Raw genomic sequence first — 144179 nt, 5'->3', positions numbered from 1 at the left:
TTTCTGCCTCTACCACCAACTTGGGCAGCGACTTAATTTCCAACTTAATTTCTTTCAGCCAGTTTCGTCCATGGAGACTTGGCCCCTCACCTGCTACCACCATCAAGGGTAATTTCACTGATTGACTTCCGTATCTTACAGAACCCTGCTTATGGCTTCGATTTTGATGTCTTCTCCTGTGTAAGTTTTCAACTTGGCATCCTTTTCTTCCAAATGTAATTTACATTCCCCATGATTCAGGTATTTAAAGGTATGCTCACCTATCACCATAGCGGAAGCTCCTGTATCCGCCTCCATTCTGATAGGCCTATTTTTCACCCTTACAGTCACATAGATTGGCTCTGCTCTTCCTACCTTTAAATTATAAAACGAACCAATACCAGAATCTGTTACCTCAGGCTCTTTTATGTTATGAATCTCACGGGGTTTTTTCTTTTGATTGAAAGTCTGCCAGATTCTATCCTTGCAATGTCTCATGAGGTAAGCATTTCGATGACAGTAAAAACATTTGATTTTTTTTAAACTTTAAATCGTTACAAGGTTGTCTGCTTCCACTTGTGTTACCATTATTCCATGTTTTCACTGCTAAGTCATTTCTTTTTATTTGTCTGAAAGCTGTGGCTGCTTCCCCCTTCTCATCCGAGCTGTACGCTTTCACACCCTTTTTGGTTGGGGCTCTCCGCCCAGTGTGGAGGATGGCATCATTTTACGCTCCCTGTACGGCTTTTGAGTCCCTCACTGTGCCTTCCATAGCCAGCGCAATTTCCTGCACCTTCTGAAAACCCAAATTTGTTCCAGACAGTAATCTCTTCTGAATCGAGTCTTCATTTATACGGCACACCAAACGATCTCTAAGCGTTTCATTTATAGATGTACCAAACTCGCAATATTTTGTTAACTGTTTCAGACATGCCACATAGCAAGCGACTATCTTCCCTGGGGCTCCATTTCTTGAGCTAAATTTGAACCGTTGCGTCTTTTCCAAGGGCTCGAGCTGCTAATGATTCTTCGCAAGGTTCACAAAATCATCAAAACTTTTCCAATCCGGGGCACTGGGTGCCGTTAACCTTCGGATCAATCCGTAAGTCTTACCCCCGCGCGTGGATAAGAGGATCGCACGCCCCTTCTCCTTCCCCAACAATGTCATCAGCTTGGAAAAAGAATGCGAGGCGTTCAACATAATGAGACCAATCGTCCACCATTCGGTCGAGAGGATCAACTCTTCCGAACTGCGGCATGCTTCGGGGGGACTGCTTCAGTGATTAGGTTGGACATTCTGCTTGGAATTACCGTGCGAGGTACAGCCCGATCTCGGCTCACTTGATTTCCTTCCTTGCTTTTTCTTACCTCGTTGCCAGTTTGCTGGATCCTTGCTCACTAGTTTAGTTGGACTAACGGACCTGGGTTCCATGCTTGTTTCAGGGTGACCGAGTTGGTACCATAGACATAGCAGGTCAGTAGACAGTTCTTATGTAGAACACATTATTTATTTACAAAGAAACTCCAGCAGCTATGCTTGTGTACTTAGAATTAAAACCCTGTCTCTACATTACAGACTCTTAGTCTGGACTATTCACTACTGACTACAGACTAGAGTAGCTATTGCATTGCATAATAAGATGATGTAATCTTCTATCATAACATTCTTCTTAAAGGTATATTACACATCAGATTACCACATTTATCTAAAGAGCTGAACCCTGTGGTAGGTACATAGAGCTTGGTTATGCTTGGTCCTGTTCCAAGGAGAGAACTATTTTGAAATCCAAGCCAGCTGCAGTGGAGGGAATGAGAAGAGGAGCAGATGGCACTCAGGTGTGGGTTCCAGCGAGGCTCAAGCAGAGGAGAAGTGTTGATCCTCCTACCCTGGTCATGAATTTTCAATTCAGGGGCCAGAGGCCGCAACCCCCCACCCCCACCCCGCTGCTCCTGCATCCCATTTCTAGTGTGCTGGGTGGTGATATTTCACGACATTGTCCTGTTTGGGAGAGATTGGAGGGAACACAAAGTTGGAGTTGTCCCACAGCTGCTGGCCCTGCTGTTACTCCGAGAATCTTCACTTGGGACACTAGGAGCTCACAGTCAAACTGGGAGGTTGGGTCACATTGCACGCAGCACAGTCACTGGGTTAGATCCCTGTGCTGAGGTATTGGGTACAGGAGCACAGTTGTTATTCCTGGACCAGTAATCCTGAGGCCTAGACAAATAACCCGGAAACATCAGTTCAAGTCCCAAACAGGGCAATTTAAATTCAAAATAAAGCAACAATCAGGAATACTGAATATGAAACTACTGGAATGTTGTTAAATCCTATCTGGTTCAATCATGTTCTTTAAGGAAGGAAAACTGCCCTCCTTAGCTAGTCTGGCCTACATGTGAATCCAAACCCTGACTTTTAACTCAGCTCTGAAATGACCCGACAAGTCACTCTATCATCATCATCACCACCACTTTCTCGTGTGCAATGAGGAATGGACAATAAATGTTGGTCTGACCAGTGAAGGCCATATCTAATGAATGAATAAATAGAGAGAATAGGAGCTTTCCCCTCAAAATCCAAACCAAACCCTCAGCGACATTACAGGTGCACGAGGAATTCTCAGACTTAAGGCCAAAGCTTGGGTGTGGTAGAGCAGCTGTCTTGTAGGTAGGTGGTTTGTTAAAAATAAATGGGTAGATTTGACTACTTTCACTCCAATTTGGAGCATGTGGAATAAGTTAAATTCCCTCTCTGGCCAGATCTCCCATAGAATCGCCGAAGTGCAGAAGGAGGCCATTTGGCCTATTGCACCTGTGCTGGCTCTTTGATCAAGCTGTCCAAGTAATCCCATTTCCTACTCTTTCCCCACAGCCATGCAGTTTCTTTCTCGCCAAATTTTTATGTAACTCCCTTTTGAAAGTTACTATTTATTTAGTGTCCACCATCCTTTCAGACCAATGTATTCCAGATCACAATAACTCATTGTGTTTTTTTTAAAATTTGTTTAAAGCAGACAGGTTTTTAAAAATCCATTCATGGGATATGGGCATCATAGGCTAGGCCAGCATTTATTATCCATCCCTAATTGCCCTTGGGAAGGTAGTGGTGAGCTGTCTTCTTGAACAGGGCATGTATCACACCATTCGTTCACTGTCGCTGGGTCAAAATCCTGGAACTCCCTCCCTAACAGCACTGTGGGTGTACCTGCACCACATGGACTGCAGCAGTTCAAGAAGGCAGCTCACCGCCACCTTCTCAAGGGCAATTAGGGATGGGCAATAAATGCTGGCCCAGCCAGCGAAGCCCACATCCCATGAATGAATTTTTTTTAATTCGAAGAGAATGAATTTGTATGGTTGTGGGTGGGGAAAAAGCTGAGAAATGGGACTCAATTCTTGGAAAGAGCTTACATCGGCACGATGGACTAAGATCAAAAATTAGAAATAGGAGCAGGAGTGGGCCATTCGTCCCCTCGAATCTGCTCTGCCATTCAATCAGACCTATATGATTGTGGCCTGAACTCAGCTTGCTTGCCTGTCCCCCGTAACACTTGACTCGCTTGTAGATGAAAATCTATCTCACTCAGCCTTAAATATTCAATTCCCCAGCTTCCACTGCTTGGTGGGGAAGAGAATTCCAAAGACTATCAACCCTCTGAGAGAAGAAATTTCTCCTCATCTCAATCTTAAATGGGAGACACCTTTGAAACTGTGCCCCCTCGTTCTAGATGCCCCACAAGAGGTAACATCCTCTCAGCATCGACCCTGTCATCCCCTCTGAATCTTCTGTGCTTCAATGCGATCACCTCTCATTCTTCCAAAGTTCAGTGAGTATAGGCCCAACCTGCTGAACCTTTCCTTTATAAGGCAGCCCCTTCACCCCAGGAATCCATCTAGTGAACCTTCTGTGAGCTACTTCCAATGCAACTATATCCCTCCTTAAGTAAGGAGACCAAAACTGCACGTACACAGTACTCCACGTTACGGTCTCACCAATGCCCTGTACAATTATAGCAAGACTCCCCTATTTATATATTTCATCCCCCTTGCAATTAAGGCCAACATGGGAATTTGCATTCCTAATTATCTGCTGTACCCGTGTGCTAACTTTTTGTGATTTATGTATAAGGACATCCAGATCCCTTTGTACCACAACATTCTCCAGTCTCTTTCCATTTAAAGAAGATTCTGCTTTTCCATTTGTCCTTCCAAAGTGGACAACCTCACATTTTCACACATCAGACTCCATCTGCAGACCCTCTAAATAATATTCTGCTTTTCTACTCTCCCTGTCAAAAAGACAACCTCACACTTTCCCACATGCTCCATCTGCCAGATTTTTGCCTGCTCAGTTAATTTATGTATATTGTTTAATCTGTCTACATCACTTTGCAGACTGTTTGTATCCTCCTCGCAACTTTCTTTCCTGCTTATGTTTGTATCATCAAATTTGGCTGCAACACAGTTGTTCCCTTCATCCAAGTTATTAATATAAATCGTAAATAGTCGAGGCCTCACCACTGGTCCCTGTGGAATTCCATTAGTTGCAGTTTGCCAAGTGGAAAATGACCCATTTATCCTGACTCTGTTTCCTGTGAGTTAGCCAAATCTGTATTCATGCTAATAAATCAACCCCGACAGCATGAGCTCGTCTTGTGTAGTAGCTTCTTTTGTGGCATCTTATCGTATGTCTTTTGGACTGAAAGGCCTCCTGTGCTTGAAGACTGTATGAATGCCACACATGTTTGGAAGAAGGATCTAAAAGTCAGGTAAGATTGAGGAATATATCAGAAAGACTGAGACTTCTTATGCGATGAGGGATTGTTAGGTTGAGGGGGAAAGCCATCAAAACTGCTTGATGGGAGAGTTTTGAGAATTTGTACCCTTGTGAAGAAGTGGATTTACTGTGGGAATATGGGTCTAATGTTGAACTCCAGTTTCAGGTATTGTACTCGGTGAAATCAATCTCTTTCCATGTCTCTTAAAAACAAGTTAGGCAACCAACCAACCTTTCAATATCTTCATCCTGGAAGTGCTGGATAGCATGCCAAAGAAGAGCCCTAGATTATTCCAACGCACCTTGTCTAAGAAGATGATGTTTTGTTGGTGGGTTCACCTGTAACCATGCATTGGAGAACTGCAGGTAGACATAAGAGGAAGAGAAGGACAATTGGAGTGCTACAGGCCCTGTTGTCTTTGGGCGTTCTCTCTTTGGTGTTAAAGGTTCTACTGTTTTGGAACATCCTGCCCTTTACAAAATTGCTCCTTGATCAATCCAAGTTCCAAAGAGCTTTTAAGGCACATAACACAGAGCAAGAGCAGACAGTTTTTCTTTTGCAAAAATATACTTTTTTCATAAAATATCTAAAAGAACATTACAAAACATTTCAAAATGGCCATCACAGAAATTGCAATGATATTCAATTTAACTACATAGATCATGCGGAAGCAGATGAAATATCTTTTAACTCTAACTTGCAGCCTATCTGAGATTCACCTGAGATCAGTCCCAAGCACCTGACTTGTTCTGAACCTTCCCTTTTTATGTTGATATGACTGAGAAATGTCTCCTCCCATTCCTGATGTAAATACTTTTAATGGGGAAGTTCTTAAAGGAGCCATACCTTACATGTGGGGCGGGAGCCTTTATTTGCTTTGCTGCTATAGAATGCTGAAAACAGGTTACTTGAAAAGTGGATGAGATGTGAAAACTGATGGGATTTATCTCAACGAGGTAATTAAAGAAATGGCAATGAAAGTAATTCAGCTATTGGCAGAAATGAGATGCAGAAAGTAATGGATAAAAGTTGACTACTTTCTTTTGAAAACCAGACTATGTCTAGTTTGCATCTTAGAACCTCCTGGAACGTCCTCTCAAAAACTGGACTGCCCCATCCAAAACTGTACAAAGTGTTTTTATGTTGCATCTGTGGGATGTCCCAAAGCAAAATCCAGCCAATTGCTTAGTTCTGAAGCGTCAGCAGTTTGTTTTGGCAGGCAAACCTTGTAGCCACCTTTCACACAGGAAGACCAGATGAGATCAAGAAGCATTTGATTTGTTTTGGTGTTAGCCGAGGGATTGGTATGGCCTGGATATTGGGAGAACACCTCTGCTCTTCAAATAGCATCTTGGAGAAGGACAGAGCTGCCAAAGAAATGAGGTTCATAGTGAAGATTGCCTACCAATTTCTCCCCAATAGTGACTTGATGACCACTTTGGGAATATACAATACTCTTCAGTGCCTCTTTGGTAATCATGTATTCTCCCTCAAAGGAGAGACTCCAATTGGCACACTACCCACTTTGCCATGATTAAAGGGTGAGCCTTGATGGTTTGTTGACAAACTATTTGGCCACATGAGGTGCCACTGTGAAACCTAACAGTAATCTCTCTCTGTCTGTGTTTCTCTCTCTCTCTCCCTCTCGCACTTCTAGCAGTGTTCTGCAGAGTTTGCAATAATTGCTGTAAAATATTACGTAAATTCTTTTTACAAGTCGTCTGTTGGAAACTGGGCTGAGCTGATTGAGGATGCTAATAGCTCTGGAAGGCTTGGCCGCCTGTGTAATACTCCCTTCAATTATCTGCAAAGGCTCAGCTGCTGTAGGCAGCATTTGTAGAACTCATTTGGACTCTGTTTTTCTGCCTCCCATATAGATGTTTGAAAAAAATACAACCTCTTTTTCATTGCACAGTGCTGTCCAGGAACAGCAGTATAAGGGGAAACATTGGCCCATAACTTCCGAGCTCCAGGGCAGTGTATTGGGGGAACCCCACCCCAGGAAGTTCCCAGTTAAGGATTGCACAGCCATTGCCTGGGAAGGACAAACTTCTGAACGATAGTTGCCCTGCACTGGGAACTAGCTGAAAATAAGATCGCAAACTCTGGATGGTTCTGACTGTCTTACAGCAGTCGTTAGCCAGAAAAAGTTAGAAGAATGAAAACCACTTCTAGGTTCTGGGTAACTGTTGTAGTGACCTCCCTCATTGCCTTCACGGGACCCCCTGACTACATCCTCCCCACATCCCTCGCTGACCCCCACCACCATCCCCCCATGACCCCTCCCCCCACGCCACCTCCATGACCCCTACCTCCTTGTGTCCAACTCTGCAGCCCTTGACTGAAGGCCTCAGGAGCGCGCTGCCCTTTACAGTTCTCGCCCAGCCCGAGTTCAAAGCCGGGTGTGGAAGAGTGGCCTGGATTTCGAGGTAGGAGGACACTGGCGATCTGACCCTGCCACTCTGTGAAAGCTCCAATCCGTTGCCTTCATTGTGCACTGTGGTGTTGCTTCTCCCTGTCCCGTCATTGACTGGAGTGACAAACTCTCCTCTCCCCTCACCTCACTTCCAATCCCAATTGAAGGCAAGGGTTGAAATGCAATCTGATTTGAACCAAGGCGTCCGAGAACTCTCTCAGCAGCTCCTTTTTTTTAATGGATGGCTCAATTCATTTACTGGCTTCACTTCTGCTGGCTGCTGACAACAACAACATTGATTTCTATACCACCTTTGACGTAGTGAAAGCTGCCAAGGTGCTTAGGTGAGCAGCAGAAAAAAAATGATGCTGAATTAGAGAAGGTGACAGCTGGCCAGTCTGCAATGTTTAACTTTTACACCCCATATGTCCACTGGAATTAAAGAGATCTACCTCCAGATCTCCTGACAATGAGCTTTGTGAGGAAATAGAGAGAAAGGAGGGGGGGGAACCACTGTGACAAGTGGACAATGTCCTGAGCAATACTAACAGGGGTGGGATGGGGCACATAGAGAGAGAATTTCTTTAGAGTGAAAACTGGCTCTGTTACATTGCGCTGCAGTGTTCAGTCCTTTTGAGGCCCTGGGTTTGGAAAGCCCAGTTTCCATTGCGCAGAGTTGCTCTTATAATGGTGGGTTCCTGCTGCTACCAGCTCAGAGGCCTTACATGACCTGCATTCCCCTGCTCTGGTTCTTGGAAGAGTCTTGCTGGACAAATCCAACCAGCTTCTCACATTTGGCTTGCTGCTTGCTGCTTGCTGTGCAGTCCTGGCCAGTGCAGAAAGCAGCCTGAAACCAGCTGCACACCGCACTTGTGTTCCGTGCGTGGCCTGCCCAGTTTTCAGTGTGAAAGAACAAAACCGGCTTTGGTTTTGACAAGCAGCTGACAGGCTGGGCTGATTGGATGGGGGTGCGGGTTGCTACTGTCAGCAATAGCTGCACTGCACTCCCCCAGACCCTGTCCCTTGAGCTGTTCTTAGCCTGCCAATACTGCGAAGATGCTTTCACCCTGACAAAGGCATGAAAATGGAGTTCAAGTCCAAGATGAGCGATCATACTGAATGGTGGAGCAGGCTCAACAGATGTATGGTCTACTCCTGCTCCTAATTCTTAGATTCTTGAGTTGTTACAACTGACTGGAGGCCGAGAATTTGTCTTGTCATCTCTCGTGTTGACTGGGGCGATTCAGGCCAGGTTTTAACCCTGTCTTTTCAATGCCATTACAACAATGACCACAACTCTCTTGGCTGTAAAAACACTGAGGAATAACTTGCAGTTGTGAAAGATGCTCGTAAATGCACAAGCCCCTTTCTTCAGTTTACAAACAGAACTGACTGTTGGTCACATGCAGAGATGCAGATTGAACACAGAAAGGTGACATTAGCATGCCTGATCATTGGTTGCTTTGACAACAGTGCCAGTGCAGAGATTGCAGATGTACTCTTTCCTGGAAGTGTAACCTAATCTTTTTGGTTGGTGCGTGTAAAACAAAGACTCACAGGTTTATTTCTTTGTTAATCTTTTTTATGGCAGTTCTGTCTGAGTTAACTCTGTCCATTTATTGTCCCAGTAAGCTGCCGGGATAGGCAGTGGTTGTAATTCTGTAGCTGTGGTGTAAAGTGGGTTTCTGCAGAATGAATTAACACACCAACTATTCTCGATTTTGAACATCTGGTACCAATCCACCGTTGGTAATGAGGAATTGTACATTTGTTTATTTCCTGAACTTTCTTTGTCCCTCACCTTTATTTCTTTAATTTAAGCAATGCCTTTAACTGTGTCTCTGAATTGATTCACCTGCCTCCCCTCGCTAGAATGCTGAAGCCAGTGCCAGTACTATTTAAGCTGCTTATTTAAAATGCACAGACTTATCTGTGTGTGTTTAAAAACTGGTTCCTTTCTTCTTTCCCCTCCTAACTCTGAGACAGGTTCAACTGCCCTTAGTCCTTCAGTCAATGAGCATCCTTCACAAATGCTGGCGTCAGCTTGGGTGTTGAGGGACACTTTGCACTCAGTCAATAACAACAGTAACATTTTGTATTTATATAGCACCTTGGACATAGTAAAATATCCCAAGGCGCTTCACAGGTGTGTTATCAAAGAGACTTCTGATGCCGAGCCACATCAGGAGATGTAGGGACAGGTGGAGGTAGGCCTTAGGGAGCAGTTTTTAAAGGCTTAGGGAGGGAATTCCAGAGCTCAGGATGCAGGTGACTGAAGGCATGGACACCAATGTTGGAGCGATGAAAATCTAGGGGTGCACAAGAGGCCAAATGCGATGAGTGCAGGGATCTCGAGAGGGTTTTGTTCATCTTCAGATGAAACTGGACAGTCCATAGCAGCTGCTGGAACTGTCTTGGCTGCACAGTGTGTTAAAGATCCACAGCCGGACACCCATCACCTGGACTCTTCCCACTTTCCACTGTTTTCTTAAATGGAAAATGCTTTCATGAAAAACAACATTGTTGGGTTTTCATATCCCAGTAACATGAACCTTGGAATCAAACAGTCCAGTTCCGTTCACCTGAGAGTGTGGTGTTCATGAATGCCAGTCTGAGGGCTTCCAGTACAAATTATCCTGCTTTATTTTCTGTGTCACCCATACACCTCTTCAGCCTTCAAGTTACCTGCAGTTTATTTTGTGCGGCAATTTGATGAAAAATCTGTTTGAAGGTTCAAAGTTTCATGTCTCCCTGGAGCCCTGAACTGCCACTTTGGATTCAAGTCATTGCTTTGCCACATTGAAAGGCTGACTCTGCTCCAGGTCTAAATGTATAAAGCAGGGTCAGCTGTGATGTTGCCCACAGTCACAGCCACATCCCATGACCAAGTAACACACAGAATATCTGCTTTAAGGCGAGACCCTGGAGTGCACTTGGACTGTAGCGTGGTCCTCCAAGGCAGAATCCCGATTCCTTCTCCTTGTCCCTGCTCTGATGGGCTATCAAAATCATTGGCTGCTGGATCAGAGCGAAATACCAGCTCAGAAGCTAGGTTGATGGTTTTATTTTTTTTTAATAACTAGTGTTATGCCAGGAAAAATGAATCCGAAATGAAAGGGCCTTGTTCCGCCTAGAGATGGAGGAGGAAGCTCCTGTTTGATGTTGTCTCAGTCTAAGCTCAGGGCTGAACTTCAAAATGCAGGCACAGGGGCACTGAAAGCCCTCCAGGGACATAGGGCCACTGGATAGTGGTCCATTCTTGCTGTTTGAGAACTATAAGTAATCCCATATATTAAAGCAAAATAACAGGCTGCCAGAAATCTGCAATAAAAACAGAAAGCGCTGGAAATAATCTGTGGAGAGAGAAACAGAGTTGATGTTTCGAGTCCAGTATGACTCTTCTTGAGTCATATAAAGTCATATTATAATTGCCCAGTTTTCCAGATAACTTGTGCCACCAAACAAAAAGCCCTTCATTCTTTCACTTCCTACTTTTTGTGGGATTGTGTGGCAAACACATCAGTTGTTGTATTTGCTCATAAAACTTCAGAACTTAGGTGTATGCGGCATATTGAGATTTTTTTCATAGGTGAGAGGTATTGCTGAAATGCAAACCTTTACTTCCCAATCTGCTTTGGGTTTCTCTTCTGTATTCCTCCTCTCTGGAGAGTAGAACTGGGGAGTTTGCAGGTTCAAGTCCCACTCGAGGGACTTGAGCACAAAATCTCAGCTGAGGCTCCGATGCAGTACTCAAGGAGTGCTGCACTGTCAGAGGTGCCTTCTTTCTGGCTGAATCCCCGCCTGTCCTCTCAGATTTGATGACTCCATGGCAAATTTTAAAGAAGAGCAGGGAAGTTCTCCCCAGTTCTCTGGCCAATATTTATTCTTCAACCAATGTTAATCAAATTGATTATCTGGTCAGAAAGCTAACTGGACTAGCCATATAAATACTATGGCTAAAAGAGCAGGTCAAAAGCTGGGACTTCTGAGTAATTCACCTTCTGACTTCCCAAATCATGTCCACAATCTACAAGGCACAAGTCAGGAGTGTGATGGAATACTCTCCACTTGCCTGGATGAGTGCAGCTCCAACAACACTCCAGAAGCTTGCCCGCTTGATTGGCCCCCCATCCACTAACATTGACTCCCTCCACCACTGACACACAGTGGCAGCAGTGTGTACCACCTACAAGATGCACTGCAGCAACTCAGCAAGGCTCCTTAGGCAACACTTTCCAAACTCAAAACCTCAGCCACCTTGAAGGTCAAGGGTAGCAGATGTATGGGAACACCACCAAGTTCCCCTCCAAACCACACACCGCCCTGACTTGGAAACATATCGCTGCTCTTTCACTGTTGCTGGGTCGAAGTCCTGGAACGCACTCCCTCACAGCACTGTGGGTGTACCCGCACCACATGCACTGCAGCTGTTCAAGAAGGCAGCTCACTATCACCACCTTAAGGGAAATTAAGGATGGGCAATAAATGCTGGCCTTAGCAAGCGATGCTCACACCTCATGAAAGAATAATAAGAGTATCACATTACTATTTTTGGGAACTTGCCATGCACAGGTGGGCAGCTGCATTTCCCCCATTACAACGGTGACTACACCTCAAAAGTACTTGGTTGGCTGTGAAATGCTTAGGGACATCCTGAGGTTGTTAGGGGCACCATAGAAGTGCAAGTCTTTGATTTTACAATTCCTGAGTCCTGGGCCCATGTGTGTATGTACATTTTAAAGGTGATAGTCCGAGTAATGAAACCTTATGGGTTATTGGTTCTTAGGGAGGCTGTGGGGAGGGTGGGGTGCAGTTTGTTTGTTGTGGGGTTTGGTGGGGTAGTCACAGAGGCCTGGTCACTGATCCTTTGCTTAGGTGTTGGTGAATCCTGGCTGGTTTTACTCTGTGTCTGAGTGCTCGGAGCAAAGCTGCTAGGACTCGGCTGAGAGCAGCTAACTCAGCCAAGATCAGGACGATTAGCTCCAAACAGCCTCCAACTCAGGCGCACACTGGCTCATGTCATCCCCTCCGTTGCTTTTATTTAAAAGCCACTGTCAATCGAGTGAACAAACTGTGGCTTTTTGATGAAGAGCTATCCTAAGTGTTGCTTTCTGAGACTTGGAGATGTGCCCGGTCAGCAGTTGGGGTAATGCTGTGGAGGTTTGCAGCCTATTGGGAATGAAGTTTGGAAAGGGGTTTTGTTCTTTTTGGGGAAGGATATTTCTGTGATTGTGGCATTGCCAGTTTTTTTTTCAGGCTTTTTATTTATCCCAATACAATGACAAAATACTGCAGATGCTGGAAATCTGAAACATAAACAGATGACGCTGGAAATAGTCAGGAGGTCTGGCAGCGTGTGTTTCTATCTTGTCTCAATGTTCCACGTAGCCACCATTTGAACTGACATGGTAAAATAGCTGCCTGTTAAAAGCCCGTGCCAACTGCTGGTGTGCAAAGCATCAGTCGACTTGAGCTCAGCCAAACCTCTGCCCGTTTTGTTACTTGCACTGAGTCCTGTTCACCTATCATTCCTGTGCTCGCTGACCAACACCAGCTTCCAGTCAAGAAACACCTGGGTTTTTAAAAAAAAAATTAAGTTCTCATCTTGTTTTCAAATCCTTCCATGATCTCGCCCTCCCCATCTCCGTAACTTCCACTGGCACTAACTTTCCAAGAGCTCTGCGTTCTTCCAATGCTGGCCTCTTGCATGTGCCCAGCTTTATTCACGCCACGGTGGGCAGCCATGCCTTCACCTGCCGGGGTCCTAAGCTCCGAATTCCTTTCCTGAACCCCTCTGTTTTTCCCTCTCTCTCTTTTTACTCTTAAAGATGCCCTGTAAAACCTACATCTGTGACCAAGCTTTTGGTCACCTGCCCTAATATCTCCTTATGTGGCTCAGTGTCAAATGCTGTTTAATAATGCTACTGTGAGATACTTAGGGATATTTTAAAGGTGCTATATAAAGACAAGATGTTGTTGTTGGGGAATGGGGGTGACTCTGCTTTTTTTCTTCTTTCTCGCCCTCAAGAGGCCTCCCAGTGTTTGGAACTGATTACTCCTTTCATCAGCTGAACCATTTTGTCCAGAATCAACATCAGGTCTGTGCTGTGTTAAACAACCTCAACTGTGCCCTAAGTAGGGGTGCTATAGTCAAGCTGAGAGCCCCAGGATTAGTTTGGGGTAGGGGGCCTTGTCCAGGGCTCCTACCCCAATCATTAAGTGGAAAAATCAACTTTAAAGTGTGCACGCCATGCATGTGTGTGGAAGGACAGAGCTCAGCTGTGATACCACTGCAGTCAAAGAGCTCGCTTCTGTCAGCAAGGGGGAAAATTATCAGGAAATGTCATGGGTGAGCACCACTCTCATGTATTTTTGCCACGATGCTGTGCGAATTGGAGCAAGGCGAGGTGGCTGCCGTGCCTTATGGTAAGCTGTTGGGATAAGGAACGTTAAACTCTCCTTGAGAACTCTCCCCAATGTCCTGGTCAACATGTATCCCTCAGCCAACATCAATAACAAGCTATCTGATCATTATCTCATGGACTGTTTGTGGGAGCTTGCTAGGTGCAAATTGGCTGTACGTTACCCTATTGTACTTCATTGCTTTGGGATGTTCTGTGGCTGTGAAATATGCTATTTAAATTGAAGTTGTTTCTTTAACTCCGCCTTGTCTTTTCTCTGGGTTCAAGGCAAGCAAAACATGGATATTCCAGTTGCCCTTCCAAAGGCACGAGCTGGCACCCAGTGCCATCTAGATTGTGGGAAAAGCCAATCGCCCTATACTCTGATACCTTGGCTCGCTCGCTCTCTCTCTCTCTCTCTCTCTCTCTCTCTCTTACTTCATCCTTTTATTCTGATGCCATCAACATGGGCAAGGCACTTCACTCGTTAACTAAACCTCTGATCCTGAGGAGGGGCTGTGGGGGGGGGAATCAAAACTAACTTCAATCCTTAATTGCCACAAAAATATTGGTGACAGCAGCAGGAAAGGAACGAGCTGTCTCTCATCTGCCCGTCAGCTTGCCAATGCAATGTGCCACTGGCATTGACCTGGCAGTGCCAACTCTGACAATGAATAAAACTGAAAGCCACAAAGTAAAGCTTGGGGGGATCCACTTTCATTGGAGAAACCTGTTGTCTTTGTCCCTGGTTTATTTTTTGGTTTCACATAGTGAACACCAGTGCAGGAACTGTGCCAAACGCTTTTTGTTTCCCGCCTTGCTTTCTTTTTAACTTGTTTGGGATTCGGTAATTGAAAAGCAACGCACAAAGCATTAAGTGGCCCTTTTGAATAAAATATTTTTTTAAACTTGTTTAAAAGTTCCAACGTAATGGAAAAATAAGGAAATTAGAAACCCAGGGCAAATTGAGTGAAGAAAATGCCTGCATAGCCTGAAGACTTTTAGGCTGGCATGAATGGAGTGGTGGGGGAGGAGGAGAGAGAACAGCTGAAGGAGAATAGGGAATCTCTGTGGGGGTAAAAAATGTTTGAATGGAGTTTTGCTAACCCTTTATCCAGCTGGCTTCCTTCAGCCATTGTTCCTGATTTAGGAAAGCAATCTGTTTGAGGCCCTGAAGCAGTCTCTCTCTCTCTCTCTCTCTCTTCTCTCTCTCTCTCTCTCTCTCTCTCTCTGCTCCCCTCCCCATCCCCCAAGCCCCTTGCTTACAAAACTAAGGCCATCTTCAACATTTCCACATGGCTGCTACACTCATTTGATAGGGTTATTAGCTACACCAGCTCACATTAAACGCCACAAAGGGGCAGTCTAATCAGTACCTCCTTCACTCGGGAGAAATCTGCCAGGCAATTAGATGCTGTGATTCTCAACATAAAGTCAGAGCCTGCTTTGGTTGAACTGTAGCTTTCCTTCAGCCACGTTGGTTTCACTTGGAGTGATTTTTGGGTGAAAATGCTTGTTTGCAGTCAGGCGGATGAGGCTGCTAGTTAACTCTTTAGCTGAACAGTACTATTTGAAGGAGATGGGAGACTTGGAAAATTCCTGGCAGGGAGTTGGATGACGACGGTTTTAAATAACATGTTTTAGTTTTGATTGGATTGAAGGACAGGGTTAAAGCTTGGTTGTTGTGAGATGATGTTAGCATCACACTTCCTTGCACAAAGAGCCGTGTTAATCTGGAATTCTCTTCCACAAAAAGCTGTTGAGGCTGGGGTTTAATAAAAAGTTTCAAAACTGAGATAGACACATGGATTTTTATTGGTAACAGATTTCCCATTTACACCTCCTCCAGACCCATCTTCACCTCCTCCAGACCCATCTTCACTTGTCCATTCCCATCTCCTTAATCTTACCGACTTTCATCCTTAACATGGAGCTTCCCTTTGGTTCTTTCCCCAGGTTCACTCATTTCCCTGCATCTGTACTTGCTTAAGACCTGTTACATATTGAATCTACAAAAGGTCATCTATCTTTAACCTCTTTCTCTCTCTCTACAGATGCTGCCAGACCTGCTGAGTGTTTCCAGCATTCTCTGTTTCTGTTAGATATCCAGTGCCTGCAGTATTTTGTCTCAGTGGAATTTTCTGGGATAGGAATAACACGGGATATTGAACCAAGGCAGGTAGATGGATTGCGGCTGACCTGTATCTTGAGTTCTGCCTTTCGGTTAGAGTTAAGTGCAATCTTTAATTTTACTTTTTCCTGCCACACTGACCAAAACAATTCAACAGACTTTGTTTGTGCTAACTTGACTCTTGTAATCTTCAGAATTAATTTCCAGAATTTGACAGCTCAGTAATTATGCTGATTTATTAAAACCAATCATTGAACATGAGTTTCCCTAGCTCTCTGGCTCAATGAGTTTACTCTTGAGTTATAGGTAATGGACTCAAACTTGGGTTGTGATCCCTGGAATTGAGAAGATTTAAGGGGTGATTTGATCAAAGTTTTGAGATATTAAGGGAACAGAAGGGTAGAGAGGGGGAAATTATTTTCATTGATTGGGAAACCTAGGATTAGGGGCATGGTCAACAAGTTCGAGCCAGACCTTTCAGGAGTGGAATTAGCAAACACTTGTACACACAAAGGGTGCTAGAAGTTGTAACTCACTTCTGCAAACTACAATTGATGTTAGAGCAGTCATGAATTTTAAACTGAGATGGATAGATTTTTGTTAACCAGAGGTACTAAGGGATATGGGCAAAAGTGGGTATGATAAGTTAGTTCGCAGATCAGCCATGATATCATTGAATGGTATGACAGGCTCTAGGGTCTAAATGGCCTCCTCCTGTTCCTATGTTCCTACCCAAGGGTCAGCTCCATTGATAGACTAAAGAAGTTGGATTGCAGCCAATAGGTGTTCAGCCAGGCAGAACTCTGCAATGTACCATGCAGTGCAATAAACAGGGCACACATACCGAAGAAAGACTAAAGAGAGCTTTGATTGCAAGCCTCGGCTGATGTTGCTTGGACAATAGTTGTGACGTTGGCCTGAGTGCCTTGGCGTTAGGCTGGTGAAAATTGAGAGTCTCTGCTCCTTCTGGAAGTGTATATCGGCAGATGTTGGATGGGAATGAGTGAGGGTGGTGACAAAGGCCACTCCTGTTGGTGAAATATGCACGCACGCACACACACACACACACACACACACACACCATCAAGGCTCACCGGTGAAGCATGGCTGTTTGAGTAGGTGAGGTGGATTTACTGGATCCCAGTGAGAAGATGACCAGGAGTAGGAGAGTAAACTCGATCTTCTGCTAATTGCCTGGAAGGACAGTGGGTCAATTCCCGTACCATGCTACCAGGTGCGATGGGGCAATGCCATGCCTTGCACTCTTCCTTTATTGCTCCAGGAGGTGGCACAGCAGATGCTTCCTCACTTAACAAGTCAACCCTACAGAGTCCAAGACAAGCCCTAGTCTTGAGAATTCATTAGCAAGGCTTATGGTGAAAAAAAAACTGGACAGTCAGACTAAGTTAGATCATTCTTTCCAAGAGCTGGCAAGGCATGACAAGCTAAACATCGTCCTCTTGCACTGTTTAATTCTATGATTTTTCTCACTGCCCATCTTGGATCTTACTTGTTCTTACTCAGTACTCTTGAACCACCCAGTCTTGAACATTAACATTTTATGACCACCCTTTCATCCAAAGAGACAGAGTTGGCTGTCAAACGCACACTGGACTATTTTTTATAGTGTGCTGCCATCAGGCAAGGAGATGCATAGCTGTGTCTCTGAGATATACTCAGCATTACGTCAACTCCTCACTGATTGACAGCAGAAAAAAGAATAATAACCTGAGCAACTGATTCAGTCAGGTGGAGATAGCACACCACGTAATGGTTGGGCAAACATAGGTAGGAATTGGATTAGCCAAGTCCACACAGTGACATCTGGTGTGGATTATTGACTGAAAGTCAACAGTGAAGCTGTTATGAGGAGGAAAGCTGAGAGTTTACCCCGTTAGACTGCTGGCTGTTGTACCGACCATTTTCTGACCTCCCCACCATCTACTCTGGGCAGCAGAGCACTTGGAACGTGTTGAGGATTGGAGGTGTAAGGATCACCTATTTTTCTGCAGTTCAAATTAACTGCAATAACTAAGTTGGGTGCAGTTGTATTGAAAAAAATTGAGTATTCTGCTGGCGGACTGTATGCTCTTAATCTTTTAGAGCAGACAGTAAGTTAAACTGTGCCATGTTTTTTTTCTTATTTTTATGAGATGTGGATGTTGTGAGCAAGGCCAGCATTTATAAGACCATAGGAGCAGAAATTAGGCCATTTGGCCCATCGAGTCTGCTCTGCCATTCAATCACGGCTGATAAGTTTCTCAACCCCATTCTCCCGCCTTCTCCCCGTAACCTTTGATCCCCATACCAATCAAGAACCTATCTATCTCGGTCTTAAATACACTCAGTGACCTGGCCTCCACAGCCTTCTGTGGCAATCATTTATTGGCCATCCCTAATTTTCCTTCTTCTAATCAGCTTGCTCGGCCATTGCAGAGAACCATTGAGAGTCAACGACATTGCTGTGGGTCTGAATGAAAGTTGTCGTAGTCCCAGAGGACCATAGGCTGCTCTCTCATCGGAGAGTTTAACCTGAGGGTCACCACACCTCAGGCGGGGGGCAAAGTTGAGAAGGCGCAGGTCCTCCATGGATGACCTCAGCCAGTACAGGAATTTAACACTTAATGAATTGATGCGAGTTGGCATCACTCTGCATCACAAACCAGCCGTCCAGCCAACTGAGCTAACCGACCCCAACTGGCCCGGAGTCACATTTAGATAAGGATGGCAGATTTCTTTCACCAAAAGGACACCAGTGAACCGGACTGAGGCTAGACTTCAATTCTAGATTTTATTAATTAAATTTAAATTCCACCAGCAACCATGGTGGGACTTGAACCCATGTCCCCAGAGCATAACCTCAGCTTCTGGGTTATTAGTCAATGGGCATTACCACGACACCACCATCTCCCCCAATATTTTGTCAACGTGTCCCTGTTTTTGACTCATGGAGTGCAGGTGGATTAACTATTGTGGCAGATGTGGTCTTATTTTGGACCTGAAAATGTGCACTTGTCCTAAGGAATGAACCTCAGAAGATTTTCTCAGAACCTCAGAAAAAATATGCTTAACAAACATGCTCTTTATTGTTTGTGGGGAAATCTGACAAAGTAGTAGTTCAGAAGTTTGAGTGAAGCCCCCTTGCCCCATACCTTGCTTTGGGCTGCTCTGTAACGAATACTCTGCCATGGGCTGTACGAAGAAGGTTTTGATTCCATTTAACCAATAATTAATTCTGGAGGCACTGAAAGGAAGGAACAGTGAGCAGTGCAGTCAGCAGGATCCAAACCTACGTGGGGGAGACCCCAATGGATTTCAAATTCATCGCTTGAACCACCCAGCCACAACTACAGACCCAAAATGTCCAGCAACTGCGCCAACTTCAGTTGGACACTTGGACCGTCCAAGTAACTGTTTTCAAGGTTAAATATTGCGATGACTAGGAATTGAACCAGGCTCACCACTACACCACCATCGCCGAGGACAAACTGCAGAAAAGACTGTCCTCTATATTTGTCCGTGCACCTGACATTCCCCATTCTCTCTCTCTCACTGGGATATAGCCAGACCCACGTCAGCAGTCTGAGTGAAGTGTTTGATAGTGGGAGAAATCATACTGCGTTTGGTTTGTATTAAGGGACAATCTGGTTCGGGTGTTTAAGATGATTGGAGAATTTGATAGAGTAGATGCAGAGAAACAATTTCTTCAGGTAGTGGAGTCCTGAACAAGGAGGAACAACCTTAAAATGGCAGCTAGGCTGTTCAGAGGTGATGTCCGGAAGCACTCCTTCACACACACTACTGAAAATCTGGAACTCTGCTCCCCAAAAAAACTGCTGAGGATGGGAATCAATTGAAAACTTCAAAACTGAGATTGATAAAATTTTACTGAGCCAGGATATTAAAGGATATGGAACCAAGTTGGGTGGATGGAGTTAAGATACAGGTCAGCCTGTAATAGAATGACTGGACAAGCTCAAGAGGGTGAATGCCTCCCCTTGTTCTGATCAAACCAATGTTGTCTTTGCCTGGGATTCACATATGTAAAGATGCTGTCGGACAATGGAAGGAGTGTAAAGCCTGGTCAGCTTTACTCTTTCTACCCCTGCACCAACACTCCCTCCCCTACCACCCCCGCACCTGCAGGAGCACTGAGACCCACCCCGCCCCACACTTCCCCCATCCTGCTGTGTCAACAGAATATTCAGATTGGCTGGGGCTCAGACTGGACATCTTCCTCTTCTGTATGGCTCTGCAGTTGAACCAGTGCCAGGGCAAATGATCTGCCCACCTTACCATCCAGACAAACAGCTGGGGAATGTGCTTTTCTATTGCCCCTTAGCGTATGCTGCCACCATCGGTTTTCTGGCGAGTGATGCCTATCTGATGACCAATAGGATGGCTCTCCATGGTCAGCCAGGACCATCTCTTTTCATCATCCTCAATGTTTCTTGCAACGTGTAACAAAATCTCTTCACAGAATATGATGCAAAAAAACCCCAGATTTTTCCAGAGTTGAAACCCTTTCAGTTGGACTTGTTTGTGCAAGTTCAGATTTTAAAACATTTTTGCCAAAAAGTTTCCTGCCATGTGAACTGATAAGAGCATGAGCAGTGCATCTGGGACCTTGGTGAAGGAAGAGATGAGCAGGATATCTCTAACCAATGAGTTAAAGGAATAAACAGGAGAAAGAGAGAGGGGTGAATTCACCTTCAAATCGGGTGCAGAAAGAGAAATAGACCAAGAGAAAAGCAAGACTGGATTGAGAGAGGTAAAAAGGGACAGACAGAAGTATGAATTAAATTTTAAAATCTGACATGTAAAAAAATTCTCCCAACAACAAGTCACATGCTGAAGGATTGAGACAATGTACAGTTGGAAATCCAAAACAAAAATAAAAATACAGTTGGAAATGTTCACTCTGGCAAGAGAGATTGACTAGCATTCCTTAAACAACTATCGTGTTGTTAGAAGGGCGTCAACACTGTTAACGATTTGATGGGACTTTGTGTGATGAGTTTAATGAGCTATTAATGCACAAATACCATTTGAAACCATGAAAGGTTTAAAAGGGGAGTTGCCGTTTTTGCAAATTAGCTGTGGAGTGAGCAAACTGTCCAGAAAATGTTTAAAAGAGGGGTGGCAACCAAACCTGGCTCTCTTATGACCATACCTGATCAGCAGTCACCTTTCTCAGCAGAGTTTGACATCGCATCCAAAAACTGGCACCTCTGACAATGCAGCACTCCCTCAGTGCTGCACCAGGAATGATGACCTGAATTTTATGCACTAGACTGTCGAGTGGGACTGCAAACCCACAACTCATTGTCCCAGAGGCAAGAGTGTGCTACCTCCTGAGCCACAGCCAGGACAAGTCATTCAGCAGCAATTGTTCAACACTAATGGAACATTTATCCCCTAATTCCAAATCATAGAATCTGAGGTTTCAAATAAAGAGCTCCCTGTCACTCCTGGAAGGCAGAGAGGCGTTGGGGAAAGCTGAAATTAAAAACAGAAAATGCTGGAAAAACTGATCAGCTCTGGCAGCATTTGTGGAGAGAGAAGCAGAGTTAATGTTTCCAGTCCAGTGTGACTCTTCTTCAGAGCTGACCCCCTCTCCACAGGGACTGCCAGACCTGCCGAGTTTTTCCAGCATGTTCTGTCTTTATCTCAGATGTCCAGCATCCGCGGCGTTTTGCTTTTTATCTGGGTGCGGGGAGGTAGGGGCCGGGGGGGGGGGGGAAGCGGCCTGGCTGGAAGATGAGGTTGGAGTCTGTGGCAGTGTTGAATGTGTGTGAAGCCAGTGTGTGGTGTTGCTGCTGTGCGATGTGAAGAGGACAACAGATTGCAGCCTCAGTGGCTGAGATGCCCCCTGTTCGTTTGAACGCGCATTTGGAAAGGGGTTTTTTTTGAGGGAGGGGAGGGGAGGGTTGAGCGGAAGGAGAATGTATGGAAGAGAGATCACAGTGACTTGGAGCTCTCACGCACAGGACTTAGTTACTGCACACCATTCTCGGCAGTTCAGCGACCACAGAATCTCAACCCCGGGCACACAAGGACCAACAGCAGAAACAGAAGATTATTATTATTATTTTTAAAAACTTTCTTCCCCACCATCCCCTTCCAGGAGATTGTGTTTGGGGGGGGCGGGGGGGGGGGTGGAAACTGCACTGGGGGGTTTGAAATTAGGCTCCCTCCCTGTTGCATCTGCTCAAGACAGTGTGCATCCTACCAAGAACTTTTTGTGTGTGTGTGTGTCGGTGAGAGGAGGAGAAAGCCTTTGCAGCATTTTATACGCCTGTGACTGACTCCTGTGTTCCAATCTGTTGTGGGGATGCTGGCGAGTGTGTGAAAGCCGCTCTTCAGCCGGGCAATCGGAACATTTGGGAGGAGAGGGAGAGCAAAGCGGTGTAAAGGCGGTTTGGGGGGACAGGAGAGAGAGAGGGCAAGAGAGGGAAAGAAGTACCGAGGCCGGAGTTGGGAGGGAAACCGCTTCTTGTGCGTGGACAGCCGCTGAGACTTCAACTGGACGAGTCTTTTGTGCGGGCCACTTGTTGGGAAAGCCCCGGGTGAGTTTTAAGCCGGGGATCGAAAGGAGACACGGTTGTTTTTCTCTTTGGCTTTTTTATTGACTGGAGTGACTGGTGGCGAAAGGAGGGAAGCGGATTGGGGAATTTCCTTCGCCCGGTTCTGCCTGCCAAGAAGTTCAGCATCCCTCGGATAAGCACAACCTCGGCTGCTTACAACTGATACCCGGAGAGTTAGCCACCCTGTGCGGGTCGGAACCCCGGGAGGGAGAAGGAACCTGTCCCCAGCTCCACTTCTGCCCAGACTCAGTGGTTGAAAGTGACCAGGGAATTGCTTTGGAGCCGGAGGGGAAGTGATTTCACCCCCTCCATTGTTAACAGGTAAATGAAACTGCGAGCTCTTCGGCCAGGTTGTGACTCACACTTTGGGGGGGCGGGGGTGGGGGGAATGTTCTTATTTAATTCATTAATCCCACCTTCCCCACCCCTTTCATCCAGGATCCCAGAGCGAACAGACGGGCTGTGGACTTTTACCAAGCTCTCGGTTTGCACAGAAACTCCCGAAAATGACCCTCTCCCCTGGAAAATCAGGACTTTATATAAGATGATTAATTTGTTTTGCAGCTTAATATTTAAAAAAAATGAGACGGAGATGCATTTAGACAAATGAGTGAGTTAAATAATACTGTTCTCTGCTTCAGTTTCTGATTTTCGCCTTAAGAAATGTGCCTTTTTTTAACCCCACACCTAATGTGAGGAACGGTATTCAGAGTGCGTGACAGCTGTGCCGTTGTAATGCCCGCTTTCACTTCGGTGGGGCCCACCAAGTGTGATTTAAAACGGCAGTGTTTTCCTCTGGGGCACCAATTATGTTAATCTCGGTTGATGATGTGTGTTGTGATTTTTAAACAGCGAGTTTCTGTTGTGAGCACTTTTTCTGCATTATAATAGAATCTGTTGTGCATTCTTTTTCATGGAGCCAAACAATGAGATCTTTATTGCCAATCGTTTTTCACTCTTCACAACCTCTCCCCCCCTCGATCTGTGTCGTGGTCTCAGACCGGGATAGTGTTAGGTCGGCTGCAGGAATTTTGAAATTTTATAGTTTTAATGGCTTTTTGTGTCAGTGCAGTTGAATCTGACAACAATCTTGTGTACGATGCAGCCCAGATTGCTAACCTGTGCTCCCTCACTCCCCCCCCAACACACGCACACACACACGTGAGCATGTGAAAAGGTGTACATGATGGAACAAAGATCCTTGGGCCACTAGGCATGGGGCTCGCTCTGTAGAGTTCCCAATCTCAGCCACACCACTGCATGGAGACTTGAGCTTCAATTCTCACCATTCAGCTGGGTAAACCACCCAGTTGCTGTCTGCCCTAGATTTAAGAGCAATGCAGGCTTTTCCCTGGCCTCAGTAGCAGAGGTAAATCACTGAAAAAGTTGAGATTCAACAGTAACAATTTGCATTTATATTGTGCACTTAACCCAGCAAAATATCCCAAGGCACTTTCCAGGAGTGTAATGACACCAGAGTCAACACAAGTGACAGGTCAGAAGAGAATCTCAATTCAGCAACCACTGGTCAATGACATATCACGTACTTGGGTGTCCCCTTGCTGCAGTGTCTACACCTGACAAAATGTATCACTACTTCTTCATTTGACACCTGTTTCAATACAGCCACATCTGGGCACATACAGCGGAGGGTGTTTTATCTATGGTGTTTTACCCCTGGATTAAATGGGCTGAGGGAGGTGGCAGAGGGCGGGGGGGTTGGTGGTGGGGGAGGAAAACAGCCCCCTGGTGGGACAGTATACTCAGATGACTGTCAGATGATGTCAGTGGGTAGTTCCAGCAAACTTGCACGTGCTAAGTGGCCATGGGATAGAGTGTCGCAGATATGGCAGGGCCGGCAGAAGCATACCCCGCAAGGAGAATAGGGGGACAGAATCGGGAATGGGAAAGTCAATGGAGGGGTTTCACACCCGTCAGAACAAAAGATACATCCATTTAATCAGACACTGAACAGTTTATCCAGTAACATAGAGGAAAGTTCAGAGAAGTGGCAACTTTTGTTCGTGTCAGTGTTCAAAAAGTTTCATATAGAAGTAGGAAGGAAGTTCCATAGCATGTTTAATACCCACAGGGTGTCTCAAAGCACCTTATAGCCAATGAAATACTTTGCAGCTGTAGCCAATGTTGTAATGAAGGAAATGTAGAAGTCATTTTATGCACAGCAGGCTGCCACAAACAGGCTAACAACAACTAGATAATCTATTTCAGTGACATTAGTTGAGAGGTAAATATTAGCCAAGATATTGGAGAGCTTTGCTACTCTTGTCTGAAATTTGCATCTTTGATGACAATCTGAAAAGGCAGACAGGTCCTTGGTTTGATCCCATCGCAGCTCTGACAGTGCAGTACTCCCTCAGTACTGCATTGGAGTGTCAGCCTGGATGGGATTGAACTCTTGACCTTCTGACTCTCAGGCGAGAGTGCTACCCACCGAGCTACAGCTGACTCGTCATTCATTCACTGGAGTTTGGTTTCTGCTTGGATCACGATTCGGACTGATTTAATTGTTCTACAGCACTGAGTGAGTGAGGCAGGGTTGGGCACCTGAAAATGTTGAGCGTGGATGAGGAATGTGTTTATCCAGTTTGCTTGATGTTTTAGCGAACAAACACAAAACAGAGTAACACTGAGCCCTGTAGATCCTCTGTAACCTTTCTCGTGCACCTGTTAGTGCATCTGGTCCTGTTGTATCAGAGGATTAGATCAATCAGTGGAAAGCAGGCAGGTCAGTGCCTTTATTGAACAACACACACACAATCTCTACACTTGCAGGTTTATCAACACCCAGGAGGTGCCAGGACTGATCCTCAGTCCATGCAGATGAACTGTATCAGCTCAAGCTGCATTCGATCATGGCAGAGATCAGCTGCCATCCATTGTTCAGTGACACCTGTCTGTGGGTTTAAGTGGAGGGCAGAATCAGCCTGTGAAACATTCCCCAGTTCAATTGAACTGGCTGAGATACCTGAGCACTGCCAGGCAACTGGATACCAGCCACAGACATAAAACCTTTGGAGAGCATGAGAGTAAAAGGACAAAATAAAAATGGACCATATTGAAAGGAAGACTTGCATTTATGTAGCGCCTTTCACGATCTTGGGACACCTGAGAAAGTTTTACAGCCAATTAAGTACTTTACAGCCAATTAAGTACTTTACAGGTGTAGTCAGTTTTGAATTTTGGATGCATGGCAGCCAATTGGCACACAGCAAGCTCCTACAAACAGAATCTGAGTGATAGATATCACTTAGTGTACTGGTGATAACTACCCTGATTATCTTCAATTCATTTTGTGGGAACTTTTACGTGAGAGAGCAGACGAGACCTTGGTTTGACACCTCGTGTGAAAGTCGCCTGTGATCACGCTCTCAGGGAGCTTAGAAACTTGTGGTTGAGTTTGAGAGGGATTGGTGTATTAATAATGAATGACAGCTGCTGGCTCATGGGGCGCAGGTTAATGAATTGCATGGCTACAGTTATTGCAGAGGCTGGATGGTCCGAGGACTCGTGCTCTTGGTCCTTTCGCGCACCAGCCACGTGCATGTGAAACTCCTGAGATAAGGACGTGTGCTTGGCTGGAAGGAACAAACACCTGGAAAGCTGTCACTTGGAGTGTATTCCTTGGTGCTTAATGCCTCTGGGCGTAGTTCAGTATGGTCTAAAGATGTGTGTTGACCTTGACTTGTGTGAAGCCACAGAGTTATGGAGAGACTGATGGGACTCCCAGAGCACTTGAAACACTTAAAGTTAAGTCTTAGCAGTTTGAATATGGCAGATGAATGTGTTAACAATGATTGCTAGTATATCCCAAATTGATATTGTATTAAGAGCAGAGGCTTAATGTTGGATACAGTCCTTTTGATGAATGGAAGCTCTTGCCTGTGCTGACATACTTCTGTGTCCCTAAGAGATGTATCCTGGCCTTTTGAAGGACCCAGGCAACGTCCATTGTTTGGGAATGCTCAGTGACATATTGACCCTTATACTGCTGGCATGTTCTTTTCTAAAAGAAATCAAATATTCCCCAGCCTGACACTTGAATTGTATAAAGAGCAGTCTCTTATTTTCAGAACTGGTACTCTGGCACATTGGGGGGAAAAAATGCCTCTTCCCTATTCAGAACACTGAAAGGTACAAACATGTATCTGCCTCTTTGAAAGTGTTTTGCTGTTCTTTATTTGAAGTTTTATTGTTTGTACATGTAAATTTCATTACAAATAGTAAAGGTCAGTGGTCTTGGGGAGAGCAGTGTTTCTCACTCATTCAGCACTGATTGCAGTTAGACTGAGTGAGCACTGAGAACCATGGTCTCTTTGACCTGATCGTCTGACTCATGATGCCCAGGCTACCATGTTCTTTCTGAACTTGGATCATGAACCTGCTGCTTTATGCTGACTGCAGATTTGGGGAGGGGAAAAAGAACTTGCATTTATACAGTGCACATCATATTACTCAGACTCATCCCAAAGAAATGGTAGATTTTCCTCTCTAATGCCTTGTTTGCATAACCATTCTAAATCAGGACTGTTTGCATTTGCAGCTTTAGTTAGATCATGTTCATGGGACCATTCGCTTTAGTTTAATATGTAGCCCGTGAGGAATCCAGTAAAGCACTCACAGAGACAACAAGCCTGGACTCTGCTGAGGTACGTGACGATGAGCCCCAAGATCCTGCCTCTGAGAGTGACTGGATACAAGATTGCACATCTCTTAAATCATTGGATGAGTTCCCTATCTTGGTCATATAGACATGCAGATGGAGAATGGAGGAGGATAGTGTTCAGTGATAAAGTCATCAAACTGTGCACTTGTTTTTAAAGGCTCTTCAATTACTGGTAATTTCAGGCTCCTGGGCCACAGATATCTGTCTCAAAAAGTTGCCGAGAAACTTTGGACAAGGAAGATGTTCAGCTTATCCATCTTCTCCCTTGATCCCATCGGACCATCCAACTGGTCCTTAAATATTGCTAGATTTGAGCTTTGCCATCTCATCTAATGTCCCATTCCGCCTGCTGACTCTGTAGGTTAGCAGGAAGAAGTGAGAGTTTGGGGGTCTGGTGGGGCGGGAGGATGTATAAGAGGCTGTGTTTTTAGTTTTCATACGGAGGTTTGGCGCAGAAGGCAATTTTGCGACTGTCTAGAATGGTGTGTGAAGCTGTCCCGTGTGACCCTGCGGCCCTGACAATGTGGATCTTATTGAAATGGAGCAGCCAGTGTTGTCATTAGCATTCCCAGGTGCTGCGTCTCTTTGATTTTCCACATCAGGAAGTGTTTCGCGGAAACTCTGGGCTCCAGTCAGAAGGTCTGTAGGATTTGAACAACTGCAACTTTGCTGAGCTAGTGGGTCTTAGTTGGCCGCAATGCCTGAAAATGCAGATGATGTGACTCATAATTCTCAGCGTATTCTGATCTGGTTATGCAATCAAAGCTGCAAAAAGGATTTGGAGTCTCGTTTAGTTGCTGGAAGTTTTAAGTTTTGATCCTTGAAGCAGGTGAGTCCTTTCTGGGACCTGATACCTCTTGGTGTCTTTCCCTGCTGTCTATTCACGTGCTAATCCTAGCAGGAAACGTTAATTATGTTTTTAAATGCGTGGTGTGGAGGGGGGGGAAAAGAGAACTTGCATTTATATAGCGCCTTTCACAACCTAAGGATGTCCCAAAGTGCTTTACAGTCAATGAAATACTCTGGAAATTTAGCCACTGTTGTAATGTAGGAAATATGGTGCAGTGAGAGGCCACGAACAATACTGTGATAAATAACCAGATAATCTTTTTTAGTAATGCTAATTGAGGAATAAATGTTGGACCAGCACACCTGGGAGAGCTCCACTGCTCCTCAGTGAAATAGTGACATGTTTACACCCACCTGAGAGAGCAGACCAGACCTTGGTTTAACTTCTCACCCAAAAGGCGTCACCTCCAACAGTGCAGCACTCCCTTAGTACTGCAGGGACAGCCAGACCCCACCCTGTCGTTGCCCCATGTCCAGCCCATCTTCACAGTGAGACAGGTAACTGGATAATACTCCAACCCCCCGCTGTGGAACCTGCTCTGGGTTTGATAGCTGTCTTGTACCTGCCCCTTGCTATTTTGTTCAGTTTCTTGCTGGTCAGGTGTCAGATTGGGGTTATACAACATTCAGTCAACTTTCTGAGGGCAGAAAGTGCAATTGGTTTTGAATAAAGAAGGTGCAGGTGGCAGATTATTGAAGAGAAGTGATGTGGAAATTGAACCTTTGTGATGACAGATGCCTAGTAATTGTATGAAAGCTTTCAGGGCAAAAAAATGATGGTGTTTGTGCGTATGTATTGAATATATAATCTGGTCTTGTTAGGATGCTGATGGTAGTATCATTGTGCTTCAAATCTTGACAGCACGTTTAGTGATACTCTTTTGTTGAGACTTGGATACTGGACAGAATATGAAGGGGCATCTAGTTTTTTTTTCCAGTAAGTTCTGCAAGGGAGTGTGCAGCCAGGATGTGAGTTTGCCTGTCTGGCTTATTCTTGCCCTGTGTGCATGTCTCCCGGTGTTAAATCTGAATCAAACCAGGCAGTCAATCACCTAACCATCAAAGCCAAGTGGGAGGGAAGCTAGACACAGGAAGCTGGGCACAGTAAGGTATGATGGAGAAGGTGTTTAATGTGATTGTGGCACCTGATGATTGCTTTAAAAGCTCATAGCAACTTCCCCACAAGGCAGAAGATCATTCTGCCTTGGTTAAGAAAGGTGACTTTTGCTCCTGATTAAATTCCCTAATTGCTCTGATTTCCATGACTCATCTAACACACAGTGTGTTGGAAATGAAAGGATCTCATTCTGTCCCCTCTGGGATCATAGTTCTAATGATCAGGGCACAGGCTGACACAGTTTAACATGAGAGCAACTGGAAACATAGGGACAGGAGGAGGCCATTCAGCCCCTCGAGCCCTCCCACCCTTCATTTGGACCATGGTTGATTTGTACCTCAACTCCATCCAGCAGCTATTGGCTCCGTATGCTTTTATACCCTTATCCAGCAAAAATCTATCAAACACAAATTTAAAATGAGTAATTGAACAAACATTTAGTGGTTTTGCTTTGTGGGAGAAAGGTCACACTTCAACCGCCCTTTGTGTGAGGAAGTGTTTCCTGAATTCTCTCCTGAATAATCTGGCTCTGATTTTAAGGGTATGTCCCCTTGTCCCAGGCTCACCCATCAGTGCAAAATCTTTCCCTCTACCTAATCTGTCAATTCCTTTCAAAATCCTAACAATTTAAATTAAAATGCTCCTTAATCTTCTCTATTCCAGGGAATATGATTGGCCTGAGCTAGGGAAGGTTACAGCCAGCCCAGGTACCAATTCCTGATCCTTATCTCGTGATTCCCATTGCAAATGTGTGCATGTGTATGCAGTTTGGGCTCAGCAGTGATGCCCCATGTGGTTGAATATCTTACTGGGGCTCGATTGCAGCCACCAATAAAGAATATCCACTTGGGTTAAAACTAGACAACAGTTTGGTATCTCCAACAGAAGTCTGTTCTCTGCCAAGAAGTGGTGGGTGAAAGGGAAAGCTGCCTGCCTTGTATCTGACAAGAACTCGCACTCTGCAGGTTAATGTTTAAAGAGGATGCAGGGAGTGTGGATTATTAACAGTGAGATCCTTGCAAACTGCTTCAGAGTTAGTCAGCTTCGCAATGAAACCTTTTGGCTGTTGCATCAAAATGGCTCTGTCTTTCCCTCATTGCTTGGACTGGCTGTCTGCTTGACGCACTTTATCCACTGGGTACTGTCGAATGAACATGTCACCCATCCATTACATGCTCACCCTGTCAGCAGCTTTGTCTGTTTGATGCAAATGGGGTGGCAGAAGGTAAATTTGGCTCCAGTGAAGGGAAAGTCATAGGTTTAGTGAGAAGATTGACAGTGATGTGCTGTCTGTGATATCATGTTTGAGATTATTGGAGAGGATGAAGAGGAGTGGAATCTGAGGGCAGCAAAGTGGATGAACAACTGGTTGAAAGGGAAGAAATGAGTAGATGTTGAACATTCAGTGTTTATTGGGTGTTAACTTATGAAGGAGATATTGTCTTTTGAGGGGATGTAGTGCAGCTTGTTGCCTGGACTGAAAGGGTTAAATTATGAGGACAGGCTCCACAGGCTAAGCTTGTAGTCCCTGAAGTATAGGAAATTAACAGGTGACCTAACTAAGCTGTTTACAGTAATTTAAAGGAGTTGATATGGAAGAGAGAGAACTGTTTCATCTGGTGGGGTCAGTCTAGAACAAGGGGAGGGAGGGAGGAAGCAGCAGAGATGGAAAAGATGTTTAATGTAGATAGGAAAAGGTCATTTCTTCTGATTGGCAGGGTCAGTGATTACCACTCGGATTGAAGGGAAGAGCTGGAAAGAACTTTATTGACACAGTGGGTTGTTGGGAGCATGAGGGGTGGAAGGTTTTATCAAAGCAGAGGCCATCACATTCTTTAAAAAGAGAAAAATTGTTTGTCACATCAGAAGGTGCAAGGCAGTAGGATTAATGATTTGATTGTGGTGTGAATGAGCCAGATGGTGTCCTGTAATATAACTACAGCTCCATGGGAGCCTGATGCCATGCACAAAGTTTTTGTAAATTGCTAATGTTGAGTCGTTCTCAGCTTAGCAGGGCCTACACAGTCTCAATGTGGCCTGAGGGCCTTTTTCACTGAAGGAATGGCAGGAATGTTGCAATACCCTTGGCACGTTACAGCAGCTGGTTTATCGTCTTAAAACAACTTCTAAGTTTGATTTTTATTGATTTTTCAAAGAAAAGAACAAATATACTTGTCGCCATGTAACACTGAGCTGGTTCTCATCAGACTGCCTGCTTTTTGCATGGGAGCTTGAGAGAGAGCAGGTTGATCATGTTTAAATCCTTCATTTTGATTGTACTTGCCATGGATTACCATCTTCAGGAGAGATGAAAATTGGAGGAAAAAATGATGAAACTGATCTTGGCATTCGCCTTAAATTGATGTTCCCAGGTTTTGTGGTAAAATAACGGTGAGGTGACCAGCTTTCACCATTATTATGGAGTAAATTGGACCACAACTTCAAGCGTCTTCATCTGTGCAGTTAAATGTAGAAGTCGGGAAGTTGCTGTCTGAATTGCTGACTATGATATAGAGACTCTACGCTGAAACACCTGAAGGGTGTGAAGTTGTGGTACTCAGTTAGGGCTTGTCCATGCCAGTGTAATTAAATGTTTAATGGCACTAAGTCTTAGTTATTGATGAGCAACCTCCCTGGCCCTGATAATTCACCTTTGGAAGTGTTGTTTCTCGTTGCCTCAAATGTTGGTTATTGTAGGAGTTTTCAAAAAAATGCAGCAATCGTATTTAATTTTTTTGTTTCTGTCTCTTTTGTCTCAATTTCATCCATCTTTTCCCCCTCTTTAATTTGCTGTCCTTACCTTATTTGGCATTAAATTAAATTTCTAGCTTCCACAAATCCTCATTCAGACTCTGCCTACCTCATTAACGATTCTTCAACCTGATGGGTTAAGGAGAGACACAGTTGTCTTTCCTGTTCTCACAGGTTCTAGCTAGCATGGACAAGATGGGCCGAATGGCCGCCTTCTGTGCTGTAACTTTTCTGTGGTTCTATGTCCTGTAGGTGTTGTGCTGTTTTGGATTTCTCATCGCTGCAAGTTCTAGTGCAAAGACTCAAAGCCTGTGGGTAACTGACAGTTAATGAACATTATTAATGGCATTATTTGTTCAGTACTGACTGCAAGCTCCTATAAATTGGGCATCCATCAAAAAGACATGTTAAGGTTTGAACCGCTAATAACTAATGATCAGGTTATGCAAAAAAAAAGTGTTTGAAACAAGCGATGTTTAGAAAAATAACTTGCAGCCTTCCAGGAGGAGCAGAAAAGCCTAGTTTCAAATAACCACCAAGGTGGTGGATCTTGTGTTTGCCGAGAGGTAAAATATGGGGATGTGCCTGTGGCTGCTTGCAGCCCCTCCATGGCAGAGTGTCTGTTGACAAGCTGGAAAGGCTTTAGGTGAAGCTACTTCTGATGTGGAGACAGGAAGTTAAAGCCCCTGACATTTATATTGTGGCCAAGGGTTTGCCTCCACAGGTCCCCTGACTGCCCGCTGCTCCCCTTCCACACTGGATTGTCTCTGTATTGTATTATCTGTAAATAACTTTAAAGAGCTCGGAATTAATTAGCTGGGAACTAATTGTTACGTCTCAGTGTTCCAGGGGCCACTTTTCACAGCTGCACCAGAGACACGTGATGTTTAACAGAACCAGTTCGAACTGGCCCTTCTCTTGTCTAAGTCAGCATGGCAGATATTAAACGTAAAGTGCTCTCATCTTTGCGAGCTCAAAGTGTGATTGTTACCAACTTCTCGGAGCCAAAAGACAAGAAGAACTCACAGCGGCCTCTGACTGCCAATGGAGTCGAGATGTGCAGAGAATAATGTCTCTCACAAGTAGCCCACGTACTTGCCTCTGAAACAAGAAAATCTCTCTGCCAAACTTGTTGAGCTCAACCTGTTTTTCTTGAACTGAGTCCTTAGGACAGTTTGGCCAGAGAAGCTGATCCTGTTTGTTTTTGTTAATTCCTGGGTCTTTTCTTAATGACACCTCAAGCTGTGTTTTTATTTAAAAACCAGGGTGGGTTTGCACTGAGAAGAACTTTGTGATATAAAAGGAAACCTCCCACAGTTTGTTTTCCCAGTGATCCTTTCCAAATCTCCCCAAGTTGTCCTTTTTGGTGAATCATTGAGTTTGTTACTCTGGACTGTACTCTGTGAACAGCCATGCCTTTTGTGTTCTGTAGACTGCCCACGCTGCCATGGCACCCGCTCTAGAGTTTGCTTGAGTTGTGTTTAGAGAAGCCAGTTAAATTTAGCAACCCCCCGTGGCAGTGGTAATAAGATTCCACCACACCCCCCACACCCCACCCCACTATGCTCCCCCAATCCAGGGCAATGCCAAGCTTCCCAATAAAGGTTTTGGATGTTTCTGTTGGGAGCTCTCTGCGGAAGGTGATTAACAACCCCACAACTGAAATTTCTGCAGCGGAAGAAAAACTCTTCAGCTGGTTGCAATGCAAATTTGCAAAGAGCATGAGTGGGTCGTTTTGAAAGGCAGGGGTTTGAACCTATTCCACACCTTGTGTCCACTCGTTTACGGAAATAAAGCTGAAATAGTGATTGATTTCTGAATTAATTCCGAGGGGGGGGTGGTCAGTGATGCGCGGGTGGAAAAGAAGGGCCATGTTGTGGTGTCTATCAGGAGGGTCCCTGTCTTGGGAGAGTGGGATCTGTCAAAGTGGAATCGCGCATGGTTATTGGGAGCAGCCTTCGTCATCTTAGGAGTGGTGCGCGCTTTTAGCGGGATGTGTTTTGGTTGAATTTCTGATGGATGTGGCCGAATGAGCGCTCCAGTCCCACGATGTGGGCCGCTGAAATGATGCTTGCTTTGGTGAGGTAGGGGTGGAGAGAAAGAAAGAGTGCAAATAAAGTCGTTCGTTGTTAGGTATTTGGAGTTTGCTAATTTCACTATTCCAGCAAAACAAACTGTTCCATGATTTCATGTGGTGCGAGCATCAAAGATCATGTTTAAAATGCTGGGAGTTTAACAACAAAGAGCTATTCCAGATGCAGCAGACTATATTTTCTCAGTTTTACAGCTTCCAAGCTACTTATTAGTTTAGACAGGCTTCTTCGACAAACCAGACAGCTGGTATGGCCAGTCCATGGACAAATAAATTACTCCAAACAAGCTGCCCTTTCATAGGAGTTATTTCAGTGAGCACGTTGTAATCTCCTCTTTATTAAAAAAAAGTCTGGCAGAAACTGGGGATGAGCTTGATTCTTCCCCATGGATAGACTGCTTATTCCAGATTGACAGGGTCTTCCAAGGGATGAAAGTATTCAAGTTTTTCTGATCGGTTTTCTCCATTGCTGTCCATCACGCAGGGAGCTGATGACTCCCTTTAAGGATGAGCCTCCTGTGGTGACATGAGCCTGAACTGTTGAATGCTTATAGGCTGTTCTTCAAGTGAAGGCATCGCAGCTGTGCTTGCATTACCCTCACTCAAAAGTATATCCCAGAAATTTGAACCCTACCTACATTTGCTGAATCGTGGTGCCCCTTTCTCTTGCCCTGGCTTAGTTCAGTGAATGTAGCAGAGTAGGTGTATCAAGCCTGGCATTTTCCTGGGCGGGGTGGGGAGGCGGATTCACATTCCTGACCTTTGAAGACAGAGAGAAATTTGTGTTCGGTGGGGATATCGAGGAATGTGGAGCCAAAAGTGGGTGAAGGGGAAGAAGTGCAGATCAACTATGATCTAGTTGAACAGCAGAGTAAGCCTGAGGGGCTGAATGGTCTCCTCCTGTACCTAATATTCCTATGAATGATGCTGAAAAGCTGCCAGTAGCGATGGGGTTATACTCCTCCAGGAAGAACCACTGTCTTCATGAGAAGAGAGAGAAGGCAGTTCAGAAAGACAAAGAATTATAAAATGGTCATTCCTGATGTCTTTTTAAGATTTATTTTTCCCATGGGAAGTGGGTGTCACTGGTTTAGCCAGCATTTTGTTGCGCGTCTCGAATTGCCACTGATATGGCGGTGGGGTGAGCCACCCTCTAGAACCACTGCAGACCATGTGGAACAGTCTGAGGCTACAACAGCAGCTTCACCATCTCAAATGCAATTAATTGGTGGATCCTAGTGGACTTGAGGCTGCTGAAATTTTTAATCTGCCTTGATCGGGACTCTTCCTGCACATTCCAACTCTCCTAATTCATTCTTTTGTTTCTGGCTCAGACTATATAGAGCCCTCTTTCATGATTTCCATTACCAATATATTCCTGTTTATCCTGTTGAATTATTTGTAGAAGACAACTTTGCACAAGATGTTGTCTCTTTGTCAAGCCTGGTTTCTCCATCTCCTCCTGTCTGACATGCGCAGAGTCCAGTGATGTTAAAGCTGAGATTGGGATGTGCCGCTGTTAAAGGGGGCACATCGCGAATTCCCATCTCACGAGCCTGTTCATTTTGAGTTTGTTGTGAATGCAGTTGCCCAGGATGATTATACACGATGTTTGAGTAACTGAGTCAGTGGGCCTTCCTTGCCTTCAGCTTTTTTTTGGGTGAGGGTTTTGGTGAGATACAACATGTTGTGCAAAGTTGGCTTCTGCAATAATTGAACAGGATAATCAATAAGGAATATATTGGTAATGGGAATCATGAAGGTGGGCTTCTAGAGGGCTCTACATAGTCTGAGCCAGAAACAAAAGATAAATTGGGAAAGTTGGAAAAGGTAACATGGATGTTTACCTTCCCAATCAATTGCAGCTGCCAGTAAGACTTCAGTCTGTATCTGTTTTATAACAAGGATATTCATCCTCACTGGTGACCACTTTGTCTCCTTGTGTAAACAAGAGAGGTTTCCAAATTGAAACTAATCCAGATTGATTTCTAATTTCCTGTGTAAACAGGTCTGTGGATTCCAACAGGAAGTTAGGGAAGAGGGATGAATCTTTTTAGAAACTGCAGTTTATCTTTTAATCTGCCAACCAAAGAGTTTTGATTTAACTGCTTGCTCTCCTTGACTGCAATTGGAGGAAGTAGAATCACATATATTGATGGTGTGGAAGGAGGCCATTAGGTCCATCAAGTCTGTACTGATCAAAAAAGAGCAATCCAGCCTAATCCCACTTTCCAGCACTTGGTCTGTCGCATTGTAGGTTAATACACTTCAAGTGCATATCAAGTGTTTTTGAAATGTAATAGCTCTGCCTTCACCACCCTTTGAGGTAGAACATACTAACCCCACCACCCTCTAGCTGAAAGAATTACTCCTTAACTTTCCTATAACCCTTCTACCAATCACTTGAAATCTGTGCCCCCTTGTTATTGCCTGCTTTGCTGAGAGAAATAGATCCTTCCGAGCCACTCTATTGAACCCCTTGGCCATTTTAAACCCCTCAATTAAATCTCCCCTCAGCCTCTCTCTTTAGTGTGATGTCCAACTGCATAGAAGGGAGAACTTATAACAGATTCTTCATTACAAAGTTTTCGAGGATTATATATATATATGTGTGTGTGTGTGTGTATGTACATATATATATATATATATATATATATATATCCAAGAACTCATCACCAGGCTGAAAAATGTCCACGTGAAGTTAGTGTGAGACTTGCAGTTTGGCCAAAGCAAGGCTTTCTAAGCCCCAGCTGGTACTGTTGGAGTTGACGGGTGAGCTTCTTGCTGCTGAGACCACACGACCTGTAAGGACGGGTGTCTGCAGGCAGATCTGGTGTTAAAATGGAAGTTAAGATCGGGATATTGTCATTTCACACGTGCGTGCAAAGTGACCCTAAATTGTACAGCGCCCTGGGCAGGGTTTAGCGAGCAGGGATGAAATGTGACAAGAGGATAAGAGATCAAAGAATGGCATTTTACACAGAAACAGGTGATCAAACTTAGAAGATAAAACCCCAGGTCCAGATGGTTTGCACAACATGCTTATGAAACAAAGTTGTGGAAGAGATAGCAGAGGCACCATTACATGGTTATTAAAATTCATTAAAAAAGGGAAAGATGCCAGGTGATTGGGGGAAAATGAACATGATTCCTATTATTCAATAATGGAGAAAGAGCAAGTCCAGGAAACTATAGACCAGTGTGCTTAATGTCACTGTCAAGAAAAAGAATGGAATATTAAAAGGTGCTTTAGAGAAACACCTAGAAACCAAAAATATAATGAAGAGTAGCGAGAATGGATTTCCCAAGGGAAGGCTGTGCTTGACAACCTTATTGAATTCCCTCAAAAAGTTATGGAAGGCATGAACAAGTGTCATGCACTGGATATAATATATTTAAATTTTCAGAAGACCTTCATCAAAATGCTGCACAGCAGGCTTGTAACCAAAGTCTCAGCATCTGGTTTCAGGGGCCAAGTAGCAGAATGGATAGAAAATTACAAGACACAGAGTAGGGATTGAAGGTAGCGACTCAGACTGGCAAAAAGTGGGAAATGGTGTTTCACAGGGATCGATGCTGGGAACGCTGTTGATTCTAATGATGTGGGTTTGAGAATTGGTTGGATCATTTCAAAATTTACAGCACACACCAAATGTGGGATGAGGGCAGGGGGTGGGATGTTGGGGGTGTGGGATGGATAGTTTGTACTGAGGAAGAATGCCACAAAATACCAAAAGATATTTTGGTGAACTTGCAGAATGGCTGTGCAATTGACAAATGAATTCTAGTACAGAACAGTGTGTGGTGGTGCATTTGTTAGAAAGAATGAGGAACAGATCACATAATCCTTGGATAATAAGAGTGTAAATGGCCTCAAGAAGCAAAATTATCTGGGGGCAGAAATACACAAATCACGAGAAGCTTATAACATGGGTTAATAAAGCCCTTTTTAAAAAAAAAGCATACAAAGCATTTCTAGAGGGATAGAATTGAAGAGGTAAACTTGGATGGAATCTTGATTTGGACGCACTTGGAGTATGATGGAGAGTCGTGTTCTCGATATTATAAAAAGGATAGAGGGGCACTGGAGAAGGTACAACACAAAAAAAAAAGATGCGCAAGGATGATTCCAGAATTGAGAGGGTGTACAAGGAAAGGCTGAACAGGCTGGGGCTCTTTGGCCTAGAGAAGGGAAAACTGCAGGATGATCTGATAGAGGTATTTAAAATTATGAAAGAGTTTGATAGAGGAGGTACAGAGAAAACGTTTCCACTTGTACAGAGTCTAAAACACAGGTCATCAATATAAGACAGTCATGACTCAATCCAGTTGGAAATTCAGAAAAACGTCTTCACCGCGAGTGGTTAGCATATAGAACTCAATACCATAGGGAGTAGTTGCGATTAATGGCATAAATGCATTTAATAGGAGGTTAGGTAAACATGAAGGAGAAAGGAGTAGAAGGATATGTTGATGGGGTTAGATGATGAATGTTGGGAAGAGGCTTGTGTGAGGCATAAACACCTGCATGGAGCAGTTGGGCCGAATGGCCTGTTTCTGCCCTGTCGGCACTCGTACAGGCTGAGGATGAGCAGGTGGATATTATGCTGAAGTTGTTTTCAAAGTTTATGATTGAGTCACTAGCTCCTAAGACTCAGCCCTTGTGTGATCATTGGAAAACCCTGACACGAATCTGGCAGGGTGAGGAGCCACACGTCAGGGGGCTGATGGAGCTTTCGAATCATTGAAAGGCCAGTGCGGAAGCAGCTCGAGTTTTCCTTCCCTCCCGAGCACTGCCATCCCTAAGGGCAGCAAACCGGAAGAGGAGTTAACAGTTTAAGCATGCTCCAGCTTTAGAATGGTCACGGGCAGAGTTTGGCTGATGTGACAAGATAGCAGAGGCCGATAATACTTGCAGAATTATTCATCACTGAATGCACTGAGCCAAGCTGAGACTTCATGGCTCATTCCTGACTCATAAGCACGTAGTAATCATGATGTGGCTGCTTTCCCTGCCAAGTGGGTCTGGGAGGTTATACAGACAGTCACTGATTGTAAGCATGCAACATTCTGACATTAACAGTTGTGTACAGTAAAATCATATTGATGAAAGCAAGATGCCTCGGGGTCAAGCCTCTACTTAGTTAGTGTCTTTTAGTGTAGGATGATTTGAAGCAACGAACTTTGCATTGGTCACTCTCAACATGAGCAAACTTTGATAAATATTATCAGCCTTGAGGCTGTTTTTTTTTTAAGAATAGTTAGATCTGACATAATGCTTCCAGTCTTCTGCCCATGCAGTTGTGAGGCTGGAGCTAGTGGTAGTTTCTGACAGGCAATGAGGATGTGTGTTACAGACTAGGATGGACCCTCTGGCCCTTCCATATATTAAATGTCCCCTCTCCCATGTTTGTTATTGGGTTCTCAGCAAACCCAGCTGCAGCACTGGGAACCTGGGAGGGTACGTCAGCTGCACAGGCAGGCTCAGCTTCGGTCCTTTTAAGCTGCTTCAAGTAACCCGGAGCCCTCGTCATATGTCTCAAGGTTGTATACGGGACTCCCGTGCTGTGCCTGACACACTTCTGACTGGCTAGGTGGACAAGACAGTTGATTTTGTGCTAAAGTGTGATGGGAACTGCTGCACTCCCTTTGCTGTGAGACTGCAGAAAGGTGAACCGTTAACTAAGTGAAGAAAATAATCAAGACAAGGAACGCTTACATTTGAAAGGGTTATTCTCGGTCATGACAAGTTCAACAATTTCAAAAGCACAGCCCTGACAGTTTTGTGCATCAATGGGGTGGGGTGTTTGTGTGTGTTTTTTTTTACAGTCTTGTGTACTTATTGAGGCAGAGAACTGCCAGTGCAAGGAGATGAGAAAGGAGAATCTTTGCGTCTGGTCATAAGTCACATGGTTCTCTGCTCACAGGGAGCACAGATAATGTACAAAGTGGACCCTTTCCTTGCATCACCTTGAACAGTGTGCAGCAGTACCTCTCTCCTCTTTCCCAAGTGCATGTTCAGCAATTTTAAAAATAGAGAGATATTTTGAATCTACGCTCTGGTATTCGAGGAGGAGCTAGGGGAACTCTTAAAGGATCAGGGGCCCTGGGGTCTGGACATGCTTATGGAACCCGTGCGTGGCCCTGAGCCCTGGTCATGTGGCCCATGAAGCTCAGTTCACTCATTTCTGTCTGTGTTTGTGTTTTTGTGTCTGCTAGTTTGTATTGTTTCAGTTCTGAAGGGGCCTGCAGATTTGTCGCCTCATCACTGGATAAAAACAAAATCAGGGCATCAAAATCTGTTGGCGTCGACAAGTTGAACATGTATGGAAGTTGGCTGTCCCTCGTGGCACTCACTTTGCTAGCTCCTGGTGAGGATAAGCAGGGAAAGCCAATCCTCACGGCGCTGTCATTAGAGATTCAGTGAGATGTTGTGGGAATTGAACGGAGCCACTAAGACTGAGATTTTATCCAGAATTGGATATCCAGAAGAGGATTTTGAGCTGCAAAAGAGGCTGATGACGTAGTGATGGGCTAGGGGTTTGTCACTGACGGGGCATTATGTGGTGCCCTATGAAGTGGAACCACGTGAGTATATATATTGGCACAATATCCATATAGCATATTGATGCCAACAGAGAGAATAAACCAGACAATGTTGCTCGGTACCAGTGCCAGTTTTACCACACAAAGTGTAATTTTAATTTTTTTGTTTCCCAACGTCACTGGCTATCTCCCGGCTAAAAGGTGAGCTGGCAGCCCTGTCCCATAACTCTCCTGTCACCCCTGTGATACCACTGGCGTAAACTTCAAGGTACTTCTCAGGGAGGCGAGAGACTGCTCCATAAATGGGGGCTGTTTTTCACCTTGGTTTGTGGTGAAATTCCTGCGCAGTATTTCACCACTTTAGCTGGCAGAGTTGAACCTTGAATGCTGTGTCTCAGAAAAATTCTCTTGGCTCATCCATGAGCTGCTGATATCTTGGAGAAAGGCAGGAATGTAACAATTGGAAAGCAGGTGTTCAGAACCTTCAGATTCTGGTCAGAATCAGTCTCCGTACAGAGATCTCGGCCACGTCAAAAACTGTTAGCAGCCGTTTACATTCATCTCTTCGTTACAGTTAGTGTTGAGGACGTTCAGGATTTCTACCAGTTCAGTGAGTGCTTGTCACAGAATCTAATGCTTTTTTCCCTGTGGCTTCCTGGTTCGCTTTCTGATCCCTTTGTGTATGACAGCCAGAATAAATTGCATTTATATAACGCCTTTAAAGGAATAAAATCTCCCAAGGCCCTTCACAGGTGTGTTATCAGGTGGAATTTGACACCAAAGCAGATGAGGAGATAATAGGACAGATGAGCAAAAGTTTGGTCAAAGAGGCATGTTTTAAGGAGTGTCTTAAAGGAGGAGAGTGATGGAGAGGCGTAGGAAGGGAATTCTAGAACTTGAAGACCTCGGCAGTTGAAGACATGGATGGGGGCGATTAGAATTGGGCAAGCTGAGGAGGCCAGCATTGGGAGAGCAAAGATAGTTGGGAGGATTGTTGGGCTGGGGGAGATTACTGGGATGGGGGAGGTGTGAAGCCATGGAAGGAGTTGAAAATAAGGGAGAATTTTTCAAGTTGAGGCTTTGCTTAACTGGGAGCCAGCATAGGTCAGCAGTAACAGGAATAATGGGTGAACGGTACTTAATGTGAGTTAGGCTCTGGGCAGCAGAGTTTTCCATGACCCTGCTTTTATGGAGGGTGGAAAATGGAAGGTCAGCCAGGAGAGCATTGGAATTGTCAAGTCCAGAGGCATGGATGACAGCACACTTCCCAGGCACCTGTGCCATCACTGTGAGTGTTATTTAAAGGTGCAGTAGTGAAGTGTAATGTGTGAGCATCATTCCTGTAAGAGCTGGAGTTGTGGTGATGGCCTCCGTGGGAGTGTGTTTGCACAGCGACTGCCACCACTGGCATTTAGCTTAAAAGCAAGAGTGTGCATCAATGTGTGTGTATATATATATATATATATATATAGCTAATCTTCAGAATGATGAAATCTCACTGCTTGGCCGGTGAGTATTCAGTGAGTTCCTAGCCAGAGGCTTCTCCCATCTCGACATCAATCGCCCAGCCTGTGCTGCATTCGTGCGGCAGTGCTTGGCATTGCAGCTTGCCTAGCCGACGGGTGCTGAGGCTGATTTCTGAACACAACGCCCCCACTCCCCTGAACCACCACCCTCGCCCCCAGACTTCCATATCATTATCCAGTGCCCCATGCTGGAATGTCATGGTTTGCTGACAGCTTTCTGCACAGTCATAGTCTGTCAGCAGTTAGCGTGTGGCCTTACGGTTCATTTACCAGACATGTCCTGATGTTCTTGGAGCCTCAACCCAACCACGAGTCAACAACTTAGTGACGGGAGGTAGGAAATGAGCCAGATTGAAGATTAAAAGAGCTGCGCTATTCACAGGTCCATCATAAACTCATGATATTGGTCACTTGTGAGGCCATCTCCCAGACAAACATTTCCATACCTTTGCACCTTGTGTCTGACAAAAGCAGCATTTGTTCTGAAGTTGAATTCTTCACTAGATTTTTTTAATGTGTTAACTGAAATGTTGTCTTCATTCACAGCTTCAACATTTCCACCTAATCGCTTCTTGTGAGCTGGCAGCTCAATGAGACTGGAGCACAAATGGTGATACATCGGGCCGTCCGCTCAGAGCAGAAGCAGTAGTGGAATGATCAGCTGCGTTCACTTGGTGTTCTGGGCTGTGCTTGGCCTGGTGTCTCTTTCCATGGCACGGCCAGCACTGACCTTCCCAGATCAAGGTAAGAAATCCGATTTCATTGTGCTGCTCAAGTAATGGGGGTGAGGACAGTTTCTGTTTCAGGCACCCACTGTCTGCATCAAAGAATCTCAGAATAGTGTGGTCAGAAACTCCATCTCCTCTTGCCTTTCAATGTTATTCAGCGACACTCTCAGATCTTCTACTCAGTGGGGAACACTATTGTCACGGACACAGAAGGTTGTGGGTTTGAGCCCCACTCTTGAGACTTGAGTCTGTAATCAGGCTGATGTTCCAGTGCAGTACTGGGGGAATGCTGCACTGTCAGATGTTCTGCCTTCCAGATGAGATGTTAAACTGAGTTTTTTTTTGACTGCCCAACTCTACTGAGCAGAAAAGATCTGACAGCCACTATTTTAAAGAAGAGCAGGGTTACTTCGCCCCAGTGTCCTGGTCCGTACTTATTCCTCAATCAACATCACATAAAGCAGATTATCTGGCCATCATCACTTTGTTGTTTGTTGGAGCTTGCTGAGAGCAAATTGGCTGCTGCATGTGCTACATTACATCAATAAGTACGCTTGAAAAAGTACTTCATTGGTTGTAAAGCACTGTGGGACTTCTTGAGGTTGTGAAAAGACTGACATAGATGCAAGTCTGACTTTCTTTCTGAACCAGTGGGAGCGTTTCCACTCCTTACACCAAACATGCAGTTTGGTGTGAATTCCAGTTGATGCAGTTCTACACTGTTGGCTCCTTTTGATTGGCACGAGAGGAGTGTATGTGCAGAAAAAGGGGTAAGACAATTGGAAAACAAATTTGCTGAGGAGACTGTAGTGTGCAGGGACGTACTAGTACTGGCGTACTATATCACTGTTGGTATTTCACATGCAAAGTGAAAAGCTGGCTGATCTTTCAATTGCTTTCATTTCCCCTTTGTTCTTTCTCACTTTTTAAGCATGTTGGCCTTGACTTCGGCCAAACTGCCCTTGGCGCCTCCATAGGAAGCTAATCTGGATATGATGACCAGGCAGTGCCTTGTAGAGCAGGATTTGCTCTTCACTTGATTGGCAGTGTGTTTCCCTTATTTTTGCCCTTTGCTTGAGAGGAATCACCTGAGAGGGAGATTCTCAACCGGGCTGAGAATGAAGGGCTCGAGGCCCCATTGGTGGAGTTAGAAGCGGTAGATGTTTGGAGTTGAGGCTGACTCCGGGGCATCCACTGCTGATGGTTTAAGACTGTAGTAGAAGGAGACCATCCCTTCAGTTGCCAAGCCCTAAGCTTTGTTATTATCTCCCTAAACCCTCTCTCCTTTTTAGAACGCTTCTTAAAGCATACCTCCTAAACCAAGTTTTTTGATCTTTTGCCCGAATGTTTCCATCTGTGGCTCACTGCCAGATATGTCTGATGACACATTTGTGAAAATGTTATCACTTTGAATTCATTTTCTTCTGCCTGGTTACCTCTCGTGTCCCACCAAGGATCTATCCTGGCCCCCACTTATTTCTTATAGAAACATAAAAACTAGGAGCAGGAGTAGCTCATTCAGCCCTTTGAGACTGCTCCGCCATTCATTATGATCATGGCTGATCATCCAACTCAATAGCCTGCTCCCGCTTTCTCCCCATACCCTTTGATCCCTTTCGCCCCAAGAGCTATATCTAACTCCTTCTTGAAAACATACAATGTTTTGGTCTCAACTACTTTCTGTGGTAACGAACTCCACAGGCTCACCACTCTCTGGATGAAGAAATTTCTCCTCATCTCAGTCCTAAATGGTCTATCCCGTATCCTCAAACTGTGACCCCTGGTTCTGGACTCCCCCACCATCGGGAACATCCTTCCTGTATCTACCCTGTCTAGTTCACACACATCACCAGCTCGCCTCCGTCACAGCAGCGGTAGCAATAGTCCTCATGCATTTTTCTGACATCTATTTTGGTCATCCAAAACTCTGTTGCCCGTGTCTTAACTTGCAGCGAGTCCCATTCCCGTATCACCCTTACACTGGCTAATCTACAATGGCTTCTGGTTGAGCAATGTCTTGATTTTGACACTCCCATCCTTACTTTCAAATCCGTCCACAGCTTCACCCCTCTCGGTCTCTGTAATCGCCTCCAGCCCCACAACCCTCGGAGATATCTGCACTCTCTCTCATTCTGGCCTCTTGCGCACCCCCAGTTTTCATTACCCCACCATTGTTGGCTGTGCCTTCTGTTGCATAGGCCCTAAGCTCTGGAATTCCCTCCCTTAGACCCTCAGTCTTTTCTCCCTCATTCCTCCTTGAAGACAATCCTTAAAATTTAATTCTTTGACCAAGCTTTTGTTCTCCTGATCTAATATCTCCTTATGTGGCTCAGTGTCATAATTGGTTTTAAAATGCTCCTGCAAAGTGTTCCTTTACGTGAAAGGCCCCGTATAGCTGAGCGGTTGATGTTGTGAGACACCGAGATAAGGCAATTAGCCGTAGTCCACAAGGGACCGTAGGCATCTCTCTCCACAATTGGTTAGAGTGCTTAAGGGGCATCACTCCACATCAAACGTGGGACAAGGTAGGGAGGCAGTCCTGCATGTACTACCACAGGCGGTACAGGGATCGAACCTGTGCCATTGGCATCATTCTGCACCACGTTTGCCATTCAGCCAACTGAGCACATCGACCCCCACCGCATTCAAGATGCCATATAAATGCAAGTTGTTGTTCTGTGTTCATCCGTGTAGAATATGATTGGTTCAGACGAGAAAAGAATTTTCGCCTCCTTAGATGCTTCGAGGAGTGAATCTTTCTCCCATCACACAGTTTGCCTCAGCTACCCATTTTCCTTGGTGACTTTTGGACTAATTAGCAAAAGAGAAGCACGGGAGAGTCAGGGAGAATTATTTTTCCACAGTGAGTTACCCTGATCTGGAATACATGGTGGAAGCAGGTTCAATAGTAACTTTCAACATGGATACACAGATGTAGATAAATACTTGAAGGGGAAAAGTTTACATAGGAAAGAGCAAGGAGAAGGAGACGAATCAGATAGCTCCTGGAAAAAGATGGGCACAATGAACTGAATGGCTTCTATCTGCATTGCATCATTCTGTGACTTAGGTCAAAGTCTCTCTGTGGCGGTCTCCAAATGCAGAGTTGGTAAAGAAGTGTCTGGACAGCAGAATGGGGGTGCACTATTCCCCAACTTCAGGCTTCTGCCCTGCACGGTGAGGCTCTGTGCTTGCCACAGGGGTGGCCAGTGGGTAGTGTCCTACTTGGTGGTACTGTGCTTGGGCAGCTGGCACAGTAAGACTAGCCTCTTCACCTCAGATTGATTTAAAATATTGACTGTGCAGATGTCTCCTTGAAACTCAGTGCTGCATGTTTTGAAGTGCCTGAGCATTTGGGATGTGGTGCTGAGCTAGACTTAAAGTGACAGGTAGGAAAACGCCCACATACTGGCTGTGATTCAGACATGCCTGACATTACAAGCTCTTCATTCACCCTGACACACACTGTCTGGTTACTGGCACTTTGTGGGGCGCGAAAGCCATAACGATCCTACAAGTTACAATTTCAAAATGAAATTATAGGATGTCATAAAACTGCTATAACTGTTCCAGACACAGTGCTTTATTTAACTCTGGAAATAAAATGAACGTGGATGATGTGTACCCCTATAAACTATGTCAGCTGTGGCTCCGTTGGTACAGCTCTAGCCCCTGAGTCAGAATCTTGTGGGTTGAATTTCCACTCCTGAGGTTTGAGAACGTAGCCATGAATGTGGGCCCAGTCTGCCCCCTCCCCAGGTCGACGTAAAGGATCCCAGGCACTCTTTCAAAGAGCAGGGGGGGTTATCCCTGGTGTCATGACCAATATTTATCCCTGAATCAACATCAAAAAAAACATTGTCTGGCCACGATAACTGCTTATTAAATCTTCCATCATCTAACATTGTGGGAGCTTGCTGTGCACAAATTGGCTGCTGTGTTTTCTCCATCCAACAGTGACCAGTGACAACATTTCAGAAGTACTTCATTGGCTGTACCGAGCTCTGGGGTGTCCTGAGGTTGTAAAAAGCACTATAAAAATGCAAGTCTGTCTTCCTTTGAAATGCTTATGTGTCATTCAGGAGCAAGGCAGCCCTCTGGGACCTTCAGTTACTGGTGACCGTTTGTAAAAAAAAAAAAGCTCTGGTTGTCCCTGCTTTTAAAATTGGTTGCAAATTGAAGCCTTGTTGTTTCAGACAGGATTTCTCTATATGAGACCCAGGCCTGAGATGAACCTCTGTGCTGTTGATGAGCAGAGATTACTGGTGGGTATGAATGTTATTCCGTGACCTTTGCGAAATACTGATACGCTGCCTCCCTGCCAAACTCAGCGTCATTCAGGCAAATTGTTTCCAGGTGATGCTGCATGAAGACTTGAAGATGCTAGGGTAGGATGTGGCATACACACTCAGTGATTTCACTCTGAGTCACCACTATTCCTTATTTTGGGAAAGATGTGCACAAATCAAGCAACCTCCTTCGAGCACCACAACTGGAAAGCTGTCCACATCTGGAGTAATGTGTACAGTTCTGGGCATTGCATCTTACAACGGAGCCTTGGAAGGAGTGCAGCACAGATTTGCCAGAATGTTAGTTCATAAGAGATGAAATAAGTTGGATTTCTATTCCCTGGAATATGTAAGATTAAGTATTGATTTGATTGGGGTTCTTGGGAATTTGAATTGAATTGATAGGCTAGAGAGAAACTATTCCAAGTAGTGGGGGAAGCCCCAGACAAATGGATATAATCGAAAAACTGAGTCCAGCCATTTAAGAGAGAAAGTAGGAAATGTTTATTCAATTCTCCCACAAAAACCAGGAGATGCTCACTGAATCATTTTCAATCTGACAGAGATCGACTTTTGTGAGTGAAGGATATAGAAGGATATGAAGCAAAGGCAGGTGGATGGAGTTGAGATTGCGATCAACTGTCATCCCATTGAAGGGTGGAGCAGGCTTGAGGGGCTGAGTGGCCTACCCCTCTTCCTATGTTCCTAGATAGAGAGCAACGCTTCCTCTACACTGTCCCCATCAAACACATCCAGGGCAGGTACAGCATGAGGTTAGATATGGAGTAAAGCTCCCTCTTCACTGTACCCATCAAACATTGCCAGGACAGGGACAACAAAAAAGCCAAATAGTGGAGTTGCTGGAAACCTGAAATAAAAGCAGAAAATGCTGCAAACATTCAGTAGGTGGGGAGAGATCAGACAAGAGTTCACATTTTAGAGCTTTCATCAGGTCTGGGGAGTTTGAGGTGCAGCAGGTTTTAGGCAAGAACAGAGAGAGGGAAATGGAGGAGGGTGGAACAAAAGGGAAGAGCTGTGATGAAGTGGAAAGCAGGGGGGATAAGAAAAGGGGGTGGTAATGGGACAGGCAATTTCAAGGTGTTGGGGGTGGGGGAGTTGAAGGTGCAGGTTGGGGCCAGTCGGAGCTGGGGTTGTAAGATACACTCCTTATTAAAGAAACTCAGCATGGCATTTGATGCCTCACAAAGGAAAAAGAAAGACCTTCCATTTATGGAGTAGAAACTATTCCTCCTTACTTACTCTATTCAAACCTTCTAGAATTTAGAGCACCTTAATTTAATGTCCCTTAAACCCTTTGCTCTAAGGAGAGCAATCCTAGATTCTCTGGTCTCTGCACCCAAGTAAAATTCCTCATCTTTGGTACCATTCTAGTAAGTCTGCCTGAATCACAGAATGATAGAGCACAGAAGGAGACTACTCAGCCCATCATGTCTGGCACTGTTGGCAATTCTGCACTCGGACTGCCTGCTCTTGCTATCGCCCACTACACCCTCTGCAGGAAAATGTTAAATACCTCACTGGTTTGGCTTGGTTGCCCTTTACTTGTATGGCCTTCAGGCTTGATGAGGTTTCACCTAGTCTTAGCGTGATTGGAGATAATCAGTATTTTGTTTTTCTTGAAATTATTTATTTAGAACTGCATATATCAAAGACCTCATAGTAAGTGCATTGCTCTCTGGACACAGACTGTTCTGGCTCCTTTGGAGGTCTTGGTCAGCTGACACTGATGTCATACTTAGATCATCATTAAGACCATTGTCTAATGAACATAACCATTAACCTTTCACTCTACGTTCCCTGCATTTGGAAATGACCTTGTTTTGGAAAGATTAGCCTAAAAGGGCGCTTGAAAGAAAAGAAGTTTGCTGGCTTAATGCCTGGTCAGTGGTATGTGGGTGATCTCAACCAGTGTAATTGAAGGACTGCTGAAACATTGGTGCCCAGGCTAGAGGAGGACAAATCAGGTTAAACGGCTCCTCTAAATAACCATTCATTGTGGCCACATGAATGGACACTGGTGAAAGGCAGGCTTTGATTCATTTACAACGTTGAGGCTTGCACATGAAGAAATGCCACATGCCAAGGTAATGGAGCGCAGACAGTGCCGTCGGAGCGTACGATAGCAAAAGGCAGTACCATCAGCAGGGATGGACCACTTCTACAACCAAATAGCCCCTTGCACCAGTGGAACTGTAACCCCATGCAGGGAAGCAATCCCTTCAGGAAAGAAAGGGAGAATTGAAAGGGTGGCGAGAGGAGGAGAAACTGAGGTTGCAAATAAAAGTTAGGCCGTGTTCAGTCCTGCAAGAGGCATCCAGTCATCACTGCTCCCTTGGTGCTGAGTAAATATTTAGCAGCCCTGGATTTATTGGGCTCCGTGTGTAATGGTTTTCTGTCACTGCTATGGCCCTTGGCCACTTCTCGAGGGATCAGGAAGGCTGGGATCGGCCTCAGTCCGGCTGCTATGCTGGCCGTCCCATTGCCTGAGGCCAGGGCAACAGGAAGCAATGACTGACGTTGTGTGTCTGGAGCCGTGATTAATTGACCAGCTCCAGGGGAATGGGAGGTGGGAGTCACCGATTTATTATCACACAGAGTGGGTCCAAGGGTTAAAGGTTAACTTTGACAGCTGGGGAAATGTTTTCACAGAGCAATTCCTGCAGAGGGAGGAGAGAGGGAGACCAGATGAGACAGTGACATTTCTTATCTGCTTAGGAAAGAAATATAGGAAGCTTTCTGTCCAGCCAGACACTGAATGACAAGAAAATTAAACAGGAGGTTATCACAAATTCAGCAGCTAAACTTTACAAACTCAGTAAATAATTCAATATTCTTACTTGGGTTGTCATAACAAACGGAATTAAAATTCTAAGAACATTTTAAGTTTACCTTCCCTTCTGCCTGATAATTACTGGACATATTTTGATGGAAGCCTACCAAAGAATTAAAATTTGATTTCCCATGTATGAGGTCCCGATTTGTAGCTTATAAAACTTCCACAAGAAGCCTGCAGCCCACCAAGTGTCTTTATTAGGCCCTTTCTTGCTTAATCCTTTTTCATACTTATCCTTTTCTTGCCCCTCTGCCATCCTCTATTTCCAGGGTGAATGAATTTGGTGCCTTCTACTCCATTTTGTCAATGTGGCCGGGGATGCAACAGGGAGGTGAGGGACTCTGGGATTGGGATTCATGAGGGAGTGAGGGACTCAGAGATTAGGAATCAGGAGGGATTCAGGGTCTCTGGGATTTGGAATCGTGAGGGACTCTGGGATTTGGATTCATGAGGGAGTGAGGGACTTGGAGATTTGGAATCATGAGGGAGCGAGGGACTCGGATTTGGATTCATGAGGGAGTGAGGGACTCAGAGATTAGGAATCAGGAGGGATTCAGGGTCTCTGGGATTTGGAATCGTGAGGGACTCTGGGATTTGGATTCATGAGGGAGTGAGGGACTTGGAGATTTGGAATCATGAGGGAGTGAGGGACTCTGGGATTTGGAATAATGAGGGAGCCAGGGACTCTGGGATTGGGAATCATGAGGATGCTGGGATTGGGAATCACGAGAGAGTGAGGATCTCCAGGACTGGGATGGCCTCTTTTTGAAGCATTGCAATCCTGTTCTATTCTTAAGAAGGCGGCTTATTTCTCCTGAGTTTGTCTTTCATATATCAGTCTTTAGGCAGTGAAATGTTGAAAAAGAGTCCATGATATTCTTCGGGAAACTGCAGATAGCCAAGCCTGGGGAGAGTGATGCCAAAATGAGCCTCTAGCTCTATACTTTTGATGTCTGCTTTGAATTCCATGTACTGTAAACATTGGATGGCTCAGATTGCAATATTGTTGGTGGTTTTTGCAGGCTGGTTTTTCAAATATTGCCCAAGCCTTTCAGATGTTTCATATTTAAACAGTATTTTGGTCACAAACACTCTGCTTTTTGAGTCTGTCCTTATGTGGGTTGACCTGCCCTTTATAGAGATATCCCTTTTTAACTCATTCATGCATCTTTTACCTCCTAGACTTGCCATTCCAACACTGTCCTGGTCAGCCTCCCATGTTCCACGCAATAACAATTTGAGCTTATCCAAAACTCTGCTGCCCATGTCGTAGTACACACCATCACCCCTGTGCTTGCTGACCTACGTTGGCTCCCGGTCCAGCAACGCCTCGATTTTAAAATTCTCACCCCTCATTTTCAAATGCCTCCAGAGCCTCAACCCTTTCTATCTCTGTAACCTCTTCCAGCCCTGAGATCTCTGAGCTCCTCTAATTCTGGCCTCTTGCAAATCCTCGATCTTATTTATTCCACCATTGGCGGCCATGCATTCAGAGTCCAAAGCTCTGGAATTCCCTCCCTAAACCTCTCCACCTCTCCTCTTTAAATACGCTCGTTAAAAACCACCTCTTCCCTGTTGTAATATCTTCGTATGTGTCTTGGTGTCAAAATTTGTTCGGTAACACTCGGGGGCAGCATCTTGGGCTGTTTCACTATGGTTGTTGTTTACCAGAAGAAACTCTTGTTGCTTCGGTGTAGATTGCATTTTCAAGCAAATGCCGTTCTGAACTGAAGGTTACTTTCGGGCCTATGGTAAATGGGTGATGGGATACATGGGCGATCTGAATTCGCTGCTGAACAGTGATCAACAACACTGATGATTTTCAAACCAGAATCAGGCAGGGTCTGTAACTCAGATCACATCTTAATCGTGGAAAGGGCATGAGGTGTTAAGAGGAGACTTAAATTTGTATATGTGAGGGGATTTGTCAAAGGAGATATTGAGATGTGTTGATTAGCATAGCCTTTCTGGATGTGTATTGCTGCAACCTTCCTCAGTTACCTTTACTCTGTCTTCTTCACTCTAAATATATCATGGCATTCCCTCTTTTTTTTTCTCCAAATTGAAACCATCTTGAAAAGTCCTGGACTGGATTGTCTGGAGTATGTTGATGTTGCAGGGTCATCAAGTCCAGGCTTAGGTGTCCAATGTGTTTTCTGATTTAGAGAATCCCACCTTAATGCCAGGGAAGTGGAAGGTACATCTTGGTGGAAAAGGAATGGGTTTATAGGCTGGAATGATCTTCCTTGTTTCAATTCCTTTTGCCTACTTTTTACCCCCCCCCCCCCCCCTGCATTGTTTCTATGAGGAGCATGAAGATACCCCTCGGTAAAGGACATCTCAATCGAGCTAAATTCTGCAACCGTTCCTCAGGAAGTGAATTGCACGTGTCCATCAGTCTGTGGAGTGGTGTTGGAGGGGTGGCTTTTGGTGGCAGTGGGAAGCTTGGCGGGGTTAGGGTTTGTTGGGAGGTGGGGGGAGCAGGAACATTTCTCCAGGTTTGTAAATCTCAGTTTCCTTTGCAGCGCTAAAACCTGCTGCCTTATCCTGATGGCAAACCCATGGAAAGTCATTTTGTGTCAGTCAAGGAACTGTGCCTGTGGCAATAACTATCTCTCAGGGTCCTGCACTGTGGGTGCAAGCTCAGGTCTTAGAGCATTGGAAATACAGCCTCTCAAGAGAGCAGTTCGAACCTTCACACACAGGTTTACGGGAATGTGGGACACTCACTCGCCTACAAAATAGAGTTGATGTGAGCTCGATTTCGACCGTTATCAATCTGACATCAACAGATTTTCTCAAGCTGAAGGCAGCTAAGAGATATGGAGCTCAGGCAGGTGGACAGAGTTAGGATACGGATGAGATTATTGAACGACAGAGCAGGCTCAAAGAGCTGAATGACCTCCTGTTCCTATGTCTATGTGGGGCTATATGAATGTGCAGTTTGGGATTGAGAACTACATTGAACAAGAGAATGCCCAGACCAGGCCGGAGAACATTGTGCAGCTACAATCTGAACTACTGAAGCAGTCAGTGTTTCAAATCCTTTCCATTTGCAGTGCACCAGCCTTTACATATTCCTTTGCAAAAGGAATCTCCAGATAACCTTGCACATAGAGAGAGAGGAGAGAAGAACTTCCCTCAGGACGCCCTGTGGCACTTGATGGCCAACGACGTATGTCTGCAGCATAGTCACTGTTGTAATGCGGGAAACGTGGCAGCCAATCTGCACACAGCAAGATCCCAAAGAACAATATGATGAATTAGCAGACCCGGGGTGAAAGTGTAATCCACTGAGCCATGGATGGAGTGGAAATAACAGGGCAGGAAGTGTTGCAGTTAGTTTCCTTGCTGCCTGGCTGTGAATGATGAAGAGACCGTGCTGCAATCAAACACATTGATATTGAGCTGGCTGCTTAAAGTGACTAATGGCGATTGTGGCCAGGTTTGTCTGTTATCAAGTGCAAGCTTTCAAACGGTTTGGAACATGTTTACGGAAGGAGATTAGTTGTAACAGCAAATTTGACAAGAAAGTTTTTGCCCTTGTTAGATTAATAGTTGATGAATAGGTGAGCCCTCAGTACAGGGGCTTAGCGAAGGCATGCTTAATCATGCTAACTGCAGTTAGACTGTTGACATTGAGGACTGGACATCTGTTGATTACAGTATCCAAGTATATCATGTTTCTGTATATTCTGCTCCACAGACACACCGTGTAACAAATAGAATGTAGTCCCAGTGCCTGATAAGCAAATTCAGCTGAATCCTGTGGACACATGGAAACTTGCACATAGGCTTGTGTCACTCTCAGCCTGGGCACTATGGCAGCATTCAGACTTCTGGTTTGGGTCCATTCTCCAGATAAACTTGCCCAATTTATGGACCTCCTAAAGAAAGGAAGGCCTGCGTTTATATAGCGCCCTTCACGACCTCCCGAAGCGCTTGACAGCCAGTGAAGTACCCGTGAAGCTATGTAGGAAATGTGGCAGCCTCAGCTGGGCACAGTGACTGTGCTGCCCTTCACAGTTTATAAGCCAACATGTGGCCTCTGCTGAGGCTCTGGAAATGGCCCCTTGAGGATGGGTAGCAAGCAGGGGATAGAAACCCAGCAAGGAGTGGCGTGTGGGAGAAGAGCAGGATCAATTTGGGTCACCCTGCAGTACTGACTGCTCCCTGTCTCTCTCTTGCACAAAATAAGTAAAGTGCTAGGGCCAAGGTACAACCTTTTGAAAGGATTATTTCATAACCCACTGCAGCTGCTATTTGAGAGGGAAGGAGATGGGGGGGTAGGGAGGTGGGTGGATGCGGTGGTGCTGGCGAGTCGGGGGGGTTTGCTGGTGGGAGTCAACTATGGTTCTCATCAGTCAGATTGTGGAGTGAAACCTGATCAGCAACAGTAATCCCTTGGTCAGTGTCAGGATAGGCTGAGGTGTGCTGAAAGGAATGCAGTAAATACGACAATCATATTCGGGACAGGCAGACAAAAGGCCCACTGTCTCTGCAAGCTTTCTGCACTCAATCTCTGCTGCGTTATTAACCACAAAAAATGTTGAGCGTGTCAGGGGGGCAGTTGGAGCTCCTCTGCTCACTGTGCGAGTGGCAGTGATATTGTACAAGGGAGTAGTGGTGTCACGAGCTAACAAGGGCGCGCACACACACACACTGTCATTCTTTTTTTATTGTGACTTTCTTGTTATCGCATCGCCGCCGATTCGCTTTCCTTCCCACCAGCCGCCCCTCCCTCCCTCCCTCCCTTCCCCGTCCCTCAATTTGTTTTGCCTGTCCAGTCCTCGCCCTGTGCGGTCTGATTTCCCCCCCCCCATGCCAGTCAGCCCGTGTATTGACGGTGCTCCATTCACTGAGCTTGGCAAGGGCTGCAGTCACCATGGTTTCCCATTGTTGGGGGACAAATACAACCCATGAAGGTGAAGGTCACATGAAGAACAAGAGGCGGCAAGTGTGAGGCACTGAATGGCTGTTGCGTAGAATGAGCCACTGTTCTTGCTGTGGGTCTAGTTTTCTCTCGTATCCGTAGCCCTAGAGGACCACCTCCACCCACAGCAGCATCTTGGCCCCGTGTTGACCACCTTTGCATCTTTTCCAAGTGTGATGGTTGTTTTGGTGCCAGTGCGCAGTCATTTTTGTTCTGGGGCATTTGCACCGACTAGGAACTGGGTCAAACTATCCAAACTTGAAATTGCATTTATATGGCACCTTTTCTGAGGTGCTTGACAGGAATGTTAGCAATTTGACAACATTTGACACCATCCACATGAAAAAATATTAGGACAGACTCCGAGTAAAGAGGTAGGTTTTAAGGAGTGTCATAAAGAGGCGGGGGAGAGAGAGAGGTGGGAAGGTTTAGGGAAAGAATTCAGAGCTTTAGGGTCTAGGCAATTGAAGGTAGGCACAATGGGAATGCTGAGGAGTGCAGATACCGCTGAGGGTTGTAGGGCTGCGGATGGATACAGAGATAGGGAGGGATGAGGCCATGGAGTAATTAGAACACATCTGTCTGTCTGTCTGTGAACTAGAGTCAACCCATCAACTCCCACTTTACGCAAAGGTCCTGGCTTGCAACAGTGAGTAGGGGTCGGTGAAGATGGGAGTCGGGAAGAGCATTTCTTTTTCATGACCCTGGCGCTAGCAACCCTTCAATAATACTCTGGAGGCACGCAGTCTGTACGGTGAATAAAGTGAATGGTGAGTTGCAATGAGCTATTTGACTGTGGCGTACATCGCATTGGGGCCCAATTGCACCTTCAGTACAGACTGGGGCAAGGGGGTAACTGAACCTTGGGATCTTACCGGTCAGCATCACACCAGACAGCACATTATTACCTAGTAAAGCCATTAGGAATGCACTCAAACTCCCGTTGCATACTTCTGAAGCTCTGTGCAATTTTTCCCAGTAAATTCCTGCCCATGTTCATTCTGGCTCTTGGTTAGTTTGAGACAGGAGTCCAGAGAGTGCCTGCTTGAACTTATTTAAACATTAGCCTCAGTTCCAGTCAGTGAATGATAGGACAGGACATTGCAGTTGATCATAGAAACTCAGAGCACAGGAGGAGGCCATTTGGCCCGTTGTGCCCTTGCTGGCTTTTTGAAAGGTGTAGTTCTGTTTAGTCCTGTGCACCCTGTTGTTTGTGTGCTGCCTGAAGGGGTGCAGCATTCGAGAGAAGCAGATAAAATAAATACCCCAAGCAGAACAAAATGTAAAAAGGGGGCAGAATGATGAGGAACGAGCACTGCCCCTTCGAAACAAAGCCAGCAGCGAGTTTTTTTTTGTGTGTGACCTTCTGGCATTGATGCATGTGATGTGGTGGATATTCCAGGTGTTTGCCAGTCTGGGTCAGGCTTCTTGTAATAACAAGCAGGCTGAGACGCAGCAAAAGGCTTTGTGTTGTCATGTGGTGGAGGGGCAGGTGACGGTGAGAGGGCACACTGAGGGGAGGGCTTCTAAAATTCAGCAGCGGACAGTCTGCAAACCCACCCAGATGGTTCCGGATTGCGGGGGCCTTGGGGAGTGACTGGGAGCAGAGAGAGAGAGAGAGAGAGTGTGAAGGTGCCCCATCAGTGTAAACACAGGCAAAAACTCAATGATTGAATGTCGCACAGTGTGTGCGGAGCTCAGAGAATGATTACACTGGCAAATACAAAAGAGCCTTTTGTCCTTTAGTTTGGGCCTTGGTGGAGCACTAAGTTTGGGAACTGGCCATGAATTTGTTCTATAAAATTTAACATGAACTTTGGTGCCTGAAGGGAAGTTTCTCAAAGAATGTGGCTTTCTTTGTTCAGAACATTTTGCCTGCTTCCTTCCTTTTAGGTGAATTTAAGGGTGTGGGACTATCTCTTGGTTTCCCCCTCCTTTATTGAGTTGCTCCCCTGCAGTCCCCTGTGACCTGTGTCCACCAGCAGTGGTCAGGTCAGTCACTGGTGTTTTTGCACAGTGGCCCTTCTTTAATGTGTGAGTCTTGAGGGCTCCGAGCACCAATAGGCTATTCAGCTGTGGAAGACTTCAAAGCCTAGCCAGATCCAGATCACTCGTGTGCACAATCAGCAATTCCGTGGGTGTACAGACAGAAACAAGAGGGAATCATTCAGACGTGTTCACTCAGCCAGTATAATGATCTGGAACTCGGTGCCTGTGAGGGTGATAGAAGCAGAGGTGATGAATAATTTCCAAAGGAAATTGCCAGGGCACTTGAAGGAATAAACTTGTAAGGCTACGAGCATAGAGTAGGGGAATAGGGCTGACTGGATTGCTCTACAGAGACCTGGCATGGACTCAGTGGGCCGAATAGCCTCCTCCTGTGCTGTAAATACTCTGATTTTACGGTTGAATCCAAGTTGAAGAACAGGCTCTCTTTCAGGTCTGAATATCATTTTTCCCCACTTCCCATCCTCTTTTTGGAGCTGATGTTTCTACATTTCTAGACCGTCCACACTGTAGCGACAAAGTAAAGAAGCACACAGTTGTTCTAAGTGCTGAGTGTCCCGATGTTAAAGATGTGGCCCCATGGAAAGGCTTTTTGCATTGGGCTGAGATTGCAGGCAAGTAACTTGCTCACGACAGAGAGGTCAGAGTTCATGCATGGCAAGCTGTTGACAGCCCCTCCTCAATCTGGAGGAACCCAGGCATTCCTGCCTTTCAACAGCTTCAAATCATAACAGTCAGGAAAGCTGAGGCCACATGGGCAATGAAAAACAATGCACTGCTTCCAGGGGCTGAGCCAAACTCGAGCATTTGAGACAACATGGCTCAAAAGCAGAGCAGACTGCTGTCAACTGTATGATCAGGAACAAGGCCAGGCCATTCACATGAGACTTGATGTCACAAGTTTTCAGAGTGTTGCTTTAAGGATAGACAGACTTGCATTTCTATGATCTTTCATGACCTCACAACGTCCCAGAGTCCTCTTCAGCAAATGAAGCACATTTTGAAGTGTAAACACAACTGTAATGTCAGAGAGAAACAGCAGCAAATATTGCACACAGCAAGCTCCAATAAAGAGCAACCTGATAGTGACCAGATCATCTGTTCTGATGTTGTTTGAGGAATTACTATTGGATAAGACTTCAGAGAATGAGTACAAAAATCCTGGTTGACACTCCAGTGCAGTACTGAGGGAGTACTGTACTGTCGGAGGTGCTGTCTTTCCACATCAGACTTTAAGCTCATGCCCCATCCGCCCTTTCAGATAGATGTAAAATATCACAAGGCACTATTTTTAAGAAGAGTAGAGAAGCTCTCCCCACTGTCCTGACCAATATTTATCCCTCAACCAATGACTAGTTAATCTCTTTTACTGATGTTGGTTGAAGAGTGGATGTTGGGTCAGAATGCCCGTGTCCAATTTGAATAGGTCAGCTGAATAATTTATGCAAAAAACAGCAACACTGACAAAGCAGCACTCCCTCCTGGACACTCTGAAACTGAGTCAGAGTGCTTAAGCCTCGCAGCAGAGTTTGAACTGGGGACATTCCAACTCTCTATGACAATTCCCCTGAACCGAGTCAGACTGGCAGTGAAGGAACCAGAGGGCGAACCAGTCCAGAATTCCCCCATGGATGGCTGAGACCAAGCTAACTGAGTGCCTGGTCTGGTGGGCTTGGAGGGAGAGAATGGAAACAGTGTCTTTTTCACTGTCTTGACATGAGGTTGACAGAATCCCAAGCAGGGAGAATAGTTCCTTTTGAGTGTTTTTTTTTGTTGCAGTCAGAATGCGGGGCGAGTGCACAGTTTGTCTGCCTGCTAACGCAAATGTAACTGGGCTGTTTTATTACTGCTGAATCTACACACTCCCACCCTCTTCCACTGCTTTCTTGGCAAACACCTCTGACAGGAAATGGAGACTAAATTTTTTTCTAGTCGTCTGGTCTGAATCACTTCTCTCAAGACTCGATTAGCTCCTGGGGGCGGGAGGGTGGGTGGAGCAGTTTAACTATACTTGGTATGACAGGCTGCATTCATCGCGGCTAATTGACACATTTGGCACACAGTGCGTAGTAGGTATTTTTGCGATTTATCAGCCATTTCTCCAACCCCGCCCCCCCAACTCAAATTAAAGATTGCCCAGCAGTGAGTCACAATCTTCCATGACACCCTGGAACATTCCAGTAAATTCCACACACCCGTTCATTGCTAAGTCCAGGGAGAGCAGTCCAAGCGCAGGTATAACTGTTGGCAGCACATGCTTTTCCTAGCGTTGGTTTATTCCGTTTCCTCTACTGAGAACCCTTTGGGTGCTGCGAAGGTGATGTGCCAGGTCTATTTGAATTCCCATCCGTCTGACCTCTCAGGGGAGGCTGCAGCATCGGTGCCGGAGGGTTAAACTCCTGCCTTTCCATTGTTGACCAGGCCCCCGGCCTACCTGTGGCACGACCGGGAACGCCGCGCTTAAAGTGGCAGGCGGCAGAGGGAAGGGGCTGCCACCATTTTAACCAAACCTGCCCACCTCTGTCCGGCCAGGGTTAAAATTGGGCCTGGAGTCTCACTTTTTGGAGACAGATTGACATAAAACAACAACCTGCATTTATACGGTGCCTTTAACCCAATAAGATGCCTCAAGGCACTTCAAAATGACTTTATCAAGCAAAGTTTGACACTGAGCCATATAGAGGTAGGTTTTAAGGAGCGTCTTAACAAAGGGAGCAAGAAAGAGAGGGAGAGAGAGAGGTTTGGAGAAGTTCCAGAGCTTAGGAGCCAGGCAGCTCGAGGCACGGCTGCCAATGGTGGTGTGATTCAAGTCCGGGACGTGCAAGAGGACAAAACCTGGGTGAGTGCGAGGATCTCTGAGGGTGTGGGGCTGGGGAGAGCAAGCGATGCGCAAGGCCATGGAGGAACTGAGAAATAAGAATGGGAATTTTAGAATGGAAGCATGAACCAGGAAACAGAAGAAGGGTCATAGGGAGTCGAAATGTTAACCCTGTCTCTCTCTCTCTCTCTCCACAGATGCTGACGGACCTGCTGAGTTTTTCCAGCTTTTTCTGTTTCTATTTAATCAGGAATCGATGTAGGTCAGTGAGCACAGCGGTGATGGGTGAACAGGAGTTGGTGTGAGTTCGGACACAGACAGCAGAGCTTTGCATAATCTCAGGCTTATAGAGGATAGATGGTGGGAGGTTAGCTAGCAGTGTGCTGGAATTGCAAAGCATGCCCAGATGTGGCAAATGATTCCCAGTTGCAGTGGCCTAACTCTTATTTGATGGATTAGCCATCATCAACTTCAGAGCAACCATGAGCCTTTTGATGGAGCGCCTTTGACATTGAGTGCAGTGAAAGACTGAGGCTGCAACATGGGGTTTGGTGGAGTGAAGAGGTTGAGTTGGGAGAAGGAATTTGACACTTTAATGTGGCCCGGTGGTGTACTGTTGGCTTGTGGTTGGCAGGAGTAAGGCCTCACCCCTGTGGTTTCTACCCACACAGTGGGTTCCGGAGATCTTGCCCGAGCCAAGATGGGTGTGCCAAAGTGTGGCCAAAGGCTCTCACTCAGAGTGGCGGTGGGAGCCAACTCACACTGCCAACTGGCGTTTCCCAGTGCCTTTAAAACTCCAAAAGCAGACCATAAGACAAAGGAAGAACAAAAAGAACTCTTTAAAAAAATTGACATGCAGAAAAAGAACCTGCTGGTAGTTCAATCATTGGATCAGAGCTGAAAAGCTACAGAGATCTCTGCTAGAGGGCAAAGTGGAGGACAGCAGAAAGAGTGGTTAACCTGGGCGTAATGGGATGATGGCTTTCACACACTGGTTGCAGATGAGCTCCAGTGGATGTGTGAGGATGGCACAAGACAGCCGAGCGTGATGTACCGTAACAGCAGAGCTCCTGGCAGGAGTAGCTACAAGGACAGGACATGTGACGCAAAACAGGCACATGGGAATAAGTCATTCCTTCATCAAAGGTGGCCAGCAGAGAGGTTGAGGTTTTTTTTGGGGAGGGGTGTGGGGGGTACCAGTGGGGAGAGAAGAGATTCAGTACCTTGTCAATGCTGAAGGGAAACTTGTTCACCTTGTTCCCGATTCCGATTCAGACCATCCCCACGTTTCCCTCCCGCACCCCATGGGGCTCCTCATCCTGTGGGCAATCTTTTCTTCCCCCTTTTAATCCCTTCCTGATTTCCAAAACCCTTGATGAAAACCTGTACCGATTGTGAGGCTCTGTCCTGAAGCTGAGGAGTGCCAGGATCCTCTTAGTTAATTGGTGCTGTGAATGTGGGGACAGAAGTCTGGTGATGTGACGGTTCCTGAACCCAGGAATGGCAGGATCATGAAGCACTATTCCCCTCCTCCCCCTTTTACTACAGTTGGCCAGTGACTGTTTGAATATTTAAGCCAGCTCAGGAGAGAGAGAGAGAGCGAGAGCTGCTTTTATTTTTGCTTAATGAATGAGCCAGGGGAAGCTCTGTGGTCTCTGTCAGTGAGCTGGTCATTAAATTCTGACTCATGCAGCAGCCATTTGTAAACGGGAGCCCACACCACAATTCCAAAAGCCTGTCTTAAGCGCATTTCCTGTCAGGATTTGTGGGACTCTCGATGGCATATGTGCTTCACTTCAGGAAATGCCTTCAGCAGCCCCCCAGCTGGGAATGCCTGTCAGGAGGATGAGTGGGGAGGGGGAGGCGGAGGAGAGTTAACCTGCTGATGAAGGATATTCATTCAATTCCTTCATTGTTGGGCACTTTTCTTTCGTTGTTCCTTTGTTATAAACTTTATTGCAGTTGCCGACAGCAAAAACAGCGGCGTGCTCAGGCCTGGCTGATCAATGGACTTGGCCAATTTTCCTGAAACCTCTTGTGTGTGCTCTCTCTCTCTCTGTCTGTCTGTCTCTCTCTCTCTCTCTGTCCTGTCACTCTCTCTCTGTCCTGTCTCTCTCTCCCTCTCTCTGTCCTGTCTCTCTGTCCTGTCTCTCTCTCTCTCTCTGTCCTGTCTGTGTCTCTCTCTCTCTCTCTCTCTGTCCTATCTCTCTCTCTCTCTCTCTCTCTGTCCTGTCTCTCTCTCTCTCTCTCTCTCTCTCTCTGTCCGGTCCTCTCTCTCTCTCTGTCCCGTCTGTCTCTCTCTTTCTGTCCTGTCTGTCTCTCTTTCTCTCTCTTCCTCCCCCCCTCCCTCAGCTCCATTTGGATGCAGCAAAGCAGAGAGAAGGGGAGGGGAGAGGGAGGAGGCATCGGGCTGTTTGGCTTGAAGCTGAGGGTTTATTAAGGGTCATTTCTTCACCACATTTGCCTTTTTGCTCTCTCTTTTGGAAAGCTGCAGTACAGGATGGAAGATTGAAAAGCTCCCAAAATATTGAAAACCAGATGAATTTAACTACCTTCTTGCTGGACTGTTTTTATATTCACAGATTCTTTAGCTGCTACTTCCAGCCAAATTCTGGGAAAGGAAAGTGAACAATAGGAATACCATCCTTCCATTTGATAGATTGACTGTACAGATGATCTTCAGACTAGTTTTTCCTGAGTGTTGTGAGCTCCTTTTGGGCTATGAGGAGGTGCTTCAGGCTGTGGAGCAGGGGAATAGGGGGTAATGACTAGCCTATGACATGCCCTCCTTGTCCGTAGCAACTGCCATTAATTTTGGCCCTGGCAGTACTGCCCCCATGGGCAATTTGTTGCGACTCCTGTTCCTGCTGAGAAGGTGGGCATCTCAGACCATTCCACATCTGCCAGGAGTTGTGGGTGGGGTTTGGTACAGCTGAGATTGCCCCATCTTTTCTGAAGCTAATGAAGATGCTCTGGCATAAAAACAAAAAAACTGCAGATGCTGGAAATCCAGAACAAAAACAAAACTACCTGGAAAAACTCCGCAGGTCTGGCAGCATCTGCGGAGAGGAGCACAGTTAACGTTTCGAGTCCGAATGACCCTTCAACAGAACTAAGATGCTCTGGCAGCCCAGAATGGCAGCGTAGAGTCTTTGTTGGGTGGATGAGAGCCAAACCCCTCCCTTCCTTCCAGAATTGGGCCTTTGGTCACCCACTGATCATTCACCTTTAACTGAAGAGTGTGAGTTTATCACCAGTAAGGAGCAAATATTTCCACTGGCAAGAGGGTGGTAAATCAGATGACACAGATTTATAATAATTGGTAAAAGAACCAGAGGGGAGATGAGAATGTATTTACACCATGAGTTAAGATCTGAATGAGCTGACTAACAGGGTGATGGAACAGACTCAGTAATAACTTTCAAAAGGGAATTGGATAAATACTTAAAGATGAAAAATGTGAAGGGCTATGGGCAAGATTGGGGAGTTGGATTAATTGGATGGCTTCTTCAAAGAGCCAGCACAGATATGATGGACCCAATGGCCTCCTCCTGTGCTCAACATTAAAATCTTCCGTCCTATCCCATCTTTAAGTTATTTAACAGAGCCAATCCCTTACCGGTGGGTAGAAAAATTATCTACTTCTAGCATCTGTATATGACAGCCTGGAGCTGACTGCTGAGAATTATGTACCAGTAATGTGTGCTGAACATGTTCATCTTAGTCTCTTGCTTTTCTTCACACTCCCCAATCCATGGTTTGGTGTGGGTATCTCTGAGTCAGCAGGTGGTCAGTCCAAATCCCAGTCCAGGACTTGAAATCCAGGCTGTTACTTCTGGTGCAGTACTGAGGGGGTGCTGCACTGTTGGAGGTGCCACCTGTCAGATGAGGCATAAAACCAAGGTGCTGTCAGCCTTCTTGGGTGAATCCGAAAGACCCCATGGTGTTGCTTCAAAGAAGAGCAGAGGCGGTTTACCCAGTGCCTAGGGCGATATTTTTCCCTCAATAAACATCTCTTTAAAGAAAATAGACGATCTGATTGTTATATTATCTCATTTATGGGACCTTGCTATTGGCTGCCAGGTTTTCTACATGAAAATAGTGACTGAACTTCAAAATACTGCATTGGCTGTAAAGCTCTTTGGGATGTCCTGAGGGCGTGAGCGGTGCTATAGAAATGCGCATTTTTGAATTTATCTGCTTTGTCGCTCCTTGTTTGTCTGCTGTAGGGGATTAAATCTCTGTGAAATCCTGTGTACTGAAAACACGGCAGTAAGTCAGTACTCTGAGGGTTAAGTTACACTGTTGTGAAGGCGGGGGTAGGATTACCAATCGGGTAGGACAGTGCCTCAAAGCAGGCAAGGAATCGATCTCCACATGCAGCTAAAAGCTGTTCCACATTAGCTGCACGGCTACAGCCAGTCTAGAGCAAATGTCAATGGGTGTGAGGTGGTGTTCTCTCATTGGAGAAGAGCTGAGGCCCACCTATTACTGGGCATTCCTCTCGCTGAGGCCCTGTTAACCTGGGTCATCTCACTGGGGAGTGAGAAACTGAACCCGCGGGCAGCATTCCACAGATAGGAACAGTTTGAAAAACTTGCAGCAATTTATACTCGAAAACAAAAGAGCAAAACCCTTCTCGGAGAGATAATTAGATGGAAAATTGGAAAACCAATTTCATACAGATTGTGTTTGCATGTGCCCCCTGAACAAACTGCTATTGCTGATGTTTCATGAAACCCAAACACACCCAAACTGTGAACTTGTCCAGGATCCGTGCTGGACATTTTAGATCATTTTCATCCTTGTTTTCAAATCCCTCTATAGCCTCACTCACCCCCCCACCCCCCCCCCCAAATCTCTGTAATCTCCTTCATCCCCACAAACCTGCAAAATATCTGCCCTTCTCTAATTCTGGCCTCTTTAGCATCCAGGATTTCAATTGCTCCACCATTAGTGGTCACACCTTCAGTTACTTAAGGCCTAAGCTCTAGAATTCCCTCCCTCTCTTGCTTTCATCCTTTAAGACCCAGCTTCAAACCTCCTTTGTCCAAATATCTCCTGCTGCCTTAGGAAGTTCTCACAGCACTAATTCTCAGTGCGTAGATGTCATAGACTCGTGAGTTCAATCCTGATGTCAGCTTGACACATTTTGCAGTCAGTTCTAAGCCAATGAAGGTACGGCTATGAGAAGTAGGAACAGGAGTAGACCATAAGGCTACTGAGCATGCTCCATCATTCAGTACAATCCGGGCTGATCTTCAACTCCACTTCCTGCCTGCTCCACATTCCTTGATTCACTAAGAGATCAAGAAATGGACTTGGTGAACCAAGCGAGGCTGGCTGCAGGAGATCCATCTTTCAGGAACTGGCACCATAAGCAGCCTGTAAGCTGTGCTGCCAGCTCACCTGGTCTTGTGCTGATAGTAGAAGCGAGTGCTGTCAGCAGCAGCACAGCCTATAAGCTGAATACAGCCACGAGACCCCAGCGCTCTCATCTCACACTGAACTGGCCTGTGATCACACTTCACAAACCTGGAGCACTGGAAAAGGTCAGTGTCCAGATTGATCCTAAAACGCTGCTGCTTCATTGGTCTAAATGAAGCAAGTCAGAAGAGCCGGAAAGTGGCAGAAGCAGGAACTGAAATGGGAGTTCCTAAAGAGAGATGGTAGACGGTCAGACAAAGTGGTGGAAACGAGAGGACACTGACCTCATGACAGATGGTGTCATGGTGAAGGTGACTGTGGGAATAGGCTCAAGAGCCTTTATCGAAACTGATCTTGTGAAAATCAGCCAGATCCCTTGTGGGATGTGTGTGAACAGGTTGAAAAGATCAGGGTCGGTTTTAAGGCTCCCGTCCACTGCCACCCCCACCCTCCCTTCGTTGATCCATTGTTTCACCTCGAGTTTGGCATGCTTCACTGCTTACCCTTAGACAAAATGGAACGTTTTACCCCTTGGTACTGTACCAGACCAGCTTTTAATTTGGGCACCCATACAATTGGTTCCTTTCTCATTGGAATCTTTCCTTTTAGTCCTTTTCCTTTCTTTCAATAGTTTGGGTCTCCAAGTGCCCCTCCTGCTGTGTCGGCAGTAAGCACGCTTGCCTGAGGTGTCTGCCACTGCTGATGTGTAGGCACCCTGATGGAAGATAGCTAGGGGATGGCAGAAATGGTCATCAGCAGTGACTCCCAATGTGTCCATCTTCGCCTCTCTCCCCGCCTGCCTGGACAGTGGCTGAGTGCAGGAGGCCAGCAATATTTTGGGGAGACCGGGGTGGGGGGGTGAGGCCAGGGGCAGCTTGGGGGCAGAGGTTGAAGTGAAGGACTGTAAACTCCACGAATGGCTAAGTACAAATGCTGGAAAGCCACAGCAACAGGTGGGTCAGTATCTCTTAAGAGAAAAGACAAATTCTGTGTGTTTTGGATAAGCAACTTCTTGATGAAACCTATGCGATTCCAGTTCAGTGCCTCAAGTCACTATTTGTGACTCCTTTTCATTCACATCATTGTAGCCAGAGTGCTTGGAACTTGGATTTACAGAGCGCCTTTCCCGTTGGGACATTGTGAAGATGTGATTATCTGCTGTCGCTGTTGTAATGTTGAGTGTGTACAGGAAGTGAGAACTAGCAACCCTGGGTCAAGAATGACCCCAAGGCTGCTCTTGGCTGGAGCGACCTCTCCTCAACATGGAAGCCACTTAGTGTGTTGGCAAGCCTTTGCGAAGCAACGCATGGTTAAAGGAGCCCCCAACTCCCAGCTCTTGGAGTCTTCATTCAAACTTTTTGCCATGTTGAACACCAGCTAAGCTTGACAAACAAGAGTGGGAAATGTCAGCTCAGTTAAGCCAGACTGTGGCAGGGCAATAATGTGGCTGTCTTGCATCAGCCTGAAAGCTGCAGGGGCCTTGGCCGCTCACAGACTGAAGGCTTCTATTTTTGCATGGTTGTGATTTCCCGCATATCCCTTTGAATCAACGTATAGCTGGGAAAATCTTTGGTCTTTACTTGACTGACAGCTGAAAGTGTCTCTGCCTCGTACCAGCTGCCAAGTTAAACAGACTGTTCTGGGGGGTGGTGTTTGTGGGGAATTAAGTGCCAACAGTCCATAAAGCGCTGCTGAGATCACCACTTGGAGTGTTGTGGTCCATTGAGGTCATCGTGCTGAGGGAAAGACTGCCAGGCATTGGGAGGAGATCACGGAAAGGCAGCAGGATTTCACTCTTAAATCAGGAATCTTTATCCAGGGCCAGAGCTGATGTCATTGGAAAAGAAATTGGGAGGATAAGTTGCTTCAATTAGGAGTCAAATACTGGGTTTGAGGATGAGAACTAGAGCCGCAGTGAGCTGTGAAGACTAAAGGCTGAAGGAAAGCTGCCAGCTCTCTCAGGGTGTGACATAGAAAGAGCAAGACTCGCATTTATATAGCACCTTTGACAGGCTTTTCGAGGTGTGCTCACTGTTGTAGGAAACCCAGCAGCCATTTTGTGTGCAGCCAGCTCCCATAAAAAGCAATGTGATAATGGCCCATCACAAAAAAACATTACATATTAGTCAGGTTACCAGGACACCCTGGGTCTGGCTCGAAATAATGCCTGTGGAATCTCTTATGCCCACCTGAGAGGGCAAACGAGGCTCATCCGAAAGACAGCAGGTCTCGCTCCCGAGAGTTGAGCGATTAAAATCCGGCTGGCAGTGCGGTGCTGAGGGTGTTCTGCATCGTCAGAGGTGCCGTGTGAGATGTTAAACCGAGGCCTAAAGCGGGGAATTCTCCTGGTTTTTCCTGTCTAACGTTCCGATTTCAACCACCGCCACAGGGAGGCGAACTGGCCCCTCAGCTGACTGCCTGTTAATGGGATCTTGCTGTACAAACTGGGCTGCTCTGTTGGCCTCCAACACGACAGGGACAGCTTTTCCCAACTGACTTGGGCCTATCGGAATGCACGAAGGCAGTATATGTTTTTGAGATTTAAAACACAAAATAGCATGCTCTGTCTGTTGCTCGTGATTATTGAAGACCGTCTTTACACAAAGAGTGGCGATGATATTTGAACTTGCTGCCACAGGAGCCCGAATTGAGCTGCATTTTCAACATTACAAACAGTGGCTCCACCTCAGTTGACAGTGAAGTGCTTTGGGGGTGTCCTGAGGTTGTAAAAGTTGCTGGATAAATGCAAGCGCTTTCTTTCTGATGTTCCTGAGCCAGTCACCCTGAGGCCTTGCCTAATTACATCAAGAGGAGGTGGGTTCAAATCCTATCTTGTCAGTTTGCAAATGCAAAGTTGGTTTTATTTAAAAAGAAATTGCGAATCAAAAAAATTTGCAGCCTGAGCTGTGCTGGGAGCGCAGTCCTCCTGAGGCAGGGAGGAGAGAGGGGGACATAGAGCAGAACTCAGCAATGTGACGCCTTGCGTGGGGCAGGGCCTGGTTTGGAAGCTGCAGCCTTCGGGAGTTAGGACAGGAGAGCCAGAAGATTGATGAGCCTCTGCCGGTCGTTTCCACATAAACGAGTCTCCGTGGACACGACAATCGGAAGTCAGTTTGGCAAAAGCAGAAAGGATGGAAGCCATCAGTGCTTGAAAGTGCTCTCTGCTGCCTGGCCAATCAGTTTGATGGATGAGGCATACAGATAAATTGGGTTAGCACTCTGAAACCCAGACATTCAAAAAATGAGACACTTCAGTGAGAGGCAAATCTTCAGTCCCACTGGATTTCAAAATGAATTGAAGCAAATTTTTCTCTCCTCGTTTTGAGAAGTTCTCATTTATTGGCACAGAGAAAGCTGAGTCTGTTCATCTCTTTCTATTAATTACTCAAACTCGTTGTCCTGGTTAGGCCATTTGAGGACCCTTGAACATTTTTAGCAATCGCTCTGAGGTTAGAGATGCACAGCCTGCTGACACTGGCCTTGCACATTTGCAAACAGTCAGGAACCCAGTGCGAATATGATGGATCCACTTGATGAGCTTGTGCAGGCACAGCACCACCTCCCTCCCAGAAAGAAATCTCCCGTTCACGATCACAGGGAGGTTGATGCGATTGGAGTCACCCCCTCAACTGTTCCCCAGCTAAGGATAGACTGACAACTGGCCCTGCCCAGCATGTGGTATAGCGCCTGCAGTCAGGAGCCCCAGTCATACTATACCTTTCAAACTAGACAAGTGTGAAGTCCAACAAGAATGGCCTCCTGAGGCCAGAGGCATTGGGCATTCAACTGGCACCCCCTTCATGGCAGCATTGTCAACCTTTTCTGCAGCTTCTTATCCTCCTGTTAGCTCTTCAGTCGTGCCTCATAAATCCTCCAAGCCTCTGCTCCTGAACCTCTAACCCTGTCCGTTGTGCACTCGCTGTTTATAATCTCCGTTAGAGGGATTCACTGTGCAGTATAGACTGTTCAATCTTGAATGGGTCAGTGGATTTCTGAAACGAAAACCCATGGTTAAAAACAGTGTTGTTTATCGGCCTCCCAAGATATGATTCTGACCAGCACCTATATAGAATTAGCTGAAGAGTATACCGGACAGTTTACTGGGTAAAGCCAGTTCCATGCACAACAGTGAGTGTGCTCCGGAGGTGCAATAACATCAGGACTGTTTGCTTATCGTTAATCACCTAATTTGGCATTGGTATTTGGCGGTGCTCCAGCAACAGAATTGACGAGCAACATAACTCTCCAAGGTAAGGAGGTGAGGAGTGAAAAACCACCATGAGGCTGAGCTTGAGCTAAGGGCATTTGAATCACAGCACAGAAGGAAGCCATTCAACCCATTGTGTCTTTGCTGTACCTTTGACAGATCTCTCCGATGACCATAAATCATGGCCTATAAGATGACCCCATTCAGTTTGGTGATAAAAGTCATGTTTAGGCCTATACTTGACATATAGGTCAGCCCCCTTTACTGCTTTGACTTGCTATATACACATCAGGAGTCGGCCTCAGTTTTTCACCTTGGAGATGCTTGTGTTACCTTAAGTTGGCGCAAGGGATCAAGCAAGCAATGCGGGCTGTGTTGCCAAAACGAAGCGTGGGAGTTTACGAGGCACCCACACAGATGGTGAGCGACGTGTAGCAGTGTCACCTGATTAAAAAGAATGAAATATGAAGCTGGGTTCAAGTTGAAAGCCGTAACATTTGTTAACTCAGCAGATAACTGTGCTGGAGTGAGGGACTTCCATGTTAGTGAAAAAGGGGGTGCAAGAATGGAAGACGACAAAATCCGCACTGAAGAGGATGCCCGAGATCAAATGGGCCGTGAGAATATGGATCAGCCGCTGGCCTCATCTTGAGAAGTATGCATTGGAACGGGTCCTCGAAAATCATCAGAATGGTTTCACCGCACCTAGGTGACCGAAATCAATCCCCGAGTCCAGCAAAGATCGCCGAGCAACAATTAGTTGCAAAGAGTAGAAATATGCATGTCGGCACACTTGATATTTTGTGTGGTTTTTGTCATCAAATCATGGGATGCTATTAATGCACAGACTGTCAGGTCATTCGAAAGACACAGGATATCCAATTCAATGGATGGGAGATGAAGATTTGTTGTGGAGGGATGATTCTGAAACCGAAAGTGCTAAATCTGATCCAGAATGAGATCTTTACGATGCCGCCATAGCCAGAGTGACTTGGAACGAATTTGATGAACTCTTTGCATCGGAAGACAAAGACAATGAATTTGATGGTTTTTAAAATGCTTTGATTGTGGTTAAAGGTACGCTTGTAGAATTTATTCATTCAATAAAACGTGTTGCTTCGATTTAGTTTGTATTACCATTGTTATTTTTTTCACATTTCAAAATGATGACCACATATATCAACACTCTGCATATAAGTCAAAACGCAACCTTTCCACCCGCCCTGCCCACCTGTCCAGTCCCCAACCCCGAGTTTTTGGAATGATTCTTTTGAGGCTTCGAAAGCCAATTTGTACACTGTGATCTCGGTAATCCCATTCCTCTTGCTCTTTCTCACAGTTTGTAAATGTTAGCGCTTGCAAGTCATTATCCAGTTCCCCCTTTGCAAGTTACTGTTGAATCAGCTTCCACCATCTGTTCAGGCAGTGTGCAACAACTCACTGGGCAAAGTTATATCTCCTCATGTCATATCTGGTTCTTTAGCCAATCATCTTAAATCTGTGTCCTCTGGCTATCAACCTTCCTGCCACTGGAAACAATTTCTCTTCCTTTACTCTGTTAAAATCAGTAACCTAACAGCAAATAAAGACACGGAATTTTATTGGCAGTGGTTGGATGGGGAAATCCTTCTTTGCTGCACCTCTGATGGGAACCACGTTTCCACCAATCTTGCACCCATGTTATGGCTGCCAATTCAGCCAGTGCTCCAAGGAAATTCCCAGCAGTTGTCCCTTGCGTTACTGTCATCAGGTATCTGGGTAATTGTGGCATAATAAATGTGGTTATATTTGAAATGCGGTAGCACACTAACACGAGCTGTTTTCCTATTTGCTTTGCAGTATCCCTGAAACAGAAGACTGAGGTGGAACCGTACGCGGCACACCCAGGCAACACACTCGAGCTGCGCTGCCGCCTGAGGGAGGATGTCCAGAGTATTGACTGGACAAAGGACGGGGTACAGCTGCCCACCAACAACCGCACCCGAATCACAGCCGAGTACCTACAGATCACCAACTCGGTGCGAGAGGACTCCGGCCTCTATACCTGTGTCACCGATGGCCCATTCGGCAGTGAGACCTCACACTTTGCTGTCAATGTGTCTGGTACGTGGAATCCAGGACAAAGGGAAGCATTGCCCGAGCAGCCTGAAGCCTGCTGATGAGCCGGAAGGGTTAGAAAGACACACCTCTGGTGGAATTAGATAAAGGGAGGGATACAAAACAATAGAGTGACTTTCACTTCCTGTTATACAGCCTGTCTGGTATTCAGCTATATGGAAGTGGGTACAGAATATGGGGGGCCAGGTATCGCAGGTGGAAGATGTGATTCCATTTATTTTTGTGTCCCCAGCCAATTTCATCCACATCATCTATTATTTTAAATAAACACAGGGAATGCTGCATCTACTTGGCTGATCTGTCAGCATCTGTGAAGAGCAATGACTGGTTACTGTTTGGTGTTATGACCCTCTCGACCCAAAGCAGCACCTGTCATCTGGGCAGTGTCAACTTTCACGATCAGAGATTTTCACTCATTTTCCTGTGATGGCAACCTGAAGCAGACTGTTCGTAACCTTGGTGTTGCATTTGACCTGGAGATGAGCTCTCCGTCACTTATCTCTGCCGTCACTAAAACTGCCTATTTGCACCTCTGTAACATCACCCAGTGCCAACCCTCCTTCAGCCCATCTGCTGAAACCCTCAGCCTTGCCTTTGTTATGTCTAGACCTGACTATTCCAACACAATCCTGGTCAGTCTCCACGTTCTACCGTCTGTAAACTTGAGTTACAGCACTTTACAAAGTGCTGACGCTGCTAATTCAAGCGACTCCCATTCAACCATCACCCCTGTGCTCACTGACCTACATTGGCAACGCCTCGATTTTAAAATTCTCATCCTTGTTTTTGAATTGCTTCATGGCCTCCCCCTCCCTTGCTCTGTAATCTCCTCCAGCCCCTCAAATCTCCAAACTCTCTGCACTCGTCTAATTCTGGCTTTTGCATATCACCGAATACAATTGTCCACCAATGGTAGCTGTCCCTTCAACTGCCAAGGTGCTAAGCTGTGGAATTCCTTCCCGCTAAACCCCTCTACATCTCTTTCCTCAAAGATGCTTCTTCAAACTGAGCTCTTTAACCAAACATTTGGGCCACCTGTCCTAATATCTTATTCTGTATATGATGTCAAACTTAGTCTGATAATGCTTTTTATAAGGCACCTTGGGGTGTTTGACTATGTTCAGGGCATTATCTAAATACAACCTGTTGTTGAAATGATTTTTCCCCCATTATATGGCTAATTGTCCAGTTAGGTGGAGTGGACGCCTGGTCCTGGAGTGGCGCACACAGCCTCACTGGTTTGATCGCCATTGAAAACCAGAGCAGCTAGTCTAAACCTTCAAGCCTGAGGTAATGGGGTTAATACTTAGTCAACATGAATTCCTGCTAAAGTGTTATTGTCACAGATGTAGTGTGGCCCCTGATCCCATATTTGTGGAACACTCTACAAACTCCTGGTGCCTTTAACCCTAAATAATGCAATCACACTCCTCGTCTAGATACCCTGTTCTCAGTGGAGGATGATGAGGATGAAGATGAAGATGATGAAGAAGATGATGAAGACAATGACGGTGACCATGATGAAGAGGATGAGTCAGAGGAAACAGCCAAAGGCAGGAAGGAAGCACGTAAGTGAGGAGGGGGTGGAGGCACAGGTGATTCACAAGAACAGCTTATGACTGAATATGGTCTCACCAGGATCCTCTCTGATCTGGTTTTCCTTGTCTATTCCCAAGTTGACAATGGATAAGTTGCCACAGTGGCTGCCATTGTTGGCCAGTTGATGCACGATCAAGATGAGACTATCACAGTTGGCATAGGAACCCCGTGTCGCAGTTTTTGGAGAAATGACTGCAACATCTGGTACCTGCTGGATTTGGGACAAATTAAGCACAATGCACATAATGCTAACAAAGTATTCCAGGAACCATGTACGCATAGGTTCCTCCCTGTTTGACCATACACTGAATGAAATATTAATGGCGCGTGACATCGAGGAGTGAAACTGCATTTTAATAGCACCTTTCTGAACTTAGGCAGTGGAATAATTTTGAAGTAACATAGAAAACATGGCTGCCAATTTGCACATAGCAAGATCCCACGATTAGCAATGTGATAATGAGCAAGAGCCCTTTTTTCATACAGGCGGTTGAAGGACGAATATTGGTCAGGAGACTAGGGAAATTCGAAATACTGACTGTGGAATCTTTTACACCCACCTGATAGGGCAGGCCAGGCTTGGTTTAAGGTCTCATCCGAGAGGCAGCACCTCTGACAGAGTGCTGCACTGGAAAGTCAGCTTTGATGTTTGTGCTGAATGCCTGGAGTGGAACATGAAACCCATCATCTTCTGGTTCAGAGGTGACGATGCTACCATTTGAGCCACAATATTTAACATTGTGTAAAGTAAGTGGCTGGTGCATCATTGAAACACACTGGGACGTGAGATGTTTCGTATTCTGTCACAGCATATGAGGCTCCCAGTACAAGGTGTAAGATAGCCAAGAAACTACCAGCTTTGTGTTCTCTGTGATTAGTTGAACAGTGTTTGAAGAAGACAGCCTTTAGACTGAGCTGATACAGTATGTTGGTATGTTACCTACCAAAGCTGCCTTAAGCTTGAACACTTAACAATGACAAAAGTTGCTTAAAAGCTTTGTCTCACTATATTCGGGCTGCTGGAGAGCAGATGTTTTAAAGAGAGCATTTAAAACCCAGAGCCTGAGGGTGTAGTATATTAGAAAATGGATTCACAAACTGTGGTTAGGCTTCTTTTGCTGAAGACCTTGGGATCCGGAGAGATTTTTTTAAAATTATTTCATGATATGTGCGTGTCACTGGCTAAGCCATCATTTATTGCCCATCCCTAAGTACCCTTGAGAAGGTCCTGGTGAGCTGCCTGCTTGAACTGTTGCAGTCCATGTGGTGTAGGTACACCCACAGTGCTGTTAGGGAGACAGTGCCAGGATTTTGACCCAGCGACAGTGAAGGAACGGCAATATAGTTTCAATTCAGGATGGTGAGTGACTTGGAGAGGAACTTCCAGGCAGTGTTCCCATCTATCTGCTGCCCTTGTCCTTCTAGATGGTAGAGGTTGTAGGTTTGGAAGGTGCTGTCTAAGAACGCTTGGTGAGTTCCAGCAGTGCATCTTGTAGAAGGTGCACACTGTTGCCACAGTGCGTAAGTGGTGGAGGGAGTGAATGTTTGTGGATGGGGGGCCAGTCAAGAGGCTGCTTTGTCCTGGATGGTGTCGAGCTTCTTGAGTGTTGTTGGAGTTGCACTCATCCAGGCAAGTGGAGAGTATTCCATCACACTCCTGACTTGTGCCTTGTAGATGGTGGACAGGGTAGTCAGGAGGTGAGTGACTCGCCGCAAAATTCCCAGCCTTTGACCTGTTCTTGCAACCACAGTATTTATATTCAGTTCAGTTTCCAGCCATTGGTAAACCTCAGGATGTTGATAGTGGGGGAGTCACTGATGGGAATGCCATTGAATGTAAAGGGGTGATGGTTAGATTCTCTCTTGTTGGAGATGGTCATTGCCTGGCACCTGGGTGGCACAAAGGCCACTTATCAGCCCAAGCTTAAATGTTATCCCGGTGATGCTGGACATGGACATGGACTGTCAGTACCTGAGGATTCACAGAAGTGCTGGACGTTGTGCAATCATCAGCGAACATCCCCACCTCTGAGCTTATGATGAAAAGGAGGCCATTGATGGAGCAGCTGAAAGTTCCACTGTTACTATGTTAGGCTGAGGATATTACCTTGTGGACCTCCTGCTGTGATATTCTGGGGTTGAGATGATTGACCTCCAACACCCTCAACCACTTTTTTGTTATTTATGACTCCAACCAATGGATAGTTTTCCCCTGATTCCCCAGGTTTGCAAGGGCTCCTTGATGCCATACTCAGTCAAATGTTGCCTTAATGTCAAGTGCAGTCACTCTCACCTCACCTCTGGAGTTCAGCTGCTTTGTCCAGTTTTGAACCAAGGCTGTAATGAGGTCAGGAGCTGAGTGGCTCTGGCTCTGTTGGAACCTAAACTGAACGTCAGTGAGCAGCTTATGGCACTTGATAGCACTATCAATAACACCTTCCATCACTTTGCTGATGATCAAGAGTAGACTGATGGGGCGGTAATTGGCTGGGTTGGATTTGTCCTGCTTTTTATGGACAGGACATACCTGGACAATTTTCCACATTGTTGGATAGATGCCAGTGTTGCAGCTGTACTGGAACAGCTTGGCTAAGGGGGCAGCTAGTTCTGGAGCATAATCTTCAGTACTGTTGCCAGAATGTTGTCAGGGCCCATAGCCTTTGCACTATCCAATGCCTTCAGCCATTCCTTGATGTCACGTGGAGTGAATTGAATTAGCTGAAGATTGACATCTGTGAGACCTCCAGAGAAGGCTGAAATGGATCATCCACTCGGCACTTCTGGCTGAAGATTGTTGCAAGTGGCTCAGCCTTATCTTTTGCACTGATGTGCTCAGTTCCACGATTGTTGAGGACAGGGATATTTGTGAAGCCTTTTCCTCCAGTTAGTTGTTTAGTTGTCCACCACTATTCATAACTGGATGTGGCAGGACTGCAGAATCTAGATCTGGCCTGTTGGCTGTGGGGTAGCTTAACTTTGTCTATTGTTTGCTGAATCCGCTGTTTGGCATTTAAGTAATCCTGTTGTAGCTTCACCAGCTGTATGATGGAATTCAAGCTTGGCGCAAGCATAATGGATCACTCTCAGCTTGCATTGGAACTTTCTGCTGTTGGCCAGTCCCCACCTCTGTCATAATTGTTCTCTTATTCACATTTTCACCCCCCCCTCCTTCCCCGCACCCTCGCTGCCCGCTGTCCTCCTCGCCCACACTCTCCCTCTGGAACTCCTTCCCTCCCCTCCCGCCCTCCCTCACCCCCATGCTCCCTCACGTGCTCCTCCCCTCCCACGCTCCTTCCTTCTCTCCCCTCCCACGCTCCTTTCTCTCACTCCCTTTACTTCCTTGGCGAATAAAGAAATAAATTTGTGCTGAAGAATGATGAATCTCTGAACTACATGCAGCCTGGACTGGAGCTTTGGCAGGAAGAAGATAAATGGGGGAGAGTGACAAACTCTGATTTTAAAGGCACTCTTTGTCACATGTACCATTCTCCATTGTTCATCACACTGACTGGAAGCTTACCACTGGTGCCAGGGACAGAAAACTGAGTATCAGCATTGAAAGATCTTTTTTTCTGGTCTAATTGACACAAGAGTTGGTCTCTCTTTCATTCCTAAAGATGCATCAGCAAGGCAACAATTAATTAATTGTCTTTTTTGTCTTGGTTTTTTTTTTGTTAACTGTGGTGCTCACAAATAATGGTGATTTGCCTGACAAGTTGAATTTGCACCTGAATAGCTGATGCTGTTTTTGGATTCTCAGACTTGATGTTGTGGTGGAGGAGTCATTCACAGGCATGTCATGAACCACGATGACTCCAGCTATCTCTTCACATGTACAATGCCCGTCTTTATCAAGAGAAATGATCGGCCAAGATTATCACTGAAATAAAAACAGAACGTTGAAAATACTCAGACAAAACCAGAAAATGCTGGAAAAACTCAGCAGGGCCAGCAGCATCTGTGGAGAGGGAAACAGAGTTAACGTTTCAGATTTAAAGCCTTCGTCAAGACTGGGAGAAGTTTTAATTCTTCCAGATTGGAGTCGAGAAAAAGAAGGAAAAACTGAAGGCAAAGGCCCTGTGATGGGATGGATGGTGGTCGGTGAGATTAAGTGACCAAAGGGATGATGTTGCAAGGCGAAAGGAAAATGGGAACGGCACAAGTAAAAAAAACAAAAGATGAAAGGTGTAAATGGTAATGGCAGAATCATCACCAGGATCACCTGTCTGGGAAAAAACATAAGGAACTGTAGTTCTGATCTGAAATCGTTGAAATCAGTGTTGAGTTCGGAAGGCTTGTCAAGTACCTCATCAAAAGATGGATTGGTGTTCCTTGAGCTTCTATTGGGATTCATCTTCTGTTTTATTCAGTAATTTGCTGTGGCCTGTTGTGCATTCTGTTACCCTCATATTGGCAGGGGGTGAGGTTGGGGGGTAGTGGTGTGCTGCGCACCAGAGACACTCCCATGGTTCACGATCCAGGACTTGTCAGACAGGAAATAATACTTCAGCTCAAACAACCCCGCTTTAAATTTATGACAGTCAATCACTGATCCCTCCGACACATTATCCCAAAGCTTTGTAAGCGCTTCCCAGAACTGTTGGGCAGTGAGGCAGCCAGGGGTTGTCTTTTTGTCGGTTCTTTGTTGGGGGGGACTGCTGGGCTGGACACTGGGGAATCCGCAGCTCTTTAAATTGTGCCTTGGGATCTTAGTCAAATCTTTCTCCCACATCGCCCCCATTTGAGTATTATACACGTGTCTCATGTTGTTCGGGAAGGCAGTGCGGTTTTGTTTGATGTTTTTCCGCCCACTCTCTGGTGTTTAGCCAGCTTACAGATTGAATCATTGACTGAGAGCTGTCTGGAGTTGATGGAAATGGTATCATGTGCTGGTCCGATTGGCAATTCTGTTTGGATACATTCCTGGAGGTTTTATCACGAGGGCCTCGAACCACCTCACCTGATCAAAGAGCATATTATCCCCATCCTCTCATTTTGTATAATCAATAAACCAAAGTGTTCAAAGGAAATTTCAACAAGAAGGCAGCTTTCCTTTCATGCCCTGTGGAATTTTCTCCTGGGTGTTTTTATAATGATATAAAGGCACCAATCACTCATAAGAGATTGGGTAAACACGTAGTGCGTTCATTTATTGAGACTAGGTACTTGAGAAAATATATACATGGATAGGCAGCTTGAAGGCATCAGCAGAGCTGTGTGTGCTGTGTTCTGCTCACAGCCAAAGTGAAACTGAGACTAGATCACATGACACACTTCCCTGTGAGTGATGGCATGCTGCTACCCCTCAAAGGCATAATAAAACAGGTTTTGCTCGTAAGGGTGCCCAGGAGAGTAATCTTCAATCCCTGGAGACTCCAGGGCAACCCTGGAGGCTTGGCAACCCCGTGCTCTGGTGCGTACCCACGGTTTTCCTGTGGTCTGTTTGAGGGTTATGGGACTGGGGCAATCATGTCAACGCCTCCACCATGTTTCCAGCCATGAGACTCGAGCACTAAGGCCTGACTGAAGGAGTTGCTGGCAGAGGTGGGCAGATTTGGAGAGAACGTGGGAAGCTTTGAAGAGCGGTGACTGAAGAGAGGAAGGTCGCAAAGGCAGTTGGTAATTCAACCTGGCGTAACTCATTAAAAAAAAATTCTACAGGACAGGAGAGAGAGAAAAAAATGAAATAAGCAAAGAATTTTACACAGGAGGTTGCTCAGCAGCTCAGAGTTTGAAGTTTCAGACAGAAACCCTCAGGGTGGCTGGGAACATGCTGTGAGGGGTGCTGTGACAGTCTGTTGTTCACTGTCACTTCAATGTTGAAGCAGATGGGACTGTCCCACTGCTTTACTTGAAACAAACGAGTGCCAGCATGACTTTTTTCTCAGCAGTTAAAGCTGCTGAGTTAGGACAAGAGTGTGTCTGAACCGCAGGGCATAACTTCAGTGTGTATGAAATGCAGAGGATTGTACATATGTCATGAACAGGGAACCTGTATCACTTTCTGTTGTAGTGGTGGGCCAGTGATTGACATGGAAAATCTGAGCCAATACTTCTGAAGCCTTAATTCCAAGGCCTCCTTCTTGAATGCCTTTTATTACAGGCCACGCCATCGTATTGAGGTGTCTTGGTTTCCACTTTGGGTCCAGGTTAGAGTTTTTGAAGGCTCCCAATCCTGTTGGGTTTGGTGTTGAGCTCCCCATGGCAGCATTGACAGTGCCTTGTAGCCACCCACCCCCCACTTCACCTGGTTCCTGGCAGCAAAGCCCAAACTGCCTCAAACTCAATGCAAGATCTGAGACGGCAGGAAATATGAAATGTGCTTTGTTTTATCGAACATTTTGCTGAAGGGGAAAAGAGACGTCATTTTAAATGACCTATTTCCCGCTTCCACCCCTCCCCCCACCCTTCACCTGACAAATTGTATTGCTGTAATAATGATTGAGTAGATTGGGTGATAAATTTGACTGAAAACTCAGTCAGTGTTATTGGCAAGTGCTGGAACTTGATACATCAGTGCGCCTCTGGCGCTCTTGATTAATCTCCTCATCCGCGGTTCTTAATGTCAGCCCATTCTGAAGTGTGTGATTTCCATAATGAATGCAGGAATTAGACAATGGCATTCAAAGATGCAGACTGAACTCTTGTATAAGGTGCCTGAAATGGCAGTTCAAACCTTGCCGTTCAGGTAAAAAATGAAATCTCTTCTGCCTAGCTGCAGAAGATCCTACACACGTACCGACTCAGTGAAAGGAGTAGATTCCTTCAGGTTGGTGAAGCACAAATTCTTCAATTCCATCTGACCACATGCACACGCTGACACTAGCAAGCATTCATCTGGAGCATTTTTAACATTATTCCAGGGACTGTGCCATCAACTCTGGTTTACCATAAAGTGTCAACCTTGTGGTAGAACTCTCACGGTTCGGAGTCAGAAGGCTATGAGTTGAAGCCACACTCCAGCGTCCAGAGCTCATATTGTAGGGACATCCAATGCAGTCCTGAGGCAGTGTGGCACTGTTCGAGGTACCAATTTTCTGAAAGGACGTTACTCTGAGGCCCCTTCTTCCCCCTCAGCTGAATGTGATGATTCCATATCATTATTTAAAAGAAGAGCAGGGGGAGTTATTTCCAGTGTCCTGAGCAATATTTAGCCCTCAACCAGCATCACTAAAATATACAAAGTTCTGTTCATTATCGCGTTATCTGTGGGATCATGCAAATTGACTGCTGCTTCCCACCTTACAGCAGTGACGACACTTAAGTACCTTAAATGGCTGCAAAATGCTTTGGGACATCCAGAGTTGTGCAAGATGCTGTATAGATGCAAGTCATTCTTTCTCACTAGTCTGGATAAGAAAAAGAATTGAACCAGTAATATTGGGTTATAGGGAATGGTGTCAGCCCTGCCGAATTTTTGAAGTACACCTTCCGCCCTGAAGTGCTGGGCCATTGGGAAGCAGTTTTCCTAACGTCCTCTACTCTGGAAGAAAGCGGAGAAAAAAAATCCATATCAGTGGACAGGAAGGTTCAGCTCCCCCTCCCCAAACGAGTCTTGGGAATACCACCCAGCGACCTCGCTACGATGGCGTGGCCTTCTCTTGACTCCAGCTTTGAATGGTGGAGGGGTTTAGTGTGACCGAGGTGATAGCTGATGGACTGATGCTCCACATCTGACTGCCAGTGGCAATGAGGAAACCCCATTGGCACTGCCACGTCTCGGCAACTGTGATGGCAAAAACAACCTAGGGCCCTCAGTGGAGTTATCTGGAGGAGGCAGAGGCAAGAATCCAGAACCCTACCTCCGTTATTAAACACAGACCAGGGTTCAGTGAGGCCAGTCAGTTGGCTTTCTGTCTTCCTGTTCGTTTGCATGGTTGACTCCTGGAATAAACTAGTCAAGTTGTGTAAACTGATCCATTATTGTTTAAAAAGCCCCTTTCTGCGCCTAAACGCTCAGTCTGACAGGTGCAAGCGTGAAGCAGCAGCTTTGACAGACAGCTTGAAATTGAGTTCCGACCAGCTTTGTCATCTTCTGGCTCCCCATCAGTTTTTAATGCATTCATAAACTGAATACAATTTCAAGAATTTGTAAAGGGATCAATAGGGGAACAGGAAGCCTTGTAGCTTCTCCTCAAGTCTGGGCTATCAGTTGCACTCCAATTGTAACTGAGCCCAGGAGACTCTTCCCAGCTGCTGTCAGGTTAATCCTCTACCTTGAGTCAACTCTTGATCTGACACTGGCAGATGTGCTGTCTGACTGCTGTTGGGATGCAGCTGGGCTGTGATCACCCAGCTCCAGAATGGAGCAAGCCAAGCAAGGCAATTATGCCAGGAGGAAATTGTTGCCCAGGGAAAATCTGATGTGATTTTTGTTCAGAATTGGTGGTGCCAGAGTGCAAAAAGACGCACTTAACCTCCACATTCACAACTTGCATTTATTTAGCACCGATGTCCGAAGATGCTTCACAGGAGTGACACCGAGGCAAGAAAAGGAGGCTTCAGGGCAGGTGACCTGGTCAGAGACGTAGCATTTAGGGAGAGACTGAAAGCTGAGAGAGAGATGTGCATTCCAGAGCTTAGGACCCAGGCAGCTGAAGATAAAGCTAAAGAATAATGGGGCAACGAAAATGGAGGGATCAGCAAGAGGACAAAATTGGAGGGGGTAATGATTTCAGGACAGTTGGTGAATAGGACAGATATAAAGCAATTACGGCCAAGTTCAGTTTGTATTGGTGCATTGTTTGTCATTCTTAGGGAAGGTGTAATCTTACCTCCTAGTGATAGTGCAAGCCTCAGTACAATGACATCAGTGTAACATGTCCAAGGCAAATAATTCTGAGCATCATAGAAATAAGTGGAGAATAATGCAGGTAATGATGCATGAATTAAAAACGGAGGGGTTTATTTTTCCGTCAGTTGAGTTTGAGCATTTCACATTGGATCGGATCTCATTGCCAACATGGCCACGCTTCTGCTTGCCAACTTGGGCTGGCCAGTGAGCTTTGTGGAAAATAACCTGTCTCTTGTTCTGAACAGGAGCCCCATACTGGTCCCAGCCGGAGAAGATGGAGAAGAGACTTCATGCCGTGCCTGCCATGAAAACTGTGAAATTCCGCTGCCCAGCTGGTGGGAATCCACCACCATCACTGCACTGGTTAAAGAATGGCAAAGACTTCAAACAAGATCATCGGATTGGTGGCTTCAAGGTATGGTCAAATCATCATCCTATATCCAAACAATCTGACTGTGGTTTCATGTTCTACCCAAACCCAGGGGCAAGCATTCATTACATAACTTTACACTAAGAACTAGGAGCAGGAGTAGGCTGTACCACCCCTCAAGCCTCCTCCACCATTCAATGAGATCATGGCTGATCTTCTGCCTCAACTACACTTTCCCACCCCATCCCCATAGCCCTTAATTCCTTTAGTGTCCAAAACTCTATCAATCTCAGTCTTGAATATATTTATTGACTGAGCATGCAAAACTCTCTGGAGAAGAAATTCCAAAGACATGTCTCTGTATCTCACCCAGAAATGGAAGCTATCCTGTGGTTTTGCCCACCTTTTCCTCCTTACTAAAGGGCTGATTCTACACCAGCTAGCTGAGGTAACTCATTGGATGTGCTGGTGTTCAGGCCTATTCTGATATTTATTTATTCGGCCTGGCTTAATAATGGAGGATCAGTTGAGAGTATGAATCCTGATGTACTGGATTAAGATAACAGGCGTTTTGCAGGAATCTTATCAGCCAAAATTTGACCCCGAGTCACATATGGCAATATTTATGCAGGTGCTCAAAAGCTTGGTTAAAGAGATATGTATTAATAAGGGCCTTAAAGGAGGACAAAGATCCAGAAATGTTTAGTGAAGGTGTTCCAGAGATTAGGATCTCGGCAGCCGAAGGCACAGCCGTCAATGGTGGAACAGTTAAAACCAGCCAGAATTGGAGGACCACAGAGATCTCGGAGGGTTGTAGGGCTGGAGGAAGTTACAGAGACGGGGAGGGACAAGGTTACAGAGATCTCGGAGGAGGTTGGAGAGGTGGGAAGGGCACCTGATGTGCAGCCCTTAGCAGCCAGGTGCAACCTGAGATCACATTTGCTAAAAGCCTGAGGATCCAGTAATAAAATGCCAAATGCCAATCAGGCAAATCCAGGCAAGTTAACTGTTAGATTGGATCTAACTGCTAAGAGCTCTGCATCAGGTGTCAGTCAGTGCCTCTAGCACAGGCTTAGCTCTCTGTAAGAACTCATCTTTAATTAAGTAATTTCTTCTTGTTTCAGTTTAATAGCATGCATGCCTTTCAGCTTCTTGGTTTGACCTGTGGTTCAATGCACTGCAGGATTTATTTTTTTTAACTCTTTCAAAGATTTTAAATGTTGGTAACATTGGGAATCTGTGTAAATGGATAGTGGGGAGATCTCTAACTCAGCAAGATGCCTGCTTCCTTTGGACATTCGTTCCCGAGGGAGGAAGGTACCTGAGTAGATGGTGCATTTGACCTCTGGCCTTTTTCAACCCAGTAAGATTGGCTAAACTCTCAAACTCTTGCCGGCCAGACCAAGATGGGTGACTAAGTTGGATCAGGGTGTTTGGCATGAAACAAGTGTAATTGAAGCCTGAAGCACAGCGAGGAAGTTGAACTGACAGATATGGACCATGAATGCTCATGGGAGCAGACCCGCCAAGTCAACAGTTGAAGGTAGAGAGCCAGTGCCCTGATTCCCAATTAATGGCACAGATTGTGTGCAAAGGGCTGAGTGGGGGAGGTTTCAGCAACTCTGCAGGTTGAGTGACGGGGGTCTAACCTGACCAATACACATTTACTGAGCCTCGGACTCAGTCAGTCACATGAATGCAGCCGCCCTCACTTTTTCAGTGAGCCTCAGTGAAGCTGGGGCTGCTAAGTGTTGGCTACTGAAGGATTCCACTGTGCCTTTGCATGCCAATTTGCATTGTTACACTGCTATTGACATTTCTGATGGTTCTCTGCCCTGTATCAGACGTCTGATTAAAACTGTGGGTGTGTTGAGAGTTAGCCTTCACTCCCGTCATCCCTCCACCTCATTGAAATCACACTTTGTGGGATGACTTCCAAGAGGGGGCCTGGGTTCAAGTAAATACATCCATTGAAGGGAAGCTGGGCCATGCGTTTTCATCAAGAAAGCATTTGCCCCAATAATAACGTGGTGCACAGGGAATGATACAGCAGAGAAGGAGGCCATTCGGTCCATCATGTCTTTGACAGAGGTATTTCACTGGAGTTCCATCCAGTCTCATCCAGTTCTCAGGGTAACTGATGTAGCAGGATCTCTCTTTGGGATTTCCACCTCGTGCTTCATTTCACAAATCTGTGTCAAACCTTTAAACACGGGCTCTTAGAATTTGGATGAAAGAAATTTTATTCTTTGGGAGTCAGGCAATGATGTGACACCACATCAGGAAATGGTGGCATAGTGGTGATTTCACTGAAGTAGTAAATCCAGAGGCCCAGGCAAATGCCTTGGGGATATGGGTTCAAATTCCATTCTGGCAGTTGGTGGAATTTAAATTCAGTTGACTCAACATAAAGCTAACCTCAATGATCATGACCGTGAAACTATCATTGATTGTTGTAAGAGCCCATCTTGTTCACTCATGTCCTACAGAGAAGGAGATCTGCTGTCCTTATCTGGACTGGCCTACCTGTGAGTCCAGATCCACAGCAATGCGGTTGACTCTTAACTGCCCTCTGAAATGATGTATAACCACTCAATTCAAGGGAAATTAGGGATGGACAACAGCAAGGAGTAAAAGAGAAGACAACGGCCGTCCCATAATCTCCAATTCCCCAGCGCTGCTGGCCTTGCCAGAGACGCCCACACCCAATGAAAGAATGAAGAAAAAACAGCCACAAGCAGTTACTCAACGTCAGATTTTGTTTTTCTAATGTCCCTGTGAAGCACCTTTTATCACATAAAAAGTTCTTTATAAATCCAAGCCGATGTCTTGCCCATTGTCATGATCTCGGGTGGTCGGGGTGGTTGGGGGAATTGGAGATTATGGGATGGCCATAGTCTTCTCCTTTACCCCTTGCTGCAGCATGGTGCTACCCCAGAAAGGCACACATCAGGTTGCTGTCAGGAGTCTTGGTCTGAGGAAGTGACTTGCAGTCAGCCAGATTCCTGTGGCACATGCTGGGAGTGAGAGGGTGGGATGCGGAATTGATCTGCTGCTCTGTTTCGGCAGGGGGGGGGGGGGGGGGGGGCTGCTATTGCTCAGATGGTACTGAATACCTGGTTCCCTTGCCCCACCCTCATCCCCACTACCACATGCAGCAGCAAGATGAATGGTAGCCCTATATAGTGAAGACGGCTGCATACCTCAGTGACACCGGAGAGGCTTTCATTTGCAAGGACTGAAACTGGATGCTGTTGACACCCAGTTCCTATTGTGTGTCTCTCCTGTCACTGAAGGCTATCCTCAGTCAGCTACCTTAGCTCAGAATGAGGCTTTCTGATTGATGTGTTCTGCAGAGGATCCCCCAGCCAGTTGGAGCAGTTGTGTTTTAACCTGTTCTAGAGGGCGACAGGTGCTGAGTTATCACAATTTTTCCCCTTTATTCCTAGGAGTCAACCAAACCCTGTCTGACGTCCTTTAAGGGCACTGATTCCAGTGCTGTTGATTTGAGGTTGCTTTCACTCATTGCAGTGTACCTGGTTTAAAACCTGCCATCAGGAGGTCCAGAATTGTGCTCACCTCCTGGAGTTGGTACAACACACTGAGGGCCCTGTAGTTTGCTCCACCTCCTGTGTACATGTAGCTGCTGAGATGAGCCCATTGACCGTGCAGCAGGTAGTGTGCACAAGACCTGCTCATTCAACGAGAAACCAGTCCCAGGGGTACAAGTTTTTCAGCGCTTCCCCCCTCGCCAACCTGATTCCCCATCTGTAGCATTGAGAAGTTCAAGCTGAGAGGCTTGAGGTCCTTGGTGGAGCACTTTGTACTCCTGACTGTTGAACAGGACTGAATCACTCCTCACTGTCCTGGACCTTCATGCCAGCTTGGAACCTGTCTCTGTTTGCCATAGTACAGAGGGAGACCAGTGAAGAGATGCAGAGCAGCTAGGTTGGAAGTGAGGATCTCCCCGCCCGCCCACCCCATCCACCGTAAATCCCAATGTTGGCTCATGTTCAGGTACCAAGGCCTAGCTGAAGGCCCCACATCTTGCAGTTGCCGCTGTGCCTCTCCAGTGTCATTGATCGTCATGGGCACCGTCAAAGAATGCATCTCTGCAAAGGCCCATGAGAGCTGCATTGGGAGGGGCATTGCCTGCAGCAGACTATCTGATGCCCTGCGCCCGTCCCACTGGAGGGAGAGACACTGGTCTCCCTGCCAGACAGCTCTTCGCTGGGCACCAAGTATGGGCGAGACAATTCAGTGAGGAATTTGCATCCCTGTGACACCTTTCGCAACCTCAGGATGTCCCAAAGCACTTTACAGCCAATGAAATACTTTTGAAGTGTAGTCACTGTTATAAAGGAGGGAACACAGCAGCCAATTTACACACAACAAGCTCCCACAAACAGCAATGGGATAAGCCACCAGAAAACCTGTTTTTTCTGGTGATGTTGGCTGAGGAATAAGTATTGGCCAAGGGAGAAAGGAATAGAAAGCAGTGCTAATGGCGTCAAATATAGAAGGGGGTGGATGGAGCAGAAACACCTGTTGGGCTGAATGGCCTGGTTCTGTGCTGTCAATTCCATGCTGACTTCAAAATATTGGAAAATGCAGGGAAAACATGTTAGAAATAAAAATTTTCTGGTCATCAAAATCACCCTGGAGGTTTTTCCCTAAATCTGTGTGAAGGAATGTTGGTTCCATGACAGCAAGGCCGCTGAGTTCTGATCCAACAGTGAGTGGCTCAGTAACCCCTGCCTTCTCAGGTTGAATAGCCTCTGCTTTGTCCTTCCACATTTGCCTGGCAAAAAATAGGACGTGGCTCTGTGGAAATAATGGGTTTGACCTGATTCACAGCCTTGTAACAAAGGCATGTAACAGTTTGGACCAGTTGGGTGAAAAGGCCTGTTATTGTGCTCTACATACTTGGTAACTTGCTGGATGAGGCCTGTGCTATGAAATGAGGCTGGCAACATTGAACCACCTTTGTTTGAAGCACTGAAGATGCCATTCTGTCCTTTGTGTCGAATCTGCCTTGTTGCGAGAGCCTAATCCAAAACCAATTTCACTGCCTTGCTCACTCTACATCTCTTGAAGCTTCCCTCAGCTTCAAATGCTTAACCACTTTGATCTGAAGAGACACAATGGACCAGTCAGCTTTCATTGGCAAAACTTTCTCTGCTTCAGCAACTCTTCTAGGTGAAGAGATTTTTCCTGAGTCTCCTCAGCAACTAACTTCCTTTTTTAAGGGTAATAATGCTGCGAGCTTGCTTCAGCTCTGCTTCCAACTGGCTATCTCCAGTTGAAACTCAAGCCCATTCGTCTCGTTGATTGTTTCCACAGCCTGGGAGAGATGAAAGAGCCTGATCCTGTTAGCCATGCTAAGGTGGCTACCATTGGGAGTGGTCAGATGTAGTCATGTTTCTGAGGTTCACACCGAGGTGCACTTGCAACATCTGCTTTAATGATCAGCTTGTGTTTACGTTCAGCTTGAACCTGTCACACAGCAGCTGGAACCGATGATACCATCCCTCACAACCAGGGCAGGGTTACCCATGAAGGGCTTTCTTTCCTGCTTGGGCCTGCCCTTTCATGTTGGTCAAAGGTCATTGAGAGAAAATGTCCTGGGATCACCACCAACCCAACACATTGCAGAATGTTGAGCTTCATTGCAAATAGACCTAGCAGTCTTTTAACCCTTAAAGTGCTGCAGACCAAAGAACAAGATTTAACAGCTTTTCAAGACCACTTCGTCCCTTGCGAGATTTAACCAGCAATGGAGAGGAGATTGTCTGTGCTGAGACCGCTTCATGTTCTCTTTCCATGTCTAACCACTGAAAGGGCATCACTGAATGGGGTGCCTCCATGCTCTTGTGCACTTTCTGTATAATGCTTTTCTCAATCTACCTGTGTGCTAGAGAGCTTGGAACTCCATGAGGATGGGTTGCAGAATACGGAATCTCAACAGTTTGAACTGTGACATGAATCTTTGTTTTTTTTTCGTATCTCACAGATTGCCCCAAAGTCCTGTACTATTAAATTCTCCCTGAAAATAGCTTCTATAGATATTTGAAAATGGGGGCGGGGCCAATCAATCATAGGAACAGGAGGAGACCATGCAACCATTTGAACCTGTTTCACCATGATTGGTTTCAATGCCCTTTACATGCTTTGCTACATATCCCTTGGTATACTAATAAAAAATCGAGATGTGATAAAACAATGTTATTAATTAATTGGTTGCTTCTTGGAAATATATTAATTGTGCTATTGATTTAAGACAGATACCAACTGAACTTTTAGCTTAAACAGTTTGCTTTCAATCAGGACTTTGGTCCTTGAGCAGCAGATTGGTGCTGACAAGTCAGATGTAAACTATTTTCAGCCAAGGCACAATCATTTGGAAGTCCAGCCTCTGTGTCACACCGCAATGAGACACAGATCACTGAGATTCTGAGGAACAAGTTATTAACCTCTATCGTGTCATCTTGGCCCAGTGTCAAATGTTGGCCAAGCATTTCCCAGTTTGGAGACTCAGGAAGTTTGAAGGAATGGCCAGACTAGACCACACAACTACAGATCCCTGTTAGTTGGGCTGAGAAGTAGAGACTTGGGCAAGATGAGTAAGGATGTTGGCATTACTTGGCATTGAGTGTCCATCATATTGTTAGTCGGCTGTGACTCAGTGAGTAGCACTCTGAGTCAGAAGGTTTTGGATTCAGATGCCACTCTGGGGCTTGAGTACAAAAATCAAGACTGACATTCCAGTGCAGTACTGAAGGAGGTGCCACCTGTCAGATGAGATGCTAAAGCGAGGCCCCATCTTCCCTTTTCAGGTGGATGTAAAAGATCCCATGACACTATTTCAAAGAAGAGCAAGTGTCCTGGATAATATTTACCCCTTAAATAACATCACAAAAACAGATTATCTGGTCATTATTACATTGCTGTTGTGGGAGCTTTCTGTGTACAAATTGACTGCTGTGTTCATTACAACAGTGACTACACTTCAGGAGTACCTGATTGGCTGTAAAGTGTTTGAGAAGTCTGGTGATCGTGAAAGATAATTGTAAATCTCCTTTTTCTTTTTCTTTAATCTTATGTTCTCTGCTCATCTCCTAAAGATCCGCTCGCAGCACTGGAGTCTCATCATGGAAGGAGTTGTACCTTCGGACAAGGCCAATTACACCTGTGTGGTGGCGAACAAATATGGCAGCATTAACCACACATACCAGCTGGACGTTGTTGGTAAGAAGCTTAGACTATTTCATTTCATGAGAACACCCTTACCAATGTTGTCAGAGGATGTTTGAATAAAGGATAACTGGGTTTATTTGTCAAATCTGGCTGTTGATTTTGGTATCTTCTGTCGTCTCTTTGAAGTGCTGTTGATCTATTTTGACTTCAAGGGGTGCAGTGTGTCTAAAACACAACCGCACGCAACAATCTTTTTAGTTTCTTCCAAGAACGATGATGAGTTAAGGAACATTGTGCACATCTCCCAACTTTCCTCCTTTTCCCTCTTGCCCTCCTCCCTGGCCTGTACCTCATGGAACTGGTGCTGTTCTGTAGCTGACTGTAACTCAGAGTGACCGAATTCTTGGGGTATTTACTTCCCCTCAGCTGTCACAGTGGATGCTGGAAATTTAGCGTGTTGTCCTGCTCCATTCTGAGACACTGCTTGGAGTCAGAACGCCAATCACTGGCGTCACACGAGTTAGACAGCAAGGCCCTCAGATTTAGAGCTTCAACAACAGCTTGTCAATTAAATCAGCCATTTTTACCTTACCTATTCCGGCCTTGGTCAGATCAATAGGAGAGAACAGAACAGAGGGCCATGACAGTAGGCAGATGGAATTCTATAGTGAGAAATTGTTTCCTGCAATTTGTAAATTGGCAAAAGAAACAGAGGGAAGATGAGGGAAAAAAACATATTAGACAGTGAGTTGTTAGAACCTGCAATGCCCTGCTCTGAAGGACACTCAATAGCTGCTTTCAAAAAGGACTTGGTTATGTAGTTGAAAAGGACAAGTTTCAGCTTTTTGGGAAAGAGTAGGGGAGTGGGTCTGATTGGACAGATCTTGCAAAGAGCCAGCACAGGCCTGATAGGCCGAATGCCCTCCTCCTGTGCTGCGTGATTTTATGATTTGAGCTGCTGAAGTTATGCCTTTGTGTCCCTGTGCTGCATTGTGTTTGATGATGACGATGATGATGATGATTATGCTAATGGAATGAGTTAACTCTGCTGTAGGGTCGTTCTAATGGGGATTTACCTGCTGAATGGAATGCGCTTCCCTATTAATAGAATAGGGCTCCAGCTTTGTTGAGAGTCTTGCGAGTGAGGGGAAGGGGTTGAAATTGAGTATGGAAGTGTAAAAGTGTATGACTGTACTGTTGGATGACTCGATCAGAACTGGAGGTTAGTTTGTTCTGCAGGAGTTCAGTCCCACTGAATGAGTGTGTACATATCTGGGCAGCCTCCAAGAGCAAAGCAAGTGAACCGTTTCAAACTGATTGAATTTGATTACATGACTTCGAGTGAAGGAATAGGGAAGAACTCCCTATTTGCTAATGCTGCTCAGATGCAGCTGTGACAGGCTCTTTGTTAAATTACTGGGCCCGTGTTTGCTTGGTTTGACCTTTGTCGTCGTCCTCTCTCAGTGAATCAGCTGTCATGTTTATTTTCACTCTGCTTGATGGGTCACTCACCTTGCTCGATCAGAAAAGGAAGCTTTTGTCTTCATGTTTGGCAGGTCTGCCCTTCATTGGACCCCCCCCCACCCCCCCAACTTATTACTTGGAGTTTATTTCTGGCTTGCTATCTGAAACAGACAGGAAACCCCCTTCCTCCTCCCTGCCCGCCTCCCCATACGCCCACAACCAGCTCACCGATGATTGCGATCTGATTTTGTTAAACTGACGTTTATTATACATTCTCTTTCAAAGCTGGCTGAGGTAGAGGAAGCATCTCATTGAGTGTACAAAATATTGTCACCTTTAATCTAGCTAAGCTAAAGCACTCAGCTGACAGCGACTGGATGGACAATGTCTGTAGCCCTGTTTTATGCCTTGGTTCAAGCCGATTCCATCCAACTCAGAAAACTGGGAACTCCAGAAAGAAGGTTTTTCAGAGAGCTGCAGTTATTTTTTCCCAAATGATCCTTTGGAAGTTATTTGATGTTATCTCCCCAATATCTATTCAAGTTTCCTTTCTCGTACTCTAGCCGAACTTGCAGACCCCCGCCCCTGCTCCAGCCAGCTACTTGGCATTGCGTAAGCCAAGGGGAGTGACTCTCTTTTCTGATTTTATCTGTACCTCAGTGTGGAGCACTCTCGCCCCAGAGTCAGCAGGTTGTGGGTTCAAGCCCACTCGAGAGACTTGACTGCAAAATCTAGGCGGGCACTCCAGTACAGAACTGAAGGAGTGCTGCAGAGAGATGCCATCTTTCATATCTGACGTTAAACCGAGGCTCCGTCTGTTTCTCTGATGAACATAACAGGTCACAGACCAATATTTTGAAGAGGAGAAGAGTTCTCTCCAGCTCCCTGGCCACTATGTAGTGCTGTACCAACATCTCTTTTTAAAAAAAAAAAGTTCATTTCATTGCTGTCCTGTAGTCATGAAAGGTTCTATATAAATGCATGTCCGCCTTTCTCTTTCTCCCTTTCTCGCTTGCTCAGTGAAATGAAACATTGGGATTGTTGACTGGCTGAGTATTGAGAAAGAATGATCTTGAATATCTCTTGTTACAGATGGGCTCAGCTGCGTTAATATACAACTCTCCAACCCTGGGTTGGGGATGGATGGAGTGATTGACATTGACACTAACTTCCTTCCTAACAAGGATACACAAACAGCAGCCAAAAGTCCTCGAGCTCTGGGACCTAAACCCAAGTGTGTTCATTATATCTACAGACTCCCATTATTTGCCCTGTTCTAATTGTGCCCTACTGACTGCCGGAGTGCGTTAAACGTAAGAGAGGCAGACTGTAAATTCGGCCTGTTTATGACTGCTGTTACTTAACACTTTGAAGTTAAGGTTGATGTACTGAACACTGAAGCTGCCTGATGACTTAAGGGGCACTATGAAGGAAGTGTAGATGACAATGAGTGGGGCAGGAGGAGTTGTAATTGAGAAATGAATCTTGGTAAGGAATGCCAATGAAAGCAGCACAGGTTCCAGGAGTAGACCATATAGCCCCTCAAGCCTGCTCCACCATTCAGTAAGATTGTTGCTGGTCTTCTGTCCAAACTCCACTTTTCTGCCCTATCTCACAATTACCTTACATGCTGGAATACTGCAGGTAAAGAAGGACCTCTGAAACAAAGGCAGCACACTCATAGCCACTGGTCCAGGAATTGAATGCAACCCAGGATGTGGCATTGAGTCACCAGGAGGAGCAACTTAGCTTTATTTATTCATCGTAGCATTTATTGCCCCTGAGAACATGGCGGTGAACCACCACCTTGAGTGGCTACAATCTATCTGGTGTAGGTACATCCATAATGATGTTAGGAAGGGAGTTTGAGGATTTGGATCCAATGACAGTGGAGGAATGGTGATCTAGTTGCAAGTCAGGACGGTGTGTGGCTTGGAGGGGAATTTGCAGGTGGTGGCTTTCCCCTGAGCCTGCTGTCTTTGTCTTTGAAGCATTAGAGGTCATGGGTTTCAGGTTGAAATGGCAGCCTGTCACCTCGGTGCTGCTCTGAGCCCAGGACTTAAGTGGATTGAGGGCAGTGAAAGGGATTGATGCTCCACTCCTGACTTGTGGAAGAGTTCGCACAAAGGCTGTAACGCTCTCTGCAGAGAGGAGGGATGCTTGCCTGGCAATTGCCATGTGAGGTCTCCACAGGGTGAATAACCACTTGGTTGAGACACCAGAAGGACATTGGCAAACTTTGGAGCTGATCCTCTATGAGAAGCTGCATGCTCAGGGGAAAGGGATTTGTAAGGAAGTTCTGAATAGATGAGGCAGCAGCTGGAGACTCATCCTGGGAGTAGGGCAAAGCTGTGTTCTTTGCTCATTCCTTTTCCTCTTGATTATTGATTTCATTATGTGGAAGGCGATGGTGGGTGCTAACTTTAGCATCATGTGGCAACACTAGTGGTTGCTTCACCTGGATTTCACAGACGACATCACCTTGCTGGCTGAAGAATCACGCGCACTTCCAAGACATGACCACTAGTCTTGAGAATAGGGGCACCAAGGTTGGTGTACACACCAACTGCAGGAAGACCAAGAAACTGACGACTGGGCAACAACAAAGCCCCCCGTCACAATCAGGCAACAGGACATCGACCACTTGCCCCATCTAGGAAGCAACATCTCCAGGGAGGGCAACGCACAGGTCAGCGCCCACACAAGAACCTGCAAAGCAGCATTGGTCTGCTAGTGGCTCCAAACAGTCTGGGCAGCCAGCACCATCAAGCTGGGAAGCTGCCACTCTACATGCCCATAGTGGTACCAATCTCGAACCATGTCAGCATATCATGGAAGAGAACAGCAAAGGCACCCTCAAGTTGGACATCTTTCACCAGTGTTGCCTATGTAAGATCAGAGGCATCACACGGAGACACAGCATCACCAAGGAAGAGGACGGGCCAGAGTCGCCTGTGGGACATCATGATGGCGAGGCGAATGAGACTGGCAGGACACGTATTTTGCCTCCCGGATGTACACCCCACCAGAGTGACAATAGAATGGACACCACCAGACGGAAGAGGACGAGGCCGGCCAAACAAGACCTGGTGAAGTGCCTTTAAGGAGGACACCAGCTAGGCTGGAATGAACGAGCTTGCGATGGACTGGGACAAGTGGCTGAGTCTTGATGCCCACATGGGACTGGAGAAACAAAGTCTAAGGAATGGATAGTAAAGTCAATGCTTGACATACTGCAGAAAGCACAGCTTTCAAACATCCCTGTAAGAAATATTGACAGATTTATGGCTTCATTCTGTTCAGCTTCTCCTCAGATCCTTGGCTGCTTGGAGAGTGCTCTTACACTGAAACTGCCCATGCAGAGGTGAAATAGCAGCTAGCTGGTAGCTCTAAAAGCAGGTTTGCTGACTGCTAATTTTTGTCAGACTTGTGAATTTCTGTGATTTACTGTGAAAAACCGTTTCTGCAGTTTGGAGGACAGTTTATCCATTCTGGAGTTGATGCTGTCTTTAAAAAGTGATGGCACATTGCCACAGGAGTGTCTCCAAGCCAGCAAGGCCCCCCCCCAATAAATAGTTTGAAAGTGGAAAAGGTTTAGGGCTGATTGGCTGCAGCTCTTCACAGTTGGGATTCTCTGGTGCAGTGCCTGGCAGCTATCATTCTTTTGGCATTTCCACAGATGGGACGATAATCGAGGAGCAGTTAACATGTTATCAGGTCTCTGGCAGTTCCACCCTGAGAGTGGTGAGCAGAAGAAGCCCGATTGGACACAGCCTGGTGCTCACAAAGCCCTGGGATCCCACCTTCCCCACTCCCTTGGCAGGACCCCTTCCCCTCCTATTCATTCCCTCGCCTCCTTTTGGCTGCTCCTGTGACTGTAGTGGCAAATCATAGGCTCAGCATACTGTCCAATTACTCCATGAGCACAGTGTGTAGGGTTGTAAAGTTCAATTAGAAAACAAGGCTTTGGTCTTTTGTGTTTGAGGAGTTACCATGGGAGCTTTTTAGTGTTATGTTGATTGTTCCGGGACATAGTGTATGCTTTTCTTCACTGCACAGGCATATGCTAACAGGCAGGGTCTCATTCTGCAGGGTCCCCCAGCCTCAACGCCGAGAGCCCTTATAATAGTGTTACAGTTTGTGTTTTGTGTGTGTGTATATGCATACATGTGTATGATGTTACTCTGCTTATGTAAAACACACAATGGGAAAATGAAGGAATTTGTGAGGTTTTTTCCCCCCACCCCCTAAAGGTCACCCATGTGGCACATTACAAAGGGTTAATGTGCCTTAGCCTTTGGTTGAGCAGTTGTTGAAGAAAAGGCCCACATGCAGGGCAGCTTTACAAATTCCAGGACCCTGAAGACTGCCACGATACTGCCTGAACACGCGGGGGCCCGAGATACTCTAAAATGAATGGAATGTCGAAGTGACATTTGATAGCAGCTGAAGTAACCCTCAGCTTGTGGCACAGCAGTAAGTAACAGCGAGCACTCAGCAAGCTCCTCAAGAAAGAAGATATCATGTGGACCTGTTCTTTTCTGCTATTTTTTTTTTTGTTAAGGGTGGGCAGCGGTTAACACTTCTCCTGTTTTTGATATATTTGGCCTAAAGATTGCAGCAGAAAAAGCCATAATGCCTGCTCAGCCTCCCGCCTGCTTTGTTCAAACCCTCTCTGTTGGCCCCATAGCTGCAGGAACAGGAAGCTGTTCGAGCCTAATAGGAAAGAAAGGAAAAGGGATATAAGGCACTTCAAAAGTTAGCCAGTGTAATTGAAGGCGGATGTCAAGAGTATATTGATAGCGGAGTCCAGGAACACTCAGCTCGCTAATATTTACAGCTGGAATCAGAACTTGGTCCTGATTTAAGATTTTGGAAGTAGCTGTCACATGACAGTGTCTAACTGGGAAAGGGCAGAAATGAAACAGGGCCAGTACCAAACAAAACTGCTAATTCAATTGAGATATTTCATTTCATGCTTAGAGGGAGGGATGGGAGGGTTAACGAGTTCCTGATGGTCTAGCCACCTAGTAACTGACTGTAATATTTATTACTGCAGGTTTGAGAAGCAGAATTTGGAACGGGGTAAATAAGAGGGGTTTGATAAGGAAAGTATTTTTGTTGACGAGCAGTCTGGGCATTTATCTGCATTTGTTCCTAGCTGTAAGCCAGTTCCTATCTTTCTTCCGGTCTCACCCTGTCTCAGTTTTTCTCCTTTCTGCCACCTGCCTCTTTCCTTGTCCTTCTCCCTCTCCCTCTCTCTCTTATTCTCATCTTTTCATTATCTCCCTTTGTCTTCTCTCTCCTTAACCTGTCTTAATATCATGTAAATGCGTGCTGTCACTAGCTGCCTTTCTGTCTCTCGCCCTCTGTAACAGTGTGTTTTCTTTTTCTTTCTCTCTTTTTTCTCTTTCTCTCTCTTTTTCTCTCTCTCTCTTTCTTTCTCTCTCTCTCCCCTTCTTTCTCTCTCTCTCTCTCTTTTTCTCTTTTTTTCTCTTTCTCTCTCCCTCTCTCTCTCTTTCTGTCCCTCAAGTTCACTGTTATACTGTCAACCTCGCTTTAATGGATAGGTGTCAGCTAGAAAGCCAGGGTTAGCAAAGGAGCTGGGGGCAGGAGTTCTGGTAACCAATTTGTCACCTCAGCAACTGGTAGGAAAGAAAGATCTTCAATTTATGAAGCACAATATTCCAAAGCACTTTACAACCAATGATGTTGTGTAGCCACTGTACTGGAGGAAACACAACAGCCAGTTTGCAAACAGTAAGCTTCCACAAGCAGCAATGTAATGTTGACCAGATAATGAGTATTTCTAATGTTGGATAAAGCTTGTCCAGGATACTAAAGAAAACTTCACTATGTTTCCCAAAGCAATGTCATAGGATCTTTTATATCCAACTCTGAGGGTAAATGGAGTCATGGTTTAATTCTCATCTGAAAGGCAGCGCCTCTGACAGTGCAGCACTCCCTCAGTTCTCTGCTGGGAGTGTCGGCCTAGATTATAGAGCTCAAGTTTCTGGAGTGGGGTTTAAAGCCATGAACTTCAGATCCAGAGGCATGAGTGTTACTCTCTTGAGCCACAGCTGCCAGTATTTGTTGACATGGGAGACATTTGTTGAGGCCAGAGAGCAGGATGTCAACCAGGGAGGATGTGTGGCTTGGAGAGCTGGTGTAGATTGGGAGGATGTTGCACATTTTCAACAACTTGATGTTTAAACATCTTTTGTCCCACCTTTCCACACAAACTTCATCAGGAATTCATTTTCAACCAGTACATAGGTCCTCAGTGTTGCAAACTATTGGCTGATTCTTAACCTAAGAATCATAGGGACCGGCACTTAAATAGAAATTGTGTGAATAATTTATAGATAGGATTAATTGATGAATAACTGAGGTTGCAAAGGGAGTTTAGTTATGCCATAATAAATTTGTCAATAGCTACCTGCAGATTATAAATTTACAGGTGAAATCAGTGCATCAATTGATAAATTGGCAAGCTTAATTAGGGATTAAACTTCTTAGATAGCGAACAAGTTAACATAACACTAGATTAGACAGCATTAGACAGACAGCCTATTGAATAGATTAAAGCTTAGTATGTTGGTAGTTAGCAATGTTTTCAAAAATTACACAACCTTGTCCTTAGGAGCTGAGGACCGGATTGTCTCACCTTCCTCAGGGAAGCTGGCGTTAGCTTCCGAAGGTGTCGGTGTGATGACCCTGTGTTTGTGGAGGTGCAATCCATTCCCCCTCCTCCTGATGAAGTTGCACCCGTGCTGACAGCTGGATCAAAATTTCAGTCTCACTCTCTTGATCTCAGCACAAGTTGTACAGCAAAGTGACTCAACTCTATCTGTGTGCTTTAGCTATTCAATCTTGTTGAGTTGAGTAACCTTTCTTTCTCTTTCTGCACTTGACAATTTAGAGTGATACAGTCGACAACTGCTGCATTGTTGACTCCTAAAACTAGGTCAAAATTCTACTGAAAGAAGGAGATGGCAGCTAAGAACTGAAGTCTGAGCTTTGCAGGAAAGGACACTGTCGCTTGTCTCCTCAGTGCTGCTGACCAATCTGAGTGGCATTTGTTAGATATTTTTCAGCCCTTTTGGTGTCAGTAAGGCTCTGTCGATAGCTCGGACAAATATAGATCAATGGAGCACCTACATGCAGACCGACCAGGTCTCTTGCTGGTTTCTCAGGTGCTTTTGAACAATGGGAGGTGGCACATGGACCCAGAGAAGGCAGGACTTTTTTTACTTTCCCCTTAATGAGATGTCAGACTTGATGGCCTATCCTCTATCCCTGAAGACTGTTTAGTTGGTACAAGCGGTTCTAGTAGTTCAATTAGCTGTAGCCCTTTCCCCTTTGCAGCAGTGTTCAGACCTAATTCCATGTTGAAGATGTCATTGTAAGTTGTTGATCTAGCCCTGTTTACACGTTTAATTTGGTTGGCGTTTTTGTCTCTTTCAGAACGGTCACCTCATCGGCCAATCCTACAGGCCGGCCTCCCTGCCAACAAGAGTGTGACTGTGGGAAGTGACGTGCGCTTTGTCTGCAAAGTGTACAGTGACCCGCAGCCACACATCCAGTGGCTCAAGCACGCGGAGGTGAATGGGAGCAGCTTGGGACCCGACGGCTCACCTTATGTTAACATCCTGAAAGTAAGTTTTCAGTCACTGCTCCAACCCTTCAAGGGTTGACGTTGTGTGAATGGGGCCTCTTGGCTGCCAGTGAGGAAGAGCATGTAAGGAGCACAGGAGGAATCAGGCCCTGTGAACATTGCTTATTCATTTCATCGAACCTGGTTCACAACATATTGCTCTGTAAAACATGGCTTGTTTCATGAATATCTAGAAACCTAAAAGGAAGTCATCAGAGTTGAGGTAAATCCAACATGTTGTGTTCTCTTTTTCCTGATGATTATCAGGAGTTACAAGGAAGAGTTAGATAAGTATTTGGGAGTTCATAAGAGAAAGAGGTAAACTAGCCAACTGCTGAGTATGGGGAATTGTCAGCAGCCTCTGGCCTTGTAGCTTGATGTTGTACTGGACTATGCCACAATACCACAAAGTGTTATACCCCTGCTTCACCCCTACTCCACCCCACCCCATCAATATCTGAATGAAAGAAAATGGCAGCAATTCCTTGATGCCAAAGATTACAGGTCCAGGGATATGTGGTCTGAATGCAAGGAAAGCACAAGTTATCTGGTCAGAAATTGGTAGTGATCAAATGACAAAACTACCGTAAAGTCTTCAACATCTAATGAAAGGCCAGAAACAATATGTTGCAATTGGAAATGCTAGCTTTTGTTAAACTGAGCTAAGGTTATTAAGCAGAGAAGTTGATCACATTCCAGAAGACTGGCTTTCATATCACTGTCTTTATATCACAATGACCCAGTCCTGAAGCCAGCTCTACTGCACAGTTGGCATTGCAAAGTAGGCTCTGACTCTGATTGCTGCTTCTGGTTTTGGGAGGTTAAGAGTATTTGCCTATCAGTTTCTACTTGCAGTGATTACCCTGCTCTTGCCCCAGCAAGGCAGCAATGGAGAAAAACAACACAGTGCACTCGGCTAAAGGCAGCTTTTGACGTCCTTGCCAGCATTCTGCTAGGCCCCGATAAGATAGCCACAGGGTCATGGTATCAGCAAGGACATGTGGTTTTATATGGTTATACATAGACTGTAATGTTGTGCTGAAGATGAGTGAATGCCACCCTGTGGGGCAGGGAGAAGGCCACCATCTTGTCATGTGGCCCCCAGTATGATGCAGGGTTAACAGTCATTTTGAACTATTAATCTTGAGGAGATGTCACTGGCACCCAATGGCCGTTTTCATCCTCACCGGTTGAAGTCTATTTCATTCCATCTCTGATGACTCTGTTGGTGGTTTTCATTGAAATTCTGCCCAGTTCTGTTTGGATTGACTTCTCTCCCAATTCCTTTGGTTTCTCTTTCCCTGTTGAGCCTTCCGCCCAAAAGGGAACATATCCCATTCCCCAGCCAAGCTGGTCCACAGGCTCCTTGCTGTCAAGCTGTGTGTCTAGTGCTGAGAGGTCTGTGGAAGCAGTTCAGATGGACCCCTTCCTGCTTACCGCTCCTCCCCCCAACTTCACCTTTGGCCCCAGTGTTGGTAAAGTGACGTTTGACTCCAGTGATTGTCCCCCTCGTTTGCCCTGACTGAGGCCACAAGCTGCTTCTGCATGCTGTTGTTTCAATTTACCTGAGACTGCCTTTTGCAATCAGAAATGTTAGCCAATCCCAAAATTGAATGAGGAGAAACGGGTCAGACATTTTAACAGACAACTTTCGTCCTAGTGACAAAGCGAAGTTTGAAAATGGCCTTTTCCTTGCATACCAGTTTAGTAGACTTCAGCTGACGTGTTAATGTAATGGTGGTGGGATCATTGGTTCTTCATCCATTGAGGAGCCACAAAGGGTGGGGCCTTTCTTTTCCCAACTCGAAATGCCAAAACTAAATAAAAATGGTGATTTCCCAAACATTTGGCTTCCACTGAGTGCATTCAGGCCTTCCAAGTTTAAACTGAGAGCTCTGTATATTTTCTCTGCTGCCCTTCAACCCTCTTCCTCCAAGTTGTACTTTGGCATTGGTCAGGTTTTTACAACTGCTTAGACATACAGATCTCTCAGCTTCCCAACTGTAGCTGGGATGGATTTCAGCTCCGTCCTGTCACTGTTTGACTGACTGTACTGCGAGCAGGATAAACTGACTGCTGACCTTGAATTCAAAGTGGTCCCAAGATGTGGGTGACACTGGCAGGGCCACACGTGTTGCCCATTCCCTGTTTGATGGTGGTGATGATTTGCTGCCACCTCAAGTGGCAACGGATCAACTTGCCACTGGAGAGAACACAGGCACCATGTCGAACGGGCCTGTGGGCACATGGGCCTTGCCCAGGCGGGAGGGTTTGGTGTTGTGTGTCAGTTCCCTGAAGGATGCGTGTGAATCAATTGGGTTTCACGAACAATCCAGCAGCTTTCGTGGTCATTTGATCTTGTTCCAACATTGAGTTGCAGTTTCCTGAGTACAATCTCTCCTTAAATCCCATCAAAAATAAAAAGAGAGGCCGCCCTGCACCACCCTCCGGTGACTTATCAGTGGAGAAAGACCCACAGATGTGTTTCATTGAAGTGTGTTGATTACAGGTCTACCAACGTTCTCTGTTATTGGTTTATTCTAGCATTCGGGGATTAATAGCTCGGATGCGGAAGTGCTGACTCTGTACAATGTGACTGAAGCTGACAGCGGAGAGTATATTTGTAAAGTTTCCAATTATATTGGTGAGGCCAATCAGTCTGCGTGGCTCACAGTAAGCAGCCCAAAGCTGGAAGGTAAAACCCAAAGCCAGAAAACAAGTCAAAAAAAGGGCTGGGAACGTTTAGCTGGTGACGAATGAGTGGGTAAAAGATTCCATTCCCATCGTGGTGGTGTGAGCTTTTGTTCTCTCCCCTTTTCCTGCTGTTAATGTGCAAATCCAAAGATCAACATGGAAAAATGCCCACAATGTAAATGAACACTTGTGTGTCCCTCTTTGCCTTCCTCTCATGCTGTTTATATTTGTCATTTTCTCTGTGTTTCTTTCTGTGAAACCTGAATGTGTTGATGGGCGCTAGAACAACAGTGATCCAACAGATTGAGATTTGACTTTAGGCACGGCTAACACCGTATAACCCAGAAAACCTCAGGCTTTTGCTGTGCAGGAGCTCCGTCATGTCCATGCCATCTCTCTCTTGGAGCAGGCCAAAGCTGGTGAGACAAGAGAAGATCAGCTAACAGATCAAGCCTGTCCCTTGGCCCTACCCTCTCCCTAAATCTCATGAAGCTGTAAACCAGGGAAGACTGCTCTCCTTCTGCTGCATTCAGTGAACTCCAAGCATCAGGCCTTTAGGAAACAGCAAATTATTGCCTAATAATCAGTGACCCCATCTTCGGCCCAGTCCTCAGAGGGGTTCTGCTGATCACAGCATCATTATGTAAAAGAGGAAGTTTCAACTGATTTTCTTAGGTGAGAAAATTACTTGTTAGAATTTCTTTGCCCACCGATGAGCTTTTAGTTGAAAGGAAAAGCTATAAGTATGCAGTTCTCCCAACCACTGCTGTGCTGTCGTCAAGAGCGCTGCTTATATTTTTTGTGTGACTGCAGGGTGTGATTAACTGGACAGGGCAACTGAAATTGGCCAAACTACAAGACAAATGCTGCATTTTGAGTTCTGCAGTTTGGACCACCCAAGATCACTCCACACATCCTGCATAAACTAGTCAATCCTTCATGGCAGACGGTGAAGGGAAAACATTTACAAGGATAAGCGGTGATCACATTGAAACATTGAAAATTCTTGAGAGATTTTAACAGGGTAGATGCTTAGAGGCCATTTCTCCGGCTGAAGAGCCTAAAATCAGGGGTCACAGTTTGAGGGTAAGGAGTCGACTGCTCAGGAGTGAGATGAGGAGAAATTTCTTCACTCAGAGGGTTGTGAATCTATGGAATTCCGCACTCTAGAGGGGGAACTGAGATTGATTCCCAGGAAGGATTGAGAAATAGTCACATGTGCCTGCAGCTAGTTTTCAAATTGACGAGTTCATCGACTTGGGAGTTCCCATTCAAGGTTTCCATTTTTCCCTAAACCCTCTGAACTGCTGAGTGCCCTGTTGTCTCCCACTTTCTCTTCCTTCTTATTGTGTTTTCAGTAAGTACCTCGAGCTGCAGTTCCTTATCTTATCCCTTCATTGCTTTTCCTCCACATTGCTTTGCAGCCTTGGCTTGTTCTGAACATTGTGGGTCCATTTTCTCCATGAGGCCCATCACTCGCATGTGGAGATGGGTGCGATAAAACAAAATGGTGGCGGGTTTAACACATAACTGAAGACCTTTTTGCTTCCTAGGATAAGTCTGGACTCCTGCAGTCCTGGAAGGTCACTTGTGAGCCAGGTATTGCCTTAACACAAAGCCTCTCGAGCTCGCTGGGAGTGGGCTAATGGCACTAATAAGATGGTTTCTCCAGCTGAATCTCTCCACAGTTCTCATGTCGTCTGCTTGTCCGTTTGCTTCCATTTTCTCTTCCAGACAGCCGGTGTTAATACTACGGACAAAGAAATGGAGGCTCTATATTTACGCAATGTTACTTTTGAGGATGCTGGGGAGTATACGTGTTTGGCGGGTAATTCTATTGGGATTTCCCATCACTCTGCATGGTTGACAGTTCTTCCAGGTACATTCTGCTGTTTTCTCTACAATTAACCCCTTGAACAAATCCCCATGGAACACACTGCTTCTAAAGAGGGAGCGAATCATGCAGGAAAAAATTATGAATAATTTTACCCCGCACCCCACAGTCTGCAAACACAAGCCAATCTTGTGTGTGCGTTACAAAAAAAGACTTGAACCCAGTGTGTGTTCCTGTTTATTCTGCAGAACAGAAGCTTGCTGTGTTAGAGAATGTATTACCTCTTACCGAGGTGATTTTTTTAAAAAACTGGCACAAATTTCTAGGTTGTAATTTGGGTTCATGTCAGTTCATGACCACTGTTGGCAATAATTAGTAAACTCAAGTGCGAACTGCCCACACTGAGTGATTACTTCAGCAATAAATATCCTCGGGACCATTTTTCCCAAGTATGATCATCCCCCCATGTATACAGAGCTGGGGCTCTGCAGAACTACAAAGATTGCTTTACTCGTGATCAGCCGTGGAGCTTGTCAAGCGATGCTCTAGTTTTGAGGCTTTGGCTATGAAATGGAAGGGAGGTAAGAGCAAAGGACAAATCAAATAAAGGGAATCTCAGAACTGAGTGTTAGAGGAAAATGCAGACTGATTGATGTTCCTGATGTGATTAAGCATCGGGATTACGCAAGTTAAGTAAATCTCCTCGACAAAATATAGTCAAGCTACCTTGGGAGCCATGATTTCTCAGTGGACCTGTACAAATTTGTGCCTCTGGCATTTCTCTTTGGGTTCCTTGCATCATTTAATGTTCGAGGCCACAGTAAAGCTTCAGTGACAAAGCGTGGAATCGAAATAGGGATGAGAATTTAGGCTGAGCTTTACACAGGTCAGATCTAAGGTTTGGCGAATGGAGGTTAGAAATTCTGACCAAGGAAAGAAACTTGCATTGAGTTGGAACGAGAGCTTGACACAGTTGAGAGTAGATCTGATTGTTGGTATTCGGGCATTTTCAGGATTTTTAAAAAAATTCCCTCTTATTTTGTGAATGTTGCCGGCTAGGCCAGCATTTATTGCCCACCCCTAATTGCCCTTGGGAAGGTGGTAGGAAGCCGCTGCCTTCAGTCCAGCTGAGTGGCTTGCTCAGCCATTTCAATGGGCAATTCAGAGTCAACCTTATTGCTGTGGGTCTGGAGTCACATATTGGCCGTTCCAGGGAAGGATGGCAGCTTTTGTTCCCTAAGGGACATTGGTGACTCTGGTAGGTTTTTACAGCAATCCCAGGGAGCTTCTTGGTCACCACTGCAGAGACCAGCTTTTTAATCCAGATTTATTTAATTCACTGAATTTAAGTTCCCCAGCTGCCATGCTGGGATTTGAACTCGCTCCTCCGGACTATTAGTCCAGGACCGTCACCACTTTGCCAGCATCGCCTTAACGACAATTGAAGGAAAGACCACAAAATGCATGAAATTAAAAACGGAGGATGCTGGAAGCACTCAGCAGGTCTGGCAGCATCTGGGGAGAGAGAAGCAGAGTTAATGATTCAGCTCGAGCATCCTTCATCTCTTCCTTCATCAGTCCTGATGAAGGGTCATCAGCCTGAAACTTGAACTCTTTTTTTTATTTCTACATGCTGTCTGACCTGCTGAGTATTTCCAGTGATTTCTGTTGATATTTTGGATTTCTGCATCTGCGCTATGTTGCTTTTACATGTGCAGATGTAAAGATTCCTTTTATGAGTTGACGCTCACTTTTGGTGGAGAGAGCTTTCTAAATCTAACTCCCAAAGCCTTTATAAACTCAGTAACAACAACACCTTATTAAGGTAAAGGGGCTATATAAATATTAAATGTCCCAAGGCACTTCACAGGAGCATTATCAAACAAAATAAAAACTTTAAAAACAAACCCCTCTTCAAGTCTGCAGAAACACTTGTGTTATAGACTCATCACTGAGTGTAAATTCAATGCTGCGTTAAAACTTTCAAAGGGGATGCTATTAAAATCAGTTTTTGTGCCTGTTCATGAGCAGCTCCTGGCTTCAAGAAGCAGTGTGCAAATTCCAAGGCTAGCTTATAAGTACCAGAGCAGAATTGCTATCACTTGGGGCTGCTTGACTGCACTGATAATTGAAAAGTGGCTAAATTCCCCAGTTCTTTGATGCTTGAAGAGAGCACTTTCAATCTGAGTACATCAGCTTGCCTTGAAGTATATGGGTTTGTTGAAAAAGAAACTTCAAAATGCAATATTTTTGTTGGTCGTCATATTTTTTTGCACGTTCTCTGTATAAACTGACCATGCTTTTTGCAAAGCATGCTCAATCTGTGGCATGCTCACTTGATGCCACCTCCATTCCTATGGAAGTGACTATCAATGCAACGTTGGCAAGGGCTGATAATTGGCAGCAGATGGAAGTGGCCATGCAGGGTACAGCATGGGGCAAACTTTCTCAATTATCAGCAATGTCCATCACACTTGCCGAACGTAAACCTCTTCAAAGGGGGCCTTTAACTCGTAAATTTGAAGTTCATTCTTTTCTTCAAGGTGTGTTCACGATGAAATCTATTGGAATAATAGGAGGTATGACGATTAATATGGGGAGGGGTGGGTGGGGGTGGGTGGGATTGCGTGCTTGAATTTGGCACTGTATTGTGTTTTGAAACTTTGGCTTGTCTTGCATATTCAGTATGGCTTTTCTAAGAGAGATAATTAAAATATAGAACTGGAATTTGCCACTTCAAGGGTGAACTGCGTCGCGCTAAACCGATTAACAGGGTTGGACTCCCATGTTTCAGGTACAGTGTCCCGTTTATTCTCGCAGCTCTATTAATATAATTTATTGGAAGACAGAAATGCTAGTTCTTGCGTTAAATCCCTGAAGGAGCCCTGCTTACCAGGTCTGAGGCCAGTAACTGACCATGGACTGATGGGAACAGCAATGATGTGTACTGTCAGCCCAGCTTGCTGTACTGGGTAATGCATACAAGACATTTGTTGTGCTTTACTGTCTTATTTTAAACTGCTTTGAGTAACAACGTTGGTATTCAATCCTCTTAATTCTTCAGCCCCCACTATCCCATGAAACAGCAGCTTACAACTGTTGCATCACAGGCTTCAAAGTCATTCAGGTTCCTCAGTGGTCTCTCCACCACCCCTCGCTCCGCCTCCTGCCCTCTCTCCACTGTCCCCCCTTCTCCGCCTCCCCCTCTGTCTAAAAAAAGAAGTGCTAGAAAAACTGAGCAAGTCTGGCAGCATCTGTGGAGAGAGGAAAACAGAGTTGACGTTTCGAGTCCAATGTGACTCTTCTTTGGAGCACTGTCTGTCTTCCATCTAATGGAAATGAAAGTGAGAATCCCCTTTCTTGAGTATTTTGACTCCAAGGTAGAGACCTAAGCTCTACTCACTCGCTGCACTCCCTAGATTTGCCATATGTTCAAATGCAGACTAAGCACTTTGCTTGCAAAGTCAAAGATCCTGTGGGCAGTTGACAGGGCAGATACTGAAAGGATGTTTCACCTTGTGGGAGAGACTAGTACTAGGGGACACAGTTTAAAAATAAGGGGGCCTCCCATTTAAGACAGTGGTGAGATGAAATTTTTTCTCAGAGGGTCCTGAGTCTTTGGAACTCTGTCCCCCAGAGAGCAGTGGGGGCAGAGTCATTGAATATTTTTAAGGCAGAGGTCAGTAGATTCTTGACTAACAAGGGAGTCAACAGTTAGCGGGGGTAGGCAGGAATGTGGAGTTGAGGCCACAATTAGATCAGCAATGATCTTATTGAGTTGCAGAGCAGGCTCAAGGGGCCGAATGGCCTACTCCTACCCCCTAATTCGTATGTTTGTATGTATGTGAACAATGACTGTGGGCTGATTTGAGTTGGTTAATGCTGATTGAACATATTTTTGAAGGTTTCATCACAGAACCTTGTGTTGACAATTGGCCTGCCCTACACTTCTGTCACCTCCATCCTCACAACGCCCTGCTTTCCCAGTCAAACAGCTTCTTTGTTAGCTTCTTACCAAGGGATCGTTTTTCTCCCTTGTCCAATACCTGTGGAACTAGTAAATAAAAGTGTTTAAGGAAAATGTTTGGATTTTTACATGCCCTTTCTGATTTTTCTCCTGGGTTGCCCCAGTTGTATGTTTGAAATCTGTCTTTAATTTCTGGTGACTCCAGGACAGTCCTGAAGGGATGGTAACCAGAAGACTGACTTGAGGTGTTCAGTCACCATTACATAATCCCTAAAGACAGTTAGCTGAATCAATGAGACCTCCCTATAGAACGCAATTTCTTCCCTGCCCACATTCTGTAGACAAGGATTATCTGAACAGCTTTAAACTTTTCACCCAGATGCAGTTAATACTAGGGAGAGCGGTCAATACTGCTGTCTAGAGCATGGAAAGTGGCTATTCAGCCCATCAAGTTCTCTGCTAGAACATTTTAACTGGGCCCACTCCCCTGCCCTTTCCCAGTGCAACATTTTTCCCTTCAGTTGCTTGTCCAATTCCGTTTTGAAATCCATGATTGAATCTGCCTCCACCGCACTCTCAGGCAGTGTATTCCACAACCGAACCACTTTCCGTGTCAAAATAAAAATTGCTCCTCATGTTGCCGATGCTTCTTTTGCCAATCACCTTGCAACTGTGCCCTCTGATTCTTGACCCTTTCATCAATCCATCTGCTCTGTCCAGACCCCTCATGATTTTGAAAAACTCCATCAACCTTCTCTTCTGCAAGCAGAACAGCCGCAGCTTCTCCAATCTATCCAGAAAACTGAAATTCTTCACCCCTGGAACTATTCTCTTAAATCTTTCCTGCACCCTCTCTAACGCCTTCACATTTTTCCTAAATGATTGGCCCCCAAAATTGGACACACTACTCCAGTTGAGTTGCAACATAAAGCAACTCAGTATCAACACAGCTACTTGTTTCAGGTCCAGCAAGGATGAGATTTCTAATTTGGCACCTATCAGGTGGGTTTCTGCAACAAGCTGTCTTTCACACTTTGATGAGCTTTAGAACGTCTATTTTGGGTGAGGTTGATGTTGATCAAGTTTGATTGATTGGCCTAGGATTTATACTGAGATTGCCTCAGGGTGGTTTGTATACCAAGGCATCGGAAAAATTACCTGCCTGACATTCACCTTGTTTCAGAAGCCCTCTGAAGACCCTCCATTGAGTTTGTAACGGCACTTTGCCCATGTCTTTGCATTGTAGACAGCTGACTCGAAGCTGGGAGGCTTTCTTGCCCTCTAATGATCAACTCTGCTACGGCACAGCGGATGGTAAATGCTGGGCTGTTCAAATCCCAGAGGGAAACTTGAAACAAGTGCCACAACTATTTTACAATTTGTATTTATTTCGAGATGCGTGCCTTGAATTCAGTAGTAATAAGATCACTGAGTCTTGTAGGCTTCTTACAAAACTAAATTAAATCTTTATTAAATAAAGATTTTAAAAATTATTCTAAGCATGTAAATAGTTTTACAAATAACTACTATAGTAACTTCTAAACCCCCTAGTTAATCTGACTCCCAGTTACACCTCCATTAAGGCAACAGTAAAACACATGGATTTAAACAGACCCAGGCAAAGTATGTACCCTGGACAGTCGAATTCGAAGTGAGTTTTTCTCATCTTCGGTTCCTTGTAGACAGCAGCTCAAGGCTTAGATGCTAGAGGCTTTTCACGCTTGTGTTAGATCTTAAAATGCCTGCCCTTACACACAGCCTTCGCTCCTTTATCCATATTTTCCCCTTTGAATGCAAATTCCCATTTTTTCACTATGACTTTGGACTTTAGCTCCCTGATAATAAAAATCTATCATAGTACCAATTTTACCAGTAATCTTTGGGAAAAATAAACACACTGTTTCTTAACTTCTTCTGGCTGGGTGAAACATTTCACCCCTCTTTTGAATTCAAGCTACTTTGGTTTATTTAAAAATGCAAATGTTTCCTTTACACCTCACATTCTAAAACTTCGCCCATGTTTACCTATTTAACATTTCAAACCTCGCTTTTCTTATATCAAAGCCTTCAGACCAACTGCCTTTAATTAAGACACACACACACACACACACCCCATATTACTCTACAATAAATTCAAATAATATTCTGAAAATTATTATATCTTCCTGACAACTCGGCGTATTTATGTAAAACAGCAGAACCTCAATTAGATTCCAACCTGCAACTCACTCCCAGCCATCAATTAACCAATAAATACATAGAGGAGGCCCAGTTTTAGGAAGCTTGATTTTAGATTTCCTTGTGGGGCATGCGTGTTGCTCTGGATCTCACTATGAAACCCAAGGCCTGTCTGGTACTGGGTCCTTTCATGCACAACCTGGGTGGTAAGGGCAGGAATGTGGGATAAGAGTCAGTAGGTCCAGGCCTAGGGGGATTGAAGTTATGAAAGAGGGTATCCAGGTGGATACAATTATTTTCACTGGGGAGGAATAGAGACCGTTATGGGGTCTTTGATATAATGAAACGTGTTTATAAGACTGAAGTTAGCAGAGCATTTAACTTGGAAGATGAAATGGGGACACAAGCAGCACATTCACAAGCCTTGATCAGTGTTGGAGATTGAAGGAATCATTTCCCGCTGGATAATGGATACATGGAACAGACTCCGAGAGAAATTAATTGGTTCAGGGCCAATAGAGACATTAGCAACCCCGGAGGATTTACTTTTCAGTGAAGCAATGTTGGCATCCTTTAAGGTTGGAGGTCAACAATTCTTGAAGGGAAGGAAAGAGTTCTTGGTAGAATAATCGGCAGTGGAGTGGCTTTGATGGGCCAGTTGGCTGGTTTGTTCATCTTAAATGTTTGAGGCCCCAGGCTCCATCCTGGTTCACCAACTCACCCCCGGGTTTGGGAGAGGAGAGATCAGCCAGATTTACTGCTCCTTGTCGCTGTCTGCTGACCCCAGGGGTAAACGCTTGTACCTGGCTGTCTGCTGAGGACGTGATCGAGTTCACAGTCAATAATTGACCAGCACTTTCTGTCTCGACAGCTGGAAAGTGAAGAAGGGAGGGGAGAGTAATTCAAACTAATTGGAAACTTCATCTCTGGATGATCTATATGAATCGCATCAACAACTGGGTTGTGACTTGATCACTGATCAAGCAGCCTGTTGTTGTGTGCAAGTGAGTGCTTATCAGTGTTTAGAAAGATGCACAACTACAATGTCTTGCATGCATAAGATACGAGGGCCGCACAATGCAAAGAACAGTAATTCCATTAGAGTGGCAGAAAGGGCTGTATATTTTTTGCAAGGAACTTGCTAGCAGCTGACCATCCATTCCCCAAGCTTGCACTTGGAGCATGTAAACCTGCAACCACCTTGTGGCACCTGGCCTTCTGCATTAAGTGTATCGCTGTTGAGGATGTGAGGTGTGTCTCTTTTTTTTTTCTCCTCCTTTTAAACGAGCTCTTCTTTAAACCTGCCCAGTGATGGAGGATAAACCGTCCACTCTGTCCTCGCCCGTATACCTGGAGATCATCATCTACTGCACTGGAGCCTTCCTCACCTCCTGTATGGTGGTAGCAGCTGTCATCATCCGGATGAAGAGCACTGCCAAGAAGCCCGACTTCAACAGCCAGCTAGCTGTACACAAACTAGCCAAGAGCATTCCCCTACGCAGACAGGTAACAGAAAGTAAATAAAGAGTTCAAGAAAACTTTATCCTACCCCCAAAGAAACTGTGCAAGCGTGGCTTCAGTCTCACTCAGGCTAAGCGCCTGAGTATCACAATCTACAGTACAACTTAATGGTGACCTTAGCAAATGGAAAAGGAACCCTTGGGGGCCCAAAGCATCCCTCTGTGTGCTGAAGCCGCGGCATGGTTTGGATGGCAGTGCCATTAAACCAGCCTAGTTTGTGGCCAGTGGATGAATATACTGCCGTGGGGCACACACACAGGTATGGATAGTCCTCACCTTAATCTCTGGCCTGTTGTGACTTTCCTGATTTTGTTTGCAATAACAGTTTCGGCACTGTCATTGGCCTCAGCACTGCTGGCCTAGGAGTGGGGAGTGTAGGGTAATGGAAATCAACCGGGTTTCCTGCTATTCGCTATCGAAATGATCACTGCTGTAAGTTTCACATCTACCTAAGAAGGCAGGAGAAGGAGAAGTTCACTTAGTGCCATTTGGAAAGCTGGTGAAGACACGATGGGCTGAATGGCCTCCTGCACTGTTTAAAAAAAAAAATCCCCTGATTCTACCCTCTGAAAACGTGTAGAAACCCTTTCAAAATGTTCAAGCCCTCCTACCCAGTCACCCCTTGGCCTTCACTTTTCTAGGGAAAAGAGCCCCAGGCTGTTCGATCCTTGCTGATAAGGGGAACTGTGCCTATTTGAAACCCAGGAGACAGCAGAACTGTGTCCTTCAGCATTTCTCCCTCCGTACCAGCTGACTCAAGAGAGTGCCGCTGGAAGAAGAGCTTCAATCTCATTCCATTATTCATGTCAGGAGTACTTTCAGACTCAAAGTGCTCTCCCATCCCCACAATAATGCCTCGTTGAAATAAAAAAAAAACACTTCAGCAGAGAATGAGGTTAGATGAGCTTGGCAGTATATCATGTTGAATTAAATCTCCTTTACCTGTACTGGTCCCCAGTAAATTGGATAGTGTTTATATTCCAGTAACATCTTTGCTCCATTCAGGTGATTGGGAAGAAGTGCCATTGAATCAGCGAGTGATGTTGAGTGAGTAAGATAACAAAGAAAAACACCAAGGAGAATTGATAAGTAAAGCATTTCCTGAGCCATCCCTGCGATGTGGATGGGAATTTGATGTGCCTTAAGCAGATTGTGAGGTGTTGAGCAAGTTAGCTGGGTGACAGTTCACTGGGTAAACGCAGCACTCAGTCTGGAGCCAAACCAATCAGAAAGGTGCCTGCCTTCAATCCCCGGGCTCCTATTGGTTAGGCAGTTTGAGCTGAGGGGCCACTGCCCTTGGCATCAGAATCCCCAGGTCCCTCATTTCACGCTTTGCCAGTCACCCATTTCAAGTTGAGCCAGCTTCAATGTTCAGTAAGATCATGGCTGATCTTTTATCTCAACTTCACTTTGACGCTTCATCCTCTTAGGATTTGGATATCACAATGACTGATACACTTATCGACTGTGAATCCACAGCTCTGTGGGGTAGAGAATTCCCAAGGTTCACAGCTCCCTGAGTGAAGGGATTTCTCCTCAGCTCAGTTCTAAGTGGCCTTGTCCTGAGACTGCGACCCCATGTCCAGTGAGAAGGGGGAAAAAGCCTTTCGTATTGAGCATTCTGTCAAGTCCCTGCCCATCTACCTGTTGCAAATGCATCGCCATGACAGGTGGCGAGAGTAACTACCCTTATAGAGACCAAGTCCCATCTTCACACTGACAATGCCCTCCATCCTTTCCAGGAGGGAGAGACTAGCTCACAGTCTGATGTTAGCCAGGAACACAGTAATGGGAGGTAAGCCCCTAACCCTTCAAAAAACAAATGGTCAGAATACCAACATTCTGCAGGCATCTCTGCCCTTCCAGAGGACATTGGGTGAAATCTGATCAGCCAGTTTTTAAACATCCCACTCAATTTCCCTTTGTGGTCAATGGACAGGGAAGTTGGGTAGAGTTTATAATAGGCTGCCATTCTGATAAAGCCCAATTCACACCATCACCTGAAATGAAATTCCACCTCCCCACCCATTGCCTTTCACACCCTTATTAAGAAGGGGTGAGATGCAAAGTTTCGGTTTTGCTGAGCAGACAGATGGGGCGTCCTTGCTACATTTCCTGCCCTGACCTTGCCAAAGTGTTCCAAATGAGGCAGAGTTGGTTTCTGCAGACAGTGCGAAACCCAATCACAGAGTCTGGGGACTGCAACAGAAACTCAGGACTCTCGAGCATCAGTGAAGCCATTCAGAATCAGCAGGAAAGGGCTCATCACGACATTGTTGGAGCTCGGTGTGACTGGCTGGACAAGAACAGCCCTCCGTGCCCCTGTGAGAACACGAGTGCGGGGGGGGTAAAGAGAGAAAGGCTACAGGTTACAGAAATCAAAACTGACAGTGTGCTGTATCCTTTAGCCAGACACTGAAACAGTAACCTTACAGATACTGACCTATGGGGTTAGTCAACTGTTTCCTGTCTATTTCTGAATTTCAGTGGTAGGGGTCACCACACACACAGACACACACACAGACCCTATAAGCTAGATAAGGGGAGGCTCTATTCTCACAAACTCTGCCAAGCTCGGAATGTCTCCATGGGCCATGGCTGCGTCAGACTCGAGCCTTGCCTCCACTTAGAAAACAGTGATTTTATTCCAAACAGCCTTTGTTTTGAATCTTGCAACAAGGTTAATGTTTAGAGACCTGGATAAAACCACAAAAAAAAAATGGATGGGATCACAAGAGTCCAAGCTTAATCCTGCAGCTGGTAAAGCGATAACTCTTATAGCCAAAAGCTCCTTTGTTCAACTTGACACTTGACATTGCTGGAAGAGATGGGAGTGGATGTGGAGAGTGGGGTGGGGGTACAGGAGTGAGTGAACAGGAATGGGACTGGATCTAAGCACAGTGCAATGCCGGTGGTTGCTGTTTCTGGACCCCTTTTGCAGACTCTAACCACTGGTGTCTTTGTCTATCCCAACACAGGTGTCCGTCGATTCCAGCTCCTCCATGCATTCGGGTGTCCTGCTGGTACGGACAGCCCGACATTCGTCCAGCGGCACCCCGATGTTGGCTGGGGTCTCCGAGTACGAGCTTCCCGAGGATCCACGCTGGGAGTTCTCCAGGGACAAGTGAGTGTGCTGTGTGTTCAGCAAGTCTGTGTTCTCCTCTCACTGCCACTGGCCTCAATCCTGGTTTTCGCAAAGCAGCCTGAGATGTCGATGTGGTTCTGGGTTCCTTTCACTGGGAGGGAGGTGGAACTGGCACTCTGCCGATCTTTCCATCAACACTCAGCTAAAAGTTCATTCAGTCAGAACAAAAACAGGAAACGGAATGAAAACTAGAATGTATTCCAAACGTGACCAGACTTATTTATAAATCAGAGCTGCTGCCTGTTTATTAGCCTGTGGAGCAGCTGTGGTTCAAGCCTTGGGCATGTGCCCTGGGGTGAACTGGGTGGTTCATGAGGCTGCAAAGGCCACCTTTTTACATGAGACTCGGGCCCATTTCTAAGCCCGAAAGGCTGGGGGGTGAAGGTCTCGTGCCTGGAAGCCTGCTTTAAAATAAGCCTGAGGCAGCCTTTCACTACCAGTAGCCCCACAGTTCACAAGCTCACATCAATGGAGAGTGCTGGTGTGAATTGGTATCAGGTCAAGGGAGTGTGCGCGCAGGCCCTGGTAGGTCTCATTGGGAGTTGTACCTGGTGAAGTATAACTCTGGTCAAGGCTGCAAAAGAATGCAGGCACCTCATTGGGCAGTTTGGGCATTGAGTCGTCTGGCTGCAGAATTTATTAAACACGGGATTGGTTGCCACTCATGCCAAGCGGTCCCTCAGCCTACTGGAAGAGGGTACTGCCAGGCTAAGTTGTCAGTCACACTATGAGAGGTGAGAGGGTCACTGGAGCGAGCGGTGCCAAGTTCGCCAAGTTCGCACTAGCGCCAGGGTACGTTCAGAGGTCACACCAGAGCCAAGGGAACTTCATCCCACCTCCAACAATGCACTGCACCTGAGGCCAGGCTGCTTGTAACAAAAACAGTCGAGCTCCAATCCTCAGCAATGATTCATGTTTACAGAGAGTAGTTTGATGTATTGTTATGTTATAATTGGATTCAGCCTGTGTTTATCTGGACTGGAGTGTGGTGCAGCGTTGCAAACCTGTGAAGCCTCACAATCTGCAATTTGACGGGGTAACCGTTGGCGAGCATTTTGCTACGATGGGCTGTTGTATTGAATTCTTTCTTGCTGGTTCCAGGGTTAAAATTTGTCGTTGCTAGCTGTTTGTGGAAGGTGCAGGGAAGATGCATCCAGACCGTAAGACAGATGGCAGGATAGATTTCATGGCTGCTGTTGCCGTTAGCTGTGAATTCAAAAAGATATTCAGAGCTTCAGTCAGTTCAATTCGGATATCCCGTGGAGCTTGTAAAATAATACATTTGATTGGCAGCTCTGTGTTCTGAGGGCGTCTCGGGTACTTGAGGGGCAGGAATCATAGGAACATATGACTTAGGAGCAAGCCATTCAGCCCTTTGAGCCTGCTCCACCATTCAGTAAGATCATGGCTGATCTGGTTGTGTTAACTCCACTTTGCCGTCTGCCAACCATAACCCTTGATTCCCTTGCCTTTCAAAAGTCTAGCTCCGTATAGCTCTGCCTTGAATAAATCCAATGAGCCAGCCTCCACTGCTTTCTGGGGAAGAGAATTCCACATACTCTTACCCTTTGAGTGAAAGATTTTCTCCTCATCTCCGTCTTAAACGGTAGACTGTGTCCCCTGGTTCTAGCCTGTCCCACACATGGGAATGCCCTCCCGGTATCTACCCTATCAAATTCCCTCAGATCTTATATGTTTCAATAAGATCACCTCTTATTCTTCTGAACTCCAATGGCTAAAGGCCCAACCTGTCCAAGCTTTCTTCAGAAGATAACCACCTCATCCCAGGAATGAGTCACGTAAACTTTGAATCGTGCTTGCTCTTTGACAGACAGGCCGACAGCAACAGGCTTGTGGGTTTGCATTGAGAGCTGCATGTGCTCTGTTGACTAGTTGCTCTGAAGCTGTAAAGCCCACAGTTCCAGTCTGAGGCCCACTGGTAGTGGGTTAACAGTGAGTGTGAGAGCAGGAGTTATGCCTTCAGCTGTTGCATGACGTTTCAAGAAGATAGTTCCGAATTTATTGTAATGCCACTGACTCTGAACCTCCACAAGGGCTCTTCCAACATCCTGCTGTACGCCAAGTGGGAACTTGGTGACATTCCTGGAGCAACAGTTCCACCATTCTCCTGTCAAAGATAGATTTTCGAGGTCTGTTTCCACAGAGTCCGAGCCATTTATTTGTTTAATATCAAGCCAATGTAATGGTTTCTAGCCTAGCCAGAGCCTGATGAAGCCATCTTACTCTAATTATTCTCATCTCCATCCATTTTCTACTAAGCCAGAAATCTTGCTCTGTTTTCACTTCTGGGCCTAGCTACAGATTTGTGGGTAGCTAAAAGCACACTTTCAGGGATGTGAACCATGCTTTCTGGAAAGGTTGGCAAGGAAAATATTTAGTGTGCGAATATCCAAATGTTTTGCCGGCTTTAATGTAAGCGATGTGAAGCTGCTGCAGTTAAATATTTCCAGAGAAATGCTTTCAAAGATGGTTAGCGAATTATATCTATTTATATTGATGGGATCAGTCTTAGACTGATGAGGTTTAGATTGAGACAACTATCTTAGTTTGATGAGATCTGTCTTGGCTTGGTGAGATCCATAGAGTCTGTTTCACTTAATGTAGGGATCTGCCCTGGGTTGAAGGGGACAGCCTTGTGTGAGACAAACTCCTCCATGAAGCACCTTTCACGTTTATTATTTTCCAACGTCTGCTCAGAGCCAGGAGTAGGAAAGGGCAGAGAAATAAAAGCTGAAATAGTTGACTGAAGGCCAACAGAATATTGACAGGAGGGGAATTAAATCATCAAAAATTCACGTGGTTTTTGGAGTATCTAATCTTGGATAAATTGAAGGCCATTCAAATGTTGGGTCCAGATTTGGGGGGTATTGTTAGGTGCAGAACAAGTATGGCAAGGCAGAAGAGACTGCTGCTGTCAGGGACTTGGTAAGTATTGAGTGAATAAGACAGAACAATCAAAGATGGTTCATCTTTGGCCCATTGAAGTGCATCCCTCGAATTTCTCCAACAAGAGAATCCAGCTACCTTCTGAATGCCCCTTGTGTTTGTAGGTCCACTTGGCAGCTTATCCAAACACCTAGCCCTCATTGAAAAAGTGTTTCCCCAAAATCACTTCCACTGTTTACATTTCATCTGCCTAAATTCTGACTTCTGGTTCATGAATTTCAAGTAAAACTCTGAATTTACTCCCTCTACACCATGTCATGTTTTGTTATAACCACAAAGTCCCTCTTTGGCCTCCTTCTCTCCAGACTGTTGATAACTTTAAAAAGTTTAAGGTTATTTTCACGACCCCCCCCAACCCACCCACCCACGTGACTCAAAAGCACTTGGGAATGGAGAAGTCTCAATGGAATGTAAACAGGTCAGAGTTGAGTGCTGTACGTTGGTGGTATTACACTCTCTGGAGACGGATAAAACTGGATAACTTTAGCCAGTAGGAGGAGAGGGTCAGATGAGGTGAAATAGATAATAGGAAGAAGAATGAGAAATATTTGGATTAATCTTGCGGACAGAAGATTAGAAGAGAACCAGGTCCTATAATGGGCGATTGAGTGTAGAAGGATAAGGACCTTCTTCCTATCAGTGATCTCTCATGGGTACGCTGAATTGGAGCAAGGCCTTGACCGCTTCTGTATCTTTCTTGGTGCTGCTTTGTTATTCTGGAATTGAGAATAATGTGATTGGGAGCCACACATTCCCCATTGAGATCCTGCTTCAGGGAAGTGTGCTGGCTGAAGGCCAGATGCTTCCCTGTTTCTCTCCACACATTCATCAAATAGAATTCTAGACAGCTACAATGCAAGCGTGGAGAAGCCAGGTTACATCTCTACAAAGCCCTGGTCAAATCGCACCCGGAGCACTGAGAGCTGTTCTGGGCTCCACAAGTGAGGAAGCATGTATTATTGGCCTTGGAAGGAAAGCAACATAGATTTATCAAAATGGACTCATAAGCGTTAAATGATGAGGAGAGATTGCACAAACTAGGTTTCCCTGAAATTTAGAAGGTTAAGGGGTAATTTGATCGAAGTTTCAAGACGTTAAGGAGAACAGATAGAAACTACTTCTGCTGGTTGGAAACTAGGACTAGGCGGTAGAGTCTAAAAGTTAGAGGCAGATCTTTGAGGAGTGGAGCTAGGAAACACTTGTATACACAAAGGAGTACAAGTTTGGAACACTTCCACAAACAGCACTTGATTTTAAATCTGAGATTGCTGGATTTTTGTCCTTCACACGTATTAAGGGATATGGGGCAAAGGGAGGTGAATGGAGCTGGGTTGCAGATCAATTATGATCTCATTGAATGGCAGCAGAACAGCCTTCAGGGGCCAAGTGGCCTCTTTGTGTTCCAATATAAGGAGCTGTAATGGAGCAGTTGGAGGGGTAAACCACGGATGGTATGTGTACCAGAGGGATGGGACGAAAGAGTTGGGGGGGTTGGTGGGGGAGTGCAGAATAATCAATGTGAAATGAAACTAACTGAGTTGCGTGCACTTCATCCCCTGTGTTCTCCCTGATCCCTAGGCTGACACTGGGTAAGCCACTTGGTGAGGGGTGCTTTGGGCAAGTGGTGATGGGAGAGACTATTGGCATTGACAAGGATAAGCCCAGCAAGCCGGTTACCGTGGCTGTGAAGATGTTAAAAGGTGAGTGCTTGTTTGTTTAGTGACACATCTAATCTCATAGATGGCATCGGCTACTGCACAGTTTCACACTGTTGGAGGCGTTTGAATGGGTGGATGGTGAAGGAGGTAAATTGGGGGAAATGTAAGATGCTCCAGTACTCTCCTGTCTTTCGCAAACCCCTCTCCCAAAGTTGCGTAAGTTGTGTGCTGGAGTATCTCATACCCCAAAAAGCCGCCTCGAACATTGACCGTATGTTGAGGCTGGAGAGTGAGTGAAGACTGGCTATTTGTCAAAGCTTAATTGTTAGTGCAGCTGCACCCTTTTCAGCAAAGGTCACTGCTCTGAGGCTGATTGAAGCTTGGGGATATTGAGGCCAAGTGTTGTGTCCCTATCACTGCCTTGGCTGAGCGCAGCTCACTTCACCTTTCCTGTTTTGAGTGGTTGTGATTTGTCTCCCAATAGAATTCAACCTGGCTGATATAGTCAAAGACAATAACCACATTGGTGTTTCTGTTACCTTTCCTGACACTTTTTTCAGCATTTCCCACTTAGTCATGGCACAGCAGTTGGCAATGCCACTTCTACATGCGTGCAGAGGTACAAAACAGAAGATCCAAGGTCAAATGCACACACGAAACTGCCATTTTCTGTTCCCAAATCCCCACACAAAGGTTTTGAAAAATGTAGGCAGACGTCATTCACCCAGTCCTTCTGCTCTGGTCACCAGCATCAGGTTAACCAGTGAGCAATTTAGCCGAATCTCCGATCAAGTCAACATTTTGTCACTGCCCCACTGTATCCAAATACGGTAAAAGGAGTCCTTTGATAGAAACTCTTCCCAGGTAGCTCAGCTGGTGAAGGTTCGATATTAAGTTTAAACCCCTGCTCTGTGCCAACTTACTTGACCTTATCGAGGGTGGTAGCAGCGGTGAGATTATCCTGAGCTACCCTGGGTTCAGGTGGGGACAGAGCTGCAAGAATTGCCAATGCTGATGACAATCCAGTGTCCCTGGCTGGGGGTGTCAGTCTGAAGACTGTGTCAGACTTAATTATATTGCCTTCCCTAGCTGAAAAACAGTCATTATCTGTGACCACATGTACAGAAAGCTCAATTAGCTGAGAGCAATTACCACCTATCCACCTGTATCCCATCTGGAGAAGAGAAGACACATTATAAAGCCCTTTGTCCTGAACCTAAATTAGCAGTGAAGAGGTTAAACATTTCTTGAGACCAAATTCAAGTGATTCTTCCATCCCAGCACACTGTACTTCCTAGGGCTGGGTATATAAATGATACGTTGTGCATCAACTGTCAGGATTACTCTGCGTTGGGTAGGCACCAGCCTTTTTAGTGGACTCCAGATCAATATGAAGCTTGTAGGCCAATTTCCTCTGTCTTGCTTGTTGCTAATGGAGATGATAGACAGAGTGAACTCTTCGATCACTCCCTCTCTTTACAGCCGATGCCACAGAGAAGGATCTGTCTGACCTCATCTCGGAGATGGAGATGATGAAGATGATTGGGAAACACAAGAACATCATTAACTTGCTTGGGGCTTGCACTCAGGATGGTGAGTACTGCACGAAGGCAAGGAATGCTGAAAGGGTCAGATCAAATGGTAGCACTTTCTTCATCAAGACCTATCTTGCAATATTAGATTTGTCACCGGGGTTGTTTCTGTTTCTGTTTCTGTCTCAGAATGTCTACAGTCTACATTCATTCTATTTCACGTCTGTGATCTCTTTAACACTCTCAGTTCTTAAATAGTATGAATTTCTTAACAGCATCCCTTATAATATATTGCTAAAGCCTTATTCCAATTTGAAAGCTTTTGTTGTGCTTTATCTTTCCACAGCCCTCTCTTTCCCGAGAGGCTGTGAGTGGTGTGGATGCCTCTGTGTGAGTAGTGTGTATGCCTCTGTGTGAGTGGTGAGTATGCCTATGTGTGAGTGGTGTGGATGCCTCTGTGTGAGTGGTGTGTATGCCTCTGTGTGAGTGGTGTGTATGCCTCTGTGTGAGTGGTGTGTATGCCTCTGTGTGAGTGGTGTGGATGCCTCTGTGTGAGTGGTGTGGATGCCTCTGTGTGAGTTGTGTGGATGCCTCTGTGTGAGTGGTGTGGATGCCTCTGTGTGAGTGGTGTGGATGCCTCTGTGTGAGTGGTGTGGATGCCTCTGTGTGAGTGGTGTGGATGCCTCTGTGTGAGTGGTGTGGATGCCTCTGTGTGAGTGGTGTGGATGCCTCTGTGTGAGTGGTGTGGATGCCTCTGTGTGAGTGGTGTGGATGCCTCTGTGTGAGTGGTGTGGATGCCTCTGTGTGAGTGGTGTGGATGCCTCTGTGTGAGTGGTGTGTATGCCTCTGTGTGAGTGCTGTCGGATGGTGAGACATCCACAACCAAGGTCAACCCTGATTGCTGCCTCCCTACAAGGGCACTTCTGCTCTGCACCTCATCCATCATCTTAAACATTCACTCCCTCCACCACTGACACAAAGTGGCAGCCACACCTACAAGATGCACTGCAGAAACTTACCAGCTTGCTTTGACAGCACCTTTCAAAGTTGTGACCTCCACCACTTAGAAGAACGAGGGTAGCAGACACATGGGAACACCATCCTCTGCAAGTTCCCTTAGACTTGGAAATAGATAAATGTTCCTTCATCATTGATGGATCAAAATCCTGGAACTCCTTCCCCAACAGTGAGTGTACCTACACCCGATGGACTGCAGCAGTTCAAGAAGGCAATTCACCATCACCATCAGCTTCTCTCGGGCAGTTAGGGATGGGCAATAAATGGTGGCCTTGCCAGTGATGGCCACATCCCATGGATAAATAAAATTTACAATAGTGGCACCATAGAGCAGTCAAAATCCATAACCCTGACCTGGCTTCCCTTTTCCTGATTGGAAGATGCTGCAGTCAGTAAGACCACAACCCTTATTGCTATCCCTAGCTGAGATTAGTTAACCCTTCCAGACGAGCAAGCTCCAGTTTTTGTTGTGCTTAGTGGAATGAAGTGCTTCAGGGCTGTGGAATAGAACTCTCCATGTGTGACGCACGCAGTATTAACATTAAGCTCTCTGAAGCTCACAGGCAGATATAGAGTAGCAACAGCAAATTATATTTACATAGTGCCTTTAATATAATAAAAGGCGCTTCACAGAATTTGATTCGACACCGAGACACATGATGTGATATTGGGACAGGCGAGAGGTGTCTATAAAGGAAGGAGAGAAGTAGAGAGGTGAGGAGGTAATTTCCAGAGCTTAGACCCTCGGCAGCTGAAGGCATCGCCGCTAGTGTGAAGCAACTGGAAATTGGATGTGCGAGAGGTCAAAATTGGCGAAGTGAAAATATCTGACGTACGGCTGAAAGAGATTACAGAGCAAGGAAGGGATGAGGCCATGGAAGGATTGGAAAAGAAGAACAGCTTTAAATTGGAGCTATTGCTGGTCCAGGAGCCAATGTAGGTCAGCGAGCAAATGGGTAATGGATGGAAGAGGATTTGATGCAGTTTGGATATGGGCAACAGGATTTTGATGTGCTGGAGATGACAGATGGTGCAAGCTGAGAGATGGCCAGGAGAGCGTTGGAATAGTTGCATCCAGGGGTAACAAATGCATGGATGAGGGTTTCAGTAAAACAGTGAAGTTTAGATAAAAGCAAAATACTGCGGATGCTGGAAATCTGAAATAAAAACAAAAATAGTTGGAAAAACTCAGCAGGTCTGACAGCATCTGCGGAGAGGAACACAGTTAGTGTTTTGAGTCCGGATGACTCTGAGTGAAGCTTAGAGACTTGAGCACAAAATCTATGTCGACACTCCAGTTCATTACTGAGTGAGTGATCGATGAGACCTGAAACTAGGGTCCCATCTGCCCTCTGAGTAGATGTAAAAGATCCCATGCCATTTATTTGAAGAGGAGCAGTGGGTTTTCTCTGGTGCCCTGGGCAATATTTATCCTTCAGCAAAACAGATTATCTGATCATTATCATGTCACTTTGTGGGAGTTTGCTGTGTGCAAATTGACTGCTGCATTTCCTACATTACAACAAGAATTATACTTCAAATAATTCTTCATTGTCCATAAAGCACTTTGAATTATCCTGAAGTTGTGAAGGGTGTTTTATAAATGTAAGTCTGTCCTTATTTCTTTCTTTCTGCTCCCCCGCCAACCCCCTACAATGCCCCCAGCCATTCTGGTTGAAGGTTATTAACTTGGAATGTTTTTCGGCAGGCCCTCTCTACGTCATTGTTGAGTTTGCCTCCAAGGGTAACCTGCGGGAATATCTGCGTGCTCGCCGACCACCTGGCATGGAGTACTGTTACAACCCTGCCCACGTACCTGTGGAACAGCTGTCATTCAAAGACCTGGTATCCTGTGGTTACCAGGTATCCAGAGGCATGGAATATCTTGCATCGAAAAAGGTAGGAGGCATACCAATGGACCCTGTTTAAACATTGCTTCTCAGTCAAAGGGTCGTGTGCACTATGGGCCGAGGAAGATGGGCTCCTCAAAGTTATAGGGGCAGCCTGTCAGTAAGGGCAAAAGCATCTTCTGACAGGCCTCAGGTGTTTGAGAAGGTCCTGAATTTGTTTTATTGCAGGTTAGTGCCATTGGTGCTACAGCTGTTGGACCAGTTGCTTTGCAGTTGATGGCAGTAGCTTTTGGGAGCACCTATACTTGGAAAGGGATTTTCTACAGCAAGGCTGGGGTAGACACCAGGGATAAACAGGCGTCCCTGGAATCCAATGTTGCTCTTGTGTAAGCGTGGTATCTAAGGCTATCCAACCCTTTTGCTTGAAAAACCATAGGGATTTGGTGGTGACATGATAGAGCTTGTGCCTGACCCATTGCCCTCTCCCCCTTCACCAAACTATGAATCTGATGAGAGGGAGTGAACCTTGTCCTCTTGCCTCCCAGCTTTCCAGGCAGTTTCATTGATTATGTGTTCCTCTTCAAATTGCATGTCCAGTTCTGTGTTGAAGAGATGTAAACGACTAACTCAGATGGTGACCCTTGGCCACCAGCTGCCCTCTCAGTAAACTCATGGTTCTTAACTTTGCTAATATTGCCCCCTAACCTGCCCCCCATCAATCCTTCCTCTGTTGGTGCTGACTCATTCATCTGCTGCCTCCCCAAGACATCTCCATTCACCTGTTGGCTAATCAATGGGGAGACGAGTAGTGGTGAAGGCCTGAGTCCAATCTGGTCCCCACCAACCCCCGGCCCCCAAACTCCATTTCGACCAGCCAAACAAAAATGTCAAGGATGGGAAGAATAGTGTTTAGAAGAATGAGAGGAGATCTCTTTCAAACAGAAGATCTTGAGAGGGCTTGACAGGATAGAGGCTGATTCCCCTGGCTGGAGAACCTAGACCATGGAGGCATAGTCTTAGGTTATGAGGTTAGCCATTTAGGACTGAGATGAGGAGAAATTTCTTCAATATTTGGAACTCTTTACGCCAGAGGTTTCTGGATTCTCAGTTATTGAGAATACTAAAGGGTGAGAATTTGATATATTTTTGGCTACTAAAGAAATGAAGGGATATGGGGATTGAGGAGAAAGTGAATTGAGGTAGAAAGTCAGCTGTGATTTTATTGAATAGTGGAGCATGCTAGAGGAACAGTATGGCCTATTCCTGCTCCTATATTTTATGTTCTCAGAATCTTATGTTTCAAGGAGATCACCTTTCATTTTAACAAACAGGAGAGATGATTGGCCTGTTTGATTCAATTTCTCCTCATAAGACAAGCCTCTCATTCTATGAATCAATCTATCAAACCTGTGTTGCATCCTTGCAAAGGCAGGCATATCCTTCCTTGGGATGGAGACCAAAAAAGTACAGAGCGTGGTCTCACCAAATCCCTATGTAATTGCAGCAAGACTTGCTGATTTTCATTGCTCTTTGTTCAGTAGTGTACTCGCCAACCTTGTACCTCTGTAGTTCAGCCACCTTCATTGCATCTTTGTTTCAGATGTGTGACAGTGACCCCACTCTCTCATGCAGGAGTTCCAGATCTTTTTTTATTTTCAGCCTGATGATTTGGGGTTTGCAGGCACATGAAGTGCTCCCTCAGTGGCGATAAGACAGCTGCCTTCATTTCATATGTTCTTAAATGTCTTGTGGAGATTTGAAGCCAATTCCTCACGGTCTGTGTCTATATCCTCTCAGTTGGTGGTTTTGGGAAGTCTCCAGATGTTAACAGGCCTTTCTCTCCACAGTGCATTCACCGGGATTTAGCTGCAAGAAATGTCCTGGTGACAGAGGATAATGTGATGAAGATTGCTGACTTCGGACTGGCACGAGATATCCACCACATAGATTACTACAAAAAGACAACAAATGTGAGTGTGTATCGCAGTGTGTCAGATTGTGAGTGGTGTACAGGCCAATCTTGTACTTCTGTTGTTCAGGCCACCTCCATTGCACCCCTGACCCTGAGCTGCTTGTCACTGCCTGGGTGTTCCTGCATCATTGTATCTCTTCACCAAGTAGATGATGGCCATAATTATTAATAGTACAACAAAAAAATACCCCAACCTCCCTCAGACGTTTACAGGGCAGTTTTAGCCCTGGACAGCCCATTGGACATTGAGTGGATGGGCAGTTAAAATCATATGGGGCCCACTCACCGAGACCTTGCATCCTTCCTTTAGGCTGTGATTTTAACCTGCTCTTCTGAACAGGTGGGAGGGACAAGCAGAGGCTTGGGCAGGAGGACTGTTGTGATTTTCCATCAGGTCACCTGAACAGGCTGAGGAGTTGGGGCCAGAAGAGACCCTTTAATTTTTTTTAACTACTTTGGACTTTCCACCTTGGGGCTCACAAGGAACAAGAGTGAGGAGCCTTCAGACCCCATGAGGAAAGATTCAACTTTCCTCTCCAACCTCTGAGTTCCTCTTTGACATTCTGATCCCATTTAGCAGCCAGCCGTCATTCCCGCTGGTTTTGGGGAAAATCCTGGTGGCTTGGATTTGGAGTCTCCCTGGCCTCTCACCGCCTCGTCCCTCCACCCTGATGAGGCTTTCCCCTGGGTCAGCAGGGATGGTGCATTGGTTGGCAGCCGATGAAAACCAGTGGCTTCCACTTGAGATTGAAGAATTTAGATTGAAGAACTGTTTCATTAGAAGCTCTTCAAAATTGAATTGGATAAATAGTTGAAGGAGAAAAAATTTGCAGGGGGGAGTGGGACAAACTGATTGCTCTTTGAAAGAGACTCGATGGGGCAAATGGCCTCCTTCAGTGTTTTCTTACTCTCTGATTGTATGAGAGAAATTTGAACAGTTGGACTCCATTCAGTCCATCAGGCCTACACTATTGCTAGATCCACTTGACAATTCTACTTTCTTGCTCCTTCTCCAAAACCTTAACAATACGAAAGGAGGTCACTCATTCGTTTTACCTCAGCCAGTTCTTTGGTACAGCAATCCAAAGCTAACCCCACAACCTGACCATTGCCTCATGTGCCCAGTACTCTCACCATATCATGAGGATCTAATACCCTTTTCAATGTTGTAATTGATACTGTTCGATAGCTACTTGCTTTCCATATTGTAATTCCCCATAGTAGAAAAAAAATCTAAATGAGTCTCCTCTCCATCAAGCTCTACCATCAGCATATCCCTATTTCTTTCTTCCCCATGTCATTATCTGGCATCCCCTTAAATGTATCCATGCTATTACCCTTAACTACTTCCTGTGGTTGTGAGTTCCACATTATAACACTCTGTGGTTGAATAACTTATTCCTGAATTCCCTATTAGATTGATTCATGATTATCTTGTAATTATGGCCCCTAGTTCTGGATTTTCATGCAAGTGAAAAACACCTTCTCTACATCTACTCTATCAAATCCTTTCTTGATTTAAAGGCTTCTATCAGGTCACCCCTGAGTCTTGTCTCTCCGAGAGAAAAGGGCCCCAGTCTGTTCAGCTTTTCCTGATAAGTGTATCCCAGTTCAGGGGTCATCTTTGTGAGTCTCTTTTGCGCCTTCTCCAGTATCCCTATATACTTATATTATAGAGACCAGGACTCTGCTCAGGAAGCCAAATGTGATCTGACCAAAACAAAAACAAAAACAGAATTACCTGGAAAAACTCAGCAAGTCTGGCAGCATCGATGGAGAAGAGAAGAGTTGACGTTTCGAGTCCAATGACCCTTCAACAGAACTGAGTATAGTTAGGAGAGGGGTGAAATATAAGCTGGTTTAAGGTGGGGGGTGGGGTGGGGGGAGAGAAGTTGAGGGTGGGGTGGTTGTAGGGATGAGCAAGCAGTGATAGGAGCAAAGAATCAAAGGATGTCACAGACAAAAGGATCAAAGAGGTGTTGAAGGTGGTGATATTATCTAAGAGAATGTGCTAATTAAGAATGGATGGCAGGACACTCAAGGTACAGCTCTAGTGGGGGTGGGGTGGAAAAATTGACAAGGTATTAGTTGTAGATTTAAAAATAATGGAAATAGGTGGGACAAGAAAAATCTGTATAAATTATTGAAAAAAACAAAAGGGAGGGGGAAGAAACGGGGTGGGGATGGGGGAAGGGAGTTTAAGATCTAAAGTTGTTGAATTCAATATTCAGCCCGGAAGGCTGTAAAGTGCCTAGTCGGAAGATGAGGTGCTGTTCCTCCAGTTTGCGTTGGGCTTCACTGGAACAATGCAGCAAGCCAAGGACAGACATGTGGGCAAGAGAGCAGGGTGGAGTGTTAAAATGGCAAGCGACAGGGAGGTTTGAGTCTTTCTTGCGGACAGACCGCAGGTGTTCTGCAAAGCGGTCGCCCAGTTTGCGTTTGGTCTCTCCAATGTAGAGGAGACCGCATTGGGAGCAACGAATGCAGTAGACTAAGTTAGGGGAAATGCAAGTGAAATGCTGCTTCACTTGAAAGGAGTGTTTGGGCCCTTGGACGGTGAGGAGAGAGGAAGTGAAGGGGCAGGTGTTGCATCTTCTGCGTGGGCATGGGGAGGTGCCATAAGTGGGGGTTGAGGAGTAGGGGGTGATGGAGGAGTGGACCAGGGTGTCCCGGAGGGAACGATCCCTACGGAATGCCGCCGGGGGGGTGAAGGGAAGATGTGTTTGGTGGTGGCATCATGCTGGAGTTGGCGGAAATGGCGGAGGATGATCCTTTGAATGCGGAGGCTGGTGGGGTGATAAGTGAGGACAAGGGGGACCCTATCATGTTTCTGGGAGGGAGGAGAAGGCGTGAGGGCGGATGCGCGGAAGATGGGCCGGACACGGTTGAGGGCCCTGTCAACCACCGTGGGTGGAAAACCTCGGTTAAAGAAGAAGGAGGACATGTCAGAGGAACTGTTTTTGAAGGTAGCATCATCAGAACAGATGCGACGGAGGCGAAGGAACTGAGAGAATGGGATGGAGTCCTTACAGGAAGCGGGGTGTGAGGAGCTGTAGTCGAGGTAGCTGTGGGAGTCGGTAGGCTTGTAATGGATATTGGTGGACAGTCTATCATCAGAAATTGAGACAGAGAAGTCAAGGAAGGGAAGAGAAGTGTCAGAGATGGACCATGTGAAAATGATGGAGGGGTGGAGATTGGAAGTAAAATTAATAAATTTTTCCAGGTCCCGACGAGAGCATGAAGCAGCACCGAAGTAATCATCGATGTACCGGAGAAAGAGTTGTGGGAGGGGGCCGGAGTAGGACTGGAACAAGGAATGTTCCACATACCCCATAAAGAGACAGGCATAGCTAGGGCCCATGCGGGTACCCATAGCCACACCTTTTATTTGGAGGAAGTGAGAGGAGTTAAAGGAGAAATTGTTCAGTGTGAGAACAAGTTCAGCCAGACGGAGGAGAGTAGTGGTGGATGGGGATTGTTCGGGCCTCTGTTCAAGAAAGAAGCTAAGGGCCCTCAGACCATCCTGGTGGGGGATGCAGGTGTAGAGGGATTGGACATCCATGGTGAAGAGGAAGCGGTTGGGGCCAGGGAACTGGAAATTGTTGATGTGACGTAAGGTGTCAGAGGAATCACGGATGTAGGTGGGAAAGGACTGGACAAGGGGAGAGAGAAGGGAGTCAAGATAATGAGAAATGAGTTCCGTGGGGCAGGAACAAGCTGACACGATCGGTCTGCCGGGACAGTTCTGTTTGTGGATTTTGGGTAGGAGGTAGAAGTGGGCCGTCCGAGGTTGGGCGACTATCAGGTTGGAAGCTGTGGGAGGAAGATCTCCTTAGGAGATGAGGTCAGTGACAGTCCTGGAAACAATGTTCTGTGGTGGGGTCATGGTCCAGGGAGAGGTAGGAGGAAGTGTCTGCGAGTTGACGCTCAGCCTCCGCGAGGTAGAGGTCAGTGCGCCAGACAACAACAGCACCACCCTTGTCAGCGGGTTTGATGACAATGTTGGGGTTGGACCTGAGAGAACGGAGTGCAGTAAGTTCAGAGAGAGACAGATTAGAATGGGTGAGAGGAGCAGAGAAATTGAGACGGCTAATGTCACACCGACAGTTCTCAATGAAAAGATCAAGAGAAGGTAAGAAACCAGAGGGAGGGGTCCAGGTGGAGGGAGAATATTGGAGGTGGGTAAAAGGATCCGTTGAACGGGGAGAGGACTCCCGGCCAAAGAAGTGAGCACGGAGACGAAGACGGCGGAAGAAGAGTTCAGCATCGTGCCGAGCCCGAAATTCATTGAGATGAGGGCGTAAGGGTATGAAACTAAGTCCTTTGCTGAGCGCTGAACGTTCAGCATCGGAGAGGGGAAGGTCAGGGGGTATAGTGAATACGCGGCTGGGGCTGGGATTGGAAGATGGGGTGGGGACGGAGGGACGCAGGGGTGGAGGGTCCCAGATGGGTGTTGGTGTCGATGAGTTGTTGGAGCTTGCGTTCCTTAGCACTTGAGAGAAAGAGGAAAAGTTTCTTGCTGAGGCGTCGGATGAGGCGAAGAATAAAATGAAACTGGGGGCACGCGCAGCTTTGAAAAAGGGTGCGGCGGTGCTGCTGGAGGGAGAGGTCGAGTGTATTAATATGGCGGCACATGACGCTGAGTGTGGATCTCAGAATGCGACGGGAACAGCAGTCCGAGAAACGTTTTATGTCCCGGAGATACCTGTAATCCTGGGTGGGTTCGAAACAAGAGGGATGGAATTTCAGTTGAAATTCAGTTGAAAATGTGATCTGACCAAGGTTCAATAGACGTTTAACATAACTTAAATGAGTTGAAAAACATTGTGCTGGAAGCTGGCCCCACCCATAAACTGAGCACAATGCCAGGATGAATTCATTTGCTAAGAAACACGACTACAGTTCGTGCCTGATTCATCAATTATGCACAAAAGTGGAAACCTCCCAATCAATTCAGACATAGCTTTAGGCTCAACATGGAATTCCCAGGGCTTCATGGTGCAACCCTGCCTGATACATAGACATAAAACCTGAGTACCCTTGGGTGGAGGTGTTGGGGTGGGGAGCACGGGCTTGTTCCTCTCACGCACATCATGGAAGATTGTCCTTCTGTTGAAGTGCATGGTATTGGAGGGGACCATTGTGCAGTGTTTGTTAATCTGTTGTATTTGCATGTCCAAAGATAGCTCACCATCAGGTACTCATTTGTAATGCATTGTCTTATTTTGGTTGCTGGTTGGTTTTACAGGGTCGGTTACCTGTGAAGTGGATGGCCCCAGAAGCCTTGTTTGATCGAATATACACACATCAGAGTGACGTGTAAGTATAAGTTGAATGTCCAATCTACAAAGCAGGTACATCCTGGCTGTATCTTGAGATTGACAGATGCATGAGACAACAGCTTTGACACAGGTAGACAGCAGTAATTTGCATTTATACTACACTTCTAACAGCCCTTTGTGGGAGCGTTATCAGAGACAAACTTGCACTGAGCCAGGGGAATGGCTGGGGAGGAAAGTGGTGGGGAGTTGGGGCAGTGGATGGGGGGCAGTGAAGAGGGAGAGTATCAGATAAGGGACTCCATTTCTGTTGCCATAGGTACTGACTTGTGGTGATGGAATATGTGCCGTTCAGCTGGCCTCCCTTTTGCCAATGATATCTTCAGGCTCAGAGAGAGCCAGGAAGGATAACATAGAAAATAGGAACAGGAGTAGGCCATTTGGCCATTGATTATGATCATGGCTGATCATCCAACTCAATAGCCTGCTCCCGCTTTTCCTCCATATCCTTTGATCCCTTTCGCCCTAAGAGCTATATCTAACTACTTCTTGAAAACATACAAGGTTTTGGCCTCAACTATTTTCTGTGGTAGCGAATTCCACAGGGGAAAAAAGTCCTCCATACATGTGTTATTCAGTCTCACAACAAGCTACACTTTTATTCACAAGATCATATTGTTAACTGATGTATTCTCCTTCAGGGTCCACCCAATCCTCAATGTATTTTTCTGGTGAATCCCTTGTTTTCCTGTCCTCTCTGGTGTCACACAGACCGTGAGCTGGTCTAATATTATGCTAATGGTGTCTCCGCTTACCAGAAACTCTTCTTGCTTCTCAGCTGGTCCTTTGGCGTGTTGTTGTGGGAGATCTTCACCCTGGGCGGTTCCCCGTACCCTGGAATTCCAGTAGAGGAGCTCTTCAAACTGCTAAAGGAGGGACACAGGATGGACAAGCCTTCAAACTGCACCAATGAACTGTGAGTAAAGGCCAGTCACAGAGAGGGAAGAATTTTGTGTGGATGATGAAAGGCAGCCCTTTCCCCCACCATCCCCCTCGGGGAAGTGACTGATCAAAGCCATGCCACCATATTGAGGCCCTCAGCAGAGTTTGAGGGTGAGGTGTGGTTAAGCTCCTTTTGACCGTGATCATGGAGGAAGAACTTAAATGTGTGTAGTATCACACATATGTAGTTCGACGTGCAGCAAGTGAGATGACTGACAAATTCATCTGTTGTGCTAGTGTTGGTCAATGAGGCGAATGTTGACCAGGGAAATGCCCCTCTCCCTGTTCGTGTGCTATCACAGGGTCTTTTAACAAATGCCTAAAAGGACCGAGAAAGAAGTATCTCATCCCCGGAGTTGCCCCTCCCATTGTGTGACAGGCTCTGAGTTATGTACGTGTGTGTGTGTGTAGTCAATTTAAATGTTTATCTACTCAGACAGATATGCTGATTAGTCCTGAGTGACATGTACGTCCTCAGTGAGCCCCTTTCTGCAGTGAATGACTCTTTTTGAATGGCACTGTGAGAGCCATGCTATTCCTCAGTGGAAGAAACCTTAATCCAATCTGGAATTTACTCACTATGGACAAGGAGTTCTGTTTTGCTCCCTATTTATTTGCTTTTATTTTGCTGTGTGCTGATCAGTTGACCAGGCAAAGGCAAGAGTTGCAGCTGAACAATAACCAGGCCTGGTGGATCGTATCAAACAGCATGTCCCTTTGGCTGTTCACAATAGGCAGATTACTGATCATGCTCAACCAGTCCATGCTGGCAAAATTCAGAACTTAGTGTCCAGCATTAGATGTGATTCCGCGACTGGATTCCATGATTGGACAGCACTTATTAAATAATCCCGAGTGTGCTTAAAAATTACACCAACATTAAGATTATCAGTCAGGTTCGCAATGTGGCTCATTTATCTGTGCTAGAAATGACATATGTTCGTAGGCAAGACCTTGAACTTAGCAAACAGAGAACATTCATGTCGAGTCATTGCATCTTATTCAATTAAAAAGTTTGGGGAATAACTGCTTGCTGGCACATTCCCCATGGCAACCCCACCAACAATCAGCGCAATTGCCAACCAATCAGCAACCTTTTCTCATGCAGTATAAATTGTTGTTCCCTTTGAAATTCTAGCACTTCTGCACTGATGAGTGCAAGGTGAAAAGCTTGGGCAGATGTCTCTTCCCTTCTTTCTATTACTGCTGAAAAAAAAATGTCAGGGTTTACTCAGTGCTTCACCCCTTAGAACTGAGGGAATATTCATCTGGTGCTGCTCATGTCAAAGGCGAGGTTTGGAGGCAGCCCCTTTGACCTAGTTCTTCCATAATGCCAACCTGTTACAGAATCCAACTTTTTCTTAAATGATTCCTGTGTTAAGGTCCTCGCTGCCAGTCCTGGCTTAAGAGAAACTCCAGCTGTTACTGTTTAAACAAACCCACTTCCTCTCCAAGGCTTGAGTGTTGCCCAGATGTGTAGTGGACTTGTGTGCCTGTGGGATCTTCCTTCACAGAGTGATGCTATTTACCTGTATTTAACTGGCTTCCTCTTCATGCCCAGATACATGACGATGAGAGACTGCTGGCATGTCATGCCTTCACAGCGTCCAACGTTCAAGCAGCTGGTCGAAGACCTGGACAGAATTGTAGCAATGACTTCCAATCAGGTGAGAATGAGTTTTGAGAGTGTGTTAAACCAACGGTCTGAGGACAATGAGGGTGTGTTAAACCAATGGTCTGAGGACTGGTCAGCCTTACATTCTGCCACTGTCTACGCTGATTTACAAGAGAGCTCAAGCTCAGCAAAACTTGGGGGAGGGTGTGATTTGTCACATCCGTTCTCTCCATAAGTTCCTGCTGGTGACCCTTTAGTAATTTGGTGGGGTTGAGAGGAGGTGGCAAGGAATGTGGGTGGAATAGTGAAGAATGATAGCAGCTAGCTTCTGCCATTGGGTCTTTGCTCCATTCCTCGTTTGTGAGGCCAGACAGTCAGTGTCAGAGCTTAATTGTACCATGAGGAGGGCAGATGTCCCCGTCCCCACATCAGACACTTCACTTGGGTCATCAGGTAGCAATCCAGAGCAGGAACCCTGGTTTTGCTAAAAGGTCGTTGACCTGACACATTAACCCAAACTCCTTCACTCCACAAATTGGGAGTGTTTCTGAAATTTTAGTTTCAATTGGAAGTGAATTGAATCCATAACAACTTGTGATTTGCTATTTATTAGCGTGGGGTCAGCCATGGTAACCTCCGGCCTGGAAGGACAACAGCCATTAGAAATGAAAGCTCCAAGTGTCGGAGGAGTTGGGGGGTGCTTTTCTGAGGCTGGGAGAGCTGAAGGGAACATTACCCTGTCCATGACCCAAATGTACTTTGACGCTGACACTGGGTGAAAAAACATTTCCATTCACCACCTTGTTGAAATAATATTTGGCTTGTGGAAGGGAATGTAGAAAGGCATGTTTTCAGTCATCTTAAACAGAACGTTGCAAAGAGGAATCTAAGTAGATGAATTATATAGCTGAGAAAAGGAGGAAATAGAAAGGCCATTTATAGAGAGGCCTTGTAACAGTCTGGAGGATGTGTGGTTACAAATCCTTCAGAGTTTGGTTGACTTAGCCAAGCCCACTTCAAAAAGCCTACAATTCAGACTTCCAAATATATGCCCTGGTGGAGCCTTTTAGTTCCTGGCTAGTCAGGGTGTTTATTTGGAGATTTTGTTCATGATTTATTTTGTCTTGATGGGTTGCAGGACTACCTGGACCTGTCGGTGTCCTTGGATCAGTATTCACCCAGCTTCCCGGATACCAGGAGCTCCACGTGCTCTTCCGGTGAAGATTCGGTCTTCTCTCACGACCCTCTGCCTGAAGAACCCTGCCTTCCAAAGTATCCGGGACACATCAACGGAGGCCTTAAGCGGAAGCACTGAGAAACGGTCACCTTGTTTCAGTCCAGTAAAACTCCTGAGGTGTCATTTCATGAAGCCACTATGTTATTCACTGAATCGAACCTGGTTTCTCTACACAGCCACTTGTAGTGGCCTGTGTATGTTTTGAGGTTATTGCCATCTGAGGTTGCCCATCATTCTTAACCAACATTTATCAATTTTTTTTTAAAAGCCACGAGTCATTCCTTGCAATGGCCTCATCAATCAAAATCTTTCTGCACCTACCAGGGAGGACTGGCATCGTATGAAAGCCTTCAGGAGCTGGACTTTGAGAGTTGTAGTCTGGTTGTTAAGCAGCTTGCCCACCCTGCTCTTCTTCCCCCTCCCTTTCTCCACCCTGTGTCCCCTCAGTCTACAGGTAGCCCCAACATGTGAGGTTATCAAGTTCGAAGCAGCCTCATGTGTACAGATGCGTTCAAACCAGTGGGCTTGAGGAGGTGTACAATGGACAATCGAGGAAAGATCTCCGCTTTGAGTGGAGAGTCTGATGCCTTTTAGCAAGGACCTGGAGGGATCTTCCATTTTCACCCAGCTCCTGTGCGCTCTTTCACTCTGCACTGCACTAGAGTCACTGACTGCTCCTCCCTGTGTCTAAGAGCTGGGATTCTGGTAGGGGACCAATGGACACAAGGTCATGGATTAAATCCCGTGCTTTGTAAAACTGAGAACTTAATGCTGAGTGACAGAATGCAGAAGACAGCTCTGCTTACATTGTAAATATAGCCAAATATGTATAAATATAAATATATTTACATGAAATGTTTTTTGTAAAGAAAAAAGGTGGTTACCAGGATATGTACCTGTAGGGATTGACTTATAGATATCATGATTGTGTCCTGTTCTATGCTTGGGGCTTTCTACATACTTTCTACATGAAAGAGGGCTTCAGTGATGAGGGCGTTCTGGTATGAACTTTGAATTTGCCATAAATAAATGAAATAAATTGGACCTGAATCTATATCATGGGACAGCAGAGAGATGGGCTGAATGTCACACTCTGAATTGATTGATTGGGCCACAGAGTTTGTTACTTGACCTGACTGTGGATTGAAGAGCAGCCATGGAATTCATGTTTTTAAAATATTGGTTTTCTCCACTTGGGGCTCTTGGATATTCCACGTGCTACTTATATCCCCAGCTGAGAAGATAGGCAGTTAATAACAACTCACATTTACATAGTGCCTTTAACAAAAACATCCCCTGTCAGTTACCAGACCTCCGTGGGCACCCTGGTGCTTGTCTCAAGTGTGGAGAGAATCGGATGCAGAATTGCCCTGCCTCACTCAAGGACCCCGCTTGGAACGTCCCCCCCTCCCTTCACCCCACTCGCCCAGCCCCTGCTTGTCTCACAGTGAATCTCTTGTCCTTTATCTCTCATCCTTTCTGTGCTATTGCAACCATGTTCTCTAAGCTCCCATTGTGCTGCTGGTGATATTGTATCCATCTCTATTCATTGTGAACACACAAGTCCCAAGAAGGAAGTAGCTCCGGTGATGTTCTGGGAAAAGCCAGGTCCTGCTCTTGATTCACAGTGAGTCCCAAGTGCTCAATTGCCACGTGCATTGAAATAATCAATCTCTTGGAACCGACAGTGATGAATGCACTCACTGATCTCAAACCACTTTGAAAAGGCACAGCAATAGGCTGAGGGCCAACTCCATTCCTCTGCCCCCACCCACACCCACGTTGCAGCAGCAACTGTTGACAAAGGACAGCCAAACTACCTGCCAGTTTTAACATACCTGCGGTACCCTCAATGTGAGTACATAGGCACTAATCTGCCCCAGCGTACCTCATTGGAATGTCACCCTTGGTGAAGGAGCTGAGACAACTATGGAAAGCACCAGGGGCCACAGCTAATGTTCTCCTCATTGCCAAGTCCAGGCAGCCACTATGCAGGTGGGGCCAGCAGCAGGAGCCCTGATATTTTCCCCAGGGAAAATCAGTAAACACAAATCAGACTGGGAATCAATGCTGAAAGGGCCTATTGAGTTTCATGCCAGGTGTTTTGATGTTAAACACACCTCTCCCATTCTACAGGACAGTCAGTATGAAGTCACTCGGGAACTTGGTAAGTAGAGGTAGCCAATGCCATGTAACTGAAGTTGTTACAGACAGGAATACACAGTTCACTTGTGTTCATGGCTCCCAATAACATTGCTTATCATAGTCACCAGCCACAGGGCAACAAAAATAAAGCACACTAAGCAAAACTTGGCAGCTAAGTTTGTGAGGAGAACGGGATGTATAGCAGCAGAACATTTGTGAATGGAAGCAGTGTACTGCATGTGCTCTCAGCTGCTACTCGCTGATAAAGAAGCTGGAAGGCTTTGCCAGATTCCAAGCCCTTGAATTGAAACCAGTTCACTTCAGCCCATAGGTGGGAGTGGACTGGCTGATATCTCATTCATCTCTCCTCCCTGTTCCACCCCCCTGCTCAAGCTGAGGACTACTCCGTGAGTCAATTGCCCAGAACAATGATTGTGGATAAGATGCACGTGATCTTCAGTTGACTGCAATAACTTGAGTGTTCACATTTCCACGCACAGTATCAGCAGAATCACACACCACAGGAAGAGGCCATTTGGCCCCATTGTGCATGTACTGGCTCTTTGAAACGAGCTATCCAATTGTTCTCACTCCTCTGTTCTTTCCCATTTGACATGCAAATGTTTCCTTCCCAATTCCCTTCTGAATTGAATCAGCTTTCACCAGCCTTTCAGGCAGCGGGATCCACATCATGACACCTCGAGTTTAAAAAAAAATGTTCATTTTTCCCTTCTGGTTCTTGTAGCAATTATCTTCAACCTGTGACCTCTGATTACTGACCCTCCTGCTAGTGGAAACAGATTCTCCCTATTTGCTTTATCAAATATATATATCACTCGGTGCATACTTGGCTTTGTACCCCTACCTCACTGCCCCAGACCCAGAATAGTCCTTGTTCCATTGATCCACTGCTAACAAGAGTTTTTTTTATTTATTCATTCATAGAATGTGGGTATCGCTAGCTAGGCCAGCATTTAATGCCCATCCAAAGTGGCAGTGAGCCACTGCCTTGAACCGCTGCAGTCCATGTGGTGTAGGTACATCTACAGTGCTGTTAGGGAGTTCTAGGATTTGGACCTAGCGACAGTGAAGGAACAGCGATATATTCCCAAGTCAGGATGGTGAGTGGCTTGGAGGGAAACTTGCATCTGCTACCCTTGTTCCTGTAGGTGGTAGAGGTCGTGGGTTTGTAAGGTGCTATCAAAGGAGCCTTGCTGAGTTGCTGCTGTGCATCTTGTAGGTGGTACACACTGTGCCACTGTGTGTCGGTGGCGGACAGAGTGAATGTTTGTGGATGGGGTGCCAATCAAGTGAGTTGCTTTGTCCTGGATGGTGTCAAGCTTCTTGAGTAGTGTTGGAGCTGCACTCATCCTGGCAAGTGGGGAGTATTCCATCACACTACTGACTTGTGCCTTGTAGATGGTGGACAGGCTTTGTGGAGTCAGGAGGTGAGTTACTCACTTCAGGATTCCTAGCCTCTGACCCGCCCTTTAGCCATATAAATATAGTGGCTATGAGTAATTGGGGGATGGGGAGGGAAACATGGTCAAAGGGAGAGGATAATGAGGCTTTCTACCCCAGTCTTCAGTTAAAGGGTGCCACATGAACTGTATACCAATGTCGTAAAGGGAGCTGTGCTGATGATGTTCGTTTCACATGTAATTAAGATGGATCTTGCCTGAGCTGATTTCTCCCACTGCCAAACCCCCATGTATATTGTGTTTTAAATGTAACTGAGGACCATGACAGAGGTGATGGTGATTTGACCAACCTCCCAGCCAGCACTGTGGGTCAGCATTCTCTGCTCTCTGTGAAGAATCTGAGAGGCATCGCACCTTTGGGTGCCATGACGATGTGTTGTACCTAAGTCAAATTATGTGCATGAGGTAAACCTGCTATTACCTAATTTATTGTTTTTTTTTTAAATAAAAAATGAAATGTTTTTTCTTTTTTATAAATGTTTATGCCAGTTTTAAAGTTGACCTGTAGTTATTCTTATATTTACCTTTTTTTGTGATTAAATTCCTTTGAACATTTTAGTTGCCTTTATTTTATTTTGTTGGTCTGTCTGTGAGCTTCTTTTGGTTTTCTTTCAGATTCTGCACTTGCCCCCACCCCCACCCCATCGCTCTGTGTATTTTGCGTGTAACAGGAGTTTCTTATTCCTTTGAAAGCAATTACAGAGCAAGGCCCTCCTGTTCGTGTCTTCGGTAACCCTGGACCCCGCACCTCATTCTCAGCCAACAGAGCAACCTGTAGCGCCACCTACATCCTTCTCAACAGCTTGCAGCCTTGAGTTGACCCCACTCTTGGATTTTTTACCCCCCCGTCCCTTTGATAGTTTGCCCAGCATCCAATAGATCTTGGTATGCGGTGGACAGTGTGAGCAGGAAGCTGAATCCTGCCTCTTACTGTTGCATCGTTGAGTTAAGTCATGGTATACGGTACCAAGATGGAATGTAGGAAAAAGAGTAGGCCACTCTGCCACTTGCGTCTCTTCCAGCATTCAGTTAGATAATGGTTGCTCTCTGTCTGTATACAGAGGTTCCCAGGCCCGTGTTGCTGTCAGCCACCTCTTATCGACTTGTGGCGGTTGAGTGTTCATGGCAACGTCACTTTTTGATCCTTCGATGTCGGCTCTCCCTATCATTGTGAAGCAGATTTCACCAAGTGTTGGATCATTCACCCACTAACAGGGGATGTGAGTTGGGATTAGAACATCCTGAGACAGCTTAGCTTTACCCTGCTGATGATTGTGTCGTTGCAATAATAGTCCCGCTCAGTGCGGGAAGAATTGCAGGTTTAGACATTTGGTGGATGTGCTTGGCTGTGGAGCCAGTGGTGCAGAGCTACCATCGGTGGGATTATCACTGAAGGCCACTCAGTCAGAATGTCCCCTAAATATCTGCAGGTCAGGATAGTTTGGCAGATTAAGATTTCATCGTTGAAAGATTGAATAGAAGAGGTTTCAAAGAGAAACCAGGAGAACCTTGTGCACACAGAGATCTGTGAGGTGGTGGAATTCACTTCCAGGGTCAGTAATGAAGGGAGAAGTTTTGGGCTGAGTTTTCTGGGCCCCCTGATGGCAGGATTGGAGACAGGGGAGCTGGGATGGGACTGCTCCCCAATTCAATGTTGCTCAGAAAACTTTCCAGGGAGCCGGGGAAATGGATCAGCTGCCTGTAGAAAGAATGCAAGCAGCCACTAGGCATATTTAAGGCCCCAATTAGGGGTGGTTTAGTGGACTCACTGGCATTTTTCTGACAGCAAAGCAACCCCTTGGCTACACAGGGTGGCTACGAGCTCCACGGACGCCCCATACCCCAAAGAGGGGGCCCTTGACAGCAAAAGCCGCAATTGCAGCCCAAACACTACTGCCAATTTTGGGTCTTGTCTCCACTCAGAGGAGTCTGCCTGCTTGGTTGCTCTGAATTTTTAGTTTAACTTTGTGCCACTGAGCATGCCCCCATTTTGAGATGCCCAGTTGTCCCCTACCGGCTTCAGCAGTGCCCACCTCTCTCAGAGGACTGGCGGGGCTCTAGAGTTTCAGACCCTTTGGGTTCTGGTGATATTCGGGGACTGGTGATATGCAGAGCCTGCCCACTTCTCCGTATAGAAAGTCAATTAGGAGGCCATCTCCAGGTCCTAACTTCCCTGGCCTGAACCCCATTTGATCCTAACGTCTAGGTCCAGGAAATCCTGCTCTAGGCCGACATTGATGGTGAGATTGGACAGATGGCTGAAAGAAACAGGGATCGAAAGATTATGGAGGTAAGATGGGTAAATTTAATTATTCTGCTCACCTGAAGGGTAAACACCAATGGCCTGCTTGGTATTGTAACTTTTCTGTATGTGTGTATTTATTGACTTCGTAATACTTAATGTCCATTGTAAAACTTGGTGACAGAGCTGTGATTGTCCACTGAATTCCAAGGTGTTACAACAGAGCAACCAGTTGATCAGATTCTGAAAGTTACTCTTCCATATGTTTTTTTTTAAGGGGAAGTGAGGTGAACTATCAACTGTTCCAGGTGACAAATATCACTGCTGGCATGTGGGCCACTTTCAGATGTCAGGTGCAGCTGCAGCAGACTCCCAGTGTTGTGGCTCTGTAATGTAGCTGCCGGGAATTTTCCTGTGCTGATATAATGAGCAACCCGATGGCCTCTCCATGTGAGACTGGCAATCAGTGCAAGACTTGTAGCATGGGCTTGCAGTGAGATTCCTCAAAAGTTATTTAATAAAGGCCAATAAAGTACAAGAAGAGCAAAGGGTTGAGGCAACTGCCCATGAACCTGTTTGAGATGATCAGAAGGTTCACTTTGGTAAGCCAAACGGTGGTTTGGCTGTTCATATTTTTGTGAATGGACACTTTTCTCAAAATAAATAATTCTGTGGATTTGTTTGAAATGATCCCTTAGTTGTGACATTCCCCAATGCTGCTATTGGGTGGGAGGTGGCTGTTCTCTTCGCTCTTTGGATTCCTTATGCTGTATGTGATTCCTCAGCTGAATGTGTTGTCAGGCAACATGGTGATGAACTTCTGCTTTGGCCACTTGCTGACCTCGCTGAGACAGATACAAAATTTACTTGCGCTCTGATTCTTTTCCTGCCCCCCTCCTTTTCTAAAGGAACATGTCCCTTAACCAGGCAAAAACAGAACACTTAACTGGAATAACAAAATAAAGAGGATAGCATCTAGTCCTCATCTGGGGTGGGGGAAAATTTACGGTGTGTACAACCTGTCATGAAATGATAAAGACACTTGTGAAGGATGTATTGAAAATGTCGCTTGCTGCAATGGCAAAATCTCCCATCTGTCCTGCTCATCGGTATTGTCAAGAAAGAGTCCTACTGCTCAGACGCACAGTACAAAGTGTGCATAAGTCAAACACTGGTGTGATATTGTGGTTATGTTCTAATCCTTTGCTGGAAAGATAATTTTGTCAATGACAATGACATTTGCAGCAAGAGTAAGATTGGGAACCTAATACTCTGGCCCTCCCTGCACACACACAGTCTGTAGTTGTGGAGAGCACTGAGCTGCCCAGTGCAAGATTCATTGTCAGTCATAAAATTCACAAAAGGATGAGTTTTTTTATAGGAAGAGTTAACTGCCTGAAGACCAAAACTACTTTTCAAACTTGAATCAGATCTTGCCTTCTCCAATATTCGCTTTATAACCCCAAAATTTGTTACAATGTCTGATGAGCCTTTTGTAACTAACAGCACTCTTGGGTGTTCCAGCACAGACTGGGATGGTTTCTCAAGCTATTTCCCGAAGTCTTCAGCACAGCAGCTGACATGACAGCAGTAATCCCCCACTAGAGGCACTACTGAGGGGAAAGAGAAGGCCGAGGGGTAAAAAGGATATAGAGGCATTAGAGAAAAGTGCAAAAAGGATTGACAAGGATGATCCCAGAACTGGAGGGATATATGAATCAGGAAGAGCTGAACGCACTTGGGCCCCCATTTCTCTCAAAGTGACCTGCTAATGAAAGGGTGGACATGGAGAAGATGTTTCTACCTGAGTGGAGATTTAAATTACAAGATAGTCACCAATAAATCCAAAGGAGAATTCAGTAGAAACATCAGAGTGGCTAGAATGTGGAGCTCACTACCATAAGGAGTAGTTGAGACCAGAATAGATGTGTTCCAGGGGAAGCTGGATAAAGACATGAGGCAGAAGTTAATAGATTTTTTTTATTCATTCACAGGATGTTGGCATCGTTGGCATAGCCAGCATTTATTGCCTGTTCCCTAATTACCCTTTACCCTTAAGGTGGTGGTGAACTGACTGCTTGAACTGCTACAGTCTGTGCTGGAACACCCAGACTGCTGTTAGGTAAGGAGTTCCAGGATTTTGACCCAATGATGGTGATGAAACACTGATATATTCCCAAGTCAGGATGATGTGTAATTTGGACAGGAATTGGAGGAAGGATCCTTGTCCTTCTAGGTGGTAATGGGTTAGATAAAGAGAAGTGGGAAGAGGCATATGTAGAGTCAAAGCACCAACATGAATCAGTTAGGCTGAAGGACCTGTCTCTGTTATGTTCGCTCAATGTACTGGTAATCCAATGTGGCTTCGATCTAGGCCTCTCTGTCAAAGCTGCCAACAGCTAAAAGTGGGGAGGGTGATGAGGAAATGAATTGATTAAGGGGAGGAAGTGAGCAGGGACCAGGTGTTTTCCCGAAACAGGAGGGCAAGGAATATGGAGCCAGGGAAAGTAAATGGAGTTGAAGCACGTACCGGCCATGATCTAATTGAATGGCAGAATAGGCTCGAGGGGCTGAATGGCCTCATCCCGTGAGACAGTCTGTCTAGTTTAAAAGCAGCACTGGCAGAGGCTTTGATACAGGACGTCTAGTGCCTTGCCTCAAGGAGGGGACTTGGAAAAGTGAAAAAGAGGACATAAAAAGCCAAGGACTCGCAACTTAACAAGGAGTGGGCTGCCTTCAAGAATCGTGAGTGAGAAGATTGTGACAGAAAGGTCACGGTGTTTCAAAGGGATGGAGCATACAGCAGCTGGCAGGTGATACAGAAGGACTCAAGTTGAGCTGTGCGTGTGTGGAAATACCCGGACAGAGGGGAGAAAATGGGAAGAGGCTGCGGTAGACGTGAGGAAGAGTAAGCTATGTCCTCCATCCACTGCCTGGTTATATCGAGGGTTAAAACTGATGCAGATAGTCAGCGTCTTTAGCTCAAATGTGCCACTTCTCACGAACCTGCTTGTTGATGAGGCACTTGTTTAAAATTCGCAGCAGGAGCAGATTAGATAATGTTGTTTGAAACCATTTATCTGGAGCTGCCATTGCACAATGGGAGCTGGATCAAGTGAATTAACAGTCTGTTGCTGTATGGATATTTATGAAGGTGTTTTATCATGTTTACTAGTTAATGTTCCTGTTGTCTGATGGTTCAGAGCAGGTTACCTAAAGGCCAATTAAAAATGATAATGCAGCGCTGACAGCAAAACTATTTCTCTGTCCTTGTGGTGAGAGCCTGTGAAGCAAGTTAACATTTTATTTACTGCAATTGCCATTTGCCTGACAACCTCAAGCGGCCTTGCAATCAATTCCACCAGCTGTCCGTGTGCACTTAAAGTGCGTCCCTGGCCTCTCTTTTTTAAAAAACCTCCTTTTGGGCTAAAAATCAATCTGTTTATTTATGTTTTCCTTATTTTAAAAGGTTGCAAGTGTGAGCCATTCATCTCCCAGCAGACGCACAGTGACTTGTGTCAACAGGGTCACGACTGCACTAATACTGTTTGAGGGGAGCAGGAGATTGACCAGACAGCTCACCTTTTACAAAGGAAAGGAGTGAGGTAATGTGCAAGTGTGAGCCTGATATTCAACCACATGGGGCATCACGCAGAGAAGCTTAATGCTATCGCCACACAATAACTTGTATTTATATAGCCCTTTTAACCTAGTAAAATGTCCCAAGGTGCTTCACAGGAGCTGCATTTAGATGCTGAGCCGAGTAAGGAGATATAAGTATGTGACCAAAAGCCTGGTCGAAGAGTTAAGTTTTGAGGAGAGGGGTTCAGGGAGAGAATTCCAGAGATTTAGGACCTAGGTAGCTGAAGGCATGGCTGCCAAAGGTGGAATGATTAAAATCGGACCAGAATTGGAGGAGCGCCAAGATATCAGTGGGTTGTAGGGCTGGGGGACATTACAGAGATAGAGCAGAGGGAACACACTGGCATGCACACACTTTCCAGCACGGTTCTCTGGATAGCAGTCGGGAATCGTCTGCTGAACAAACCCAGGATCATCGAAACCATTCTGAGCCCTTCTCCCCACCCCCGCCCCGACTTTACCTGCTGCCATGCTGGCTGAGACCCCCCCCCACAGCTCCCAGGCCAGTTGAGAATGAACACAAAACTGAAGCTGGTGGAAAGCTCATCGCCATTCTTCTTCTTGTTTCCGTTCTCCAGCTTGGGCTAAGGTCCCTTGGTGGCGTTGATGATACATGGACCCGATGGGAGGTTTTCAGCCGTGCAGATTTCCAGTCAAACCTCAGTCTATGCTGCATTAGCCACGACAGGAGCTGGAGTCCCTGTGTGTTGTCAGAGATGGGAATCAGAGCTATAACACTGGGTAGACATTGCTGATCTCAGTGAGACCGCGCCCCCCTCCCAACTAGATAGCATGTTTCTGTGGACTTAGAGAGGCCAGAATCAGGGGAGGACTGTGCTGGCGCCCATCAAATGGTTAAATAGCTTGGTGATATTCATTGGC

At 45.7% G+C, this 144179-nt stretch overlaps 1 protein-coding gene across 2 annotated transcripts; it reads left to right on the top strand.

Moving 5' to 3' along the window:
• Positions 1-42402: 42402 nt before the first annotated feature.
• On the top strand, positions 42403-134867 carry LOC144694887 (fibroblast growth factor receptor 1-like). 2 transcript variants are annotated; one of them, XM_078565618.1, is made up of 17 exons: positions 42403-42601; positions 70960-71223; positions 72678-72806; positions 81877-82046; positions 89126-89249; positions 98130-98320; positions 102748-102892; positions 110302-110498; positions 113492-113637; positions 118204-118325; positions 119766-119876; positions 122541-122731; positions 124530-124652; positions 129903-129973; positions 130772-130909; positions 132497-132602; positions 133689-134867. In XM_078565618.1, the coding sequence occupies exons 1-17, from the start codon at positions 42511-42513 to the stop codon at positions 133863-133865; spliced, it is 2496 nt and encodes an 831-aa protein (XP_078421744.1). In that variant the 5' UTR covers positions 42403-42510; the 3' UTR covers positions 133866-134867. The 2 variants fall into 2 exon arrangements, with proteins under 2 accessions (XP_078421744.1, XP_078421743.1); XM_078565617.1 differs by lacking the exon at positions 102748-102892 and adding an exon at positions 100864-101014.
• The last annotated feature ends 9312 nt before the right edge of the window (positions 134868-144179 follow it).

The sequence above is a fragment of the Cetorhinus maximus genome, chromosome 20 (assembly GCF_964194155.1).
Source record: "Cetorhinus maximus chromosome 20, sCetMax3.hap1.1, whole genome shotgun sequence".
Classification (NCBI taxonomy): Eukaryota; Metazoa; Chordata; class Chondrichthyes; order Lamniformes; family Cetorhinidae; genus Cetorhinus; species Cetorhinus maximus.
The sequence above is the reverse complement of the archived record's forward strand: the minus strand, read 5'-3'. Positions and strand labels throughout refer to the sequence as shown.

What these genes read in the sequence shown, in the direction of transcription:
- LOC144694887 (XM_078565617.1), top strand. Translation starts at nt 42,511, where the DNA reads ATGATCAGCTGCGTTCACTTGGTGTTCTGGGCTGTGCTTGGCCTGGTG. An exon ending in ATACCAGCTGGACGTTGTTG is followed by an intron (nt 89,250 to 98,129) that starts GTAAGAAGCTTA and finishes TGTCTCTTTCAG; the next exon opens with AACGGTCACCTCATCGGCCA. An exon ending in CTTATGTTAACATCCTGAAA is followed by an intron (nt 98,321 to 100,863) that starts GTAAGTTTTCAG and finishes GGTTTATTCTAG; the next exon opens with CATTCGGGGATTAATAGCTC.